The sequence below is a fragment of the Equus caballus genome, chromosome 13 (assembly GCF_041296265.1).
Source record: "Equus caballus isolate H_3958 breed thoroughbred chromosome 13, TB-T2T, whole genome shotgun sequence".
NCBI classification, from domain to species: Eukaryota; Metazoa; Chordata; class Mammalia; order Perissodactyla; family Equidae; genus Equus; species Equus caballus.
Genome location: NC_091696.1, coordinates 1,236,700 through 1,378,451, shown reverse-complemented (window position 1 = coordinate 1,378,451; position 141,752 = coordinate 1,236,700). Strand labels below are relative to the sequence as shown.

Genomic DNA, 141,752 nt, shown 5'->3' with positions numbered 1-141,752 from the left:
GAGATTTATGGCCTCTGCACGCAGCGATGGGAGGCTGTGCTTTCGAGCGCACAGAGAGCATTGTAAAATTGACCAAGTGTTTGCCACAAGTCACGTCTCCATGGACGGAAGAATTGGCAGCATGGAGAACATTCTCTGATCACAGCTCAAGAAGATTGGAAATCAATAACAATAGAGAAACCCTAAAACCTAAAAATCTTAGTCTGGAAATTTAAAAACATGCTTCTAGTTACTCATGGGTAAAAAGCTTCATAATGGAAATTACAAAATGCAATCATGAAAACACCAAAAAATTATAATGACCGTAATGCTATGTGGCACTTAGATAGTGATTTATAATCTTAAACGCATATGTGAGAAGCAAAGGAAAAACAAAAAATTAGTGAGTTAACCATCTAACTTAAAAACTTAGAAAAAGAACAACAAAATAAATCCAAACAGGGGAAAAACAATAAAGATAAAACCAGAAATTAATGAACCAACACATAAAGATACAAGGGGGAGAAATGAGGAAGAAAAAGTCGGTTTTGTGAAAAGACTGGGGTAGCTGACAAACCTCTAGCAAGACTGATCAATTTAAAAAAAGATGGAAAACACAAATTGAACGGCTAGGATTGAAATAGAGACGTTACCGCAGACGACAGTAGACATTCAAAAGTTAATGAGAATACTATGAACATCTTTTTGCCAATAAATTTGAAAGCGTAGACGAAATAGACAACTTTCCAGGAAAATACAAATCACCAAGACAGATTCAAAAGCTACGACCTGAATTGTGCTATAATAACCACAAAAAATCTAATCAGTATTTTGAAATTTTCCCGTAATGTAAAAAGCAGCCTCAGCCTCTCTCCTGGGCGAGTTCTGGCAAAGCTTTCAAGGTGCAGGTGTTTCCAATCTTTTTCTGAGTCTCCAGAAAAGAGGCCGGAAGCTAGTTCTACGATGATTAGCAAATCTTTGCCCAATTAGAGAAGGACGGTAAGAAAAAGGGAAATTCATGGGAACCTCTGACAAACACACATGCGAAATCCTAAGAGAAAAATTTTAGCAAAGCGTCTAGTAGCGTTAAAAAATATATACCACGTTATCCCCAAATTTGGTTTATCCTGGATTGAAAGGGCGCTTTAACATTAGAAGGTGTGTTTCTGTATTATGAACAAAGGAGAAGAACCTTTGGCCATCGCACAGGTGAAGGAAATGTGTTTAAAAGAAAAAGTAACATCCGTCCGTGATAAAAAGGCCTAGAAAAGGGAAACAGAAAATTTCCTCAACCCCAAACCTCGGCGACACCATACGGTGGCGAATCGTTGGAAACACACACAGGATTTCCCTGAAACTTGACAAACTGATTCTAGAATTTGTATGAAAGAGCAAAGGGGCAAGAATAGCCACAACAGTCTCGAAGAAGAATTGGGTGGGGTTCTTATGTCGTAGATCCCTAGTCAGTGCTGGGACGGAGTTGGGTGTCGTTCCAGATCCCGGGAACAGGATGGACAGTGAGCTGAGCAATGGACTCCTGCCCGTGTAGACCTGACACGTCCCGGAGGTCGTTCTAGGAATCTGCCGGGGAAATGGCCCGTTCAGTGAACAGTGCGCAGACAACTGGTTATCCCCGTGGGGTGGGGGCATCCTCACCTCGCACCGTAAACAGAAATCAAGGCGTGGAAAGCACAACTCCACGGACCCCAGAGACAGCACACGAAGAAGCGAATTCATATGTCCAACCTTCATGGCAGCGGGAACGCCTGCCGTCCAGCGACAAGAGGAGGTGCAGAGAGAGCTGGCACACGTGGGGAAGACATTTGCAACAACAGAACCAACGAGGCATTCGCATCCACGGTGAAGAATTTCTAAAACCCAGAAGAAACAAAAGGCAACCCAATGGAGAAGTGGGCCAAAGCTGTGAATAGGCTTCCAGAGAAAAGGAAACATGGCTGGCCAGGGATGCTCCGTTTCACCGGCCGTCAGGCCCTCCACAGGGGCTGTGCTGTACCCGCTAGATTGACACAAGTGACAGACCAACGCTACCCAGCGTTCCCGAGGCTGCGGGTCAGCAGAAGCTCGTGCCCTGACTGGAGCATAACTTGTCTGGCTGTTCCGAAAATTAACTTCAAATCCTCTAGCCACGTGGACGCCGTGACAGTCTTTGGCTGTTCCACCTTGAAAGGAACGGAAGGATAGAATTTCTCTGCGGAGAAACGGAAATTAGAAAAGAGAACCAAACAGAAACTTTATAATCAAAAAAATGCAGTATCTGAAATAAAAAATTCATGGGATGGGCTCGAGAACAGAGGGGGATGAAAGGGGAGGAGTCAGGACGCCGGAATGTGGATCATCAGAGACGGTCTACACAGAGGAACAGAGGGAATAAAAGATGGGGGAAAATGACAGTCTCACGAGCCCCCGGGCCGTGTCCGAAGGTCTGACGTCCCTGTGCTTCGAGTCCCAAAAGGAGGAGAGAAATTGGCGCATAAAATAATGTTTGAAGAAATCACGGCCCAAACTCCCCAAATTTGGTGAAAAACGTAAGCTGACCAAGCTTTGATCTATTCCCCCATCCTATACGAAAACCAAATCAAATGGATCATAGACCCAAATGTCAAACCTAAAAGCATAAAACTTTTAGGAGAAAACCAGAGAAAATCTTTGTGACCTCAGAATCAGGCAGAGTTCTTTGCTGTGGCAGGAAACCCACGATCCACACAGGAAAGTGTTGGTGAGTTGGACTAAATCAAAATTAAACACTTTTGCTCCATGAAAGAAACTGTTAAGAGAAGGGACCGATAACTCACAGATGGGAGAAAACATTTGCAAATCAACGAACCCAAGGTCCAGCAAGCCTGGGCTCCGAGGGGTGTTTTCCAGGAGCTGGAACCGTATCCTGATTTGGGGGGTGGCTCCACGACTCTCTGGGTTTGCCAGATTCTTAGAACCGTACGCCAGAAAAACGGGATTTCACTGTCTGTAAACTAAAACATCGATTTAAAAAAGAAAAAACGCGTTCGAAAATGCATCCTGTGCCTGCGTTTCAACAATAACCATTAGAATCGTCCATTTGAAATCATGACAGCTCGGAATTAGAAACGCGTAAGGTCTTGGGGAAAATGATACAACTTGAGAGGAAATATTCATGAGCGCGGCTTCTGTTGCTCTTGTTGGAATGAACAGAACGCCAACCCGAGGCAGTGAAAGCCAGAGCCGTCGAGCCGGCGGGCACACGCTAGCCCCAAGGGACCCAGGGCGCGTGGTTCTGCTGCCCTCGCCTCCGGGTGGCATCCCTGGCCGGCCGGCAGGAGGAGGTGGGCACCACGGCCCCGGGGTGGACAGACCCCGCTCTCCCGGGGCCTCAGGGAAGCCGGCTGGTCCTTCTGGGGACAGTGGCCCATCCGTGTGCCAATCACTGTGGCTGGAAGCCGTGGCCGCCAGGTGCAGCCGCGGGGCGGGGAAGGGGGCGGTGTGAGCCACAGGGCGTTTAAAATCGATAACCAAGCTGATTAAGGTCCATTTGGTTTTCTTATCACTGAGCAGCACCACTGACAAGGACTCGTCCCCAGAAGAAGTTTTCTCGCTGGTCTAAGTTCTAAGTAACTGCTGCCATCACTGCTGAATTTTAATTATGTGTGTGCGTGTGTGTGTGTGTGTTATGGGTTGAATTGTGTTCCCCCAAGAGATGCTGAAGTCCTGACTCCCAGGGCCTCTGAACGTGACCTGATTTAGAAATAGGGTCTTTGCAGACGTAACGAAGTTAAGGCAAGGTCCTTGGGGTGGGTCCCCAATCCAGGGTGACTGGTGTCCTTATGAGAGGGGGACATGTGGACACAGACCCGTTGGGGAAGGCAGTGGGAAGACGGAGGCAGAGAGCAATGGGGATGATGCATCCACAGGCCCACGAACGTGGAGGGTCCCCGGCCGATAACCAGCACCTGCGAGAGCCTGAGGAGAGGCCCCCTCAGTCCCGGGAGGACCCAGCCCCATCCACACCTCCTTCTTGACTTCTGCCTCCAGGACTGGGGGCCAGTAGATGTCTGTCGTCTAAGTCCCGTCGGGGGGTCCATTGTCACGGCGGCCCAGCAAACTCATACTGTCCGCCAGCTTCCGACGAGCACGCTTTCATTACTTGCGCTGTGATAAACGTCGTCTGCCACCTGAAGTCAATTCGGAGGACGAACTCCGGGCTACACCCTTGGAGCCCACACACCCCAGGGCGGCCGCACACCAGTGAGTTCATAAAGGTCTGCACAATCCGGGCTCGCACATCGTGCCTCCGCCTTGTGGTATTGGGGTCGCCAGGAGACTCACCGTAAGGGACGGTGGCCCCCCGTATGAATCTGCTTTGGCTGCTGTAACAAATATCCACAAACTTAGCGGCTCAAAATCGCACACAATTGGTACAGGTCGTGTCAGAAATCCAAACGGGGTCCCTCTGGGCTGGACTCCCAGAGCGTCACAGAGCGTGAATCGCGGCGCGCAGTATTTTGGTTTGGTAAGTGTGAATTTTATTTCTTAAGTGAAATATTTTACGGGATTTGACTAATTTTCGAAAATCGAAATGTATTCTTTAATTCTGATTTTTCGCTTTGAAATTGAGGACTGAGTCAAAAATAAAGGAGTTGCCCGAATTGTACCTTTCTTCAAGACATTTCGGTTTCATAGAAACCAATTATTATTTTTTTACAGGTATGATTCTATCTATGAAGTTCAACGCCCCCCTAGATTTCACAGCTGCCTTTCCTTTCTTGCCTTTTTTATTAGTCACTTCTTTTCAGGACTATAGAGGAGGCAGGTGATAGAAACGACCGTTTCGGGTGTCGTATATGCTGCGTGCACCCCTGCCAGGGGGATGGAATGTTCCAGCAGGCCCGGCCTCGGTCATGAGCCCCCTTGAAACACAAGGAGAGTTGCACACAGCAAGGTAACAGGAGACCAGAAGGCAAACGTCCCCTGTCCCCTTGTCACTCAGTTCAGCCTCAGAGAGCCCCGTCTGGTAACGATGCACGGGGTCTGCTCTGGGCCACTTGGTGGAGCCTCGAAGGATCAAGTCGCTCCCGGGCAGCTGTGATGCACGTCATCGCTGCTGAGGCCGTGCACCTGGCAGAGCCGCGAGCTGGGCCACGGGTCTTGACTTGACTTTGCTGTTCTCAGCGAGGAGGCCCGGCCGGCCGCGCGACGTTTAAGGTCAGCCCTTCGTAACAGCCCACTCCCAACTACCGCCCGGGCGTAGAAGGGAATCCAGGCTCCACCACTGAGGACGAGCTGTGTGATCTTGGGCAAGTTCCTAAACTTCTCTGTGCTTCCACTTCCCCATCTACGAAATGGGGATGATGATGGCGACTGCTGCCTTGAGAGCTAAATGCACTTGGTACCCGCCAGTCTGGGTGTCCCTGAGGTCAGCGCCAGGTCCTACCTGTTGTTAATGCTTTGACTACCACTCCTGTCTATCGCATAGGGTTGTGGGGACGGTTACATGAGTCGATCCTGTAACACTCAGGGAAGAGTGCCTGGTCCACAGAAAGGGAGCAGTAAGTGTCGGTTATTTCATCGTTGCGTTTCTCACCCCGGCCAGCCTCTCCCCAGACCCTACTCATCCTCACAGCTGGAAGCTGCAGAGAAAAGGAGACCCCTGCCCTCCCAGCATCCATGTAGCGACCCTCGTGGGGGGGACCAACGGACCTTGCTTGAGCTGTGGACCAATCGCTGTGGCCGCAGGATGGAGGTATTCGATGGGCTCTGATTAATTCCCATACCACCCGCCCCCGGCCACGGTGAGGACAGCACCACTGGGAATGTCTCTCTCCCAGGAAGGAGGGGTCCCTGAGCCGCAGGAGGGGGCCGGGGGAACAGTTGCTGATCTCTCCCACACAGAGAGACGACTTCTCCAGCAGGGCGTATAAAAAAAAGCCTTTGAATAAAAGGAGAGAGTTATGATGTCTCTGCGTCGGAAAACCTAATATTGTGAAGATGTAATTTTCCTCCGAGTTAGTCTATAAATTTAAAGGGTTTGCGCACAAAAGCCCAGCGTGACTTCTGGAATATGACATACTGATGCTAATGTTCCTCTGGGTCGAATGCGTGTGCGAGGACAGCCAAGAAAGATTTGAAAATGTAAAAGAATAATGGAAGGGGGCTTAGCCGACCAGATATGACAACGCATCGCTAGCTAAACTCACTAAACCAGCGGGAATCTGGAAGGGAGCAGACGGAGAGATCAAGGAGGGGGAACTCAGGATCCGGGAACGGACACGGGCGTGGGCGAGGGTTCGGTGCTACCCAGGCGCCGTTCAAGGCGATGGGTGCGTGATGGATGGGTCGATTACGGTGTTGAACATCTGCTCAACCATTTGGAAGGAATTTTCTAAAATCCACTCTTAATCTGCCAGGCCAAAATAAGTATTCAATATTTAAGATCAAAAGATATATTAAAAAGCAAAAGAAAACATAGTATTGTTTTATAAGGGTGCGGGCTCAGCACATTAGCAATAGAATCCTCCAGAATCGTGTAGCGGGTGCCCTTTGTGGCGGCTTCTTCCGTGTGACCTGGGGGTTACGAGGTTCATTCGTGTCGCTCTGGTACCACTGACCCGTTCCCTGTCATGGCTGAGCAGTATTCAGTTCACTGCAATTTCACAATTTGTCCCTCCATCTGCGGATGGATATTTGAGTCATTTCCACTTTGGGCTTATGCAAATCTTCTTGTAAAAATAATAGAATCTGTAGAGAAAAAAAAATTGGTATATTTTGCTGAACAAGCATTCAAAGCTTCTTTCAGTCGAAAATAAACATACACACGTGGTCACGTAAGTTGGAGCAGCTTTTTGATGGGTGGGGCAGTTGGCTGTGGGTGCCCTCCCATCCCCCGGGTTCCTTCGGCCTGCCCCGCTTGCTGCTCCTCAGCTGCACAGAAATGATGCTGACTCTCACACTGCGACCTTCCCAGAGGATGGCCCTCGGGCGGTTGGGGCTGCTGGAAGTTACACTCCCCACGTCCTGGGGCAGCTTGTGACCAATTCCTGACACATTCGGGGTTCAGACTCCCTTGTCACAAGGCAGGGCAGATCCCACAATACAACTCACGCTTCAGAGCCCCCAGGCGATCGGGTTGGGGCTGTGCTTCCATGAAACCACACTTTCCTTTAACTCCCTCCGCTCTGCTCCTCTCCTCCCGCCCTCAGCATCCTCCTGGGAGGGCCCCCTTCTTTACTGGCCAAGAGTTCCTGTTTTGGGCTCTGCTTCTGGAGACCCCAACTTAAAACACTGGAGACTAGAAGGGGCCCTGCAGACTCTAAGGATGGCGTGCTAAGGAGAGATGGCCCGCTGGGCCGACGACAGAGAGGCCCCCCTCCTGGGAGCAGGTGGAGTGTTGCTGGTCTCCAGAATCTTCCGAAGGGCAGCACCAACGCTTCCCTCTGCGGTGGAGGGGGTGGGATCTGGGGGAGAGGTGCCTGGCCTGGGCAGTGTCTTGGGGCTTTGAGAAGTACGGGGGACGGAGGGTCATAAGGGTTGGGGACAGAGGATGACAGACCAGAGGGCCAGTCGTGGTCAGGAGCGGGCAGTAGGACTTCTCTTTGCAGCCTTGCCCAGTCTCCTGTGCGGGAGTGAGAGCTCTGACACGAAGGAGTGAGACCCTGAGGCCTGAGCGTGGGCATCTGGGCAGATGGACTTGAGAACTTTCAACCGTCAGATTCCCTGGGACCCTCCGCGCCTACAGAAGTGACCCCTGCTTATCAGAGGATCACAGCGCCCTGCTTGAAGACCACACAGAAGTTCCAAATGAGGCATGTGCCTTGTGGGATGACGCGGTCCCCCCAGGTGTGCCCTGACCTCGCCTCCTGACCAGTAACCAGGGTCAAGTCGTGCCGTGGCCTCTCTAGGGAAATGCTGGGTCCACTGAGTAAGAGAGGGACCACAGGCTGAAGGACCCACAGGATCTGCCTGATACGTCCTTGCCGGATCTTGGAGAGTCTGCCTGGGAGAGGATCTCGGGGATGCCGGACTAAAGGGGAATGGGACATAAATCCATGTAAAGGAGGCAGTTTCAATATGGGGACACTCTCGTGTGTCACAGGATTCAATGCCCAGGCGAGGACGTCAAGGGCTGGCCTCACGAGCAGGGCATGGCTCTCGGAGGCTTAGAAAAACAAATGGTGCACTTAAGTAAATGCCAGAATTGATACGACAGAGCACGGGGAAGGGATTAAAAGTCTCCTAGAAGGGGACACACCAGCATGGATTTATTACATAAGACCTGGAAAGGCACCAGTTGGCCGTATTCCTTAGGAAACCTAGAGGATGCCCCATTGACGAAGGCCACAGGCATGTCCTGGAGTGGGGCCACCACCGTGGAGAAGCACAGGAGAGGCTGTCCTTTGCAGGCCAGGGCTTTTGGTAGGAGGTGACGTGATGGAAGCGGGCTCCATCAACTGGGCTCCACCAATTGGGCTCCATCAACTTGGCTCCATCAACTGGGCTCCACCAATTGGGCTCCATCAACTGGGCTCCATCAACTGGGCTCCATCAGCTGGGCTCCATCAACTGGGCTCCATCAGCTGGGCTCCATCAATTAGGCTCCATCAATTGGGCTCCATCAACTGGGCTCCATATCAATCAAGATGACAGATTCGGGAAGAGCAGTGGCCACGTGGCAGCGCTCAACCACCCGAGGCAAGTGGAGGTAATCGCTATAATGAGCAGCAGAGTCAGAATGGCAGGCAGGGAGCCTGGCCACAGGAATCCATGGCTGACGAAGCAGGCTGTTCCTACAGGCAAGAGAGGTGGGCCGCCACGTGTCTTGCTTCACGTAGATAATGGACATAGTTGGAGAATGGGTGAGCAGAAGGCTGGAGTCAGCTGTCCCGATGGAAGGGAAAGGTCCCTTGCCCAGATTCCTGACCTGGACCGTTCCCAGACCCGGAACCCATCAAATGTGAGACAGCAGGACCCCAGGAGACCAGAGCAAGCCGTGCAGCGCCATTTCCTCAGCCCTTCCCCAACGGTACCATTTACCCATGTAAGAGTCCACTGGGGGAATATACAGATCTTTTGAGAGCTGTTGGATGCAGAGTCCAAGCTGACCTCCACCCCCAATGAAGCCAGGGAGCCCATGGCCCCTGCTGGAGGAGGGGTAGATGGGGCCGACAGTAGGGTGGTCCCAGGCTGTGTTAGTTCCCTGGGGCCGCCATAACAGACACCCAGATTGGGTGACTTAGGCAACGAAAATGTGTTTCCTCCAAATCTGGATGCTGGAAGTCCAAGATCAAGGGGTCGGCAGGGCTGGTGTCTCCCGAGGCCTCTCTCCTGGGTGTGTAGACGGCCGTGTTCTCTCTGTGTCCTCACGTGGTTTTTCTGTGCGTGTCTGTGTCCTCCTCTTACAGGACACCAGCCCTATTGGATTAGGGTCCATGCTAGTGAGTTCATTTTACCTTAATTCCTTCTTTAAAGACCCCATCTCCAAACAGATTAGTGGTCACCAGGGGAGGAGGGGGTAGGACGAAGGAGAAAGGGGTAAAGGGGCACACATATGATGATGGATAGAAACTACACTGCCGGCGGTGAACACGATGCAGTCGATACAAAACTGAAATATAATCGTGTACACCTGAAATTTACACAGTGTTATAAGCCAACATGACATCAATAAAAATAGGCAAATCAATCCGCTCCAAAAAGTTAAAAAAAAAAATAGACCCTATTTCCAAATACAGTCACATGCCAAGGTCCTGGGGTCAGGACTGCAACATATGAATTTGGGGGTGGGGAGGGACGCAGTTCAGCCCATCACACTGGGCCAGGTTTGTCTCTCAATGGATCCAGTGGGTCGCCTCCAAGGTTTCTGGATAGCAATTGGAATCGATATACACAGCAGCTGGAGGAACACCCAGATGGGTTCCTTGACCTGTGGCATAAGTTATCAGAGGAAGAGAGGCCAGGTGGAAACTCCTGAAACTGGGTCCCTCAGGCAAGATGGAAAGTCGGAAAGGACGTCCCAGCTCAGGCTGGGATGGAAGAAATTCATGCCATCCCCCCAGACTTGAAGGACTTACTTCCCTAATCTAACCTCTGCAGAACCAGGCGGACTGTGGCAGGTGACAAGGGCCACCATAAACGAATCAAGCAGACACCAAGTTGCAGCTGCTCTGAGCTATCTGCTGTCTGCCCCAGAACAGAGGAGCACAGCCTCAGGGGCACGGAACGCAGCTCTTGGTTTGGTCAATACCTTCTTTTAAATGCCCCTCAGGAGGGCGCATCAGGAGCAGGTCACATCCATCTGGGATGAGGACAGCAGGCTTTCACGGGTCTTGCTCCCGGGCGGAGTTAAGACTTCTGTTCTCTCTGCCACAATATAGTTGGAACAGACTTGGATGACCTGGGCATTCCACAGAAATCACCTTGATGACATCACGTTAACTGGACCTGAGAAGCAAGAAGTAGCAATATTCTGAATGCCGTGGCGAAACGCGCATGTTCTGAAAGGTGGAGACGAGCGCCACAAAGATGCAGGGGGCTGCCACATGACCGTGAAGGTTTTAGAGGTCCAGTGGTCTGAGCGTGCCGGGACGTTCCCTCCACGATAAAGACAATTGATTGCATCTTGTACCTCCCACCGCGAAGAAAACAGCACGGGGCTTGGCCGGCTTCGTCGGCTGTAGACGCAGCGTGCTCTGTGTCTCGGGAACGCTGGTGGGACACAGCGATCAGTTGATTTGCAAGGCTGCCGGTTTTCAGTGGCGCTTGATGTGGGGGCTCCGAGAAAGCTCCAGGCTGCGATGAGAGAAGTCCCGTCACTTGGGCCGTGGGACCTGGCAGAAGCCCTGTGCTAAAGGCATCTGCGGTGGACGGACGTGATCCGGAGAACGTCAGCCAGCCCAGCCCCGCCTCAGAGCTGCAGCCAGAGCAGGATGGAGCGCCGGAGCAAGGGCACGCTGCGTGCAGCAGGGAACCACACCCAGATCCCAAGAAGCACCTCTGGGCGTGCCCCTTTGCCTGGTGGAGACGGGGCATCTAACCAGGGGACATCAAGGGATCATGCTCCCAAAACTTGCCTCCACCAGCCGGGAGAGGAGCCAGACACCAGATCACGCTGGCCCTTCAGCGGTCTGTCTAGGGTTGGGTTTGAGCAGGTCCACAGGGAAGAGGAAAGCTGCCCAGAAAGATGGCTCGGACCCCATGTCACAACTATGGTCATACTGACGCCTCTCCATCCATTATACTTATGGCTCACGGGAGGTCCTCAAAGACCAGCCAACGGGGACAGACGAAGCCTTGAGCTTGGTTCCTAGATGCATCAACACAGCTACATTTTTGTAAGCTGAATGCAAACCGCTGCACCAGAGCCCAGGTCGGAGCTGGCTGAGGGGCCGGCATGTGCGGAGGTCCTGCAGGGCCAGAGCACCGGGCAGTGCCCTTTGTCATCCTCTTTGCGTGCAGAGGAGGGACCTGAGTTAAGGACGTCTGTGGACTCCTGGGTGGTGGCACATGGCTCGGCTGGTTGTTTGGAGAGGTAGAAAGAACGAGAGTGGATCATGGGGGACAAGTAAGTCTGTGGCAGAGGCAGGAGGGACCTGTGGGGTGGGCACAGAGTGTGGGGCTCCGTGTCACCTGGTAACACCCACCACAGAGCAGCCCCTGCAGAGGAGGCCCAGCCAGGTAGAGAAGTCAGCCAGGAGGCGTCAGCCAGCCTCTCTCCTCAGCCAGTCCCGGGCTGGGACGATGGGCTCATCTTCAGAAGAATGGCGGTGGCAGGCTGGAGGCCACGCGTGAGCCCCATGCAAGGGCCTCCTTCTCCCCAGGACTCAGCCAGCGTCTGCCACTGCCAAATAGCCAGACCGCCGAGATGGGCCCAGCTCTTGAGGACACTGGCCAACCAGTGGAGGGCAAGCTGATCGCCTTGGACCCTTCCACCCTGGACCCATCCTGCTGGGATCGCTCCATATTCCAGATGTGGTTTTCCCTGTCTTCCAGCAGCAATTCAGCAGGTACCAAATCAGGGGCTCGTTGAGCGTCTGGTTGCCCTGACATGGGAGCTCACTTGACATCACTGCCGATGAAGGGATCTGCCTTATGGCAAAGGAGGTGTGCTGGTGAGCACGTGACCGCACTATCCACTCGTCCTACCACATATCGCACCATCCCCAAACTGCCAGCCCAAAGGAGTGGGGGAAAACCTTGCAGACACAGAGCTGAGCCGAGGGGCCCGGTTGGAGATGACGCCCTGTGAGGATGGGGAGGCCTCCTTCAGCGTGTGGTAGCTACCTTCACTCAGCAGCCATTCTACAGTGCTATTTTTCCACTACGTAGAGGACGCGTCTCAGAGAACCAAGGTGGCGCGAGGAGGAGAGGGCCGGCTCTCCATCACAGCTAGCGACCCACTGGGGGAGCGTTTGCTCCCACCCCCACCGCTTTCTGCTCTGTGCGTCCAGAGATCTGGTTCCAGAGGCAAAACGCTTCCACCGGGGGACACGACAAGAGTCCCACTAAACAATTCTATGGGCGCCGCATGCTCACTCCGGACTCCTTTCAGCAAGAAAGAAGCAGGCAAAGAAAGCAGTCACCACGCTGGCAAGAGGGGTGGACCGGATCGACAGGAGAAAGTCAGGCTGCTGCTCCGTAGCGGGGCAAGGAGGAGTATGCTTGACACTCAGGTCATCTCGGGGCATCTCTTTGTGCGGCCATGCGCAGTTTTAATGTGAATGAGAAAAGGAAGCAACACTGACCTGGTAAAATGTTGTAACCAGGGACTCAGGTCTCTCAGTGTGGAGGGTCTGGATCACCCATCAGGTAATTACAGCTGGATGAGCATCAGTGCGGGATGAGGCGGAGGGGAATCCAGGACAGGTGGTAGAGGAGGGAGATGATGAGTGTCAGTTATGGCCTTGGAACTCACTGCACGATGGGGACCGATGCTCACCCCAATCACCCTCCTCTCGTAAGTGTTCCCAGCGATCATGACCCACAGAAATCCAGGAGAAGCTGTGAGGGGCTGATCTGTATCCTTCGTTTTGCTCATGTGGTGCATCACATTGATTGATTTGTGGATGTTGAACCATCCTTGCATCTCTGGAATAAATCCCACTTGATCATGGCGTATGATCCTTTTAATGAATTGTTGAATTCAGTTTTGCTAATATTTTGTTGAGGATTTTTGCATTGATGTTTATTAGTGATATTGGCCTGTAATTTTCTTTTCTTGTGTTGTCCTCGTCTGGTTTTGGCGTCAGGGTAATGCTGGCTTTGTAGAATGAGTTTGGAAGTATTCCCTCTACTTCTATTTTTTTGGGAGAGTTTGAGAAAGGTTGGTATTAATTCTTCTTTAAATGTTTAGTAGAATTCACCGGTGAAGCTATCTTTTATTTGTTGGGAGATTTTGGATGATTAGTTCCATCTCCTTACTAGTAATTGGTCTATTCCGATTTTTCATTTCCCCATGATTCAGTCTTGGTAGGTTGTGTATTTCTAGGAACTTATCCGTTTCTTCTAGGTTGTCCAACTTGTTGGCGTATAATTGTTAATGGTGTTCTCTTATGATTCTTTGTGTTTCAGTGACATCAATTGTATGTCTCCTCTTTCACTTCTGATTTTATTTATTGGAGTCCTTTCTCTTTTTTTCTTGGTGGGTCTAGCTAAAGGTTTATCAATTTTGTTTACCTTTTCAAAAAAAATCAGCTCTTGGCTTCATTTATCTTTTTTCTTGTCCTTTTAGTATCTATTTCATTTATTTCCACTCTGAACTTTATTTCTTTTCTTCTACTGACTTTGAACTTCATTTAGTTTTCTGTGTCTAGTTCCCCGAGGTGTAAAGTTAGGTTGTTTACGTAAGATTTTTCTTGTTTCTTGACGTAGGCATTTATTGCTATGAACTTCCCTCTTAGAACTGCTTTTGCTGCATCCCGGAAGTGTTGGGATGTTTTACATCCATTTTCATTTATCTCAAGGTATTTTTTCATCTCTCTTTTGGTTTCTTCTTTGACCCATTGGTTGTTCAATAGCATGTTGTTTAATCTCCACATATTTGTGAATTTTCCAGTTTTATTCTTGTAACTGATTTCTGTTCTCATACCATTGTGATCAGAAAAGATGCTTGGTACGATTTCAGTCTGCTTACATTTATTAAGGCTTGTTTTGTGGTCTAACATACGATCTATCCTGGAAAATGTTCTATGTGTGCTTGAGAAAAATGTATTCCATTACTTTGGGATGCAATGTTCTGTGTATGTCTGCTAAGTCCATCTGGTCTGACGTGCCATTTATGGCCAGGATTTCCTTATTGATTTTCTGTCTGGATGATGTGTTCATTGACGAAAGTGGGGTATGGAAGTTCCCTTCTGTTATTGTATGGCTATCTATTTCTTCCCACAGGTCTGTTAATATTTGTTTTTCATATTTAGGTCCTCCTATTTTGGGTGCATGAATATTTACAAAATTATATCCTCCTGTTGGATTGACCCCTTTCTAATTATGTAATGACCTTCTTTGTCTTTTATTACAGCCTTTGTCTTAAAGTCTATTTTGTCTGATATAAGCATAGCTACCCCAGCTTTCCTTTGCTTTCCGTTTGCACAGAGTATCTTTTTCCTTCCCTTCTCTTTCAGCCTGTGTGTGTCCTTACATCTTAATTGAGTCTTTTGTAAGCAGCAAATAGATGGGTTCTGTTTTTGTTTTCTTTTTAATCCATTCAACCACACTTTGTCTTTCAATTGGAGAATTTAGTCCATTTGCATTTAAAGTAATTATTGACAGATTTTGTACTATTGCCATTTTGTTCATTGTTTTCTGGCTGTTTTGTAGTTCCTTTGTTCCTTTCTTCTTCCCCTGCTCTCTTTCTTTGTGATTTGATGATTTTCTGTAGTGATATGCTTAGATTCCTTTCTCTTTCTCTTTTGCATTATCTACTAGGTCTTTGCTTTGTGGCTACCACGAGGCTTACATTAAATATCTTGGAGTTATAACAGTCTAAGTTGATAACAACTTAAGTTTGAATGCGTTCTAAAGCTCTATATTTGACTCACCTCCCAGTCTTGTTTGTTTGTGTTTTTTTTGATGTCACAATTTACATCTTTTTATCTTGTGTATCTTTTAGCAAATTATTGTAGTTATAGTTATTTTCACTACATTTGTCTTTTAACCTTTGTACTGTCTTTAAGTGGCTACTCTCACTGCCTTCACAACATTAGATTTTCTGAATTTTGTTACATAGTTACCTTTACCACTGAAACTTATACTTTCCTATGTTTTCCTGTTACCAATTAGCGCCCTGTTGTTTCAGCTTAAAGAATTCCCTTTAGCATTTCTTATAAGGACCGTCTAATGGTGATAGACTCCTTTAGCTTTTGCTTATCTGTAAAACTATTTCTTCTTCAATTTTGAATGGCAAGTTTGCCAGGTACAGTATTCTTGGTTGGAAGTTTTTTCTTTCAGCACTTTGGACATATCCTGCCACTCCTTTCCGGCCTATAATGTTTCTGCTGAAAAATCTGATGTTAGTCTTATGGGATTCCCTTATAAGTTGTTTTTCTCTTGCTGCTTTTAAGATTCTCTCCTTGTCTTTAACTTTTGATGCTTCAATTATAACGTGTCTTGGTGTAGGTCTCTTTGCATTCATCTTATTTGGAACTCTGTAGGCTTCCTGGATCTGGATGTCTGTTTCCTTCCCCAGGTTAGGGAAGTTTTCAGCCATTATTTCTTCAAATAAGTTTTCTGCCCCTTTTTCTCTCTCTTCTCCTTCTGGGACCCTTAAAATGCAAATATTGTTTTGCTTGATATCCCATAAGTCCTTTAAGCTATCTTCACTCTTTTTTTATCCTTTATTCCTTTTCTACTCTGAGTCCCAGGGTCCTGTCTTCTATTTCAATGATCCTCTCATCTGCTTCATGTAGTCTGCTGTTGAACCCCTCTAGCATATTTTCCAGTTCAGTTATTAATTCAGCTGTGTCTTCTATTTGGTACTTTCTCATATTTTCCATCTCTTTGTTGACGTTCTCACTTTGTTCATCCATTCTTCTCCTGAGTTTTGGGAGCATCTTTAGGACCATTATTTTGAACTCTTTCTCAGGTAAAGCACTTATCTTTGTTTCATTAAACTCTTTTTCTGAGGTTTATCTTGTTCTTTCCTTTGGAATTTATTCCTCTAAGTTTCTTCATTTTCTTTGACTCTGTGTTGGTTTTGATACATTGGATGGAACAGCCTCTCTCCTGGTCTTGAAGGAGTGACCTTATGGAGGAGACACACCTTATCATTCAACTGTGCCCCACCTCTTGAAGCAATCTCCAAACGGAAAAAAAAAAAAATCCAAAAACTTCTGAAAACTAAACACAAAGAAAAAAATCTGGAAAACAGCTAGAGAGAAACGACAGATTACCTGCAGAGGAATGACACTGAATAACAGCTGACTTCTCATCTGAAACCATGGAGGCCAGAAGGTAGCATTTTTCAAATGCTGAAACAAAATAAGCGTCAACCCTGAATTCTACGTCCAGAAAAAAAAAAAAATCCTTCAGGAATTAAGAGGAAATAAAGACATTTTCAAATGAAGGAAAACTAAGACAATTTGTTGCCAGCTGACCTACCTTTAAACAATTGTTGAGGGAAGTTCTCTAAATAGAAATAGATCTATCACAGAATGAGTCTTGCAGTGTCAGGAAGGAAGAAAACCACAGAATGTGTAAAAATGGAGGTAAATATAATACTGACCTTCACCCCATGAGTTTTAAAAATTATATTTGATGGTTGATACAAAAATTATAACCATCATCTGATACAGCGCTCGATGTATGTGGAGGAAATAAGACAAGTATATTTTAAAAGAGGGAGGAAGATAAAAGACCTAAATGGAAGTAAGTTTTCTAGACTTCATTCAAAGTGATAAAATGTTGGTACCAGTGGATTATGATAAGCTACGTATGTATATTGTAACATCTAGAGTTAGCTATCACCAAAAAAAACTATATAGTGAGATATACTTGAAAACACTATAGATCTATAAAAACGGAACTATCAAAAATTTTCAAGTAACCCACAGAAAGGCAGGAAAGAGGAAACAGAGGAACTAGAAGCAGACAGAGCAAACAGAAGACAAAAAATAAAATGTCAGCCTTAAGCCTGAACACTAGTCAATAGTTGCTTTAAATGTAAATGGTCTAAATACATCAATTAAAAGACAGAGATTGCCAAAGTAGATTTTTAAAAAACCACGTTACCCAACTATATGCCGCCTACAGGAAACTCACTTCAAATACAACGATATAGATAGGTTGAAAGTAAAAGAATGTAGAAGATATACCATGAAACCATTAATTTTTAGAAGGCGGGCATGGATACATTAATACCAGATAATGTAAACTTCAGAGAAAAAGAAAATTATCAGGTACAAAAATAGACATTACTAAAAGTGAGTTGAGTAAGGTTGCAATCAACAAGATCAACCCACAAAAATCAATCACATTTCTATATACTAGCCACGAACCTGTGGCAACGGAAATTTCAAACACAGCACCATTTACAATTTCCAAAAAAAAAAAAAAGAATATTTAGGTATAAACCAGAAAATTATGCTAAGAATTTAAAAAACCTGATAAAAAAAATAAAGAATATTCAAATAATTGGAGAGATGCATCAAGTTCATGGATTAGAAGACCCAGCTATAAATCTTCTAAAAGAAAACATAGCAGAACGTCTTCAGGACCGAGGGCCAGGCAAAGAGTCCTTAAGTGTGATCCCAAAAGCACAACCTATATAAAAAATTAATAAACAAGACTTCAACAAGTCTTCAAACTTTTGCATTGTGAAAGACCCTGTTAAGAGGAGAAAAAGGGCAGCCACAGCCTGGGAGAAAATGTTTGCGAACCACATCTCCTGACAAAGACCTTGTGTCTGGAAAATGTAAAGAGATCTCAAAACTCAGCAGTTAAAAACACTCAGAAGACGGGTAAAAGATGAGGAAATATCTCATCAGAGAAGAGAGACTCATGGCAAATAAGCACCTGAAAAAATGCCCAACAGCATCAGACATTAAGGACATATAAATTAAAACCACAGGGAGATATCACAACCCCCCATTATAACGGCCACAACGACATACAGCAGAAACACCAAGCATTGGTGAGGGTGTGGAGAAATTCCATCTCGCGTCCACTGCCGGTGGGAGTGTAACAGGGTGCCCCCCGCTCTGGAAAACAGTAGAGCCGTTCCTTACGACCCTAACCACACGCTTACCACACAGCCCGGCAAGGGCGCTTCCAAGTGTTTCTCCCAGAGGAATGAAAACTTAAGCTCACACAAAACCCTGTACGTGCATTTTCACAGCACTGTTATTAGTTAAAAGCCCCAAACTGGAAATGACACAGATGTCCTTCGACAGGAGAACGGTCCGACAAACTCTGGTATATCATCCTTACACTGGAATACGACTCAGTGATAAGAAGGAAAAAGCTACTGATGCACAGGACGACTTGGATGGGTCTCAAGGGCCTTATGCTGAGTATTTAAAATCCAATATCAAAGGTGACACAGTGTCTGGTTCCATTCATGTAACGTTCTCAAAAATGACAGAGATGGATGGGACTGGCCCCGTGGCCGAGTGGTTGGGTTTGCGCACTCCGGCTGCAGGCAGCCCAGTGTTTCGTTGGTTTGACTCCTGGGCGCGGACATGGCACTGCTCATCAAACCACGCTGAGGCGGCGTCCCACATGCCACAGCTAGAAGGACCCACAACGAAGAATATACAACTATGTACCGGGGGGCTTTGGGGAGAAAAAGGAAAAAAATAAAATCTTTAAAAAAAAAATGACAGAGATGGAGGACAAGTTAATGGTGCTGGGGGCAGCGGTGGAGCTGGGGGTGGCGACTATAAAGGGGCACAAGGGACATCTTTGTGGATGGAGCAGTTCTGTATCTTGATTGTGGTGGTAGTTACACAGATCTATGTACAGAGGATAAGTGTGCAAAGACCTACACACACACACACACACACACACACAAGAGCGTGTGATAGCTGGTGAAAACTGAGCTCTGTAGTCTAGTTAATGTAAGTGTCACTAGATGATTACTTGGAAAGGACAAGACAACTAGCTGGTTTTGATTCCGTACTACAGGTGTGTAAGATGCTAATACTGAGGGAAGCTGGGTGACCCTGTACTATTTTTACAAATTCCTGTGATTCCATAATTATTTCAAATTTTTAAAAATTAAAAAAAAAATACCTCCCAGAAAGTAGAACCAAAAGGCAACACAGCAGAGTGAGAAAAGGTGCTGAGACGGTCAAGGTGACCGAAGGAGGCCTGGTCCCACCTGGACCCCGCACCTGCGCTAGCTCCCGCGTCCTGTCCTCGCTCCCACCGTTGGGGGAGGTACTGTCCATGGTTCTGGCCAAGGCCAGCCATCCCGTTAGGCAATGACTCCCATCTCTTCTTAGTCAAATGCGTTCCAGCGGGTTCTTTCTCTCTCTCTGTCCCACGCACCTTCAACAAGATCGTCCCTCCCAGATCCTACAGACACACTGTCCTGTCTCCCATCTGTGTGCACCGCACCCTACACCCCATCCAGGGACTAGAGGCTCAGAGCGAGATGGGCCGTGCACGCCTGGTGGGAGCGTGTGAATCCCCAGCCTGCCGCATTTGTAGAAAGAAAGGTCTGGAAGACAGACACCAGAATCTCAACCACGGCTATCTTGGTGATGAGACGGAGCGATTTCTATTTTCTTCTTTGTATCTAACTGTTTCCTAAAGTTTATGTAATAAAAAGATTACTTTTGAGATAGGAAAAAAATCAATACGAGTTATTATTCTATAAAATGCCAGCAGCGGTCCCCCACTGCCCACAGCCCTGTTCTAATTTCTTTACGCTTGGGAGGCAGGCCATCTGAGCCTGGCTCTCCTACCTCCCTGGTCCCCCAGCCCCCAGCCCCACCCCTGCCCCACTTCTGGCCTCCAGCTGCACCTACTTGCCCCTCTGGCTGGGGGTGGGGTGGGGTGGGTGCCTGAGTCCCTGCCCTTCTCTCCGAGTGGAACTCCCCTCTCTGCCCCCACATCTCTATCATGCCAACTCCTGTTGTCCTTCAAGGTCTTGAGCAATGGCCCCTGGAGAAGTCTCCCCACTCCACGAGGGAAGTGACGGCGTCCTCCTTCTGCTGCCCCAGCGCCTGGCCAGCGCACGTCGGACGGCCGGGTCAGCGGCTGCCCCTTCCAAACGGCCGCCACGCATCTCCCATTCACGCCGTGCCCCCGTCTTTGCCGCACCCTTCTCGCCCTGGCTCTCTCCATGGTCTCAAGTGTATGGACTTCATCCTGGGCTTCAGTTTTCTGGCCATTCAGTCAACGGGGAGCCCCACAGGGGAAGGGAGGGAGGAAGGGAGAATGGGGTGGGGTTGGCACACAACCCCTACTTCCTCCTTTGGGGTCCCCTCTGCCTGGTGGTCCACCACCGGAGGCCCTGGTGGGCCCTCTGCATGGTTCCCTCTCCCTCCAGCTTCTCCCCTCATCCAGCGGGCCGAGGACTGCTGCCAGCTTGGCGCTGCTATCCCCAAGGGTCCCCTCCACCCTCTCTCAGGAGAGGGTCCCTTTGCAGGCCACCGCCCTTGAATTATCCTAGTTTGGGTGTCACCTCTTTCCTGTTGGGACGGTGACTGATTCACTCTCAAGCGAGGGGGCCAGGTTTCGCTGGCGTGTCCAGCACGTCTGGTGCACAGCCGGTGCTCTGTAATCGCACGTGGAATGAAGGAATCCTCGAGAACATCCATCTTGGAGTTTCCGCCCTCTGTTCTCTGTGACCCGTGCCGCTGAGGGAGGGGGTCACCCACGGGCCTCAGGGGGCCCTAACTCCTCCCTCCCGTCTGTCACCGCGTGCCGCTGTGGACGGGGTCCCCCTCGCACCCCTGGACGTGAGCTCAGCCACGTGACTTGCTCTGGCCAACGGAACATTAGCAGGTGTGACGCGGCGGGGGGGGGGGGGGGGGCTTCCAGACCCCACATCTCACAGAACAACATGAGCTGCCCTCCGGAGCTGCCCCCCAACCCCGGGAAGCCAGGCCGATCCCAGCCGCAGGACTCGCCTCACCCTCCCAAATCTCCTCCACCCCGTGCTCTGAGCTCAGTTCCGAGCCCACAAGGACGCCGACCTCTCCCCACTTTGTAGCCTCCGCCCCTCCTTCCTCACCGTGGTTTCCTTGTATCCAGACCAAACAACACCTCTTCCAGGAGGACTTCCAGGCTCTTCCCAAGCAGGAGTTCCCATCCTCCCCCGGCCTCTTGTGACCCATCCTGAGCCGGGTCACCTCCGTCTGCAGCCAGTGCCCTGCTGGCTGGGAGCTCCTCCAGGATGGGGGTGGAATGCATCCCTCTCTGGGCTCCGACAGGGTTTGCACAGAGCCCTGCACACAGCATGTGCCTACTAAGCGTGTGCATCTTCCCTTGTGTGGGTCCACTCTTGTCAACTCCACGACGACTTCCTTCGAGCAAGGACACGGTGACATATGGGTCTGTGTCCCCAGGACTGGCTGGACACGGGGCAGCTGGAGCCGCCTGTGTCCGACCCTGGGCGGGCTGAGCTTCTGGAACGGGCATTCTCGCTGCTCAGGACCCATCCCCTCCCCCTCTTCTTGCCCCCCCCATCCCCAGACCCCTGCTTGGTGGCAGCTCTCGGTGGTGACATGTCCCTCATACACACCTGGCCCATCTGTCCTGTCATGCTGCCTCCCCAGGGCAGGCACCTCTATTCTGTGCCCGTCGTTCTCTGATTCCCTATAAATAGCCCATTTCATCTCCTCGGTGACAGCAAGCAGCAGGATGAGGAGGCCTGGCTTCACTTCCGTCCCACGGCCAGGACAGTCGCCACGTTACTGTGTGACCTTCGGCGAGGCAGGCCCCTCTCTGGGCCTCTTCCCACCAGCCCTGGGACCTGCCTCCTCTCCCTGCCCGCGCCCTCCTGGGGGTGTGGCCTCATCACCCTCAGCCCACTCACTTGTCAGGCTCCCCTGGGATGCTCCCTGGGGACCCCATGGCCGAGGGTGAGCTGGGGGAGCCCAGGTTTGTGGGGCCAAGCAGGGAGGGGCAGGGCACGTGGTATCCTTGGAAATGACCCACTTTGGAGGGGCTCAGTTGAGGGGGGCCCATGTGAGCCGAGTGGGGTCATGCAGCCCACGTGGAGCCTCACATGCGGGACCTTAATGGGGTCACCCGAGCACAGAAGCCAGGACTGTGTGGGCCAGCCTGGAGGATGGGCCCTGTCCACGGTGACAGGTGGCCACAGGGGCCAGGGAGTCGGAGGTGGGCCCTGTGGGGAGCCACTGGTTTCCACTCAGTCTCAGAAAGGAGCCCAAAGCAGGAAACTGCTACTGTGGAAAGGAGTGAGCGTCCTGTCAGTAGGGGCGTGCAAGCAGGGGCTGCTGATCTTAAGGGCTTCTCCCACCCCGAACATGCCACCCACGCCGCCCTCCCTCCTCTGCCCCCTGCTGAGTCAGGCTGGAGCCCCGAGTCCTTTTCTGGGGACCCACCACACCCTGAGGACCTGCTGCCACCCTCTGCTCCCTGCTCCAGCATCTCCCAGGGCTCCCATTGCCTCCGGGATCCAGTTCCAGCCCCCCACGCATGCCTCCCTGGGTCTTTATTGGAAATTGAGGCTGGGAATGGGTTTGCTCTGGATGGAAGGGGTGAGAGCAGGGGTCACGAGGCAGAGGGTCACTGCCACCAGGCAGGGAGCAGTGGCTGGAAGACTTGGCATCTGGCAGGGGGGCCCGTCAGTGGAAGGGAGGGGCCGGGGGGTCGCCCCTTCCCTGCAGGGTCCTGGCCTCCCCCTCTCCCCCAGAGAAGGCGGCTCTGCTGGACCCAGGGCTGGGGGTGGGCTCAGGGACCCCACTCTGCTGGCAGGTGGACGCGAGGGCTTGGCAATGGCCTCTCCCCCCTGAAAGCCTTGCTCTGGCTCCTGACGGGCAGGACAGCGGGAACCCATGGCTGAGGCAGCAAGCAGCACTGGGCTAGCCACGGAGAGGGACTTCCTGTGGGCTGGGTGTTGGGAGCTGGTCTTCTCTGGAGATTTTGAAGCACGTGGTGCTGTGCATCTGGGCACTCAGACCGCTCACTCTGACCTGGGGGCTACACCAAGTGGGCAGGGGAATGGGCCAGACGCCTGTGGAGGGGGGCCATGGGTCTGAGAGGCTGGCTCAGGGCTGCAGCGTCCCCAGTATCAGGGGCTCAGGGCACTTCCCCTGTAGGGGCGGCTCCAGCTTTGCAGGGGACACACGCTCCAACCTCTCACCCCTGCTGACACCCAGACCCACGCCCTCCACACTCACCCTCACCTCTGGCTGCCCACAGCCCACTCACACCCACTCAGCTTCCCGGCTCTGTGCACGAACACCTGTTCACACGCACAGTCAGATACACACAGCACAAAAACCACCTCCAGACACCTGGATCTTCTTGCACACCCACTCACGCCCAGGGCCCCGCACCCACCTCCCTCAGCTCCCTCCTCCCCCGTCCACACGTCCTCTCGTCCTCAAAGCCGCTGGACATTGTCCAACCCCGTGTCGGCTGCTTACTTCTCCCACCAGCTCTCACGTGTCCCCTCCCGTGGTCACTCAGGGTCACGCCCATCCTCCAGGAAGGAGAGCTCAGTGGTGCCCACCTGTAACCCCAGCCCCACCCCATGGCCCAAATCAATAAAACCACCGCAAAACCAGACATCAAGGGAACCCCAAATCTTTCCCTAAATCCCACAGCAAAAATCCAGGCCAAACAAGTATTTGGGCTTTTTCCTTTGCAGAAATTTTTTTTTTTAGTAGACATAGTCTTTTTTTTCTTCTTTCTCATTTTACAGCAAACATTGCAAATATAGAAATATTTTTCTGTACAATAGGACGATGACAGTGTACAGCGGGGACACGGCCGGAGCACGCAGGCCCAGCCCACGCCCCTCCCGGCCACCCCCGAGCCGTCCACGGCACAGCCCTCCCCCTCGAGTCCCGCGGGTCTCCAGGGTGTCCCTGAGGCCACCCGGCCGCCTGCATTCTCTCTGCCGTCTTTGGTGGCCTCCGGAGGTGGCAACGAAGCGACGGACAGGACAGAATCCACAGCAAACCACGGACAGAGGAGATGACCCGGGGAGCCAGGTGGTCACGCCGGCCACACGCCCCCCATGTCTGTTGTTATATCTTATTAAGAGAACTTGACTTTTATTATTTTTTTTTAAAAAAAGGAAGAAAAGAAAGAAAGAGAGAGGAAAAGAAAGAAGGCAGAGAAGAAAGACAATGAAAAAAAATTCCCATCCTCACCCCCATCCCTAAGACACAGTTTTCCGAAGTCCCTTGTGTGTGTGTGTGTGCGTGTGCATGTGTGTGTGCACAGTGTGTGCGCGCAGTGTGCGCGCAGACAGGCTGCTCACTCCGGGGGGCCCGGCTCGGCACAGGAGTGCGCACCCGGCCGCGGCTCCCTTCCGTGGGTACCCTGGGCCCCCCCCCCACCTTCTCCGCGGGGCCCAGCTTCAGCGGCTGCTGTCACGCGTGTGCACGCGTGTGTGTCGGGTTCGCGTGAGAGTCTCTGGGTTACAAATAGCTGCAATGAGTTTTGTGTCCTTTTTGGTCCAGTGGGCGTCACGAGTTGCGGGCGGGCGGGGGCGGAAGGGAGAGAGCGGGGCTCAGGACTTGTGCTGCGCAGACACGCCCTTCCAATAGTCCAGGATGTCGTGCAGGTCCTCATCCTTGGCAAACTGGACCTTCTTGCGCAGCGCGTGGCCGGCCGCCATGAACTCCGCGTCATCCTTGTGGCGTCGGCGGCTCAGTCTGAAGCGTTCCCAGATGCTCTGGGAGGCCCGGCAGGGGTATTCGGGGCTGGAGGAGTAGCTCAGATTGTGGTACTGTGGGGACAGCTGTGAGTAAGCCAGGTCGCGAGGCCGCGGCCGGGTCAGCGGCTCCAGGATGGACGGCTTGCGGCCGCCCAGGCTGTCGTGGGGCGGAGGCACGGGGGGCGCGGGCGGCTCGGCGGGGTGGGAGCCGGGGTACGAGTGCCGGTGCTCGCCGTACTGGCGGCCCTTCTCGGCCTCGGCCCGCAGCACGGCGGCCGCGGGCGTCACAGTGAGGATGGCGTCGGCCGCGGGTGAGCTCTTCTCGATGTACTTGGCCTCGGCGGCCGCGGCCTTGTGCACCCCAGCGGCCTCGGCACGGAAGGCGCGCGGGCTGCGCACAGAGCCGCCGGCCGGGGTGGTGGCGCGCGGGGGTCCGGGGGCCGCCTCCACGCTGTGGTGCCGCTGCAGGCCGTGGGCGAAGGTGTCCTTGTACACGGGCGACAAGAAGCCGTGCTTGCCGGCCAGCGGCTCGGACAGAAGCACCAGCTGTGGCTCGGCCGTGGACACGGCCCCGGACTTGCCACCCTGGAAGGAGGTGGACTCAGACTTGAGGGCATCGATGCAGTTGTTGATGATCTGGTTGACCTTGTCCACCTCCTTGGCGATGGTGGAGATCTCGGCCACCGAGCTCTGGCTGTCGGGGCCCGGCCGGCCCAGCTCGCAGTCCCGGTGTTCCGCGGGCTCCCCGGTGCGCACCTCCATGTAGTTGCCCTTGCTGGCCTTCGGGGTCTCGCTGCTCTCCACCAGCTTGTACTGTTCCACCTCGCTGGCGGCCGCCGGCAGGTATGGGATGCGGGTCACAGCCTCGGGGCCCAGCAGCGGGCCCTGGGACAGCGGGGCCAGGCCGGGCGCCTCCATCTCGGGCCCGTACTTGAGCTCGATGATGGTTTTCTTGAGGCTGCCGGCCGCGGCCGCCGAGGCCGCCTTCTTGTGCTTCTCTTCCTGGCGTCTCCGCTTACGCAGGCAGTAATAGACAGCGCCCAGCACCAGCACCATGCCGAAGAGGCAGCCCAGGATGGTCATGATGTAGTGGGTGGCCGTGGAGGGGCTGGGCACAGGGCCCGGCGGGCTGGGCGGCTTGGGCAGGCAGATGGTGAGGCAGGTGTGGTTATGGTGCAGCCCCGAGCTGGTGGAGACCACACAGTAGGTGTAGTTGGTGAGCGTGTAGAGGTTGGTCAGGCGGATCTCCTCCTGGGCCTTCGTGAGCCTGGACACCGTGGACGACCTGCTGTTGTTGAAATGCTCCAGCGTGTACATGCGGTTGAACGGGCTGGGCAGCTGGACCGTGATGGTGGCCGAGTTCTGCGTCAGCTGCTTGACCTTGATGAGCGGACGGGCCTCGGCCTGGGTGGCCAGCGTGGGCAGGGCCACCAGCGGCGTGGTGCCGTCGCCAGAGAAGCACTCGTCGTCGGCGCAGGGGGCCTCGCTGGGCTCGGGGGGCAGCGGCGGTGGCGGCGGCGAGCGGCCCGACGGCGAGCGGCCCGGCAGCGGGTGGGGCTCGGCCGCGTAGGAGCCGTCGGTGCACACGGACTGCAGCTTGCTGAGGATGCTGCGCTGGCCGTGGCGGCCCTGGCCCAGGAGGGAGTAGCCGGAGTAGAGGGGCGGCGACTCGCACTGCATTCGGTCGTAGGTCTGCGTGGCGTTGGTGAAGGCCGCCAGCCAGCGCAGGAAGCCCAGGAGCTCGCAGGAGCAGTAGAAGGGGTTGCTATAGAGCTCGCACACGGACAGCTTGGCCAGGCCGGCGAAAGTGGAGCTGTGCAGCCGCTGGATGCGGTTCATGGACAGGTCGATGTTGATGATGTTGGGGCACTCCCAGAAGGCGCTGGGCGTCACCACCTCGATGAGGTTGGCCTGCAGGTACAGGTACTCCAGCTTGCTCAGGCCGCGCAGCACGCCCTCCGTGAGGTTGCGCAGCCGGTTGTAGCCCAGCTGCAGGACCTGCAGGTTGAACTGGCCGGAGAAGGCGCCGTCCTCGATGTAACCGATCTCGTTCTTGGTGAGGTTGAGGTACGTGAGGTTGCCGAAACGGCTCAGCGACGCGTACTGCACGCTGCGGATGCGGTTCTCGTTCAGCCGCAGGTCCACAATGGTGTTGTTGATCTGTTGTGGGATGGCCTCGTACGGCGGCTGGTTCTGGCTGCAGATGGCCAGCCACACGAAACCCTTGTCGCCCTCAATCAGCCAGCAGTCGCCACGGGCCAGCCCGCCCGCGTGCAGCAGGGCGGCGGCCGCCACGCACACCCACAGCGCGCCCCACCGGCACCCGGCCATTGGGACCGCCCTCGCGGGAGACCCCGCTCAGCCTGCCCAGGGGTGGGGGTGGGGGGACTGGGTGGGGGGCCGGGCTGCAGCCTCCGAAGGGACAGAGGGGCGGGAGGGGAGGCTGCTTGCAGACTCAGGGGCGTCCTGTCCCAAACCGCATGGTCGCACGGCGCGAGTGCTGGGAGGGACGCGCCTCCCTCACTGCCCGCCGCCTCTCGTCGTCCGCCCGCGTCCTGCCATGGCCGTGACCTCCGTCCCCATCGGCCTGCGCGTCCGGACAGCTCCACCCTGCAGCTCCAGCTCAGCTGGTCCTGCTGTAAAACAAGAGAGGGGACAGCCGGTCAGGAGGCGCCTGGCGAGCCACAGGGCAAGCGGTCAAGTGTCCAAGCCACCTGGGAAAACAGAGGCGCATTTGAGGAGTCCCAGAACGATGCAGGACGACAGGAAATACTGACTGCCTACTCGCCGGGATCATGTTTGTGTGCTGAGGGTGGGAGGGAAGGGCGAGCCCTGGCTCCAGACTGCCTCAGTTTCCTCTTCTGCAAAGTGGAAATGACACCACCTGCTCAGCCACCTGGCGACGGCAGAGAATCGAGAGCATGTGTGCCTGGCCTGGCGCCGTCTCATCGGTGACCCCATTTGTCAGAGGAGGAAACTGAGGCCCAGAAACGAGACCTAAAGTTGCACGGCTGACGAGTGACGGGGCTGCTCTGGCTGGCCCTGGCCAGGGACGCTCATGTGACCAATGCTCTGCTTTGCTGCCTGAAGACTCAGGGGCGCCTCCTCCTCCCAGCAGAGTCCTGCCGGGCCCTCGCAGCCGCCTGCAGGGGGTGCTCTGAGCCCCCGGCTGAAGGGTCCTCCCCTGGCCAGCAGAGAATCTTCCGGAACTCCTGGGCTCGCCTCCAGCTCCTCTCAAGGGAGGCAGCGCCCAGGTACCTGGACAGCGAGGTTCTGGGCCTGAGCGCTCCTGCCCTGTGGCCCGGGAGCATCATGTTCCTCTGGTCCTCAGTTTACCCCATGAGCCAGCTGGACAGTCTCTGCGGCTTTCCACCCGGCTCAGGGCACCCGGGCCTGTCACCACCCGTCACTGGTGCATCCTGGAAGCAAGCCCAGAAGGCGAGAGCAGCTCTACCCAGAGTTTCCGGGCTCCCCGTGGCCTCAGGCTCAGACGAGGATCTTCTGCTCACACCTCCAACCACTCCAGGCCCCAGACGTGACGGGAGGGTCCCAGAGCATCTTGCTCTCTGCCCCTCCCCCTCGGTCCCCAGCAGACCCTGTGCTTCTCCTGGACAGGGCCCCCTTCTCCGTCTCTGTACCCCTGGTGCTGGCAAGGATGCCCAGGATGTGACTGTCGGACCACAGGCAGGGGGGTGGGGGGCACTCCAGGCAGGAGCCGGGTGCCTGTGGGGGACGTGGCTGGACGCCGTGCAGGGTTTCCGCTCCCCCTCGGACCCCCGCCCCCCTTCCCCCGACAGGAGGACCGCCAGCCGGCGGGACGCGCCCCTCGGCCCCTCGTATTTCTCCCGCAGGACAGACGAGCGGGCGTGCGTCTGCTCGTTAAGCCCTGGATTTACAGTGGCCTCTGTAACCGCTCGGTGGCCTGGCGGGCGGCCAGCGGAGTGTATTTCACCGATATTGACGTTTGCAACTAGTCTGCACCGAGGCGGTTAAATGAGGAGAAAAAACATAATCATGTGAAATAGGATGCTTTTCCCCCCTTTGGAAACTTCATAAAGAATAGTTTTGATCTGGCTCCTGCTTGAAAGAGAGGGGACAGATCAGATGGGGAAGGGGTCGGGGCTGGGGAGACAGCCTGGCAGGCCATGGCGGAGCCCACCCAGGGCTTGGCCCCAAGCTGCTGTGCGATACTGTGCAGAGCACCGGGCCTCTCTGGGCCCGATCAGAAACGGCTCTGGGGCAGGTGGGGTCTTCCTGAGCGTCCCTCCCCAAAGGAGGGAGCCTGCTAGGGAGAAACGGGGATCCTTGTGTGGTCTGGCTTGTGATATAAAGCTACAACGCCACGGGGAGCGTGTCCAGCGCATCTCTATTGCCACCAGCATCTCCACCACCTCACGGCACCTGCTTGCCTGCAGGGGCCTCCCTTCCTCCCTGCCCGCAGTGCACCTGCCCATCCGTCCAGATGTCCGGACGACCTGTGCCCATGTTGTGCTTTATGTCACCCGGGGCTCCTGAGAGGCCAAGAGCCCTCGGCTGGGCAGGCTGTGGGGGTGGCCCGGGAGCCCCCGTTCCCTGACGTGCCAGTGCATCCTAGACAGCGGGCGGGGTGAGGGTGGTGACCAGCCCGGGGCTGACGGAGTCTGGCTCCAGCCCCCGGACGGGGGTGTGCCGAGCAGCAGGCCCACTTGGCAGTGTGGCGCCTCAGCAGTGCTGATGGTAATCACCTTTAATCTCTTGCTCAAAATAACCCAAAGTCAAGTTAAGGAGGATTACAGGCCCTAAAGAGCCCTTATCACAGGCAGGCGCTGGCGGAGGAGGGACGGGCCCAGGGCCAGCCAGCCTCCCCCCGCCCCCTCCCAGGGCCCCTCGGCAGGACGGTGGTGGGCGGACCGGGGGCCCTGGAGGCTGGAGAGCCGCATGCACACTCGAGTGCTTGCACACCCGTGTGCTGGGCTCTGCGTCTGTGTGTACTCACGGGTCTGTGTGCCCAAGGGCATAGGCCAGGTTTGTAAGGGGTGAATACATTTCAGCACACGTTTATCAGGACCTGCACCAGCACCATCTGATGAGTGTGTGCGTCTGTGTGCGTGCGTGTGTGTGTGTGTGTGCGCGTGCATGGGCCTGCAGGTGAACGCAGCTCCATCTCAGCGTGCACGTCCCAGATCCAGCCAGGTCCCTGCCCCAGCCTCCTCCCCTCCCTGCCCTTTCTGCCACCACCACAGGCACCTCCCCACCCCCAACGTGACAGTCTAGGAATTTGTGCTTCTGACTTTGCACCTTGTGAGCGGCAAGTGGTTCCGGGGAGCAGTCTCACCCCCCCGTGTACCCCCACACTCTGGAGCCTCCTCTGTCACACGGGCTGAGGGGATGGGACATCCTCCCTACCCAGCCTGGCCTCAGGGGGAGGGATCAGCCAGGGGCGTGGGTGGGACCCTGGTGGCTGTCCCCCACACCAGAAAGAGTTGCCTCTGCCCCTCGTGTACCCCCCATGACCCCAGCCTTGCAGGGACCCCAGAGTTCTCATTCCACATCTCACTTTACAGAGGGGAAACTGAGGCCCAGAGAACAGAAGGCCTCATCCGAGGTCACACAGGGAGTTGTCAGCCCGTCCTCCTCCTGCCGGGGGTGGGGGCTGGGCGGCAGGTCCGGTGGAAGCGCCCCGTTCCTCCAGGCAGCCCCTCAGCACACGGGCTGAGCTCCCCAAGCCCCGCTCGGAGCCATCGCGTGCTCCCTCGGAGTTGATCCCCTGGTGGGGGACAGGATGCAGCCCCGTGGGTCTGGGAGCCCTGTGACGCCGGACGCAGGCAGGGCCCCTGGGAACAGCCGTCCAGTGAACTGGCCGAACCACCTCGAAAGGTTCTGCCAGATCACGCCCGCCCCCAGGACGGCCGTTTCTCCTGGGGGCCCGCGTATTTGCTCGCTCGCTCGCTCCACCACGGGCCCCCTCCATCCTCATTCCCCTGCAGACTCACACGCCTGTCCCTTGTGCGCGGTAAGTGGCTCTAAACTACCGTTCCCAGGATGCTCTCAGAGCGCGTGTGGGGCTGGCAGTGGGGCACAGACCAGCTGCCACACCCCAGACCCGGGTCCTGGCACCGGCGGAGGCTGCAGGGCCCTGGGGAGGCCCAGGGCTGTCCCCTCATCCTGCCTGCACCGGCCCCTGTGCTTCAGAGAGATGCAGAGGCCCTGGCCACCTCCAGCTGTACCACCTGTGTCCCCTTGGACCCCTCTGACGTCTCCTCCCGCACCTCCTGCTTCAGCAGCCCCAGCCTCACAACCCTGCACACGGCCCCCAGGGACTTTCTGTGATGGGCCAGGTCGTCTATACTTGCGCGGCCCCACAGGGCAGCCCGTGTGGCTGCTGAGCACCAGAGATGTGGCTGGTGGCTGTTGTACGGGGCAGCATAGTTCTAGAACCTTCCATAAAAAACAAATAACTTGAACTGAATACCTTCCAGCCACCGCCCCGTCTCCCTTCCCCTTCGTGGCAGATTTCTTTGCAAAGGTTGCCAGCAGTTTCCATCCCCACTGCCCCCACTTTATCTTCATTTCTCAGTCCCTCCGGTGCAGCGTCCATCCCCCACGCCCTCGGAGCCCTCAAGGTCACCGGTGACCTCTGTCTTGCCAGCTCCAAAGGGCATGCTTCTATTTTTATCTCTCCCGGCCTCTTGGCAGCATTTGGCCCACGTAGCTGGCCGCTCCTCTTTGAAGCACTTTCTGCTCCAGGTCTCCGAGCCGCCACGTTCGCCCGTCCCAGTCTCCTCCACTGGCCACTGTCCCCTCTTCTTTACCCTGACCTCTAACTGTCCCCGTGGCCAGGCTCCGTGCTCGGCCCTCGCCGCTTCTCCTCACCTTCCCCGGGGTGGTCTCACCCCTCCCGTGGCTTCAATGCTGTCCGCCCACGTCGGGCCCCCAGTCCATCTCGCCAACCTTGACGGACCCCCGGCACCCCAGGCTCACAGAGCCAGCGGCTTCCCCTCTCAAAGGCTGTGCCCCCCAAATGGAGCTCTTCTCCAAAAATCGACGTGTCATCCTCGACTCCTCTCTCTCCTCGGCCCCTGGAAGCCCAGTCCGGAAGCCATAGCATTGACTCCACCTCCAAATGTATCCGGGGTCCTCGCCTCCTGTCCCTCCTGCCATGGCCACCCTGGTCCAAGCCACTATCATCTCCTGCGGTGGCCCCACCTCCCACTCCACAGCCAGAGGGGCCTTGAAGCGCCATCGGGGGATCCTGCCACCTCGCCAAGAACTCTTGACGACATCCATCCTCCCACACAAAGGTCCACACCGCGTCCCAGTGCCGCGCACGTCGGGCCTCCCTGCCGGCTCTCGCTCCGTCTGCCCTCTCGCCGGATGCTCCCGGCTCCCCGCACGCACCACCTTCCTCCCCCCGCCCCAGGGACCGCTCTTCTCCTTCAAGTCTGAGAGCGGGCGGCTCCCCCACCGCCGTCCCTGGCTCAGAGTCCCACCACGCTGGGCCCCGGCTGGGACGCGTCAGCTCCCGTGTTCGCACCTGCAAAGTGGGAGGAAAAACGCCTCCTCCCCAAGGGCTGGCGGTTTCTCACAAACATTAGCTTCCTTTCCACGTTCTGTCAGGCCGGCGGGAGCTGCCACCACCCTCTGAGGGGACATGAAATGCCCACGTGGTGGCTGGCACCGCTCAGGTGGGGCACACCCGCCCGAGCCTTCTCGGGTCTGTAAATCCTAACACATCGACGGGGTTGCAAAGGGACATCTGTTCACATCCGTACTCTGTACAAACCCTGGGCGCCTCCTCACCCAGATGGACGGAGACCCGCCTGGTTGAGAAAAGGCACGCTGTCCAGGGCCTGCTGGATGCCAGGCTGGTTGGCACAGGCTGGTTGGCTGGTGAACAGCATCTCTGTTCACGCCCTCTCGTCGCTTCCTCATGACAGCCCCGAGGGGCATGTGACAACGACCCCACTTCCTAGCGGCAGAAACCAAGGCCCAGGGCACAGGCCGGCCTCATCACAGGGACACTGGTGGGAACCAGCTCTGTGGCCTCAGTTTCCTCGCCTTTAACATGGGGTCATTTCCCCACCAGGCCGGTTGGATTCGGGGCGTCACTGCTCAGCTCCCCTCTGCCCTCAGTCAGCAGGCCTGAGCTGTGGGGACAGCCCAAGGGGCCCCTCTGGCTGCAGCTGGGGGAGCCGAGGGCGTGCAGGGTGGACCGGAGCCCCCAGACCCGTGTGGGGCCCTAAGTGTTTGGGGTCTGTTTGCACACACCTGAGGCCAGCCTTTGTGTGTGCATATCGGTCCGTGTGTCTGTGCACACACCTGTCTATATGCTCACAGGCGTGCAAACGTGTATGCTTGTTCACCATGTCTGGTGCACACACGTATTTGCCCTGCACGTGTCCACATGTGAACACTCACGTGTGTTCATGTGGGTGCAACAGTGCCTTCGTGTCTGTGGGTCACTTCAGGGAGGCCACCCTGAGGCCACCGGGACCGGGCTGAGGGGCACGAGGAGAGATGGGAGGGGCCCGAGAAGGGGGGCTGTGTCCTGGCCACCACTTCTGTGACAGCATGACACGCCAGTCACTCTCAGAGCCATCCCGTCATGAGGCCTCACCACATTCCTGCAAGGGAAGAGGGACAAGGGACAGCCACACGCCCTCTGCAGTCCAGGGGAGAAGCCAGAGGCCCTGGGAGAAGGGACTTGCCAAGGACCCAAGTCCGGTCATACGGGACGAGCCCACCTGAGCCACTCGGCCGCTGACTCAACTGCCCCACACCCGGCGGTCACAGAGCTGCTGCCTGGGTGCCCGGGGAGGGCACATGGACACCCTGGCTGCCCTGTGGCATCGGGCCCCGTCCAAGCCTGCAGGGAGGGGTGGGTGCTCACTGGGCCTCCACGTGATGGGTCCTAGCAGATGAGCAGGAGTTTGTTAAGAAAGAAGAGGGGTAACGGGTGTCCCAGGCGGAGAGGGTGCGCGCAGAAGTGTGGAGGCAGGAAGCACGTGCGTTCAGAGGAGGGCCCGCTCCAGGGCGCGGGCGACATCCAGGAAGCAGGGTGCCGGGCAATGCGGTTGTGGGAGACGGAGGCCTGAGTGCTGGGGGAGGAGTCTGGACTTTGATCTGCCCATTTCCCTCCCCCGGCTCCCCAGCCCCGTGGGAGATCCTTGCCTCCCTCTTAACATCGGGGCATGGAGAGAACGGGCCACAGCGGGAGAGTGGGCGGGGCCGAGGGCTTCCCCAAGCCCCGCCTCCAGGCCTCAGTTTCCCCACCTGTAACATGAAAGAGTTGAGCCGGGTGCCTTGGGGGGAATCTTCTGATTCTGAGACGTCCGGAGCCTCGTGTCTCCCTGCCCCGAACCCGCCCCTGTGCCGTCTCCTGACCTCACACACACACACTTACATGCATGCACACACACACGTGTGCACACACACACACGCGTGCGCACACACACACGCACACTCCCCACCGCAGAGAGCACCTCTGTCGCCCAGGGACAATGGGGACGGCGTGCGTGGTGAGCCTGGGACGGGGTTCCTTCTGCCACGTCGACTCTGCAGCCTGTGTCGCCGCTAATGAAATCAAGAAATATGGTGGTTCCAGGCCTTTAAACTTCTTACGACCCGATTTGCATAGTCGCCGTCGCCCGTGCTGGGACGGGAGCGATCTGTCTAAACACACCGTTCCCTTCCCCACCGTGGAGCCCAGCCCGGAGGCGGGGGGCCGGGCCAGGGCGGGGCAAGGATCCTGCTGACGGTGCGGACTCTCGCCTCCAAGGGAAACTTGGGCTCGAGGCCAGGCGCACGGGGAGGCGGGCGGAGAGCCACAGATCGATAACTTTCTACCATCCCGATGTTGTGCCGGTAGATCATGTTTACTGCTAGCGTTTGCCTGCCTCCCTCTGCAGCCCGGCTCTGCCGCAGAGCCCGGGGGCCGCGGTGGGCGCCTCAGGGCGGCTGGACGTACGACTCGGACCAGCCAGGGCAGGTGTGGGGGCGGACTGCCCACCCGAAGGGGGCACGGGACCATCTCAGGGTTCAGATTCCTAGGCCAAGACGTGAATGTCAGCTCTGCCGTGCTCTGGCTGTGTGACCTTGGGCAAGTCACTTAACCTCTCTGAGCCTGTCTCCTCCTCCGTCAAATGGAGATCAGCGCACCCTCCCAAGGTTATAGTGTGGAAGACATGAGCAGACGATTTGAGGCCTCCAGCTCTGGAAACACTCATGTCCTTCTCCAGCCGCCCTGTGGCCTCAGTGATGGGGGAGTTCCAAGCAGTGCTGGTGAACCGAGCAGGCCAGCCGGATGCACCTTGCAGGTTTTACTTTGGTGAGCTGCCACCCTGGTGCCCACCTAGAGCCTGCCCTCCCCCTCCCGCTTCCTCCCCGTTTACCCAAGGAGGCTGGCGGCTCCTGGCAGGCGGTCCAGCAGTGCTGACTCAGCAGGGCAGGATCCTCAGGACTTGGCCTCCTCCGAGCCTCGGGGGCCTCCCCCTGCCCATCCAGAGTCTGCCACAAGCAGGAAGTGTGCAAACAGAGGTTGTGACCTCTTATCTCCTCCAGGACCCCGCATGTATCGAGCGCCTGCTGTATCCCGAGCCCCTTCTCCAATGTCCAGGGAGGCAGGTGTCAGGGTCCACCTAATTACGTGCAGGCGGAAACAGAGGCTCCAAAGTGAGAGGGTTTTGCAGAGCCAGAAAGTCAAGATTTTCCCAGAGAGAGGTCAGTGGCGCACGGCATCAGCGTCCACCGTGCGGATGGAGTTAAAAATGCAGACTCCGGTCCCACCCCCGAGTTTCCAGAGGGGCCCCTGGAGCTGGAGCTGGAGCCAAGGGGAGCCCAGGGCTGTGCGTGGCGCAGGGTCCTGGCCCCGGAGGAGGCGGGCTGCACTGCCTGGTCCCACAGACGCGGCAAGAAGGGCCCCGGGCAGGGCGGGGGGGTGGAGGCCTGCCTCCTGGGACGACGCCGGGCTCGCTCCACCCCTCCTCCCTCCAGGCCCGCAGCTCCAGGCTGCTCCGGAGTTAATTAGGGACCCAAACATTTAAAGGTCTGCTATGCTTCCACTGGGCATCCTTTTAAATTAAAAAACATGATGGATGGCATCGTTGGAGGGAGAAATCATTTTGCAATGGTTTCTTGTTCCTGCGCTGGCGGGCGTGGGGGTGGTACGGGTGGCCGGCTGCCTCCGGGCATGAGGGAGGAAGGGTGACCCTCTCCAGGAACACCGGTCCACCCCCTGACGTCGGGAAGCATGTCGCTGACGCCAGGCAAGGGTCTAGGTGTCCAAAGGATGCCTGGCACCGTTCCCCATCACAGCCTCGTAATCCTGGCAGCCGGGAAGTTCTATCTTTAGTCTGACCCGAATCTCTCCGGTTGTTTTGAGGGATGGCCGGTTGGAGACCGAAGGTAGAGATTTGCTGGCTCTGCTCTTCCTGTACAACCCTGACCTCCGGGAGCCCCGAACCCTGGAAGCCCTTTCTGCTCACCCCGCATGGAGCCTGGGGATTCCGTCTGCGTCGTAAGCTCTGCTCCCAGCCCCGTGGGAAGACAGGACCTCGTCCCAGGACGTCGGACAGGCCCTTCGGGGACACCAAGGCGCAGCTCCCTCTCCGTACTCCACCACCCCCGGAGCCGCTCATGCAGACACGGTGACCAGTGACCGTGGCCAACGCCGCCCACCCGGTCAGGCCTTTGCGCGCAGGCCCCGCCTCGCATCACCGTCACCGCGATGGCTCAGGCAGAGTGGGCTCCCCGGCCGCCATTAATTGTACTAAAGATTTGGGGCACGGTTTTCGAGCGGAGGTTATAAATTAGCAATTAGCCCTCAAATGTTCAATTAATAAGGGAAATGAAACACCAAGCAAAGTCCAGTCTGAAAAGCATCAGCGATGCCAGTGGGCCGGGAGGCAGGCAGGACACGTCCGCCACACCCGGCTCACCGGGCTCGGGTTGGGCCGCAGTGGCCATCACGCCGGGTCGGGGGGACCGGTCCCGCTCTGGTGAGGGGCGGGGCACAGAGACACCGTAGAGAACAGCCCAGAACGGTCCCCTCACAACTGGGGTGTTTCCATGTCGGAAACAGGGCTCTCTCTCTCCTCGTGTCACCGGAGAGTTGTGTCCACACCGGGGGGATTCTGACAAAGCTCTGCCTCGTGATTATCTTCCGACCCCTCGGGTTCTCTCGTGCAGCTTCAGGAGCTCGGAGCCATCCTGAGACCCAACGCCCACCTCCCTCCGCCAGCGTCTCTACGGTGTGACCGTCCGCCTGGAAAGTATTTCACGGGTGTACAGAAGGATCGAAATTGATTTTCACCCCCAAAATGGGCGACAAATGGTCCTGACACCATGTATTGAATAATCTATTCCTTCCAGCTGATTTGCGACTCTCCCCCGACCCCGGCTGGAGTGTGCTTTCCACAGGGCACAGCTGGTCAAGCCTGTCCCCCCCCCTCTCCCTACAACCCCGCATGGCTCCCCAGGGCCCTCGAGAGAGTCCAGCCAGGCCTGGGTGACAGTCCCTGCCCGCCCGGCCCTCGCCATCCCTCACCTTGCCCTCTAAGGGGGTGATCAGCCTGCATCTCCAGCGTTTTCTCTAAGATGCTGTTTCCTCCACCTGGAACCCTAACCCCCACCCCCACCCCACCACTTTATAGAGTTCTTCACGATGATCCTAAATTTTTCTTGTAAATTTATTCCCAGGAATCCCACGGGGTTCTCGTCGTTGCCATGGTGAGAGGGGACTGCGTATTTCCAATGAACGAATTGTTGCTGGTACAGATGAAAATTATTGATTTGTCCTGAGAATGTTTGTTTTCTATCCGGCCCACGACCTTCCCTGAGTTCTCAGATCAAATTAATTTTTCACTTGGCTCTCCCGGGTCTCTAAGGCCTCAAATCACATTGTCTGCAAATAATTACAGTTCTTTCCTGTAGACATCCCACTTAATTCTGTTTCATGTCTTATTGCGATGTCCAGGATTCCTAGACAACGATAAAGGGGCACTGTTGGGTTTTTTAATAAAAGGTTTTGAATCAGAATCGTTAAAAATTTATTTTAGAATGATCCTGGCTGTTGAACTGAGACACGAATTCTTAACTGTCATAAAAAAAGAAAAGTATCTTTCTAGTCCTATTTTTAGCAGTTACTCTAAAATCAGAAGCCGGCATTGGCTTTATCACACGCCTGTCATCATTGATTAACACGGCATTAGACATTATATTAACAGATTTCTCTGATATTAAACCATCTTTGAATTCTTTGGATAAATCCTACATAATTGTGGCAGATTATCTCTCTAATATTCTGTGGAATTGGATCTGCTTGTGTCTTACTGAGGATTTTCGATCCAGTATTCCCGGGCGAGATGTGCGGGGTTGAGTTTCTGGCACCATCTTTGCAGCCTGGGGTCTGGGGCCGTCCTCACTGCCACCTGGGGTGACTTCCTCCAGACGGTGGCTCCCAGCTCAGGGGGAGAAAGCCCTTGATGGAGCCTCCTGGCTTACGAGCTCGGGGCCGCTCCACAGCGGACATGCCCCGGACAGCCGTGCGGGCCAACACCGGGAGCCACTTTGTAAAGCGAACAGGCGTTTTACGAAGTGAAAGGTCACCCCGGATCCGTCTTCTGTGTGTTCCAGATTTTCATGACTCGGGGCCCGCTCGAGGTCGGGTGAACCACAGAGAAACTTCGGTGGGAAAGCTTACGACGACTGGATAAACATCTTATTTGGGGAATTCCGCGTTGGCCTCCGGGACGGAGGGCCATTCCGCAACGGGGCAATGTGGGATGGGCTTTTATGGCCCGGGCCGGGTGGGGCTGCCCGGGGCCTCGGAGGAGACCCCGCTCCCTCCAATGAGGCCAGGACTCACCACCCTCCCAGGGCCTTCTGATTACATTGCGGGTGGTCCACGTGTGGACAGACGGACGTCACATCAGGCATTGGGGGACACAGAGAAACAAAACGAGAAAAGGCACAGACATTCTCCAAATATCCTTCTAACCGAGGAGAAAAGCCTAACTCACCCAGGAAGCAAGGAGATCAAGGCAGCGGCTTGTCCAGCCAGTGGTGTTCCCGAAAGACAGCTGCAACTTCACCCTTGGGGGCTCGTCTGCACCGGGACTTGACCGCCCCTCCCCGGGCAGGAGGCTGCGTCCGCCTGGTCACGGCACTCGCCAGCCTGGCAGTTCCACCGCCTGCCTCTCGGGAGCAGCCCCAGGTGAGGAAAGCGACTTCGCTGACACGGCTGCTGGAGAAGCTCGAGGCTCCATCCGGAAGGAGCGCCGGGCGTGGGAGAGACGGAGCCACGTGGAGTGATCGGAAGCGCCCGCTGAGCCCCCCCGGACGCCTGCTGTGGAGACGTTAGGAGCAAACTACCAGCGGCTTCCAGCCCCAGAGGTTTGGGGCGGCTGTTACGCAGCTGCGTGTAACCAACAGGATGCAGAGCATCAAATAGGGCGAGACGGGGGAGCCCGACTCCTGGCCCCACGATCCGTGATGGCTGCCGGCAAGGCGGCTGGGGGCTCAGAAGAGGGGTGTCTGTGCTTTGGGGCTCCGGGAAGGCCGGCCAGCACCAGCGTCACAGGGCGGCGGAGAGCTGGCGGTGAACGCGTGGGACTCCAGGCCCCACTGCTCGCCAGGCGGCACCGCTGTGCAGCTCTCTTAACCTCTCTGAGACTCGGTTCACTCTGACACACGGGGCCGTCGATACGCGCCCCCAGGGCCGGCATGAGAGTGAAACCCACGGTGTCTGTGAACACGCGGGGCCAGCAGGTCCCAGGGGAGCACGCGCCCTCTCCGCCCAGCGGAGGGGGGCTCGGTGGGCGACCGTGAACCCTCGATCTCGGCTTCCCAAGCCCGCCACTCATTCAGTTGCTCTCAGTCCGAGTTTCCCTCTTCTGAGAAGCAGGAAGGGTCATCCCGCCCAGGCCCAGCGCGGGGCTGCGTGAGAAGACGCAGGTGGCGTGTCGCCCAGCACGCGTGCTCAACACGGCTGTGGGGTTCTGGCTGTTGCAAGGATTTGGGGGGAGGATTCGAGCAAAGTCCAGGAGGTGCGACCAGGCCTGGGGGAGCCCGAGAGTTGGGGGGTGTCTTTCCTGGGGGGACGTGAGCTGGACCCAGACCGAGAAGGGCCCGAGTTCCCCGCCCCGCCCAAAGCTGCCCCTCTGCTCACCCCGGCAGCTGTGTAAATTCTCCTGGTCTCTGAGTCTATAAAAAATCAATCTAATAACTCAGCAAACATTAATTACAGCTCAAAGACCAAGAACAGGATTGATCTGCAAGAGGCTGCCGTCCTGCTCGTCACCGAGACGCTCTGGGAGGGGGCTCGGGCGGTGGCCAGGGGGGCAGAGGCCACGGAGACTACCAGAGGTGGGGGGCCATGCTCGGTGCCCCAAGGGGACCTGTCTCCCCGACAAGGCACTGGGAGGGGTCTGGGTCTGGGTCTGGCCCGCTAAGGGGCGTGCTTTCCCCCGATGGTGAGGGGTGGCGAGGACTCAGCCCAGAGCCTGGGCTCTCGGCCCCTCTCATCTCCCTCCGCTGCAAACACGGGGGAGAGAAGGCCCGACCACGGGGTGGAGAATAAAGACTAGTGGACGCGGCCGGAGCCTCCGGGCAGACGCAATCGGGGAAGGGACCGGACTCAGGGAGCTGAATGAGGACACGAACGGAAGCCCCCATCAGGGGCTGGCAGCCAGCCTGGGGCAGCCCAAGACGGGCCCCATAAAGCCCCTTGGCCACTGCTGGGGGTCCCAAGGCTGTTAGCTCCCCTTCCGGCCCCTCTCACGGAGAAGAGCAGAGGGAGGATTCAGCCCCAGTTACTTGGCCCTTGGAAAGTCTGCGCCTAAGGAGATACCCCCACCAGAATAAAAGTCCCTGTCTCCAATTCCAGTACCTCAGGGAGGAAGACCAAGTCTGCGTGCTTCGGCCACTCAGCTGATGGGAAGGCCCTGGCTGGCAGCCCCAGGGACGCACACCCTCCATCGCAGCCCTGAAACCTGGGGCCCCAACCCTCTTCCCACAGCCATTCATCCATCCGTACTCTCTCTCATTCATTTGCTCACTTGGTATTCAATGAGTGTCTACCTTCTGGGGCGAGGACAAGGTCGCCGTCCCCAGGGGTCACAGAGCCTCCAAAGGGAACGTCAACTATGGGATCACACAGCCCTAACCCGACCTTGGACTTCAATTCTGTCATTTGCTGCTGTGTGCCCTGGGGCAAGCGGCTCACCCACTCTGAGTTTTTAATCTCCTCGTCTGTAAAACGACCCCAGGAGGACTAAGTAAAACGACGCATGGAAAGAAGTGACTCAGTTCCCGGGTGAACAAACGTGTGTCACCCGCAGAGGAACAGGAGATGTGTTGTCAGAATACGCAGAATGGATCCCATGGACCAGAGGGCTCTCCCCCTGAGGAGGGGGCATCCAAGGACCCCAGGGCCCATCGCTGCTCACAGGTGTGGCCGGCTCATGCCCCACCTGAGCCTGCCACAGGCCTGCCCCCTTCGTGGTGTGGGACACTCTGTCCCCCTCGATGTCACCCCCATCCACCCCCGGACGGCATTCAGGTGCAGAGGAGGGGGTGCTGGGGGCCCTCCCGGGGCTGCAGGATTCCCTTGGCTGCTGGGGCCCCCTCTGCAGCAGCCCCTGCCCCCATCCCTGAGATTGGGGTGCCAGAGACCGCTGTGCGGGGCCCGGCTTGCGAGGGGGCCTGGAGCCGCGCTGGCTGTGCCAGAGCCCCACGCGGTGCACGCGCCGCTGCTATAAACGGGGCTGCTCCTGCCGGCTTCCAGGGGTCTAGGGGGGAAGCGACACGGGCAGGGGCTGGGCGCCCGAGAACCCTGGTGCCCCCGGAGCCCCACCCCAGGGCCGCAGGCTGGACAACATCCCGGGGTCAGGGGTCGGGGGGTGTCACAGGGCTGGGACCCGCTGGGGGGAAGCGCGTGTGTGACTGGGTGTATATGACTATGACCCTGACCCCTCAGCCACGGGTCCGCTGCCTGCCCCTCCGCAGCCGGTACGGCGGGACACGCACACGTGCACATGCGTCGCACACACGCGTGTCTAATTATCGCCTCACCGCGGGCCGGCATGCGACAGCCGGCGCGGCTGGAGGACATTCAATTTGGGTGTAAGTGACAACGCTGGAAGTCACCCAACTGGGGTGCGAGGACGCACGCTCTTTGAAGACTGCCTCTCGTCGCCGCCCCGGTAAGCGGCGCAGGGAGGGGCCTCGTGCTGTGGCTCGCACCAGCGCCCCCACGCCGCCGCCGCCCACCGGCTCCCGGGTCTGTCCGTCTGTCTGTCTGTCCGTCTGCTGTCCGAGACGGCACCCGGCTCAGCTCGCCGGCTGCGCCTACTGCACGCAGGGGGAGCTGCTCCCCTCCTGGCTCCCGTCCCCTGTCTTCAGGGCCGGGGGACCCCAGGCCGGCTGTGGGGTCACCAGCCTGTTCCCCGGGTTCATTCTCGCCCTCGACGCAGTGCCCGGCCCCTCTGCTGCCGGCCGGGTGTTGGGGTGACAGGGGCACCTGCCCCCTACTCCCCAGTCCTGGAGGGCTCCTGGAGGAGGGCCTGGCTCGTGGGGACGGAGCCTCCAGCAGAGGCCGGGGCAGCTGTCACTCATGTGCAAGACGGGGCAGCACCGGGCAGGAGAGTGATGGCGGGTGGGGAAGGAGACAGAGCACATTGCTCAAAGGGCCAGGGGCACCCATGTGGGGCCTGGGGGGTCTGTGGGCTCCGTCCACACTCGGTTCTCAGTGTGAGCAGCAGCTTGGACAAACTCTGAGAGCCTGCAGGAAGGGGACTGACGCCAGACGTCAGGGCCAGGATCCAACCATTCCCTCCAGCCAGAATAATGGGTCACAGCCGCTCAATGAATTAGAATAAAAACCACACCAGGAAGGGGTCAGCGGGGAAGTGCGGCTCCACGTCACCCAAAGGGAAAAGAAACAGGCAAGAGCAGGTTCAAGAGGTAAATGTGGCACTTGAGAAGGCAGCTTAGGCTGACTTAACAGAGATATATCAGGTAGAATAGAGGAGGTGATCTGGCTCTGTCCAGCATGGTTCAGCTCACGTCCAGACGGTTTGGTTCCGACCTCAAGGGAGATAAAAAAGGTCACACTCATATAGCACCTACTATGTGCCAGACACTCTCCTAAGAGCTTTATATCTATTAACGTATCATATACTTACACCAATCCTGTGAAGTCAGAGCTATTATTACTCATTTTACAGAAAAGGCACAGAGATGTTCATCAAGTTGCCTGAGTTCCCACACCAACTTAGCGGTGAGGCAGGATTCAAACCCAGGCATGGTGGTCCCAGAGCCCCGCGGGCAAAACCACATGTCATGTGGCCAACGGGTGGACGTGGGCACGTTCGAAGGTGAGGAGTGGCCCCGATGGAGAGCGGACACCAAGCCAGTTTGTCTGAGGACAGGCAAGAGGAGACGGGAGTGCCTGGCTGAGGGAAGCGGCCTCGGGTACACTGGCGCCTGCGGAGCGGGTGCACGGCGGGCGGGGGGTCGGGCCCAGGGCTGGACACTGCGTGTGACCCCTTTCATCCTCCTGGGGGGTTCTCAGAGCCCCCTGACGAGACTGTAAACAGACAGCCCTGCTGGAAAACAACATCACGTAACAGTCAAGATACACGCAGCCCGTGAGCCCAAATTCCAGGGCCGGGTGTGTCCCCAGAGGGGCCGCGACAGCCGTCCCAGGACGGGCGTGACCGGACCCGAGCCGTCCACCGAGAGGATGGATGAAAGCATCGTGGGGTGGGCGGGGGGCGGTGTGGAGCACTATACAGCAGAGAAAAAGAGTGAGCCTCCAGCCACGCGCTGGACACGACGCCACTCACAAAGGCGCCACCGAGACGACAGCGCCGGCCGCCCAGAGGGACCCGCCGTATCCACGCGGATCTACAGCTTGAAAACACGCTCGGCAGCGTATCGCCCGGGGTCCGTACAAAGAGAGTGAAAATCATCATCATAAAATGCAGCCAACGGCTGACCCAGGAGGGAGGGGGCGCGAGGGGAGGCGGCCCTGGCGGCCGACGGCGGCGACGGCTGCGCCCCCGTGTGACGTGTTTCGCGGGAGGTGCATGAGGATCAGTTTTAAGCCGGAGTGGAGAGCATTCAGGTATTCATGACATTATTCCTCATCCCTTCGGCTGTATTAAATATTTCATAATTAGTGAAATATTTATTAGAGATTTCTTAAACCTCGGAGACGTCCTAAATATTTCATAATAAGTTTTAAGACGTTTTCGAAAGGCATGGGCTGCCGTGTTAAGACTGAGCTCCCCGTCGCCGGAGGTGTGCAAGGAGAGGCAGGACGTCCGACAGGGCACCCACCGGAGGAGGCAGAGCAAGGCTGTGGTTCCTAAACCGGGAAAAGGCTCAGAATAACTCCTGAGCTTTTAAAAAACACAGACACCCGCCCCCCCCCCCCCCCACCAGGAGCCAATTCTAGTCCTGACTGAAGAGCCGAGGGGAGGGCCCGGGCGCCGGGCGTGTTTAAAGTGCCCGCTCCCCTCGCCACCGGAGCGCCCTTGCACCCTGAGCGGCCCCAGCCAGACCCGGCTCCCACCGGGCACCCAGGGGTCACGTGACGGGTTGAACCTGGTGGGCTCCGCGGGTCTGCAAATCGTCCCCGAGAGAGGCTGGACCCTCACGTCACACACAGGCCGACGACTCTGACGCTCCAGCCTCTCTCTATCCGGTCAACAGCCAGTTTCAAAGCACCTACTATGTGCCCGGCACCACGCTGGGGTGAGGCAGGGACAAGCAGGGGTGACCAGCCCGTAGGTTCCTGTGGCATCAGCGTGGCTGAGGAATCACAAGAGGACCTCTCAACTTTGGCCTCTGCTCTCCAAGGGCTTGCTCTCCTGGGCCCAGAGAGGGAAAGTAATTTTCCCCAGGTCACACAGCAAGTTCTCCTGAACTCTCTCCAGCCCCGCGGAGCTGAGAAAACTAGTTGTAACAACGCAGAGAACGGTTGCAAAATGCTCAATTCTACAAGTGCCAACATGCATTTATTTAAACACTATTAACCGCGCAGCAAGGCAGCCAAGTAGATGATCATAGGGTGGGTCTCATGGACGGGGAAACTGAGGCACCGTGCAAGCAGGGAGCACGTCGGTGAGGGCTTGGCTGGGCCTTGGCCCCAGGGAAGCATGACTGTGGGGCCGCCCTCGGGACCACCTGAGCGGACATGGAGGGGTTGCGACTCGATAATAACGAAATCACGTCCTACGCTATATGATAAAAGTAATAATAGCAGATTCCATGGTGGGGAGACAAGGACAAAGACGGGAGTGAGGCCCAGGCAGGAGGGCATCCAGCCCCAGGACGGGGAGCTGGTCTCCCCGGCCACATTCCCACCACCCAAGGCCGGGGCAGAGGGCCACCTGGTCTGCCACCCACCCCACCGGGCAGGGAAGGCGGCTTCCCGTCCCCTCGAGCCACAAACCCGAGCACGTGGTCCCCGGGACGCGGCCTCAGGTGCTCTCACTGTGCCCGGCGGGGGCGCTCAGCTGGCTGGGGTACGGGCGGGCTGCCCCCTTCCGGAGCAGGCACGGGCCGGGGGACCCGAGGTGAGCTGGACCGCCTCTGGGGAAGCCGGTGGCCCAGGTTGGAGACTTTGCCCCCCGCCCCGGCCGGGGGCGGGGGTCCCAACTTCCTCGTCCCAACAGAGGTGAGGGGAGCCGGCCCTGCTCCGTGCCGGGTGGGCCTGGGTGCAAGGACGCGGGGACAGCTCCAGGCAGCCCGGGGCTCACGAGGGACATTGTGCCGGATCCTGTCAGTGGGGCTGCCCAAGGGGCCCAGGGCGGGTGGCGTGGGGCGGCCGGGGGCAACGGGCAAGGGGGCAGGAGCCGCCTGCCTCCCCAGGGGTCTGCTCCCTGCCTGGTCACGTGCTTGTCACCCCAACACTAGAGACCCCTGAGTCCCCCAGGCCCTGTCGCGTCTTTGGGTTTTAAGAAGACCCCGCACGCAGATCTGCCACTCGCTCTGGGAAGGGCGACTTCCTCACGCACTCGGGGTCCGTAGCCGGGGACTCGGGAGTCTAGTCTGAATATCCCCAGAGAGGTCCCATTTCTGCAGAGACTAAAACAGAGAGAGAACTCAAGGCGGCCGGCGAGACGAGGGGAGAGAGAGCGGGACGGGGTGTCGGGGGGACCGAGGCAGCCAGGAGAGCGGCCTGGAGACTGCGCGGGGGTGGAAGGAGCGGGAGCGGCAGACCTGCTGGGTCTGAGCGCTGGTCTTACCCGGGGGCCCTGCTGAGGCCGTCCATGGGATCTCATCTTGAGGGCACTGGGGAGCCACTGAAGGTTCAGCAGAGAGGGTGGGATCCCCCTGGCTGTTGATGGAGAATGGACTGTTGTGGGACAACAGCAGGGCAGCCGCTGAGGGAGAGGACGGTGCTCTGGACCAGACGGTGGAGAGCAAGGCAAGGGGAAGGTGTGGGCGGAGCGGACCACACCCGACGGAAACGCGCCCGAATGTGCACGGAGCGCCTGGAACGGTCACAGCGGCACAACCCGTAACAGCCCCAAACCGGACATCACCCCAACGCCCACCAACAAGACAGCACGACAGAATTCTGCACCACGGCGGCCAGGATGAGCAAACCTAAGGACGGACGACGTGGACGAACGTCACGCACACAGTGCCGAGCGAGCCATTTACACGATGTCCCAAAAGGACACAACAGTGTGGTCGGAAGCCTGGGGGCGGCTCCCCTGGGGGCAGCGGCTGGAAGGGGAGACGTGAGGAGGTCCCTCCGGGGGCGGGTGACGCTGTTTCTTGATCTGGGCGCTGGGGACACGGGTGTGAGCAAAGACACTTGATGGTACGTGTGTCTTATGCTGTCTGTGTGTCACAATCCGATAAAAGATTCAAAAGAGGGGCCGGCCCGGTGGTGCAGCGGTTAAGTGCACACACTCCACTTTGGCGGCCCGGGGTTCGCAGGTTCGGATCCCGGGTGTGGACATGGCACCGCTCACCAAGCCATGCTGTGGTAGGTGTCCCACATATAAAGTAGAGGAAGATGGGTACGGATGTGAGCTCAGGGCCAGTCTTCCTCAGCAAAAAGAGGAGGATTGGTGGCAGATGTTAGCTCAGGGCTAATCTTCCTCAAGGAAAAAAAAAAAAGATTCGAAAGAAAGAGAGAAAGAAGGTACCCGGGAGGTCAGATCAACGCGACATGGTGCTTTATCGGATGACACGGAGAGAAAGGAGGGAGCGTTGATGGAGCCACCGGTGGGCTGGTTCCAGACAGCAGAGACGCAGGCCTGGAGAACACGGGGCGGGGACGTGACGAGTCAGCGCAGTCGGAGCCACGCTAGTTTGGCAGACACGGGGACACGCCAACCCCCGACTGCGGGGACATCCCGCCCTCAGCGCACTGAGACCCAGGCCGGGAGGGGCTGCGATTCTCAGGAAGCAAAATGAGGGCACGGCCGAGACCCCGCTGTCACGGGGCAGCTGTGCCCTTAACTCTGATGAGGTCTGGACCCTCGGCGTCCCCAACCCGGAGGCGGACAGGACGACCTCCAGGTCATCCAGGTGACGACCGCACACCCTGGCGGCCCCATGTTTGGGGTGACAATTAACACCACCTCCTCTGACCCTCCACGTGAGCTGGTGGGACACAGCCTGGCACAGTCGCCCTCTCTCCGGGGGACCCCATAAAGACTACCATTCCCAGACTCTTTTTGCAGCAAGGCATGGCCTACGACCACGCTCTAGCCGATGGGATGTGAGCCGAGCGGAAGTGCCCCACTGCTGAATCGCTCCCTCCAGAGAAATGGGCAGGCGTGTTTCTTGCCAGGTTGGGATGCAGATGTGCTGGCGGGAGCTGGAGCAGCCACTTTGGTCCCAGACACAGAAGCCACGGGTGATGGTGACAGAGCTGCCCTAACCACCCCAGGGCCACCGACTCCTGGGCTGTTTTGCGAACAGGAAATAAGCTTCTATCTTCTTTAAATTACCATATTTTTGGAGGACTGTGTTTCAACAGCTTGCCATAACCAATACGGATGAGGGACTTCCCACCCCTACATGACTAGGGAGGGAGCTCAGCAAGATCTGGAGATGCTCCAGGGGACGGGGAGTGGAGGAGAGGCGGGAATGCCCCCCATCACCAGCAGGCTGGTCCCTGCCATGCCCATCTTACCCCTTTCCACCCTCCCACCAGGGCCCCAGCCCCAGCTGCTCCCTATGCTGTGCGCACGCCGTGTGCTGTGGAGACGCCACTGCTCCTGCCATTTCTCACTTGACATGTCCTCCTCTTTGCCCCTCCAAGCCCTGCCCACCCTGCCCTCTGGGAAGCCCCCTCTGGCCTGTCTGCTCCCCCTCTCATGCACTCACAGTGCCCCCCTGGGAGGCTCGGGGCCCACGTGAGCCATATTCCCAGCCAGGCTGGGCTCCAGTGGTGGAGACAGCTCCCTTGTGTTCCCCTCTGCTGGGAGCACACAGTAGGACTGCAGCTGTGCTCAGAGACAGAGTGCCCCGCCCTGCCCCACCCTGCCCCACCCCGCATCTCCTGGGGAGTCCCCGAGTGTCAGCCGGCGAGCCTGCGTGTGTGCACAGGGCACTTCAGGGCCAGGCTGGGGACGTGCGCATGTCCAGGGCCAGGGCCGGCCCGGCAGCCCAGGCGGCTCCCAGGACCCTCGACCTCTAGGCAGCGAGCGCGAGGCTGCGAGACCGGACTCCGGGCGAGCAGCTCAACCTCCCTGCTCCTCCACGTCCTGGGGGCAGGCGTGCGGTCACTCAGGGTCACCGCATTGGGCGGCTCAGGCCCGGAAAGGCCTGCGCACAGTGGGTGCTCTGTCAAAGCATGCTGCCTCCTCCTGCCCACCCTGGCAGAGGTCTCCGGGGGGCTCCGGCCACGTCCCTCCGCATCAAATCATCACCAAGAAAACAGCGGCTCTGTCTGCAGGGCTCCCTTGTGGCTCCCGCCCCCTCCTGCCCTCGCTGCCCGGGCCCCCGTCCACGTCCACCGGCCCCGGCCCAGGCCCCGCTGCCCCGCACGCCCCCCCCCCCCCCGACCCACGTCACCTGCTGGATTCACGGTCACCGGGTGGGGCTGGGGAGCGAGGCTGCAGCCTTGGCCATGAGTCAGTGGGGCTGAGCGTGCAGGGGGGAGAGGTGGGCAGGGCAACACCACGCACGGGGCCCCGAGGGGCCGTGTGGACACGTACGCACAGAGCTGCTAATGCAGGACGTGGACAGCCACGAAGCAGGAGCTGGGAGAGGGCAGGGAGGAGGGGAGAAGGCACGGGGCGGGGTGAGTACCCTCTCGATCCCTCTCATTCATTTAATCAAAGACCCCACAAGCAGCTGCCGTCACCCCCATCGTACGAAGGACACAGAGAGGTTAAGTGACGTCCCCCTGACTGCACAGCTGGTCAGCGACAGAACCATATGTAAACATGGGGCCTGTAGTGGGCCCCCTGCCCTGGTGCTAAGGCGGGGGTCAGAGGCCAGGGGTCAGAGGCAGGGAGAAAATCTATGAGGGGAGGAGGCGAGAAGGAGCGTAGGCTGAAAGGTAAAGCTGGTGGCAGGGGCGGGCGCAGTGGGGCAGGAGGCTGGACCCAGGAGCCCCGGCCTGAGGGAAGAGAGGTCCCCAGGGCCTGCCCAGCCGGAGAGGGGACAGACGTGGAGGGACCCCAAGACCCTGCTCCTCCTCCCACTGAGTCCTGGCCCACGGGACGCACGGCCCACAAGGAAATGAAAAGACAGATGAAGATTCAGGAGCAGGACCGTGGCCCCGGCAGCCTGGCCCGCCCACCGGCTGGAGGGACAGAGAAGCCCAGGATGGGCTGTGGGGGACGCCAAAGGGGGAGGACGGGGCCCCGGGGCCCCAGGGTGGTGGGGGAAGCAGGGGCTGCCCCCCATCCAGGCACCCGGAGGTGGGCAGCTCCATACAGGCTGACCGGGTACTTGAGCCTGGACACACCGAGGGGCACGAGGGCAGCCTGGATCTACGGGGAGCGAGACAGGGGCCACCCTTGAGCCAGCCACTGTGGACAGCAGGAGCCAGGTGTGGGGTGGAGGGGGCAGGGGGGAGGACCCAGGCTAAGGGAAGGAGGCCCCTGGGGACCCCCTGGGATCAGGCCGTGACTCATCTCACAAAAACCAGCACGTGACCTCATGACCACCATGAGGGCGGGGTTCTACTGGGTGGAAATTAGTAAACAGGTGACAAAGAAATAAACTACTTAGTAAGAACCAATCACGAGGCAGGCATGGACCACAGTGGGCATGAGAACAGGCTCAGGAGCTCACTGTCATCTTCCTGACAACAAGGAACAGACTTAAGCTCCTTTCCCTTCCACCCCTCGCTTTACCTTCCTGAGATGCAGGGACAATGGCTGGAGGTGCAGCAGCCATCTTGAGGCCGTGAGGACAAATGCTAAGAATAGTACGGGAGGAAGGTAACGGAATCTGAATCGCTGACAACCTCCCTGGACTGTGCACCACCCCCACGGCCCCTGTCTTTACAAGGGAAAAATGAATCCCCAAGTGAGCCGTGAATTCAACCACATCACGGTCAGGTTTCTGTCTTACGCAGCCAGATTGAATCCCTAACTGATGCAGCATAAAATAATGCTGAATAATTTTATTAGAAAGTTACTCTCAATTTAATTCATTTCAGTGCTCCTGATTACATCAAAAAGAAAGTCTCTGATGGGGGCCGGGAGGTCTTGAACCCCTCAGTACACTCGCTGTTCTCCTTTTTAATCAAGCGATAGCAGGCCTGGGCTCCGAGGCTCCCTTGGGCTACAGCGTCCAACTAGAATTTAATAACGTTGTTTTGTTTCCACCGAATTTATTTTTATGATTATGAGTTCTATTTATGGCAAAGGAGGCTTGTTTTCCATTTGTAGCGGTGCTATAAAACTTCCCTTTTAAATAAATGTATTTAAGTCTTTTTTTTTTTTAAGTAAATTTACTTAGAGAAAAACAGTAAAAACAGGCAGAGAAATGTGGGGGCACGTGGGCGGCTACTGCCCAGCCCGCTCTTCTGGGGCTCGGGCCGGCCTGCCCCCGGGCATGAGAAGGGAGGCCGGTGGCGGTGAAGGCCGGCTCTCCCATGCACACCGGGGGCTGCGTCTCCATCCTTGTTGGGCCTGGGGCAGGGGGTGGGCGAGCGGCTGGACCCCTGGCGCCCGAAATCTCCGGAAAGTGAAGCCTCAGACTCGTGGGCTGGCAATCAGGCGGTGAGCGGTGCGCAGGAGTTTGAAGCCGTCCCGGTAAACAGGCCCACTAACTCAAAGTCGCGGTGCCTTCGCGCCCACCCGCCTGTGTGAGGCCGACTTCAAACGCAGGGGCTCCAGGAGCTGCCGTGACCTTTTGCTAATTAGCCCGGGCTGTTTGCTCGGCAGCTCCAGCTCCAGCCGCGGCCGCCTGTCACCATCCGGCAGATAAATAACCCAGCTCTCTGGGGCAAGTCACGGGGACCTCTGCTGGGGAAAGCACAACCCTGACTTCTCTGAGAAGGAAACTGAGGCGTGGGGAGGGCAGGGGTCTTACAGAGGGGCCCGGGCACTAGTTCCACCCACTCCCGGACCCCCCTCCCGCCAACAGGCCTCCCACGGCGCCCACAGCCCCGGGCTGGCCTCTGTGGCTCTGTCCACAGTGCTGAACCCACGCCAGCCTGGGGTTGGGCCGTGTCCAGCAGGTCACCTGAGGTCATCGGAACGCACAGAAGGCTCCTTCGGGACACTGAGTCATTGCCTCCGTAAAGGCAACTTCCAGGCACAAGGCCTCAGGACCCGGAAACGGAGGAGTCGGGGGGGGGGGGGGGGGGGGAGGCAGGAACAGAATTGGGAAATTCGACTCGCTGAATGACGAGACGTTCTATCCAGAAGGGACCTTGGAAACCAGACGCCCAACCCCCAGCTTCCTGAAGAAGACCCAGTGAGACGCACGCGCTGCTCCGCCAGGCCCCGCAGGAGCCACGGGCCATCTGTTTTGCCACCTGCCTTCGAAGGTGGGCCGGGCTGGGAAACATCCCATCCATTCATTCAACAAACGTTCATTCAGTGTCTGCCACCTGCCAGGCTCAGGAGGCTGACGGAGCGGAACACGTGGCCGGGGTGAGTGAGACAGAAGACGGAGATGTCCCGGCCTCGTGAGGGCTGGGGGGCCGAGGGGGGTCCCGCCAGGCTGCGGCCACCCCGGACCAACTCAGGGGAGCGGGAGGCTGATATGGGCTGGGAAGGAAGAAAAGACATGACGTTTATCCAACGTGATGTACCAGTCACTGCCAGGCACCTGCTTCACGCTTAGGAGGGGGTGACACCCACCAGGGCTTCTTGAGCGCCTGCTGTATGCCAGGCAATTCACACATCCCACTGAATGCTCACCTATGGGAGAGGCTCTGATGTCCATTTTACAGAAAAAAAAAAAACAGGGAGGTCAGGTGGTAAATGCCCTACCCGGCGCTCTACACCCAAAATTCAGCAGAGTGGGGTCTGTCCCCCTCTGCTCAGGGGATATCCATTGAGAAAGTCCTCGGGGGCACCCTCATGTTTCAGACAGGGAAACTGAGGCCCAGAGAGGGCCAGGTGCTGGTCATTGTCATGGGGAATTCCCCCAGATGTCCTTGATGATGGGCGCTGAAGGGAGGGGGGCCGTGGCACAGAAGCAACAATGCGTCCTCACACCCTCCGTCTTTCTGGACTCGGAGCCCCTCGAGGGACGGGGTCTCTGGCACCACCGCACCCAGGATCTGGCAAAAGGCAGGCACTCGGTGGACGTCTGACGGACAAGTCAGGGAGCAGTGACCAGGCGGCTTACCCGCCCCATGACCTGGTGCCTGCTCAGCTCTCCGACCCACCTCCCAGCCCGCGCCCCGCCCCCCGGACTCTGGGGGAGCCCTCTGACCACCTCCAAAGGGCGTGCCTCTGGGGCTTCCAGAAAGATCTCTGTTCCCCCACCACCACCCAGTGATGGAGGAGAGAGCCTTTTCCCAAACGCTTCCCTCTCACAGCCTGTTAGAACCGGCAGCATTACCACGCTCCCTGTACACGAACTCAGTCTACACAGCCCTTCAACGCCTGAACACAGCCGCTCAGCAACCCCCTGTGCAAACCGAGGCCCAGAATCCAGACTCTTCCATGGACCCCGCCACTTACACTGGCACCTCCTGACGGTCAAGGGAGATGTTACAACCCCGCTCTACCCCACGAGGAGACTCCCGGGGAACAGCGCCCCGTTCCAGCCACGTGCAAAACCGGCCGGGTCGGAGTCCCAGAACCGCGTGACGTGCCTACAGCCTGGAGAAATCCGGGCCACAGCGGACAAAAGAGGGCATATCCACGATTTCCGGAAGGGCTAACAGAAAAGAGCGTGTCCAGCTACCTCCCAGCTGGAGGCGGAACCCGCAGCAGCAGGGTCACCGGGACGTGTGGCGTGCCATCGGGATGGCAGCCTCAGTCAGTTCGGGACTGTGGATAACTCTCTCCCTATAAGAACCTGTTTTTCGAATAGACCACGTGAGTCAATATTAACATATGTCAGGCTGCACATATGGTGGTTTTACACTCAAACACATGGTATTGTGTCTATTCCCGTAAACGGGTGGAAGACGAGATCTCTTTTAACCCACGAGGCCACCGTGACTCAGCAGGGAGGATGCTGGGCCGGCCCTGAGCCCCCAACGCCACAAGCTCCTCCTGTCACATCCCGAGGCGGCCCCTTCGTCCTCTGCCCGTTCTGTCCATCACAAGGACGGCACCCCTGCAGGAGTCGACCCCCAGGGGACAGCTGTGTCTGCAGTGTAGCCGGATATGACCCCGTCTCCTTTGAATCCTGTCCCGTGACCCCAGCAGACCTGTCTCGCAGGTGGGTGTGAACTGGTCCTGCCCCCCCCCCCAACTTCTGAGAGAATCCAACAAGCAAGCACATCCCCTACCTTTGGGTCAGGGCCCCCCGGCGACCTGACGCGGCTGAGAGGGACAGGCTGGTGGGTCCCTCCCCGCGGGAGTCACGGACATCTTCTCCTCATCGCAGGACACAGAGGAAGAGCATGGGTCCAGATGGAGCGCAGGACAAATGGTCACCAGGGCAGCTCCCCCTGCGTGGAGACAGAGACGGGAGGAGGTGAGGAAGGGCGGGGCTGTGCAGCCTGCCGCCATCTCAGCTTCCGGAAGATTCCATCGGCCCAAGCCACGGGGATCCGGGTGCTGCGTGCACCGAGCGCGTGAAGGCTGGACCCCCGTATACAAACGGAGAGGCCGGGATGGCCGACACAAGGAGGCACAGGCAGGGAAAGGAGCTGACGCACAGGGAAGATATTACAGAGCTGCTGAGGCCAGACGGGCCGGGCCTGGGGTCCCTGCGGCTCCACTCTGCAGGGGCCCGGGGGGTTCTGGGACCAGCACGTGCACCCAAGGCCCAGTGCATCCATATCCCCTCTGACTCCCTTGACCTCAGTGATGGAGGCAAGCAACTGAGGCAGGCCGGCTAAGCAAAGACTCCCTCCCAGACCGGCCCTCTCCCTATGGCCCCCTCCTCCTCCATCTCAGGGGCACCTCTGCGAGGGGGCAGGGGCCGCTGCATTCCGCACCAGGCCGGCCAACCACTCAGGAGGGAACCAAGTCAGGACACAGAAGCCCGAGGCCCGGGCCGAGGTTGCTACAAGGAGCGTATGACTCAGCAAGTCAGTTTACAACCCCGCGTCTCCTGACCTCCCGCAAGGTTGGGCCGTTCATTCACTCCTTCGTCACGGCATCCAGCCCGACACACAGAGCGTCATGTGTGAGCTGTGGACTCTCCCCCTCAACTCTCCGTTCGGTTGGGCCCTGTTTCGCAGACAGGGAAACTGAGGCTGAGACGGGGAGAGTCCTCCTTCCGGGAACACACAGCCGAGAGGCAGTATGGAGGCAGGTCTGGACAAAGCCCGGAGCTACGATGCCACGGCGCTCTGCATTCGAGGCTGAAGGCACGGGTTCCACCAACTCCACGGTGGCGGCATCAGGTGGGGGCCGGGGGGCCCCAGATAGGCGGCATCTTCGGGACAAAGGGGATTCTGGGAGCAAGGCTGGTGGTGATAGAGGGGCAATGGGGGATTCTGCTGCACCCTGAGCCCCTGGAGGCTGGGCAGCGACCCTCAGGGGAGGGGGTCCCCCAGCTCTCGTCACCCACCCCCCCCCCCCCCCCCCCCCCCCCCCCCCCCCCCGGGGCTCTGGGCCGGGAGAGGGAATTGAAAGGCGAGAAGGAAGCTGTCGTGCGAGGAAGTGCGTGCGTGCGCACACAGACGAGAGCGCGGCACGGAATTACCTAAAATTGCTGGTTAGAAGCGGATGTAAATAACCAAAAAATATGTGGGGAAGTGGGGGGAGGGCTCGTCAATTAGAGTTAATTACTCAACAGCTAATTGGAATAATAATGGTGGCATTTGAATATGCTAATAAGGCCAAACCTGCCTTGGAAAAGGTAATTGGAAGAAAAAGAGAGAGAATGTGGGCACCCAGAAGCTCCCCAAGCCCGGCCCTGGAGGAGGCTGCCAGGTCAGGCCGCAGCCCAGGGACCAGGACGGGACACCCCTTCCCACCTCCAGGCCCTGGTAGGTCTGGCCGCCAATGCCCACTCTCCTCCCTGGGGCCTGGAGACCTGACAACCCAGCACGGGCTCCCCAGCTGCCCGGCTCCCAGCTCTCCAAGGACAGACGCCTCGCCCAGCCAAGCCCCAGAGGAGCAGGAATGCATACTTATTGAGCGCCCACTGTAGACCCAGAGGAGAAGCAGGAATGCGTGCTTATTGAGCGCCCACTGTGTGCCCAGAGGACAAGCAGGAATGTGTGCTTATTGAGTGCCCACTGTATGCCCAGAGGACAAGCAGGAATGTGTGCTTATTGAGCGCCCACTGTATGCCCAGAGGACAATCAGGAATGCGTGCTTCTTGAGCACCCACTGTATACCCAGCCCCGCTTTGCAAAGAATCCCCATTGCAGATGAGGTGAGAGAGCTCGGGAGCCGTGAGGCATGCCTGCAGTGCGGCCAGCAGTGGGCAGGGCCAGGGCACGGCTTTCTAGCTCCTCTCAGACTTCCTAGCAAAGCTGTCCAAAGGCAGCATCGCAAGCCCCATGCCACCACGCGTGTGAGCAGAAGCCAGGCCACTCCCGGGGGCTCTGCGTCCCTCCCTGTGTGCAGGTGGGTTCTGTGCTCCCACACCTGTGTGCCGGGCGCCTGCCCGAGCTTTTCACTCTCCATGAGCATCACTTCAGGCCACATGTGAGTGCACACATGTGGACACAGGCACATGCATGCACCTGTGCACACTTACACATGAGCACAGCCACACGCACACACACTCACCATCCTCCACACTCAGACACACCCAGGCACAGGCATCCCGCACGCCTGCTCAGGCCTGACCCAAGCCTTACCCAGACCCCGGTGTTCTGGCCTGCAAACACCAGTGAGCACATGGCCCCTGAGGGGTGACCACAAAGGGGGCTGCCAGGCCCGTGTGTAGACTGGGGCCCATTCGGACCCTCCTGCCTTGAGATGACACCTTTTCAGTCCCCAGGCAGCCCAGCCTGGAGCAGCACTCAAGTGCGCCCCTGGTGTGGCCACCAGCTCCCGCCACCTGCACGGCCTGGGGAGGCCTCCTTCCAGGACTCAAGGTGATCACACGGCCTTAGGACGGCACCTGCATCGTTACTGGGCATCCACAGGTCTGAGCTGCCACGTGGATGACGGATTCACGGGTCTGTGGTGGGCGGGGCTCCGGCAAAGCTGGTGATCTGAACAAGGCCCGGCGTGGGGGCTGTACGGTGCCTGCGGATTTGCAGAGGTTCAGCCAGAGCAGCTTGAGGTGGGACTGGCAGGAGCCGGCGGGAGAGGAGGCAGCCGTCCTGCTCTGCCCTCGGAGCGGGGGGGCGGGGAGGTCCAGGTAGGAACTGGCAGTCGGGCAACACGTTCACTGGTGTGACCTCGACCGGCCGTGGAATGCCGTGCCTCAGTTTCCCCTCTGTAGAATGGGGAGGATGGTGACCACCATTCACTGGATCACAGCCCAGGCTCGTCTGAACCCACAGGCTGGGAGCCCCAAAAGCCTCAGAGACGCCCCCATGGGCTGGCGGGCTCAAAGGTGAGGGCCCAGGGTGGAAAAATGCACACACGCAGCTGGTCTGTGATGTTTGGGGGTGCACCGGGGCCCCCAAAGGCCATCCAGCGACTCTTAACTCCCCATTTCACAGATGGAAACACACCTGTGCGGGAATTCTGCAGGTGGAAACTGAGGCCCAAGCCCATCCCTGAACTGTCACGGGGCCAGAGAGCGCTGGGGCCTCGGACACACCACAGCAGCAGAGGCTGGTGGATCCCACTACACAGATGGGTAAACCGAGGCTCCAGGAGGATGAGTAACTGGTCCAGATCACACAGCAGGGGCCGGGGGCGGGGGGGACGTGAGGCCTCCTTTCTGAGGCGCATGGCATGCACAATCGGGCCCCCCGCCCCACCCACAGAGGAGGCAGCAGGTTTTGGGGGAGGCGGGAGGGGTGCCCGGGAATGACGGGAACGACAGGGACGACTCCTCGGCTGTGGGGACAACTCCTCGACTGGCAGCCGGTGGGCAGAGAAAGTGCCCAAACTTGACATCTGCATTTCAAACACTTATATCAGCAAAACAAATCACAGTAATTATACCATTTGCATATTTTGTGCAATGATTGTTCCACGAGGCGGGAGGAGGGAGCGGCTCCTGCTGATGCCAGCAGCCCGGCCTCCCACAGCTGCGCCGCCCGCCCGCTGGTGTGGGGGCCCCTGAGTCTCCCTCCCACCCCTAACCGAGCCCAGGGGCCAAGGGGGACCCCCAGGAGCTGGAAGACTCATGCCTTCTGTCTGGGCGACCTGTCTTACTACCTGGCCCTGGCCTTGCCTGTAAGGAGCCAGGCCCCCCATCTGTGAAGTGGGGGCACTGCTGGCCACCCTGAGGCTCTGCAGGTGTGCCCCCCCCAAAGACCTGCCAACCTCATGCTGGGCTCCTTCACATGGCTCCTTCCACCACTCTGAGGTCTTTCTGTTCCTCCAACACATCCCTCCCCGCCCCTGCATGTGGCGACCCCAGGACCTTTGTACCCACTGGTGTGCCCTGCCCAGAAAGCATCCTCCCAGATCTACCCACAGGGGGCACCTCTCATCATTCCCGGCCCAGCGCCAACATCACCTCCCAACCACCCTGATAGGACAAGCAGGGCTGCCCTCTCTGGGGCCAAGGGGCACAGCCTACTGCCTGGCACACAGTAGGCCCTCAGCAATCAGGATGCTCCGACTCAAGTCCCCTGCATTCCTGCCAGCAGCATTTGTCAGGCACCGACTGGGGGCTGGGGGACAGGTGCCAGGTCCTTGCACTGACCCCAAGGAGGTGGCATAATGGGCGGGGGTATCCTCCGACTCAGAGGAGAATCACGGGGCAAGGGGGATGGGACTGGCCCAAAGGGGCTGCCGAGCTGACCTGCCTCAGACCCAGGTCACACTCAGGATCCCAAGCCGACCCCCTCCCCAGGTGCTCCCGGGGGTGGGGCCTCCCTGGGGCATCCTGGAGGCCGGGGTGCCCCACGTGCGGTTCTGAGCTCACTTCTGCCCCTGGGCGACCTCAGGCAGGCCCCCATCCCGCTGCACCCCCTCCTTCTCTTCTGCATCTGCTCCAGTCGGGCCTCCTCGCCCACGGGGGGTCAGGCACAGTGTGGCGGGTCCCACACTCGTCCTGGGCCTGGGTGACCCACGTGAGTGTGCGCTGACCCACGAGGAGGGGGCCGGATGGGCTCCTGCTGCCTCGGTGGTCCCCGTGCCCCCTCCTCCCGCAGGAGGCCTGGCTCTGCTCGGGTCCCATGGCTCCTGTGTCTGTCTCCACACAGCGGATGCCGGGGTGAGCAGGGACGGGGGGCTGCTGGCAGCGTCTCAGGGACCAATGTGGCAAAGCCCAGGAAGCCGGCCCCCCCACAGGCCTGCAGGTGGCCGAGGGACAGGTGAGGAGGACACGGGTGGGAGGGGCCTGGTCTGCAGGGTGAGGTCGCGACACGGCGGGCGCAGGAGCGCTGAAACCCGGCAGTGACTCGGCACACAGCTCTGCCCGTGGGATGCGTGCAGTCTGCGCACATGCGTGTGCCTGTGTGTGTGTGTGTTGGGTCCACGGTCTCTGCGTGTTCGTGCTGAGCGTGTGTTTGAGTGTTCCTGAGCCCTGAGCCTGTGTGCGCATCACCGTACGCGGTGGGTCCAGTCGTGTCTGTGTCTGTGTGTGTGTGTCTGTCTGTGAGACGTGCATGTGGCTCTCTGTGTGTGTACGACCGAGCGTGTAAGGAGGGGCGTGTGCACACGTGTGTGTGTACTGCAGAGTTCTCCAGGCCATGGCCGGTCCTCCCGTCTGGGTCAGAAAGCAAGAGGCTCTGCGTGCCCATCCCCTACAGCTCGGGGAGGGGAGCAAGGAGCGGAAGGGGCGTGCCCCCCACCCCTATCACCCCCATCAGAGCTGGGAGAGGGAGGGGTCCCACACGCCATCCCACTGCTCTCCCTTCCCCACCCCCGTCCCCATCACAGCAGGGCCAGGGCCCACCAGCGACCATATAGGAGCCCTCCCCGCAGAGGGACCCCCGTCTCCTGAGCAATGGGCCTAACAGCAAAAACCACAACCATGTGGCGCCCGCCGTAGGACCCTCCAAACACCATACGATCTGCCCCACAGCCCCACGGGCTGGGAACTGCGGCACCATCGTCCCCAGTTTCCAGATGGAGACACCGAGGCTTGAGAAGGGACGCCCGTTTGCCCCAGGTCACACAGACGCCCGGGATTCGCGCGGGTCTGCCTGAGCCCCTGCCCTTTGCAGGACGTGCGCCCCAACGCACGCGCTCCCAGGGGCAGCGCCTCCCAGGACAGGCGCCGTGAGGGGACTGCATCCGAAACACATTAAGAGCCTCACCCGAGATCACCCAGGATACGGCTGGGCCGAGCGAACGGCTCTCTGCTTTTGACTTAAAATCAGGCAGAGGCAGCGAACAGGACGGTCCCGATGGCAATCGCGGCTCTCCCCTCGCGGCGCTGGCTGCACACAGCGCCACCTCCCCCTCCTTTTAATCTCTGCCCACCCGGCCCAGACGTGGGCAACCGGAGCCGGGAGCGTCGCGAGTGCAAATGAGGCCCCGTCCCCTGGTAAACCGAGCACCTCGCTTCACCCCCCACAGCTCCACCAATTCCAGATGGAGTAAACAGTTAAATATGAAATATTAAGCCATAAAAAAAAAAAAGCGAGATGAAAACAGAATTCAATACTGAGCGGTCCTCAAGAGGGAGACTGGCTTTCCGAGCTCTGAAGGAACAGGATGAATTGTAAAAGAAGAGAGAGGCGGATTTGACCACATAAAAATAAGGAGAGGGACATAAAAATAACAAAAATTAAAAGATATGCCACAGACAGAGAAAAATATCTGTGGCAAGTGTGACAGAGAAATGATAATTCTCTTCGTTATGTAAAGAATTCATTCAAATCGATCAGGGAAACACCAGCAATGTATAAACAAGTGGGCAAAGCAACAGACTCAGGAGAAAATACACGTGGTTAACAAATATGTGGGACAATGTTCAACCTCCTGCAGAATCAGGGAAATGCAAATTAAAAAAAAAAAATACAGCGAGACACCATTTAGGCTCATGAAATAAACAAGGACCTAAAAACAACCAGCACCACCAGAAATCCCCTAAAGATGATACCCAGTGCTGGTGAGGTTATGGCGAAATTGGCACAAAGCTTTTAGAAAGTCCTTTGGCAACACAGATCCAAAGCTCTTAAGATGTGCACAGCTCAGAGCAGACAACACGCTTAACGGTGCAACGAAGACATTTCCTTTGAGATGAAGAACAGCCCAAGGATGCTGCCGCCACCACTTCTGTTTGACACAGCACTCGTGGCCTCAGCCATTGCAATAACGCAAGAAAAAGAAATTAAAATTAAAGAAAAGCAAGAAACAAAACTCCAGTTATTCGCAGGTGTCCTAATGACGTACGTTAAAAAAAAAAAAAAAAAAAAATCCCAAAGAATGTATACAGACAGCAATGGATAAGAGAGCTCAGGCCGAGTGCTGGAGATAAAGTCCACAGACAGATGTGGACTGGATTTCTGACCACCTGCAATCAGCAGATACGGAACATTTATTAAAAAGTCAACACTGCCTATAGATTTGATGCCATCGCCCTCAAAATCCCAGGTTTTTTTTTCTTTTCATGGAACCTGACAAGCTGATTCTAAAATTTATATGGAAGAGCAAAGGGCCGAAAATGGCCCTAATAAGAAGAGGGGCCAGCCCTGTGGCCTAGTGGTTAAGTTTGGCACACTCCAGGGTGTGGACCTATGCCATTCATCGGCGGCCACGCTGTGGCAGTGACCCACACACAAAATAGAGGAATGTTGGCACAGATGTTAGCTCAGGGCAAATCTTCCTCGGGGGAAAAAAAAAGAACAAGAAGAAGTTGTGGGGCCGGCCTGGAGGCATAGCGGTTAAGTTCATGCACTCTGCTTGGCAGCCCAGGGTTCACCAGTTCAGATTCCAGGTGCGGACATGGCACTGCTCATCAAGCCATGCTGTGGCAGGCGTCCCACATAAAATAGAGGAAGATGGGCACGGACGTTAGCTCAGGGCCAATCTTCCTTAGCAAAAAAGAGGAGGATTGGTGACAGATGTTAGCTCAGGGCTAATCTTCCTCAAAAAAAAAAAATATATACATATATATATAGTAATTTAAAAAATACACTAAAAAAATAATAAAAACACAAGGCACAAATGTTAGAAGAGAGTCATCTGCTCTCCATGCTGAGGGAACGCCATCTCACTATGAACAACTCCTACAAATTAATGAGGAAACTACAGACGCATGGTCATAAAACGGGGAGAATCTTGAAAAGGCAGCTCACAAATGAGGACGTCCAGATGGCCAAAAAAAAACCCCAAACCATCCCAGACGCTCCACTTCATCAGTCACGGAGACAGAAAAGCTTCGGCAGTCCCCCTCCCGGGCGTCAACCTCCGACTCTCAGAAGAGATGCGAGAAGGCTGATCGTGGCCCCAGTCTGGATACGACCCCGATCCAGCCTCTGAATGGAATACTCTACAGCAATGAAAATGAACTAGGACCACCACCCACGACGGACGGCTAAATCCCCCCAAATAATGTTGACCCAAAGAATGAGGGCAGAAAAGGTTATGTGTGCAACGAATATATTTACGTAAAGTTCAAAAACAGGCCAACGCAGAACATATGGTTTGGGGATGCTGGTTGCTGCGTCCAGGAAGGACAAGCGAGGGCTATGATCAGGCAGGAGCATGTGGGAGTGCTCCCGGGGGCCAGGGACGTTCCGTGTCTTAACCTTGATCGCAGTGACACAGACGTCCACACTACGTTGCTTCTTCCCATTGTCCGTATGTTTTTTCGCACTCTTCTCTACATACGGGACACTACACCTCACGATTTTTAAAAATCACAGGAATGTGGGAAGAAAGCCCGTGCCCTTGAGCCAAGCATCTTCCTCCTAAGAACCTGTCATAAGGAAATAATCCCAAAGAGAGAAAAAAAAATGTATGGCCCAGGATTTCAATCACCATTTAATACAGAAGAGAAAAAAAATTGGACAACATTCATGTTGAATAAAAAGAGAACGACTAAATCAATGACGGCACCCCCTTACTGAATATTGCACCCTTTTTTTGTTTTTTTTTGGTGAGGAAGATTGGCCCTGAGCTAATATCCATTGCCAATCTTCCTCTTTTTGCTTGAGGAAGAGTGGCCCTGAGCTAACATCTGTGCAAATCTTCCTCTATTTTATGTGGGATGCCACCACAGCATGGCTTGACAAACAGTATATATCGGTCTGTGCCCGGGATCTGAACTTGCGAACCCCAGGCTGCTGAAGCGGAGGCCATGAACTTAACCATTACACCACCAGACCAGACTGACCCCTGCGCCACATCATTTTCATAATGCTGATGAATATTTTATAACTTGGAAATTACTTAAGATGAGTGAATGATCAGACCCAACAAGTCCATTCCCAGATGGACAGAGATACAAACATACATGCACAAAACACATGTTCAAGGATGTTCTTAGAAACACTCTTCAGAGAAGCCCAAACTGGAAACAACTTGAATGTCCATCAGTGGGAGAAGGGACCATAGACTGGGGGAATACTATACAGCACTGAAGATGGAGGGACCATCCCATCCAACAACAAAGCCCAGGGTCTCTCCCATGTGAGACATCCAGCAAAAGCAGCAGGACACAAAGAGCACGTAAGGTGTGATTCCGGCCACACAATGTACACGCACAGACAGACGGAAGTCTGCTTCTGGAAGCCAAGACCGTGTTACCCTGGGGGGGACCACGACCCAGGAAGGCCAGGAGAAGTCTTCGGGGGCCGGTTCATTCCGTCTCCTGACTTGGCGGCTGATTAAACCTCATGAAAAATCCCCTGAGTGGTAACTTGGGAGCTGGGAACTTTTCTGCACGTGAGTCACGTTTCCATTTTTGGGTTTTTTTGAGGGTGATTGATAATAACTCTATAACAAAATCTCAAAAGAAGACCAGACCGAAGGAAATTCTCTAAGGTGCTGACATGCTCATCCTCGGACGGGGGAACCATATAGATTACTTCTCCACCTTCCAACACTTTCCTGATTTTGTCTAGCGAAGAAATAAAATATGTATATAGCTTTGGAAATTAAAAAAGAAATAGTATGCTAGTACATATATTTAAATGCTAGGCCAAAAAAAAAGTGCTTGTGCTAATTAATTAGCGTTTTTTGACCCAGGCCGGCCCGGTGCCCTCGGTGTTGTGGGAGAACCCCCAGCTGATGCCAGCAGAGGCTGGGACCCCTCACCCCACCTTCTCCGGCTGCGGCCCGGTCATCCGTCACCGACAGGAAGCTGACGTGCTAATTTGCTGAGCAAAGTCAGCGAGGGCTCGGAGGGCGCCGGGAAGCGAGCCGCCCGCAGCCAGCAGGAAAATACTCCGAAGCCCTGACGAGCTGTACGTAAGAGCCGTAAATTTGATAAGTGCTTATTAGAAATATGAAAATGAGGCTTGACATTCGCTTGTTTGCCTGAAATGAAAGTTGAGGTTCCCTCTGACTCTATCTGGCTAAAAATTCGGTGAGAAGCTCCACGATATAAACAAAGGCAGCTAGCCCGATGCAAAATATCCAGAAAAACCAGTAACAGTTGTACCGGGCACCCTGGAAAAGACTGGTCACAAACAGCACGGAAAGCCAGCCGTGTCCCCCGCACCCTCCTGCCGTCGCCCAGCGACTCTTGTCTCTCCCTCAAGGCGCTCCAGGCCAGCTCTTGCAGAAGCCTGGACCGCGGACCCCGTCCAGCCAGCCTGGGCACCTGTCTCCTCTCTTCCCCACGCACAAGCTGAGCGCTGCTTTAGGGCTGATGAAGATGATGACGGTGACAGCCATGGGTGTTCACGGAACGCTGACCACGTTCCAGGCCTTATGTCCCACCTCTCTTCACCCCAACCCCGAGGGGTGGAGCCTGGTCTTGGACCCATTCTACAGGTGGGGAAACTGAGGCACAGAGAGTGACCCGCCACGATCCAGTTAGCACCCTGCTCAGCGGGCTGCCTCCCCCAGGGTCCCTGGCACCTGGTGCGGGAGGCCCACACGTCCCTCTTGGCGTCCCCATGTTTCCAGCCTGGGAAACGTCTGTTCTGGCAAATTTGCTGAATGGTGACAAGTGCCTTACCGTGTTCCGAGCAGGGAACGCTGATAAAAGAGAGGAAAAAAAAAAGACACGTTGCCAGGAGGATGGGGCTGAGCGGGAGGTGAAGACGTCGACAAGGGCCTGAAATCGTAGAGGAAACACTGCAGATCTGGCAGCAACGGCTTCGCACAAACGTGCCACTACCCCCCTCCCACTGAGAACCCTTTTGACAGATGAGGAAACAGCCTCAGAGGCCCCAAGGCCGGCGGGAGGGCGGCTGCCACAGGAACCCAGACCCCAAAAGCTCACCACCCCCAGGTGGCCCCCCAGGTGCTCAGTTCCATCTTGCAGAGGCTCAGAGAGGCCAGGAATTGGTCTCCTTCCTGCAAACGCCCCCCCCCCCCAAAAGCCAGACGCCCCACGGATGAGGAGGACGGGGCAAGGAGGCAGCCGTCCTAGGACTGTCCTGCCGGAGCCGAGCTGAGGTCTCAGACTCGCCTGTGTCCCCAGGTGGAAACGTGGGCAAGAGACCCTCCATTGCCCACCCCGGAGCCTGACTCAGCATCTCTCCGGCCCAGGGGCTGCGGGCTCCTCTCGGCCGTGCCCCAGGGCGAACGCCATCCTGTCCGCTCGCCCTCACTTGCAGCAAATTCTCCAACACCGCCTCTCAGGGCGTCCCCACTCCACCAGGAAGCCCAGATCAGAGAGGGCAATGACTTCTTCGAGGTCTCAAAGCGAGTGGCAGGGGACTAGGCCTTGGACCACAGATGGTCTGGAGGAGTCAGCTCAATGCCACCTCCTCTGAGAAGCCACCCCAGCCTGCCCCACCTAAGGAACCGTCCCGTGGCTGCCAGCGGATGACCCCGGGCCATTTCTGCAGAGCCCTGTCACTCGCATTTTCCCCCCTTCTTTGCCTGTTCTTGTCACCCCCACTGACTGTCAACTCATTACCGGCAGGAACCACATCTGTCTCCTTCGCTGGTGGGCCCCGGCGTCTACACCAGCACAGGGCTTAGCACACAGTTGGTGTCTAATAAATGCACGCTTCACGTGGGCACGAACTTTGTCTTGCAGCCCCAGGGCCTGGCACAGGGTAGACTCAACAAGATTTGCAGAGTGACTGTTTGTGAACGAATGAATGGGAATCAGCTGAGCCAAAAGCAGCCAGGTTTTAAGAGGTGGGGGGCCCCAGGCGGGGGGGCTGCATCCATTCCTCCGCCTTGGGGCGGGATTTGGGACAGGCCTGTGTCGGTGGGCTTGGTCCTGCCTCCCACTTTAGCGCCTGACCCAAGGGTGCAGCTGAAGGGGAGAAGATGGGGGTTGGCATTGGGAGGGGGCTGGGGCGTCCTTGTCACCCTGGACCAGGGCCCCCGGGCTGGTTCTCGGGCAGAGAGGGAGCAAAGGTTCTCAGCAACGAGTCGGCAGGAACAGAATCGTCACAGCCCTGGCCCGGACGGGGGGACGGGGGGTCCAAAGTCACGAGGCCAACCCCTCCTGGCACATGGAGAGCACGTTTGGGGCTTTGCCGGCCTTGACAGCAGCGTGAATCTGTAACGTCCCGTGACGAGAAGCCAACAGCGAGGGGTCCCGACTCCCCCACGTGGAGCTGGAAGGCTGCCTCTGTCCTCATCGGGCAGGAGGCCCCAGCCCCTGGCGGTCACGCCGTGGACAGCAGCCCGCCCCCGGTTTGCAGGGGGCCCGGGTCAGGTGACAAGAGTCTCTCTGAGTCCCCACCTTCATCTGACAGAGAGGGTTTGCCTTTTCCTGGAATGAGCCTTAGGTTAGTTCCAAACAGACCCAGACACCCAGGGGCAGGTTCCGGTGCCCCAGCACCGCAGGGCCAGCCGCTAGGGTGGTCTCGGAGGACCCAGACGGGCCCTGGGCGAGGTGTGTGGCCAGTGGCTCTCAAAGCCAGTCTCAGTTTGGCAAAGAACAGTTGAGCCGGCCAGGCACGGTGACCGTGACATCTCAGCGTCCCAGCCTCGTGTCTCATGTTCTTCCTGCAAAAGGTTTCTGCACCTGGGCAGGTGGGTGTCCGGGTGCCAGGGGCCCACCTCCTCGAGGAGGCGGCTTCCTGTCTCAGGGCAGCCAGAGAACACTGAGGACCCATTTGCAGGGTGGCAGCTCATGCCTGTGGGTGACTGAGAGGCAGGAATCCCCTCCTCGGGCTCACCCGCCCCTCCCTCCATCCTCCCAGGCCCGGTGACGTCAGCACGGTTGCCATGGGAACCCTGCCAGCTGAGCCGATGACTTCACGGGGGCACTGGATGGGGAGGGTCGGGGCTGGGCCTGCCTGGTCTTGCAGCAAAGGTCTTGAGGAATCAGCCAAATGGCAAAGGAGGCAGGGAAGCCACTCGGCAGAGCGGCAGAACCGGGGCTTAGGGCCAGGGCAGTCCGAGGCTGGGAGCTGGAGAGGGGTGTGGGCCAAGCCCACTTCTCCTAGATGGAGGTCTGCCTGGGTTGGCCAGGGGGTTGGGGGGAGGCCCGTGGCTGATGCCACCTCGAGGCTCAGTTTCCCTCTCCAGAAACTGGGATCGATCGAGACCACCATCGGAGGGCTTGGCTGCACCTGTCGCCTCTGGTCGCCGTTCAGTTGTAAATGGAGGGCGCACGGTCAGGCCCTCATAGCCAGATGGGAACGTCCAGAACGCTTCCAGCTAATCCTGCTCGCGGGGGGCTGGCAGCATTTGCCGGGGAGAAGGAAGAACTTCTACACCCCCCTGGAGCTTCTGCCCAGGGGCCCTGATTGGCCTGGCCGGCTCAGCGAGCCCGTCACGGGGGCCCCACCCGTCAGCACCGATTCGGGTCTCCCAGACACCTGCTCTGCGCCTGGGGTTGCCATGGGGATGAGCCGGGGGGCGAGTGTGGGCACACCTGTGTGTCTGTGTTCACAGGGGCCGTGGACACCGCTGAGGAACCCACACAAGGCTGTGCACACAGACAGGTCTGCAGGCGTGTACAGCGTCCATATCCACATGTGTGCACGCGTGCACATGCAGCTACTGACCCACACACAGCTCTGTGCCCTCACGTGGGAAGGGGGCCCCACACACCAGTGCACATCCACCCCGGGGGTCACGTGTGGCTCAGCCAGGCCTCTCTTGGGCCGTGACCACTGTCCCCTCCGGTGCATGTCGGGCGGAAGCCAACGGCTCCTTTCTCTCTCTCCTTTAATCCCACGATGCTGAGAGGGAGGAATTCAGGAAGGTTCCCAGTTTCCAACGAAAGAACGAGGTAACTCACCAAGGTCACCGAGCCCTCGGAAAGTTCCGGAGCTGGTGAGGGTTGATGGGGGGGGTCCCCAGGAGGGCCCCAAGAATGCAGAAAACTTCCCGGCCGGGCCCAGCCTCCTCCTCCCCCCTCCCCCCGGCCAGAGGCAGCTGCAGCCCAGACGGGCAGGTCGGCGGCCCCGTGCGCTTCCTGTTTATGACTCTGCGTCTAACACACACACACCGACAAGCAGGGCTGCTAATGGAATGCAATTTTCCACGTTACAGCATCATGGCAGCGGCTGCCTCTGCCGATTAGCTGCGACTCTCCTTGGCTGCCTCCTTCCCCAGCTCCGCTCAGACCCACCCCCCACCGGCTCCCCCGACCTTAGCTCCCAGCCTCACTCTCTGACCTCCCCACCCAGCTGGGGAGAGAGAAACACCGGTGGACACGAGGCCAGAGGGAGGGGGCCTCAGCCTGGGTCAACACAGCAGCCTGGCCTGTCCCTGTAGCCACTAGCGGGGCCACTGGGGTCCTCCATTGCCCAGCCTTGGCCGGGCAGGCTGGACAGAGCTGCCTGGACCCCCGTGACCGGCCCTGGGGGTCAGGGTGTGGCTGAAGCACAGGGTGAGGGCTGCCAGCAGCCCCTTGCCTCACCCCATGAGAAAGGCTCCTTCAGGGCCCCTCGCCGCTCCCCCACCTTGTGGGCAGCTTATAAGCAGCTTCCACTCCCATTCTGTCTTCCACCGGGCACACAAGTCACAGTGCAGGTGGAGAAACTGAGGCCCAGAGTCGGAAGTGGCTTGTCCAAGGTCACAGAGCCAGAAAATGGCAGACGCCAGGAGGCTCTGACCTGGGATGGGGGTGCTGCACACAATGGGGGACCACAGGAGTCCCCGGTGCCAGCGCCACGCCTGCCAGCCATCCTGGCCATCCCGGGTGCTGTGGGCACCCAGGCCAGCCCAGCCCGGGGCCGGCAGTGCTGGGCTGGGCAGGCAGACAGCGCTGGTCGGGAAGGCAGAATTGGCCTTTAAATACTTCAGCGATTTCATGCCGAGCCGGCTCCCTCTTCCCGGGCGCCCGAGGCGCCGGGCCGCGCCGCTGAGGCCTAATGAGCTGTGAAGGTCCATTTTTCAAAGTTAAACATTTCCCGGGCTCCCTGGCCCAGCCTTTCGACGCAGCCTGGTGACATCTCGGGGGTGGGTCCATGACAGCCACTCCCGGACGCGTCGTCCACACAGATTTCCACCCTCAGCTCTCACGGGCCCGCCAGAGGCCAACGGAAAACCCACCCCAGCGGCCAACCCACGGGCACAGGGCCGGGTGGACAGTGGGGCAGGCCTGGGGAGCTGGGAACCCCAGCCCAATGCAGACTTCAGTTGTATCGATCCTAACCTCCTGCTCTCCTTACAGACGAGAAACTGAGGCGGGGTGCGAGTCTCTTGATGGCAGGGACCACAGGGTCTCATCCAACCTGGTTCCCTCGGGGTCTTGCACAGGGCCAGGCACACAGCAGGTGCTCAGGAAACATCTGCTGCTGAGAGTAACTCACCCAAGGCTGCCGAGAAGTTAGCGGCAGCCATGGATGGAGACCCCTGACCCCTAACCCCTGACTCCTGGATCCACTGCATTGGCCTGAGAGGGCTCGAACGGCCCTCCTGTCTGCCAGGACTACTAATGGCTTTCATGGGAGGTGACCTGACCCCTGGTTTAGACTTTGCCTCTCTGGGGTGATGTGTGGAAGGAAGCCTGAATTTGCACTCGGGCAGAGCTGGGTTCAAGCCTCAGTTCTGCCACAGCCTGGCTCTGTGAGCTTGGGCAAGCCACTTCTCTATGCCCCAAGTGTCTCCATCTGCCATTTGGTGACATTAGTCTCTTGAGGCGGGGCCTTCTACACTGCCATTTCTTCTAAGCCACTGTCCACACTGACATTGTCTTTTTCTAGTCTCTGTAGGTATATCCATCATCCATTCATCCATCATCCAATCTATCATCATTCATTCGCCCATCTTTCAGCCATCTGTTTATCTATTCAGCCATCCATCCACCCATCCATTCATTCATCATCCATCCATTTTATCCATCCATCCATCAGCCATCATCAACCATTCACCCATCATCTAATCTATCATCATTCATTCATCTATCTTTCAGCCATCCATTTATCTATTCATCCACCCATCCATACATCCGTTTTATCCACCCATCCATTCATTCATTCATCATCCATCCATTTTATCCATCCATCAGCATCCATCCACCTATCCATCCATCCATCCTCCATCCATCTTATCCATTCATTCATTCATCGTCCACCCATTTTATCCATCCATCCATCCATCCATCCATCCATCTGCTCATCAACCTTCCATTTTATCCACCGCCTCACCCATCTACTTGTCTATTTATTTATGAAGAATATATCAAACAAGCCATGTACCAGTCTTGGACCAGGGCTAGAGGCCAGGTCCCCAAATCCTGACCCAGTGCCCTTTTCAGGATGCCAAGTACTCACATAGCTCAGGAAGTACCCATTCTGTCACTGGCATTGGCTCAGATCCCTGCCTGCTTGGGGAAGAGCTCCTATCCGCCACGCTAGGTCTTCGGGAGACAACCAAAAGCTATGGGACCAGAGAAGCGCCCCCCTCCACCATGGACTCTGCCTCAGGACTATGAGAGCCCTGTCAAGAACCTCACACCCTCCACCTGTAACAGGCACATGACTGCAGCGGCTTCAAGCTGGGCCACACCAGGGAAACTGGCTGGCTCAGATGACTGCAAATGGACAATGCGGCTGGGGGATTCGACAAAATAATTCAAAATAAAGGTACAAGACACGTTTTAGCCTTGCCAATAATTCCATAGCTTCTCAAGGGTCTGTGCTGCACCAGCTTCCGGCCATCACTGGAGGTGGGGCTAACCTTGCCCAGCTGAGCCCTCTGCAGGTCCCAGGGCAACAGGGTCAACCTGTAATGCCAAAATTATACCAAAGACCCAGAAATATGGGTGGCACCTTAGCAAACCCATGGCTGGGAATCCATGTTCTTCCTCACTCGTCCATCTGTACTCACAGCCCCCGGACACATTACATGACTGGAATCATGACTAAGGTCCCACAGAGCCCTCAAATTATACTTACACACTCACACATGCAAGCACACACATGTATGCGTGTGCATACCCACATGCATACACACTATATACAGCGTGCCATGTAGAGAAGCTGGGTTAAAAAATAAGGTTACCAATCAGTTAAAAACAACAATGGACTATTGATAAACAGAACTTGGATGAATCTCCAGGGAATTTTGCTGAGTGAAAACAAACCCAGACCCAAAAAGTTACATAATGGATGGTTCCACTTATCCAGCATACATGAAAAGACAAGATTACAGAAATGGAGAACAGATTAGTGGTTACCATGGGGAGAGACGGCATCGGGGGAAGGGAGCTGAGTGTGGCTATAAAAAGGCAACAGAGGGGTCTTCATGTTAACGGAAATGTTCTGCATCTGGTCTGTCAGTATCCTAGTTGTCATACTATACTACAGTTTTGCAAGATGGTGCCACTAGGGGGATGTCAATAAAGGGTACATAGATCGTCTGAATTATTTCTCACAACTGCATTGACTCTGCAATAATCTCAAAATAAAAAACAACTTAAAATTAATTAAATCATGTCATTAAAAATGGATGACATTTTTAATAAAAAGCGTACGATCGACTGGATTAATATATACGGGAAGAACTGAAACTTGATCCCCACCTCACACCATAGATTAAAAATTAATTCCTGGTGGACCAAAACTCTAAACGTCAAACGTAAAACCATAAAGCTTCCAGAACATGACATGGAAGAGCATCTTCAAGAACTTAAGATGAGGGGCTGGCCTGGTGGCGCAGCGGTTAAGTTCACACGTTCTGCTTCTCGGCGGCCCAGGGTTCGCTGGTTCAGATCCCAGGTGCAGACATGGCACCACTTGGCAAGCCATACTGTGGTAGGTGTCCCACGTATAAAGTAGAGGAAGATGGGCATGGATGTTCGCTCAGGGCCAGTCTTCCTCAGCAAAAAAAAAAAAAAAAAAAAGAGGAGGATTGGTAGTAGTTAGCTCAGGGCTAATCTTCCTCAAAAAAAAAAAAAGGAATGGAAGAGTTTATAGATACATAAAGAATTCCTAAAAATGTATAAATTAAAAGCAGATATCTCAATAGAAAAATGGGTAAAAGTTTTCACCAGACACTTCACAAAAGAGATTCCCCAAACAGCCAATAAACTTATGAAAAGGTGCTCACCAGTGGGGCTCAAGTTCAAAGGACTGACTGCATTAAGCGTTGGCAAGGAGTTGAAACAACCAGAGCTGAATTGGTACTGACAGGTGGGGCACGCTCACGGGAGTGTAAATCGGCACCACACTTCGGAAAACTCGCAATATCTACAACCGAGCATAAGCACGACCTGCAACCCCAGTGCTAGGGACCCATACAACAGAAAAGAATGCACATGTCCAGCGAAGGCAGCACAAGAATGCTCAGGGCAGCGCTGTCCGTAACCGCGGAAGCCTGGAGACCATCGACACGTCCATCCATAAATAGGATACTGCGTAACATTTTGCGTAACATTTTCCATAAACAAACTACATCGGCAACACCAGCACTGGGGCATCTCACATATATTGTGTCAAGCAAAGGAAGTGACCTCAGATCACACGTTGTGTGATTCCATTCATATAAAGCATAAAAACAGGAGAAACTAACCCGTGGGGTTAAAAATCAGCAGATGTTTCCCTCTGGGGAGCAAAGAGGGACAGCGACCAGGAGGGGACCTGAGCGCCTTCTGAGAGGCAGTCAATGTCTTATTTCCTGACCTAGAGGGTTCTTAGATAAATTTCCCTGTGTGATAACACATGGAGCTGCATACGCTACGTTTTCAAAAGTTGTGTTTTTTAGAAGCTAATACCACAGGGGTGGGAATTCTGGCACAGCATAGTAAGAAGGTCATCAAATTCTCTCTCTAGAATATCTATAAAGCTAGTCAAAACTATTTTTAAAAATAACCATTGGGCATTCTAGAATTTATTCATGGCATTTATTCATGAAAAACTACTGAACTTTGAACAAGATAGGGAAAATCTACGGTGTTTTTACCTGGAACTATTCCCATCTCCCCACTCTCAGCTCAGTTGGCGCATCAGACGAACAGGACAGCACAGGGCAGGCCGTGAGAACGAAAACCTTCACCGCCAGAGGCTGATTTGATTTAGAGCAGAAGGCACAAAACTCACGCTCAGCAGCAGTGATGTCAGGAACAAGGAGCCATCTCAGTGGCAAGTGAATGGGGAAAGGCAGCAATTCTAACAGGCTGAGATTGTGATCCTGGCTGGGGCAGCAACAGACCAGTGGACGAGCCAGAAACTTGACAGAGAGAGACATGAAATGTGACAGTCACAGCAGTGCCCCGATAAGCTCTCCCCATACACCCAGCTGATGATGGACAGCATGCACGCACAGGGCTGAGCAGAGAGGACCCAAGAAATTCACACATCCCTGGGCTACTGAGAACCCGCAGACACATACAGAGGAAACACAAGAGGGTCCGGCAGAAAGTAAAAGCCTGGGCACATTTGCAAACTGTCTAATCTTCGAATGTGCTCCTAAACCCACACACGGATCCATGAGCAGAGAGTAGAAGCCTGACCGGCTGGAGATGTTTGCACACAACCTCTGACCCACTGTTAACTGACCACTAAGCTAAGGAGACACAGAGATAATCCTTAGGGAGCCAGAATTTAAAATAAAAGCAGGGATTTTTTTTTTAAATGGGGGAGGGGACAAAGCAGAGACATCAATGGTCACACATCAGGGGGAAATGGATTTAAAAGGCTAGGCAAGTTACTCAATAAACAACCCAAAAGACAGCAAGAATAACAACTCTCAGAGGGAAAAAATCAGAATCCAGAGCAGCTACAACATATTATCTAAAGTACCCATTTTCAATACAAAATCACAAGACATACAAAGAAATAGGAAAGGGTTACTCAGAACAGAAAGCAGTTGATAAAAACTGTCACTGAACATCACCAGATGTTGCACCCGGCGGACAAAGACTTCAAAGCAGCGATCACAAATGTTAAAAAAAAAAAAAAAAGACTATCACGCTTCAAGAATTATAAGAAAGTGTGATGACAGTGACTCAGAAACAGAGAACCTCGATAAAGAGAGAAATTATTTTAGAAGATGGAAATTTTGGAATTCAAAAGTATGATCCGCGAAAAATTCACAAGAGGGGCTCAACGGTAGAACTGAGACGGCAGAAGAAAGAACTCATGAACCTGAAGATAGACCAAAATAAATTATCCAATCTAAAGAACAGAGGGAAAAAAACAGATGAGAATAACGAACCAAGTCTCAGACATCTGTGAGGCAACATCAAGGGCACCAACATATAATGTGATGGAGGTCCCAGGAGAAGAGGGAGAGAGAAAAAGGCGGGAAAAAATATTTGAAGAAATAATAGTGGAAAACTTTTCAATTTGATGAAAAACATTAATCTAACAGATGCAAGATCAACAAACCCAAGTAGGATAAGAACAAAAAAGTCCAGACCTAGACACATCATAGTTAAACTGTTAACTAGTTAACTATCCAGCTAAACTCTTGAAACAAAGAGAAAACAGCAAGAGAAGAGAGTCATCACGTGCAGAATAAAGACAACATGACCAGTGGCTGATTTCTCATCAGAGACTACAGAGGTGAGAAGATAGCGAACAGCATATTCAAGGTGCTGAAGGAAGAAATGTCAACCAAGAATTCCACATCCCAGAAAGCCATCCTTCAAAAATGAAGGCAGTCCCCAACAAAGACTGAAAGAATCTGGGGCTAGCAGACAAGAAACACTAAAGGAAGTCCTTGAGGCTAAAAGGAAATCACGTGTGATGGTAAGTCAAACCCAGCGAAAGAATGAACACCACCAGGAATGGTAAATGTGTGGACGGATATAAGAGACTTTATACAGGTATTTTCTCTTTCCTTTCCTTAGTTTCTTTTGAAAATGTAAGATTACATAAAGCAATAATTATAACACCATATTGTTGGATTTTTAGCATTACTGATGTAATATATACGACAATAATAGCAAGAAGGAGAGAAAAGAAAATGGGACTATACTGGAGTAAAGTTTCCATATTTTACCATAATTAAGTTACTATTAATTTGAAATCATTTGTAATGAGTTAAGATGCATATCTGAATCCACCACTAACAAAACAACTCAAAGAAATACAGTTTAAAAAATTAATAGAGTGATTAAAATGGGACATTAATAGTATTTATCTGACAGCAAAGGAGAAACAGAGGGGGAAAAAAGATGAGACACGCAGAAAACAACTCAGACAATGGCAACCATATCAAATAAAAAATTACATTAAATGTGAATGGACTACACAGCTCAATCAAAAGGCAGAGATTGTCAGACTGGGTTATAAGAACAAGATCTGAACACGTATTGTCTAAAAACGGTCCACTTCAAGGTCAAATGTACCACCAGGCTGAAAGTAAAAGGATGGGAAAATACACATGCAAACAGCAACCACAGAAAGAGCTGGAGCGGGTAAGTTAACATCAGACAAAACAGACTTTAAAGAATTTCCCAGAGGCAAAGGACATTTCATAATGATAAGCAAATCAATGCCTCCAGAAGATGTGACAATTATAAATGAATGAGCCCATAATAACAGAGCCGCAAAACACATTAAGCAACAACTAATAGAACGGAAAGGAGAAATGGACAGCTCAACGATAATAGAAATATCAGTACTCCACTCTCAATAACTGAGAGAACAGCTAGACAAGAAATTAGCAGAGACACAGAGGACTCGAGCGACACTTTCGCCAACTTGACCCGGCATTTACAGAACATTCCACCCAGCAGAATACACATTCTTGCAAACGCACGTGGCACATTCTCCAGGACAGACGTACGCTAGGCTGCAAGACAAATCTCAGTAAATTTAAAATAAATGAATCACGGAAAGTGTATCTCCAACTGCAAGGGAAATATGTTAGAAATCAACAAAAGAAACAAATCTGGAGAAATCCCCAAATATCTGGAAAGTAAACAACAGAGTTTTCAACAACCCAGGAGTCAAAGAAATTACAAAGGAACGTAGAAAATGTCTTTAATTAAATGAAAATAAAAACAGAACATACCAAAATTTATGAAATGTCGTTAAAGCAGGGCTTGCATTGAAATTTATGGCTTTTGATCCTCACTGGAAAAGGAAAAAAATCTCAAAAACCCAAGTTCCCACCTTAAGAAACTAGGAAAAAAAGAGGACACTAAACCCAAAGCAAGCAGAATAAAGGGAAAAGAACAGATCAGGTAGGGAGGGAAAAGAAAAAAAAACAGAGAAAAGCAACAAAACCAAAATCCGGCTATTTGAAAAGATCAACAAAACTGACAAACTTTTAGCTAGCTTGACCAAGAAAAGAAAGAGAGAAAACTCAAATTACCAATATCAGTTATTAAAGAAGAAACGTGACTACCAATGCCACAGAAATTAAAGGGAGTTAGGGAAATATTTATGACCAACTTTATGCCAACAAATTAGACAATTTAGATGAAGTGGACAAATTTCTAGAAACACACAAGTTACCAAAAGTGATTCAAGAAGAAACAGAAAATCTGAATAGACCTATAACCCTTTTTTTAGCTGAATGATTAATTTAAAACATTCTCCCAAAGAAAAGCCCAGGCTCAGATGGTTTCAGTGGTAAATTCTGTCAAATATTTCAAGAAATAATATTGAACCTTGACAAGCTCTTTCAGAAAAAAAGAGGAGAAAAACTTCCCACTTGTTCTATCAGACCAGCATTCTCCCTGATACCAAAACCCGAAGAAGACACCATAAGAAAATAACAGACCAATACACCTCATGAACATAGGTGTAAAAATCCTTCACAAAATATTAGCAAACCAAATCCAGCCACATATAAAAAGGATTACACAGGTGGAACTTATCTCAGGAATGCAAGGCTAGGTTAGCATCTGAAAATAACTAAAGTTTGCTACCATATGAATAGATAAAAGGACAAAAGCCACACGGTCGTCTCAATAAATGTGGAAAAAGCATTTAACCAAATCCAACACCTCTTCATGATAAAAATGCCCAACAAACCAGGAACACAAGAGAACCGACAGAGACCACGTATGAAAACCACAGCTAACATCACACCTAACGTGAAAGACTGAACGTGTTTCCTGTAAGACCAGGAACAAAGCACCTCTCCCACTCAGCATCATTCTGGAGGTGCTGTAGTCTGTGTGACAAGGCAAGAAAAAGAAATAAAAAGCATCCAGTCTGAAAAGGAAGACGTAAAACTCTCCTATTTGCAGATGGCATGACCCTGTTGGTAGAAAACCCTAAGGAGTCCATGAAAGTCTACTGGAAAGCTAGCTAAAAATTAAATTTAGCCAGATCGAAGGACGAAAGATCAATATGCAAAGCTCCATTTTACTCCTATGTGCTAGCCAAAAACAACCTGAAAACGAAACTATGAAAACAATTCCATTCACGACAGCATCACAAAATACTTAGGAATAAATGTAACAAAAGAAATCCCATTAGCAACACTTGCACACTGAAAACGACCGAAAATTGCTAAGAGGAAAAGAAAGATGAAAATTCACGGAGAGACATTCCATGTTCATGGATTGGAAGATTTAATGTTCCCAAACTGATGTATAAATTAAACACAAGCCCACCAAAATCCCAGTGGGCATTTTTTTTAAAAAAAAGAAATTGACAAGCTGATGCTAAAATTTACATGGAAACACAGAGGTCTCAGAATAGCCAAAGCATTTCAAGAAGAAAAACAAATGTGGAGGCACTTACGTCACCTGCTTTCAAAACTTATCACAAAGCCAGAGTAATGGAGACTGTGTGGTACTGGCATAAGAACGGACACACACATTAGTGCAAGAGAACTGAGAGCCCAGAAATAAACTCTTATGTTTATGGGCCCAAGAAAACAACGCAGAAAAGAGAGTCTTTTCAAAAAATGGTGCTGGAGCAAATCGATATCATTATAATAAAAAATGAACTCAGACCCTTACACGTCGTACACAAACATCAACTTAAAATGCACAATAGGCCCAAATGCAAGAGCCAAAACTATCCACCTTCTAGAAGAAAACACAGAGGAAAATCTCTGTGACTTTGGATCAGGCAAAGAATTCTTAAACACCCAAAACACAACCCATAAAAGAAGAAAATGGATAAACTCAACTTCATGATAAATAAAAACTTTTGTGCTCTAAAAGACACAGTTAGGAAATGAAAGATGAGCTATAGACGGGGATAAGATCTTTGCAAATCACATTTCTGACAAAGGACTTATGCCCAGAATGTAGAAAGAACTCTCGCAATAATTTGGAATCATTTTGAAACTCAAAATAAGACAAACTCATTAAAATGGGCAAAAGATTTGAATAGACGTGTTTATCAAAGAAGAAATATGAATGTCTGATGAATACACGAAGAAGTGTTCGACTTCACTGGTTATTAGGAAAGTGCAAATTAAAACCACAGCGAGAAACCGCTGCACGCCCACTTCACTGTCTACAGTAAAAAGAGGCCAACATTACCAAGTGTTGCCAGATTGTGGAGGAACTGGAGCCCACATGGGTCGCTGGTGGGGATGCAAAATGGCACAGCCTCTTCAGAAAACTGTCTGGCAGTTTGTTAAAAATTTAAACATTGACTCACGATACAACCCAGCAATTCCACTCCACGGCCTCTAGCGAAGAGACCCGAAAACACACGTCCACACACGGATTTCCACTGCATCGCAGCAATATTCATAATAGCCCCAAACTGGAAACCACCCAAATGCCCATAATTGGCATATGGATAAACAAAATTTGGTGGAGCGAAAATGGAGTACTATACAGCGATAAAAATAGGCAAGGAGTGACCTACACCATAAGATGAATCAACTTTCAAAACACTGTGCCAAGTGAAAGAAGCCAGACACAAAAGACCCCATATTGTGTGATCCCGTTGACATGAAATGTCCAGAAAAAGGTGACTACAGAGATCAGCGCCGGGAGTGAGGTGGGACTGACTGCCGATGGGCGTGAGGTTCGGGAACCTTCTGGAGCGACGGGAATGTTCTAAAAACCAGCTGGTGGCCCTTCTAAAAAGTTCTAAAAATTGTTCTAAAAACGGCTGTGAAACTCTGTAAATGTACGAAAAGCAGTGAACGGCATTCACAATGGGTGTGCAAATGTGCAACGTGTACACACACTTACGACATCGTGGTAAGTAAATTAGACCTCCATGAAGCTGTTAACAAAGAAAGGACAGGCGTGCCAGCGCATTCCGCACACGCTCCCGCCCCCGCCCCGGGGGTCTGCACCTGACGCTGCCCCACGGACGGCCCGAGTCTCGTTCCACCGGCCACAGCTGCCTTCAGGATCGCCCACCAGCCCCCAGGCCATCAGCCTCTCTGCTATCCTGTCACGCCCAGGATTTCACTCAAAAACAGGAGGACCCCCTGCTATGCCTTTGGGGTACCTTCCTCCCAGAACCTAACTGCACAGCTGGCTCACTCCTTGGCAACGCCGGGGGCCGCCTTGCCCACGCACGATGAGCAGAAGCGAAGCCACAGACCTGGGGGAGGTGCCCTGCTGGCGTCCCTGGCCTGTCTTCACCTGCGGCAAACCGGCCGGATCACGACCAGTGGGCCGCAGGTCCCGTACCTGGACGCAGGGACAGGGTCAGATGCGAGGATGCTAGAGGGAGGACAGAGCGGTCTCCGGGACAGCCTGCGGACCGGGTCCCAGGGGTAACAGCGCCCCCCCGACCCTTGTGCACCCGGCCTTGGCTCCCCCAGGGTCCAGGGCAAACAGAAGCCCCTCCCATCCCCAGCGGTCCACGCGGGAACCTGTCAGTCACACAGCATCACAGGGGTCCTCAGTGTCCCAACCTGTAAAATGGGCAGCATGACCCAGCCTGCTTTAGCCACTGGACACGTCTGGTGCAGCCTGGACCCCACAAGCCCTCCCCTGGGGGCAGGCCCTGGTTCCTCGGTAGTCCCAGTCGAGGGACCAGAGCTGGCTCCAGGCTGTGGATAGCTGGTTCCTCATTTCCCCTCCCCCACCGAGGTTCCTGCTCCCATCATCTGTAAGATGCGCAGGGGGCTGCCAGGGGTGGGGCGCCCGAGGGGGTGTCGGAGACAGGCAACTCGGGGCAATGGCACTCGGGAGCCAGCTCCTCATCTGTGAAATGGGTACACGGCCCTTCCTCCCGGCTGTATGAGGCCCACATGGTGGGGCCTGAGACGGAGGACGCAGGACAGGGCAGTGTGGGCCATCCAAGCCCAAGTGGGTGCAAGGTCGTATGGTTTCAGGAGTCCTCCCGAGATGAAGGTCGTGGCAGGCGGGCTGGCGAGGAGCCCAGGGTCCCGCTGGCAGAGGGGCTGTGCTCCAGGAGGCCGGGGCCGCCTTCCCACACGAGACGAGGAAGCCAGAGAGCTGGGGCTGAGTGCCCAGGGGTCAGAGCCCTGTGCCTCCAGGCCTCAGTTTCCCCTTTTGGAAGGAGGATGCTGGAGCAGCCGGAAAGCTCTGATTTTGAAGCCCGGCCCAGTCTCCTCTTCTCTACAAGTACGACGTCTCCGTCTCCCGTCCCCAGGAAACGGGCATTTTCTCCCTGAATTTAGAATTCCCGGACATTTTTCCCCAGGAGAAAGGTGAGAGATGGAAGAGATTCTGGCCTGAAAGGACCTAAATTTGGATGCCACCACGTCCGGGCTGTGCGACTCTGGGGAGAGGCCAGAGTCACCGAGGAGCCGGGCCCCCCCACAGTCCGCCACCTTCTGCAAAGGGCAACACCAGAGGACGCCTGGGGCCCCTCAGTGGGACACTCGGCCCTCATGATGTGGCCCCTGACTTCTGGCTCCAGTCTCCGCCAGGGCAGCAGCAGCTCCAACATCCAGACTCATGGCTCCCTCCACGGACCGTGTGCCCCTTCCACGCAGCCAGGCCCTCTGCCTGCACACCTTGCACCTGTCCACCCGAGAGACCCTGCACGGCCAGGACAGGGAGTAGAACCCACCCCATCCTCCTCCCCACAGTCAGCTGCCCCTCCCCTCCGCTTTCCCACGCTCCCCAAGGAGCCCACGGGGCCCAGCGTGACCCTTGGCCCCAAACTGTGCAGCGCCTGGCCGACAAAAGGGAACCCACGATGGAGCAAGGCCCCCACCGCAGCTGGAAGGGAGACTGAGGTGGGGCTCTGGGGGGAGGGGTGTGTCCCCCCAACACACATGGCCCCCTGGAGCCCTCCTTTCAACCCCACCAGAAGGAAACAGCCTCACGGCTGCCATGTGTGTCAGTGCACACAGGGACACACCCGGACACGACCGTCTGCTGGAGCCCTTGTGCGGATTGCTACTGAGGGGATGTGTCAGAACACAGGTACCGTGTTCAGCTACACACGTGTGCATGCCAGACCACACCGTCACGGACGAGGGCACACACTGACAAAAACACGCCAGGGCACGGGCTGACGTGTGGAGACGCACTGCGGGGATGTGTGACCTTAGAGTGGCTGCACACACCTGTGCCCAGGCGAATGCCAGTCGGCACGTCTAAACACGCACCCTAATGGTCAGAGTGTGCAGCACGCGTGCACATGCGTGACGTGTGCTGTGTGTGCATGTCAGAGGTCTCGTGTGCATCCCGGAGTGGGGCTGTCTGCACAAGCCCTTGTGGTCATACACGCTTGTGTGGGCACTTGTGCCCGTCAGAGTGAGGGTGTGACAGCCACACGTCTTGGCGTTTCGTATGCAGCTGCCCCAGGCGGGACGTCCTGCTTCAGCCCCCGACTCGGGTGGACAAGGCCGGGCGGCAGCAGTGGATTTCTGACGAGCTGTTTTTCTAAAAAGCCGTCTCCGCGCCTCACATCCTTCAGATCCAGTGTGCTCTCGCTCTGGGGACACCATAATGAGGAAACCAAAACAAGCCCGGATGTCTGTCAGACGGAAAACATCCCCGAGGCCCGAGTCTCGGCCCGGCCCTGGCCTCTCTCCCCGCACCCCCGCCCTCCTGCCCCGGACACGGGAGCTGGCCAGCTCCAGACCCGTGGGCAGGGGCAGCCCAAGGGGCGGGGGGCCCCAGGCCACCAGGAGCCCCCCGGGAGCTCTCTGTGCCCCCTTCGTTTTAGCACCTCAGCCACTCTACCGAATTTGCAAAAAACAGCAGACAAATTCGTTTTGCAGAATCTAAACCCTCAGACCGAGGAATCTGAGGCCGGAACACACCTTCGCTGGACATTGAAACTCGGGGGACCTACCGCCTGCTCTGGGGTCTGAGCAGGAGGAAGGGGGCAGAGGCCCTAGGAGGGCGAGCACGTGCACACACGTGTGAACACAGGCACACACACACACGTGCACACACAGTGCACACTCCTACACACACAATCACCTGCAAACTAAGATGAGACAAGTGCAAAAGGAAGCGCCCATGCCGGCTGTCTGAGGATGCCGCCCCGAGCCCCACTTCCCCCCTCAGGGTTCCTGCCCGGTCAACCCCGTGGTTTCATGCCCACCTTTTTGGGAGGCAGTCTCCTCTCCCCCAGAACGACATGCCTGAAACGCTACTGAACGTCAGAGAGAAGCAGGATTTGCTGTAACCACCTCACTCTCTACAGGATCCCATCCCTCATCTCATACGGGATTTAAGTGGGAAAGTGGATTCTGCCTTACGGAACGTCCTTCTCTACAGGAACTCAGCTCCGATCTTTTAAGCCACGTCAGACCAGACATCGCACGCACTGTCTCTCCAAACCAGCGTCGCCGGCTCTGGGCACGCTGCGTCCGTCTCTCCCGGGCATCATTAGAGACTCCTCACTGAGTGTCACTCCCACTTGCACCCCTAAGAATCCTTGCCTCTCCTCCAGCCAGAGAGGCTTTGTAAACGCATAAGCCAGCCTCATCCCTTAGCTGCTCAAACTCCCAAAAAGCTTCCCAAGACAAAGAGAACGAGATCCAACTCTTCCCCAGAACTGGGCACTGCGACCTCTCCCACCGACCTCCTGCCCCTGGGGGTCAGCCACATGGGCCTTGCCCCTCCTCCAAGATGCCAAGCTTGTGGCTACCTCAGGGCCTTTGCACTTGCTGTTCCTCTCCCCCCAGCACCCTCTTTTTCTGTCTCTTAACACAGCAGGGTGCAGAGGAACACGAAGTCCAAGCCTGTGCCACCTGAGAAAGCTGAGGCTTCTGGGCTGAGTGATGCCCCCATGGGACAAAGCCAAAAGACCCTTACGTGGGCAAGGTGGAGGCCCTGGTGCAGACAAGGAAGCACATCCCAAGGTCCTGGGCCCCTCGGCTTCCAGGGCGGCTGTGGAGGCTGGGGCGGTGGAGAGGCCTCAGGGAGGAGCAGAGTCGGGTGCCAATGCTGTAGGCACGTCCAGGGCGCTGGTGGCCCGATGTCACCCCAGCCACTCCTCTGGGCTCTGCCTGCCAGCACAGGAGCGCTTCCTCACTGTGCGCTCTGCACAGCCCTCTCCCCACAGCGCCCACTGCGTGCGCGAAGGGTCCGCAGAGCCCCCTCGCCAGACACGGTCGTCGTCCCCGCCGTGGGGCGGCACGCGGCTGCCTGTGTGCGCGTGTCTGTGTTTATCAAACTAAAGGGAGCTAATGACTAAGAGATGCCGGAGTTTGATCCTGCTGAAAATAAAACCGGGATCTGTCGGTAAACACGAGGGAGCCTCGGGCTGTCAGTCATCTCCCAGGGCTCCCACCCCGCGGGAGGCGGGACTCGGCAGGACCCCATCGCTTCCCAAGGTGGGGGCCACGAGGCCAGGCTCCTTGCACACTGCATGCCCGGGGGACGGACGCCCGGCCTTCATGCCAGCCACGTCTCCAGTGCTGGTGGCGGCTCTGAACCCGCCCGGCTTCGTAATGCTTCTTACCCATCGGTCCCTTACAGAAGTAGCCGTCAGAGGGGCAGACAGCACAGACATGCGCTTGGGGGCGTCCAAAGTGGGTCTGGAGGGGGCAGGCTGGGAGGGTGGTCCTCAGAGCCCAGGCCAGCCCACCGTGCACCCCCTCGCCTCCAGGCTGGAGACCTGTGGCAAGGCCTCCATGGCCCCATCTGTAAGGCATGGGGGGTCCTGAAAAGCCCCCCTGCTCTCTCCATGGTGGGGAGGGAGGTGTGGTGCAGGGGACGGAGCGTGGGAGCAGGGCTGAGCCTGGATGCTCCTGCCAGCTCTGACGCTGGCTTGCTGCCACCGTCCTATGGGGCCCTGAGTCTCCCCACCTGCTAAACGCACGGATTGAATCTGTGACTCTATCAAGGACAACGGAACCCGTAGGGATAGCCGGGAGGGGAGCTGGGCTGCTGGACGCTCCCCCAGGCTGTGCCCCCCACCCCACCCCCATCCTCACCCCTTCCCACAGATGCCCAGAGTGTGGTCTCTCCCTCCACTCCAGTCTTGCTTTGGGGGATGCTGAGCCCCATAGCTGCCGGAGTCCATCCGGGGAGTCAGCTGAGGGAGGCGCCTCGAACAGAAACCGCAGGCCACTAGGCGGGGTCCACGCCCAGCCCACCCCAGCTGCCTCTCAGGGCCCCTCTCCCCAGCCCTGCTCAATGCTCCCCAAAAGGTCCCGCACTACTGCTCTCGCTGATCCCAGCCTGGATGCCTGCCCCGTTCTCCAGGGTCATTCAAATGTGGCCCACCCTTGAAGGGCCAGCCAGACCCCTCCTCTGGGAGCCCCCACGCTTGGAGCAGAGCAGCCCCCAAGGAGGAACTTGGGGACAGTTCACAGGGGAGGGAACCCTGAGGGCAGGGAGAGACTGGCCATAAACCCTGAGCAATTAAGGCTCATTGTCAAGGCAGGAAGGGAGGCGTCCCCAGTGGGTGTCTCCCACGGGGCAGAGCCCCAGCAGTACTGGCTGGATGGGCAGTGGGGGGTGTCCCCGCCCTTGAGAGGCCCGGGTACAGGCGTGGCCCAGTGCTCAGATGCTGGGCCAGCCTCCAGTACTCAGTTCCCCCACTGCTCCTCCTCATCCCGGGGGGGCCCGGAGCAGGGAGCCAAGGGGGCAGCCTGTCCTTGCCTCTCCTAAGAAGGCCCTCAGGCCCTCCTGGGCACCCGCAGCCCTCAGCCTCTGTTCTCCCTTCGTCTCCAAGCCCAAGGCCAGCCTGGTCCTGGCTCCCAGGAGGATTCCAACTGAGGCTCCATGACTCTCTAGTCGTGTGACCTTGGGCGATGCTGGACCCTTCTGGAAGAGGAGGCCGATGGGCTGACCTCCCCTGGAAAGGACCATGCATACATATTTGTGTGTTCCTGTTTGCCGTCTGTCTCCCCACCCCGCACACAAGCTCCACCCATGCCAGGGCCTCGTGACGGTCTTGTCCCCAGGCTCCAGGCAGAGTTTGGAGCCCTCGGTAAGTCTAATGAATAAACCTGCAGGAATTCTTCAAGCTCGAATGGCCAGGAGTCTCTGTTCCTGTTCCCAGGTGGCCGCTCGGTCCCAGGGTGGTCTCTCCAGCCCCTCCAGTCCCCAGGAGAGTTTGGCAAAGCCACGTCTCAGCTGACTACACTCGGGCAGGGCGGGTGGAAGGTGACGGACAGGCAGGCCCAGAGAGAGGAGGTGAGTGCCCACGGCTGCCACCCCACTTCCTGCTCCCCTCCAGGGCTGCTGGCCAGCACAGGGGGCACAGGAAGTGGGGGTCCCCAGAAGCCGAGGCTGTGCCTGTCCTGCTCACGTGACCAGACACAAACCAGCACAGCAGGGGCACAGGGCCCCTTCCACCCACTTCTCTGCCTCCCTCACTGTGCAACCTGGGACCATACACTGCCCCACTCTGGACCTCAGCCTCCCTATCTGCACAGTGGGCGCTGGCATGGATCATACCACAGTCCCTTCCACGTCAGGGCTCCCCTCCCCTGCGTGGGCTCCACCATCAGCCACCCCAACAGAGACCCAGTCGAGGCCAGTGGACACCCGAGCTTCTGCTGGAAGAAATGGGAATCCATGACAGGAGACCAAACGGCAAGGACCACGTGAGGGGCATGGGGGTGCTGGAGAGATGACAAATGTATCCAGTGTCCGCGGGAACACAGCACCTGCTCCAGGTTCACGCCCGGAAATTTACGGCCCGTCTCCCAGCCCTGGAGATCTATCTGCCGCCTGTCATTCACTGGCAGTTTCCATCCTGCACCTTCCCTCCAGATGTATTTCACGCCACCCACCCGGGCTCCGACAGGGTCTGCCTGTTTGTTTCCTGCAGAGATAGATGAACACCCAAGTCCACACACCTCTGCTCATAAATTTCTCCCGCTGCCACAGCATCCTCAGAAACAGGGTCCTCTGCTAATGGGAACTGGGCCCCTAAGTGGGTAGGGACTGCTGTGGGGGGTAGGGGGGCTCTGACCCAGGGGATTGGAGGAGGGGGGTTTCCTGAGTGTTTAGAAAACCCCATTCAAATTTAGAGCTGGTGCATGTGTGCTTGTGTGCATGTGTGTGTGTGTTAGAGACACACACAGATGGAGAACTCCAGCAGACGCTCCCATTTCACTCCATCATTCAAGTCACTGTCATAATTTTGGCCCCACTAATTTTTCTCTCTTGGAATAGGTGACGCTGACAAGGAGACACTTCGGGTCGGAAGATTCCCAAATCCCAGGGTCCAAAAGAGAGGCCGCGGGGGTCCATGCTCCGGCCTGAGGCTCTCCTGGGGACCCCGGCCACTTGTTTCCTTAGGGGGGTGGGGACAGAGGTGGGGGACAGCAGCCTCTCCCCAGCCCAGGTGTGGGGCTCCCAGTTCCAAAGGCAATTGAAAGAACTGCTGAGCTCTCCAGAGCCTTCATGGGGGGCGATGGGGAGGGGACGTTGTTCTTCCTCCCTTCCTGTGGCCCCAGGTGCAGATGCCTACCACGTCACCTCCCCCCCCCGCACCCCCCCCCCCAGATTTCCAGGCATCACGATAGGGTGCTGGCTTTTCTCAGAGGCAGGACCTGCTGCTCTGGGGCCTGCTGTATCATCCTGAAGGCCACACAGGCTGCAGACCTGCTGCCACGGCCAGGGGGCTGCTCAGCAGCCTGAGGGAGAGGGGCCAGCTGCTGGGGGTAGGGTGCAGCTCCCATCTCTCTGACCCAGGGACCTGGGGGTCTTCTGTCCACCAGGGGCTGTTCAGCCCTCCCTCGCCACGTGAGCAGGAAAAGGAGGGACCCAAGTGATGGGCTCCTGGCCGGCTCCGACCCCGTAAATCCAGAGTGAAGGGGGGCATCACCCTCTGATACCCTGGCCACCTGAGGTTTGTCCCTCTCTCGCCAGGTGTGTCTCCTTTTCTGACGCAATGGGAGGCAAACCTGGGACGGGGTTTGTGCCTGTGTCCCCCCACTGCCTGTTCAATTAAAAGGCGAAAGCTGCAAGGACCCAGGGCAGAGGAGGCCAGGGGGCCGGCAAGGTGGGAAGAGGAGAGTATGTGCAGCTTTGAAGCACCACGAGCCCATCTGCTCATCTCCTCTCGGCACCGGGCAGAGGCTGGGGCCTCTCTGGAAACCCCCTGGGAGAGACAGGGTGGGGAGGATCTCCCTTCATACCTCCCCTCCCTCAGCACCCCTTGAAAGCTCCTGTCACTGAGGCTCCTAGGGTCTCAGATCGTGGGGTGCTTTCTGCACAGCCCCCAGACCAACACAGCCGGGAGAGGCAAACACAGCTGCACCCAAGCAAGGGCTCCACGATGCACCTGCCGGAGATAAGACACTCACACCTGAGCCTCTGCTGCGAGGTGCAAGCCTGGCGGGTCCCCCGAGCCTGGGGAGAGGCCTCCAGGGGCCCTGCCGACCCTGAGTGTCACTGCCCCGTCCCTTCCAGGAAATACACGTTATCATTATACCCCCACTTTACAGATGTGGAAAGTGAGGCTCAGAGAGGTTACCTGCCCCAAGGTCACACCGCTGATGCCTGGAAGAGTCTGATTTCGATGCCAGAGGCTGTCGCTCTGTGTTGGAGGAGAAAACGCCTGCAGGGGGCCCCCACCCAGACCAGCCAGCGAGTGACCTGCGGATTTTAAAGGATGGAAGGGGGACCCCTGCCTTAGAGGCAAGGTGGGACAAGGAGCACCTCCCCCCCAACCACCCCCCCCCCAAAGAGATGACGATGAGAACGGGTCCAGGGTGGGGGGAGGGGTGGAGAACATCCACCAAGTTCACAGCAAACCCCACGCCAGCGGTTTGGCTCCCTGGCCGTGACCGCGGAATGCGGCCCCTCCCCCGAGTGTGGCTGGACCGAGCAGGGAGGCGCGCAGCGTCGGGAGGATGGGCAGATAAGGCAGGGGCGGTGATGCCGGGCACGGATGGGGTCAGGGACCAGGGCCGAGGCTTCCAGAAGGGCAGGGGCCGCAGAGGGTCGCCCGCAGGGAGCAGCTGCTCTGGGCTGGGTGCGGGGTGCGTAGGGAGGCGTGCGGACGGCGAAGGGGGCCGACGAGGGGAGACAGGTGCTGGGGAAGGGGTGGGTCCCAGCGAAGGAGCGGCTGTGCGAGGTGCAGCAGCGACCCGGGGGCGGCAGCGGGACCCCGACCGGGCCCCCGGCTCTGCCGGGCTGAGCCAGGCGCCCGCTCCGCCGTCGCCAAGTTCCTGCAACTTTGCCCGCTGCGCTCGGAGGGCGCGCCGGGCCCGGGGCGCACCAGGGGCCGGGGGCGCACAGCGAGCGGGCGCGGGGCGCGAGGTGCGGGGTCCGGCCGCGCCGCCCGAGAGTGGCCCGAGTCCCGCGCCCCTTGCCTCGGCCCCTCCGGCCGCGCTCGGACTCGGGCTCCGCGGGCGCCGCGCTTACCTTTCCGGGGCTGCGCCCGCCGCCGCCGCCGCCGCCGTCCTCCCGGCTCTAACTTCGCTCCGGGGATTGAAATTCCGCCCCAGCTTCGCCCATCGATCCGCGCGCCGCCCCGCCCCTCGCCTCGCGGGCAGGGGGGCCCTTGCGCGCGCGCCCCCCCCTCCCCCGCTCGCTCCCTCCCACCCCGTCTTCCTCCCCGCCCGGGTCCGGCGCCGAGTCCTCGCCTTGCCTGTTCCCCCCTCCCTCCCTCCCTCCCGAACCCCCTCCGCTCGCCCGGCCTCCGCGCCGCCTCGCTCCTTCCCTCCGCGGCCGCCGAGCGCAGGGGGAGGGGCGGGGAGGGGGAGGTACTCGAAAGCGCAGGAGGGTTTCCTCGCGGCCCCTCCCCTGCCCTGCCCTGCCGCCCACATCCAAGCGGGGGCGGGGGAGCGCGCGGATGCCGTCGCCCGGATGAGCCACCGCGACCCCCAGCACATTAGGCAGCGCCCGGGGCTGGCGTTCTCAGGACGCGGGTCGGCCGTCGGTCCCGCCCACAAGGGAGAAGACAGGGACCTAGGGACGGAGAACGTGTGGGGGCGGGGGGAAGGGAGCAGGTAGGGTAGGCCCCCCCACTACGCAGCCCCGGCCCCCCTTCCTTCCCTCACTCACCCCAACCTCTGAGAGGACCCCGGGGGGCTCTCGCGCACTCTTTCTGCTTACTTTGACCCTCACCACCTGCGTGTGCGGAAGCCCCCTTTCCGCAGGTTACAGGAGAGGAAACTGAGTCAAGAGAGGCCCAGAGGCTTGCTCCACGCCTGTCCGAAGCAGACCCCGAAGGGCAGCCTTCACCCCCAGGACGGATGCTCCTAACCCCTCCGGTCTCCCCGCTCCGGCCGGGCAGGCCCCCCCGCAGTGCCCTCAGCCCACCCAGTGGGCGGCCCGGCCGGCGCCTCAGGGCCCGCTCGTGTCCCTGCGCAGCCCGGCCGTCCCCGCCGGCGCCCGGGCCCCCTCCCCGCTTCCTGTCCCCCTCCCGCCTACGATTCCCGGCCTCAGTACCCCCGGCACGCTCTCCGCTCCCCGCCAGCAGCTGGGCAATTCACCGAGCATACAAAAGAGTTGACTCAATTCAAAGGCAGCAAATCAAGATAAATCCTATAGTGTGTGGGGACCGGGGAGGGAGTGGGAATGAACGCCCACAGCACAAGCGAGTCCTAGAGGGACGGCAAGCCCCCACCCTGCCCCCCAGCACCACCTGGGCAGGGAGGTTGGCCAGGAAGGGGGGAGTGGGCTGGGAGCTACCCTACCCCTGCCAGCCAGGATTTAGGAATTTCGGGCTTCCTCATGGTTCCCTCTTGCCTGCCAGTGGGGCTCCTTTGAGAGTGGGTGCCGAGCCTTAAAGGGGTGCCAGGACAAAAGCCAGTGTGTCTCCATGGTAACACACAAGTACTGGGGGGCAGTGTGTCCTGGAAACACTTCACAGGGTCAAGGGTGAGGCACAGCGAGGACGGCACTGGGGCATTTGAGCTGTAGCCACTCTCTCTGAGCCTCCCCTCACGGACCCCCGTCCCAGCAGGCCACAGGCCAAGGGCAGGCCCTTGTTCATCAGCAGATGGACACTGCGGCTTCAGCTGTGCCTGGCCTGGGCACGCCGACAGAGCAGGGCATGAGCGGGCCCCCCTCTCCTCTCTGCTGTCCAAGAGGCCTCTCCGGATGGTTCGGACTGGGGAGAGACTGGTCCTCCCCTAGGGCCCACCCTGGTCACTCTTGGAAGGTCCGAGAAGGGAGAAGCAACCTTCCAGCTCTGGCCTCACCAGCCCTGTGCGGGAAATGCACAGGAGGGAAGGGAGTCGAGGCCCGGAGCAGCCTTCCCCAGGCAAACCCCTGACTTCCCTTTAGGGCTGGTTCCCCAGGCGCTTGATGGCCCAGCAGCTCCCTGCTCTGGAAGGATCCGCGTGGCATTTATATGGGCGTCTCCGGGGTGCCAGGACGGTGCTAGGTGCCTAGCTAGAGATGCATCACGACCTCCTCGCTGCCCCCTTGGTGCAAAGGCTATGAGCCCATTTCTGCAGCATGCAAGCCGAGGCCAGAGGCACTGCCCGACCGCCCTCCCACCAGGCAAGTATGTGGCCCCCCAGAGTCAGTGCTCCAGGAGCTCAGAGGTCAACTGGAGGAGCGGGTTAGAGGTCCCTGCGGGAGGGTCCCCACAACCGGAGAGGATCCCTGAGCGGGCGGCAGAGAGCGAAGCGCACAGCTGGGGGCGCAGAGAATTGGAGGCGGGGCCAGCCATTGGGGTCCTCGCCTCTGCGCCCCCTACCCCGAGCCCAGGCTGCGCCGTCAGGCTGCGACCTCGTCCCCTGAGTCTCCGCTGGGTCGCCCCTCCCCCGTGGCCGCGCCGGTTGGCGGCCTGCGTGGAAGTCATTAATTCTGTTACAGAGACGCCGGCGCCACCGCCGCGAGGACATCTGTCAGGGACCCGATACTGCGCACCACGCCCCCTACCCCACCCCCAGACCCAGAGCTGGGTGAAAAGATGCGACCGCTCACTTATCAAGGCTCTGAGACCGCCGGAGCGCGGCACGCAGCGCTGGAGGGCGCTGGGGTCCCGGAGTTAACGGAGGGGGCGGGGCCGACGGCCAGCTCTGGGGGACAAAGACCCCCCCCCAAGCTGTTTGGGGGCTGGGCTCTGCAGACTGGAAGACGGGAAGAAGCAGCCCCTATTCCCCCGTTCCCGAAATCCTCAAATCCACTCAAGCCTGGGGTGGGGTGGGGGAGCAAATAGAATCCTAGGCATTCGGGGTGCGTGGAGGCGACGCTGGAAGGGGGGCCATCAGGACATTGCCCCCTCCCTTCACATGCAGCTGTAGCTACACCCTAAAACCCTCTCAGAAGCTTCGCAGGTCCCCTCTTCTCTCTAAAGCCCCCTAGGCTGTCTGTTGCGACCACCCCACTCCCCACGGCCCCTCAGATGGGGTGGCGACCGGCCCCCAGGGACGGGCGAATGGGAGCGCATCGGTGTGTCGGTTCAGAGGAAGCGACGCTGATGGGACGAAATTCCTGCTTATCCCTGGCAGTCTGGCCCCAGGGACCCCACACCCATCCAGCGGAGGAGGACTTGGTTGGGGACTGTGCTCAAATCGCGCCAGTCTGGCCGGGGCAGCTGACTGACGGGGCGGCCACAGGCCACACCGTGCAGTTTGGGAAGAGAAAAAGTTGGGGGGGGCGACACCCAGAGACCAGAGAGGAAAGAGTGGGAGCACAGCAGGGGGGTGTGGAGGGAAAAGCGACAGGATGGGGACCACGAGAACTGGGGAGGGGGCTGAGTCTGGGCCCGGGGTCGCCCCAGCCTGCAGCCAAGCCTGGCTTCCCGGCTTCCCGGGCCGGGAGAGATCGGGTCACAAGCGTCTATTAATAGCCGCGAGCCGGGTCCTTCCCGGGAGCTCAGCAGCGGCGGGCAGAGCCAGGCGACCGAACTGGAGGAATGGGGGGTCCTGGAACACCTCCTCCAAAGGCTCGGGCTGCGCGGGGCGGAGTGCTGCTCCCCAACGCCGGCTGGGCGAAGGCGAGGCACCCAGAGTCCACTCCTTGTCCGCCCTCCACTACAGGATGGGGTTCCAGCTTGAGGGGGGCAGTCTCCGGGCCAACTTGGGGCGCCGCGGCTCCCACCGCGCACTCGCAGGCAAGACCACCCCCTCGCTCCCTGCCCAGCCCGCCCTTCGCTCTCACAGCGCTCAGCAAAGTTTCGGGGTCCCCGCGGCGCCTCCTAGCCCGAGGGGTCCGGAGTCCTGGCCCATCGGGCCGCGGCGTCGGAGAGGGAAGTTTGTCCGGCCGGGGCTCGGCGACCGCTAACTTCGGGTGCGCCCGCCTCGGAACCCGGGTGAGCCGGGGGGACGCCCAGGAACCGCGGACCCAACGCGCCGCAACCAAAGCTCCACCGGCGGGGGAACTCGGCCCCGGCGCGGACGCTCCGGGCAGGACGCAGGGGTTGGGGCGGCCGGGGCTCAGGGAACCGCTGGGGACCCCGCGCCCGCCCCCACTGCCTCCGGGGAGAGCATCTTCCCCGCCTCCCCCAGGGGCGGGCCCCGCTGGCCCCGCAGCTGCCGCAGAGGAGACCCCCGCCCCCGCAGCCCCCGCGCAGCCCCCTCTCCCACAAGCCCCTTCCTACCTGGGCCGGGTGCGGGCCCGGGGCTGGAGGCACGGTCTCGGGCGAGCGGAGCGCGCGCGCCCAGGTCCCCGGAGCGCGGCGGCGGCGGCGGCGGCTTCCCCTCCTTCCTCCTCCTCTTCCTCCTCCGGCTCGCTGGCTCCAGACAGATCTCCTCCCCCTCGCGCCCTGCCCGCCCCTCCCGGAGCCCGCCGGGCTGGGCTCGGCCTGCGACGGGGAGCGGAGCGGAGCCGGCGGGAGCCGGGCTGCGGCGCTCACTGCGTCAAGCACGGGGCGAGCGCGGGGCGGCGGCGGGGACCGCGCGCTCCGAGCCCGGGGCCAGCCGGGCAGGCGGGGAAGCGGCGGCGGCGCCGGCGACGCCGAGGGGCCGGGCGGCTCGGGCTCCGGCTCGGGCGCGGGCGCGGTGGTGGCGGCCGTGGAAGCGCCGAGGTTGTAGCACATTCTTTCTGAGCGTGATCGAAGGCTTCATGCAGGAGCCGGAGCGGGGAGGGCAGGAGGAGGGGCGGGGGACGCGGGCGGGGGCGGCCGGAGGGGCGGGCGGGCGGCGGGGTCGCTCCCGCAAGTCGGTGGACTGGGGGTGTCCGGAGGGCGACGCGGGAGGGGAAGTTGGAGCGTGCGTGGGGGCGGCGTGGGGAGCCCAGAGGCCGCCTCGCCCCCTCCTCCGGCCCGCCCCGCGCGCCCCTGCCCCCGCCGAGGCCACTATGTGGAGCAGCAGCCCCCAAAGGTCTAGGAGCTGGCCCACTTGGTGGCGATGGGGGTGGGCCCCCGGGCCGGGGAGGTGCACACACCCCCGGGAACCCCGTGAAAGTTGACCCGAAGTCAGACCTCGCGTGGGCGCGCGTCCGCCGGTGCAAACGCACCGCTGGCAGGGGCGCGCGTTCCGGGGGCTGCGGAGGGCCTGGCATGTGCGGAGGTGGGGGTGAGAGGGTGGTCGGGCCCTCAGGGACTTGCCCCGCCCCCACATCGCTGACTCCCCACTGCCCTCTCATTGCTCTCCCCTTTCCCCGAGGGGAGGGGACGTGGGATCAGCCGGGCCCCTTCCGATTCCGGGAAGGTTTGGTTTATCCGATTTCCCTCCCGCCGATCCTCCTCCCCCTCTCTCGCCTCCCGAACCCCCGGGGGTCCGAAATCGCTCGGTCCGGCTCTAAACTGGGTTCTAAACCCGCAGCCCCCTTGTCGCCCCGAACCGGCGCCCAGCGGCCACGCGGCCTCCCGGGGCGGCGCCCACCGCCCGCCGCCCCTGCCGGCCTGCGGCTGAGCGGAGGGTGAAAATCCCAAACCAGGCTCAAGAGCGCCCCCACCGGGCACGGCCTGCGCGCCGCTTCCGAGCCGCGGGGTCGAGGCTGCGGGGCGGGGACCCGGCGGACGCCGGGCGCGACCCTCCAGACACCGCCCCCGCCCCGCGGTCCTGCCCCGCCCGCCAAGGGAGGCGGAGGCGGCGGGGCCGGTGTGCGCGCCCTGGAGCGCGCGCGGCAAAGGGGTGGGGGCTCCTGGGGGGTGAGGGGGGTGCCTTGGGGGAGCCCCTCCGGGAGGAGGCCCCGGAACAGGCGTGGAGAGGCGCGTGAGGCCACGAGCAGCGGAGCCAAAGGCTGTCCCGATCGCTGGTGGGCGCGGGGCCTGGGGTCGGGGTCGGGTCCAGCGGCCTCTCCGCAACCCATAAACTCCACCCAGCCTGCGGCCTCGGCCGCCTGCCCTCCGCGCGCTTCCCACCCTGCCCTGTGCCTCCACCAGACTCAAGGTCTCTGCAGGAGAGCGGGGAGCCGAGACCCCAAAGGGGGGCCAGTGGCGGGGAGGAGAGGTCACCACCTTTCCCCTGGACTCCTGGACCTGGAGGATGACGGATGATGGTCAAGGGCTGTCCGTGGGCTGTCCGGTTCTTGACTTGGGGAGCAGGGGCGCTCAGACCTCCTGGGAAGGCGGGGGGCAGAGGCTGGGCTTGGGGTCTCTGTTGCCCAGGGCCTTCGTGGGGTTGCACAGCCTTCTGTAGCCCAGGCGAGGCTGCAGCCCCCTTTCCCGCTTCCTCTCTCCTTGAAAGTCCGTGACCCGGTTCCCGGGAGGGCCACTCCTGAGGGAGGGGGCTCTCCTGCCCCACAGCCCGGCCTTTCCTGCCTTTCACACCCTAATTCTCTCGCCAGCTCCTGGAGACGTTGAAATACAGCCTTGTTTTCTCCCAGAGGGCAGAGCCGGGCTGTTGCCCCCCCAAAAGGTGGGGCATGGGAGACCCCAGGGCAGATCTGAGGGGGGAGGTCAATGGAGGGGCATCTTCCTCTGGGTTGAATAAAGCCACAGCCGCCGCCCCCCCCTCCCCCCACCTTCTCTCTCTGACAGACACTCATATGGTCCTGAAACCCCCACGCAGCCTCTGGTGTAGACACACACATGACACCCACACATTGCAGGTCTACACACGGGGCCCTCATCTCACCCCACATCCCATTCCCCCACGTGGTGGTGTCTGTACAGAGAAGACAGGACCACCCCAATCTTCCCCCCACCCGCACGGAAGCCCAGTTTAAGTGGGAGCTGGTGTAGCCAGGCATCATGCCTCCTGCTCCACACACCCCGAGTTCACACCTAACCCTCATGAACACACACGTGCACACCCGTGTGGAATTACAAAACGCACCTCCGGCTGTCAAGCATGTGCGTGCTGCTTGCATCGATTGGCTTAGTCCTCACGGCCACCCTAGCCGAGAGTACTATTAACACCTGCCAGTTCACAGGGACACCAGGACTCCAACTGCGCAGAAACTGGGGCAGCAAGATTCTTGTTTTTATTCAAACCAACCAACCACCACGTCAGGACCCATCCCAGCGCTCTTTGGGGAGAGGCAAGCTGGGCCCTGAGGGTCCTTGAGGCCTGGGGCTATGGGGCTGCCACCTTCCCAAGATGTTAGGGGCCCCCCTCTGTGGCTGTGCCCCCGGACACCCTGGCATTCTTTGGCCAAGAACTTGCCACGTCCCATCTTCCGCCAGACGGTGAGCTCAGGGGAGCAGGGCAGCCTGACTCACCCTTGAGTCCTAGTGCCGCACTCCGGAGCAGCACAGAGGAGGGACATGTCTCTGCACCACTGAGGTTGGCTCCTCTCTCCTCTAAGGATGGCCTGGTTGGGAGTAACTGACCCAGGAAGGTCAGTCACCTGAGGCTGTGCCTGGAAGGAGTGAGGGACACAGTGGCTGGGATTAAGGTGGAGGAGAAGAACCCTCCCCTCACCCATCCTGAGGAATGGTACCCAGAGAAAAATAGTAGCTGTGCCCAGAACTTCACAGCAACAGCAAAAAATCACCCATAAACTCCAAAAGCCGTAACAGAAAAGAATCAGTAAAAGAAACAATATGTCCAACTTACATCCCACACAAAGAGCCAATGTCCTCATATGTAAAGAGCACTTACAAATCAATAAGAAAAATACCAAGGAAGGGGGGAAAATGGGCAGAGGGTTATGAACAGAAAAAGAAATTAAAAAGAACACTTAAACATACAAAAAGTGCCTGGTCTCACACTTAATAACAGAAATGCAAATCAAAACTACTCTGAGAGATGATTTTTCATCCATCAGGTGGGCAAAGAGTGAAAAGTTTAATGACGCACCCTGTTGCAATAGTGTCGGGGCGCAGACACTCTTGGAACCTCTGCAACAATGTCAAAATTCCCAATCCACATACCCTCTGGCCCAGCACTTCCTTCCAGGAATCCGTCCTCCAGACACTGCTCGCAAATGTGAAAAATGATGTATTACTGTGTACAAGGTTATTCTCCGAAGCACTGTTTGTAACAGCAGCACATTGGAACCGTCCGGAGTGTCCGTGGATGATGGAGCACTTAGATGCATCCTGGCTCATCCACACAGATCGCGTGCAGCCGGGCAAGCACGGGCTGATTTAGCGCATCTCTGAGGTATGGTCTATAGGGGAAAAAACAACGGGCAGAACGGGGTTGGTTTGTTTTTTTACATTTGTGTGCAAAAAGGTAAAACAAAATCACATATTATTTGCTTGTACGGGCACAGGCGGAACTGTGGGAGAAGACCCAGGACTCGAAGCAGCGGTGCCTGCCGTAGGAAATGGATGGCTGGGAGGCAAGGAGAGAGGGCATCGAAGAGGTCTACGTAAAAATGACTTTAGAGGCCGGCCCGGTGGCGCAGCGGTTAAGTTTGCATGATCCGCTTTGGTGGCCCGGGGTTCACCAGTTCAGATCCTGGGTGCGGACATGGCACCGCTTGGCAAGCCATGCTGTGGTAGGCATCCCATGTATACAGTAGAGGAAGATGGGCACGGATGTTAGCTCAGGGCCAGTCTTCCTCAGCAAAAAGGAGGAGGATTGGCAGCAGATGTTAGCTCAGGGCTAATCTTCCTCAAAAAAAAAAAAAAATGTGTCTAATGCTTTATTTATTGACAGATAGTGAAATTCACCATTCTCAAGGGTACAGTTCTATGAGTTAGCAAAGGTATCCATCCGTGTCATCACCACCCCAATCCAGAGAGTGACATTTCCATCACCCCAGAAAATGAGACTTGCTTGTTACTGTGTCCCCATGTCTCCCATTTGAATTGCGTACAGTGTACATGTTTCCTTTTGTAATAAATTTAAATACGAAAGTTAAAATGAAAGATTGTTTCGTATCTGTCATCTCACCTGGTCCCCCGAGAACCCAGGAGGCCAATCTCTCCAGCACATTTTAAGGGTGATGAGTGATGAGACTGAACCAAATGGGGTGACAGAGACCTGACTAATGAGACCCCAGAGGGGCAGAGCAGGATTGGAAGCCAAGGCTATCTTTTTTTTTTTAAAAAAAAAAAAGCACTTTATTGAGGTATAATTGGTATAATTTACATACCATACAATTCACCCTTTTAAAGTGTACAATTCAGTGGCTCTTAGTATCTTCGCAGAGCTGTGCAACCTCCACCACAGTCTAATTTTAGAACCTTTGTTCACCCCAAAAGGAAACCCGGGTGCCCATTCACAGTCACTCCCGTTCCCTGCCCCCACCCCCAGCTCTACGCCACCACCAACCTGCCTTCCGTCTCTATGGATTTGACTGTTCCAGATATTTCTATCAATGGTGGCCTTTGGTGACTGGCTTATTCTACTCAGCATGTCTTTTTGAGATGCATCTACATTGTAGCGTGGGTCACTATTTCATTCCTTTTAATTGCCTAATACTATTCCATCGTATGGACGTACCGCATGTTATCCTCCATGCCTCAGATGCTGGCCACTTGCAGTGTTTCCACTTTGGGTATTAGAAATAGCGCTGCCGTGCACATTCCCGGACAGGTTTTTGTGTGAATGCATGTTTTCCTTTCTCTCTGGCGGATACGGAGGAACGGAATGGTTGCATCATATGGTAACTCTGTCTAACATTTTGAAGAACTCGCAAAGTGTTTGCCGAAGTGGCTGCAACATTTTACCTTCCCACCAGTAGCGTCTGAGTTTCAATATCTTCGCATCCTCGGGCTCGCACGTTTTTGTTATTCCTTGCCTTTTCCATTATAGCCATCCTGGGGGGTGGGAAGTGGGATCTCACTGCAGCTTTGGTTGGTGTTTCCCGGGTGGCTAATGACGCTGAGCGTTTTTTTCACACGCGTCTTGGCTGTTTGTATGACTTCTTAGGAGAAACGTCTATTCAGATTCTTTGCCCGTTTTTAAATCCGGTTATTTATCTTTTTATTTTTGAGTTGTAAGAGTTCTTTACATAGTCTAGACACGAGTCCCTAATTAGATATGTAATTTGCAAATATTTTCTCCCTTTCTCGGGATTGTTTTTGCTCTTTCTTGTTGGAAGTGTCGGCAGCACAGAAGTTTTTAATTGTGACGAAGTCCAATTTTTTCTTTTGTTGCTCGTGCTTTTGGTGCCATATCGAAGGAGACTTTGCCTGAGGTGAGGATTGACTCCTGTGTTTTCTTTTAAGACTTTTATAGTTTGAGCTCTTATAATTAGGTCTTTGAGCCCTCGAGTAAATTTTGTGTCTGGTGTGAGGTAGGGGTCCAATTTCATTTTGCATGTGGATGTCCAGTTGTCTCAGCGTCATTTGCCGAAAACACTGTTCTTTCTGCATTGAATATCTTGAAACCCTGGTTGAAAATAAAGCAACCGTAAATACAGGGTTCGCTTCTGCACCCTCGGTTCCACCCCACTGATGTATGGTCTATCCTTCTCCCAGACGCCCTGTCTTGATTACTACAGGAAGTTTTGACAGCAGGATGTATGAGTCCTCTGACTTTGTTCTTTTTCAAGATCGTTTTGGCTCCTGAGGGTCCTTGCTGTTGGACCCAAGGCAAACCCCAGCCTGTCCCTCCGCTCCCCGAGTGGCTGCCGCGCACGCGGCAGCCCAGAGAACTCGCAGGTGGAGGCGTGCTGCCAACAAAGGGCTCTCTTTTCAAGCACCTACTGTGTGCCAGTGCCTGAGGTGCCTTCCTTCTCTCATGTCACCATCCTCCCTTTACAATGGGGACACTGAGGCACCAGGACGCTGAGAAACCAGCCCAAGGTCACACAGCCGGAGAACTGCTGCCACCGTCCAGCAGTCTGTCTACAGAGCCCGGACTCTTTGCTTTTCGCATTTAATTTTGAAATTTTTCAGACATACAGAAAAGTTGAAATAATTTAATTAAAAAAACCCCAAATACCCACCTGGACTCCGCAGTTGACGTTTGGGGACGCTCGCTCCACCCCGTCTCCCTGCAGCCCTCTCTCTCTTTACATCGCTTCCCGAGTGAGTTGCAGACACTGCCCTTCCCCCCAAACAGGCAGCGTTCACAGCATGAACCAGAGTTCGACATTGTTATGGAGTTTTAAATTCTTTTGAGTAAATTTTATGCACAATGAAATGAGATACATCTTGGGGGCGTCCACCTCTCTGCTCCCAAACCCTATCGAGATACAGAACAGCCGCCCCGAGATGTTCCCACACACCCTGCTCCCAGAGGACCCCCTGGTTCCCACTTTTTCCGCCATAGGCAGGTTCGGTCTGTTCTAGAATTTGTGAACGCGGGATCGTCGAGTGTGCCCTCTCCACATCTGCTTCCTTCCACACAGCACGGTGTTTCTGAGCTTCCTGCACATTGCTGCGTGTGTCCACTTGTCACTCTGTCTTTCTGAGGGTCCTCCGTTGTATGGGGCATCTGCTCAGGCCCCTCACCTACAGGATGAGGACAGCCTGCTCCCGTCCTCCTGGGCGTGGGCACGTGGGGCCCCTGCTCTGCACCGCCCACCATATCCTTTCTCCGCCTGGGGAAGGCAGAGATCTGTTCAGCCTGTGGACACCCACATCACTCCCCCAAGTGGCCTCAGCGCTGGCCTCTGCACCTGCTCCACAGGTGACCCCACAAACGTGGCTTTACCTCTGTTCGCACCCACCTCCCCACCTGCCCCCAGGGCTGTCTTTTCAGCTGCATGATGATGGGAGGAAACTGGGGCGATGCTGCCTCTTGGAAGCCGGAGGTTGCAGAAATGCCACCTTGTTGGCCTCTTGTGTCTGAGATGAGCCACGTGATGCAATGTTAGGTGGAGAAAGCAACAGATTATAATTCGCATAGCAAGTGTAATCCCAGTTTTGTAAAGAAAAACGGATATGTGCGTAGAAGAAAGAACTGGCAGAATGAAGGCTGCTTTTCGTTCTCTCTCTGTCTTATTTTTCTGAATTGTCCACACTTTCTATTCGGTATGTGGATGACCACGGGCGGGCATGTCATGGCACATCGAGGCCCCCAGGAGAGAACGGCTGAGCGCTGGGGGTCTTCCATGGGCACCCTGCCCCCAAGACCCCCAGCCGTCAGGTCTGTGTCCCTGACAGACCCCTGGGGCCCTGCACAGGGCCATCATCAATGACCAAGCAGCGTTTGCAGACTGGATGAAGGCAGGAGGGACAGACGGCCAGCCAGACAGGGCCTCACACCTGTGTTGGGCCCAGGGTGTCTCCATGTTCCGGAGCCGAGGGGCCTCCTTTCCCGGGGCTGCAGAGGTGGGGTGGGCCGGGTGGGGCTGGGAAAGCCGCCCCCTCACTGTCCCAAAGGGGCTCGTCCCCTCGGGTTTTGAAGGCTGGGTTGCTGGCCTGCGTGTTAAAGGCCAGGGACCCAGAGCCCCAGGCACCCTTCACATGGGCACCTGTGTTCATCCTACTAAATGGATGGGACTAAAACCAGTCTTAATCAGGAAACAACAAAAATGACATTTTGCAAGCTTTTAAGTGGACCAGGAAGTATTTTATTTCTTGAAAATAATTTCAACCACCAGGATTTCCTCCTTGGAGGGAAAGATCAAGGATGTCGGGGGTGGTGAGCGAATGGTAGAGGGCTTTCTGTCTTGTGGCCCTGTGGGGGTCCCCTGGTCCTTCCAGAGTCTCGGAGATGGGGGCAGCTATCAGAGGCCACAGGCAGATGTGGCCTGGAACTCGTGCACACCCCTCCTGCCGTCACGGTGAAAGAGGCCACAGCATGTCCTTTCTCTGACTTCTCACGTGAGCCCCTCGGGGTCTGGACTGGTCTGATCATTGTTGTCACCTTTGCGCATAGTGGGTGCTCACAGGAGGCGTGTGCTACCCGTGGGTGTGAGCGCCCCTGTCCGCGTGCACCTGATTTCACCCCGCCGTCATCGTTAGCGCCCACACGCAGAGCCTGGGCCGAGGGATGAAGGAAGTGCCACCCTTCTCTGCGCTCCAGGCGCACGGGCCCCACGGAGCGGCAGACAGGCCGGGGATGCTGGCATGACCTCGCCAGGAGCTCATGGCCCTCAGAGTGTGTCCCCAACAAACCCACATCTGTCCCTGTAGCAGTGTCCCCGGGCTGCCGAGACAAAGTGCCACAAACAGGGGGCTCAAAGCAACAGAAACTTGCATCTCCCAGCTCTGGATGTTGGAAGTCTGAAATCCAGGGGCAGCGGGCTCCAGGGGAGGACCCTTCCCGCCTCTTCCAGCTCCTGGGGTGCACCATCTGTCCTTGGTGTCCCCGGCTTGTGGATGCATCACTCCCATCACATGGCCACCTTGTCCCTGTGCGTCTTTCTGTCATCTTCCCTCCGTGCATGTCTGTCTCTGTGTCCAACTTTCCCCTCTTTATAAGGGCACTATGGGATTGGGGCCCACCCTACCGACCTCCTCTTAACTCGGTGATCTGCAAAGACCCTATTTGCAAATAAGGTCCTATTCTGAGATACTGGTTGTTAGCACTCCAGTGCATCTTTTTGGGGACACAATTCAACCATAAATGTGTACCTGCGCTCCCTTCCAGGCCTTTCTCTTGCTGGGGCCTCTGCCTGGTGGTCCCTCCCACACCCTGGCTGGCTTGTCCTACCCTTCGTCCTTCAGGCCCAGCTTAGGTGTCCCAGGCGCCCCCATCACCTGGGATGCAGTGCTGGGTTCCTTGTCAGGCAGTGCCTTGCAGGGGGCGCTTTTGGGTCCCACTCTGGAGCCCCAGTGCCTGGCAGAGGACTTTGAACTTACCTGGCTGGGAGGGGGCAGGGAGCCCAGGGTGGGGTGGGCAGGCAGGTCCAGGGGGAAAGGAGCTTTTGAAGAGATGGGGCCAACCTGCCCCCCCACCACCACCCTTGCGGCATCCATGCGACCGGATAGTCCCACCTCTTGCCTCCGCGTCACCCGCTCTTTCCCAGACTGCCCCTCCCTGGCCCCATGAGAAGCGGCTGACTCGAGCCTGGGCCGGATGGAAACCGGACAGAAGGAGGAAGTCAAGGCAGGGCAGCACTCTGCTGCAGGGACCGACTGCTAGGGTTCCTCTGGGGAGGAGGCCAGCGCCTCCCTCCTCCCCGGCTGAGCTCCCTCCGTCTGGCCTGATCCTGTGGGTCAGAGGCTGTGAACACGAATCCAGGCCACAGCCTCGCTCCGCGCCACCTGCTCCACCCTGGCACAGGACGCGTGGCCCTGAGAGCGGCCTCTGGGTTGGCATTCAGTGCCTCTGTGGGTAGGGCTCTGGCTCTGGGGCTGGAATTCACAGCTGTGAGCCTCAGACCCCACCAGGAGCCCGTTCAGGAGCAATCACTTCTGGCAGGGCTGCTCGTGGACCCAAACCCACAGCCAGGCATGCGGTGCTGCCCAGCCCCTGGGCCTCCATTAAAGCACCAATTAGTGTGGGAGGTGGGACTGTTACTGGGAGGGGTCAATCTGGGACCCCAAAGATCATCCCCTCCTGCTTCCTTCCAGGACATTGTACACCCCCAATTACTTTTGGTGAAAATAACCCCCCTGCAATGCTGGCCTGTCTGCTTCTCCTGCTCAAACCTCCTGGCTCAGCAGCGCATCAGGGTATGCTTGATTTCCTCCAAAGTCTGGGAGCTCACTACTGCTAAACCCTGGTGGCTACTGGCTTTATGCACCCCACCATGTGCCACAAGGCTGTCTTGTGAAGGGCTGAGCACTCGCTCCAGCCCCAGACAGGGTGGCCCCTCCGGCCAGCCCCTCCTTGTCCATGACCTGTCTCAGGGCAGCCTGTGGTGGGCCCACCTCCATGTCCCTGCCCTCCCCCTCCCACATGGCCTCCGCCCCCGACCTCATCGCCTCCCCTGGGTCTCTGCAAAGGTCCCCCCCACCGACTCTCCCTGTCACTTGGCCGCCAGCCCCGCTCCTGGAGCTGATCTCGCAGTGTCTCGGCTCCCAGGGCTCCTCAGGCAGCAGCCTGGGATGGGCTGCGATGGCCGCCAGCAAGGCAGGGACTCAGCTTTACGACAGACTGTCAAGTGGGCAGCAGATAAAACACCTACCGATGTGCCAGAGCGAGATATAAAAAGCCTCCAAGGCACCTTTTTATTGACTAGAAATCTTGAGCCTCATGTCCCATTATCTCCCGGGCTAACGGGCAGCACGCCGGAGCCGGAGGGAACCGTGTCCTGGCCGCGCGGACACGCAGGCCCAGCCTGGGGGCTCCCCCAGCATCCGTGTACCCCCAAGACCTGTAAGTCCCTGTTCCCACAATGCACTTTCTATTCCCTTCCGGCTGGGGGTCCAGCAGGACAGAGGCCGCAGGCAGTGAGGGCCCTACAGGCCGTGAGGGCCTTGCCAAGAGCGGAACTAGGAGCATTAGCGTCAGTCGATGTTCTGGGACTGGCGGGTCCTGGGTGTGGCTCATGGGAGCCACAGGGGCGCTCAGGGAGGGGGTGCTGCTGTACCCCCATTCTGCAAATGGGGATGTGAAGCCCAGGGACGGGAAGAGACTTACCCAGCATCATGCAAGTCGGAGGCAGGGCTGGGCTTGGGAGCCAGGTCTATGGGGCCCCAGAGCCTCAGGGAGGCCCCAGGCTGGATGAGGCTGGGTTCCTGAGCATCCTCACATGTGAGAAGGCTGTGGACCTCAACCCAGACAAACCCCGGGGACACAGCTGGCCGCAGCCTCATGGGGTCTGTGGGCTTCCGAGGCCAAGGGCCCGAGGTGGGGGATAGAGACGGAGGGCACACTCATTACCAGAGGCCGGTTATGCCCAGCAGACTTGAGGCCCCCAGAAAGAGGCCATCAGGAGGGGCTTCCAGGCCCTCGAGCTGGGTCCTCGGTCTTGCTGCCCGCCCACGCCCGGGGCTGGGGTACCGAGGGGCCCCTGTGCCTGTTCCTGCACCAGCCCCTCTCCCAGTCTCCTCAGGCAGGTGGCAGCTGCACGCTCGCGTCTCCTCGCCTGGCCCGGTCCCCCGGGGACCGCACGGAGCCAGAAACGTCTGTGGCCTCAAAGGCAGCCGGGAGAAAATGCACGTTGAGCTGAATGAAGGGCTGTTCCTTCCTTCCAGAAGAGCTGGGGCCGCGGCGCGTCCCACAAGCCTGGGGCTCGGGAGCCAATGGCGGCACGCGGAGCCAGTAATTAATAAAAATGGGTGATGATAGACCATCTGTCCCAGTGTGCGCTCCGCGGTGAGGCCACGCCGAGCCTTCATTAGGCATTCCTCTGCCGTGTCCCCACAGATGTTGGCGGTGGCCGCGTGGGTCCCTGGGGAAGACGGGGTTGAACAAATTTAGGCAAACGGCACGGAGCCGGCTGGGTCTCAGCGACTGAGCTCACGCAGGGTCAGCCTGAGCGAGACCCACAGGCAAGGGACGTCCGTCTGTCCTCCACCAGGGAAGGTGGCACGGAGAGCAGACTGCAGGTGAGGCGGGCCTGTCCCCACTTGCCCCCTGTGCGACCTTGGGCGAGTACAGAGCAGCTCTGGGCCTCCGCTTGCATGCTGCGGGGGGTCAGGCAGAGCCCCCAGGGCGTGGTCAGAGGGCGTGTTCGGAGGTGCAGAGACGAGGGACCAGGACCCCCAGCCTTCCATGGGCTCCCGTGCAAGGACTCGGGCAGCTCACAGCGGCCGCTGTCAGGACCCACTGGAGTCAGAGGATCAGGCGAGGCTCCCGGCTCACGGTCGGTGTGCAGCTGGACAGCAGAGATGTGGGGGCACATGCCAGGGGGCCCTAGAGTGTTAGAACTCTCCGGAAGGTACTGGGCAGGGCTAATTCTCCTTGACAATTCCAGCCAACTCATCTGCTCCTACTGGAGCCCCCTAGACAAGGCCTGCAGGCTGATGGCTACCTCGTGCCCTGGAGGAGGGTCCGTGGGTGGGAAACATGGCTGGTCACCCACAAAGGGGTGGGGACCCCAAATGCCCAAGGCTTGCAGCCCTGTGAGAGTCAGAAAAGCCGAGAGGAGCGGGGTGTCAAGGGTCAGCATGGGTGGAGGTGGACCCCGCAGGAGCGTGGAGCCAGCAGACGCTGGCTCCAGAGCAGTGTGGACATGGCAAGGGACTGGGGACAAGCAGTAATGGGCTCTGGCCTCCTGGAATCTCGAAGGTTGGGCTCTGCGGTTGTGTCACGACTCCTCAAGCTGCGTCCCCTCTGGACAAAGGGCCAAATGCCTTCACAGTGTTGCTCTCAGCCTTGAATGCAGCCAGGGGAAGGCGCGCACAGAGAGGGACAGGGAGGCACAGAGCTGAGGGACCTGCCCGAGGTCACGCAGTGTGAGCAGTGGGACCTGATTCCCTCGGGGCAGTCCCACCCTGGACAGCGAAGGTCTCGGCTCACCCTGACCCTGGAGGAGAAGATCTTCCTGCCTGTTCCCCTGCCCCACCCCTAGCTTCCCAGCTCAGCACCCTCCTTCCACTGTGCTGGCAGCACCTGCACCCATCCCGGCAAATGCCCTCAGCCCACCTGTCTCGCCTGTCCCAGGAGACCGCCAGCTGAGCCTTTCCTGGCCGCGGGCCCGGAGGGCAGCAGTGACACCTGACCCCGGGCCTCTCTGGTTACCAGGCCTGGGTAACCCAAGTCTGGCCTGGCACACCCTCAGGAAACCAGAGCCCCCAGCTTTGTCCCGGCACAATGGAGCACTCGGAAAGTGCAATCAGAGCAGACGTGTTTGTTCCTGCGCGGTCAGCCATGCCGAACCCTCTCAGGGCCAGAAGGGCCCACGAAGGTCAGAAGGGAAACTGAGGCCCAGGGACAGGCTAGCCCTTACACAGGGAATGGGGTCAGAGCCGAGATGGGAACCTGGCTGTCCTGAGCACCAGACTGAGGGTCGTTCCAACCCCAGGGCTCTCCCTGGACCAGGGGCTCCCGCAGGGCCGCAGGGTGATGGCTGTGCACCCCGACGCAGGCAGGAGTCACGGGAGAGAAGAGGTCATGGGAGTCTGGAAAGCTCTGGAGGTGTGTCATTATCACCGTGAATATTCATGAAAGGATATGAATATTCATAGCAATCTCTCCCACTTCTGATAAGGGAGAAGCTGGGCTGCCAGGGAGAACCCATCACTCGCTCTTCGGCCAATCTCAGGCTGGAACCCGGGACAGTGGCCCTGGGCCTTGTCCTGTCCACCAGCAGACCCACAGAGTCCCCTCTCCAAAGATCCCCAAGGGGCAGGGGCCAGCACGGGCCAGGCTACGGGTGGCAGGGTGGGAGCTGGTCACGGACGCCTGGGCATTGCAGGGTGGGGAGGAGCAGTCTGGAGCTGGATGCCTCAAGATGGGTCTGGCTTCTCCGGGAAATTGGCAAGCAGCCATGAAGGAGCTGGGGAGAGGCTGCAGTTGCTTGCACAGGATGCCTGGGGGCTGATGGGGAAGGGATAATGTCTAGCCAAGGGCGGAGGGAGCCCAGAGAAGGAAAGCAAGGAAGACTCAGAGAGGGTCAGTAACTTGCCTAAGATCACACAGCAAAATCATCGGCAGCGGGGGTCTCCGTTCTCTGTGTGTGTGAGTGTGGGTGGGGGCTCTTGTATGCAGGAAGGAGACATCTGAGCTGATTCCTACACTGGGACAGATGTGTAGCTCTTACCTGCATGAAGGCCCTCAGTTAGTGTTTGTTGAATGAATGAATGATTCACAACCCTAAGTTTGTCTCTGTTTAAAGATGGGGAAACCGAGTCTCAGAAGTGGAGGGCCCGCCCCCAGTCTTGCTGGCAGGGTGTGCTGGGTCAGCTTCCGTGTTGTTGAGTGATGTCTGCAGGTCAGACAGGATCTTTGTGGGTTTGGAAAACCACCACCCGGGTGATCTTGAGGGCCCCTCGGGAGCCCGGCAGACTCTGCAGGGCAGTCCTGTCCCTCTGTGACCTCAGGCCCTTCAAGGACACAGAGCTGAGGAAGGTGTGCAGGTAGCCCTCACCTGGAGGAGATAACGGAGAGCTCAGGAGATGGGGGTGCGGTAAGGAGAGGGGGTGGGGCCTCGCTGAGACAGGGCCTGGGCGCAGGCAAGAGGGTCCCAGGGCAGGAGGGAGCAAACCCACGAGCCCCCATCCATGTGGGGGACAAAGCGGGCAGGGAACGGCGTTGATAAGAAATCAAACAGAAGGCTGACAGTTGGTGGGGAAGAAAAATAATCGTAAGTGATGGTTTTTATTAAAAAATATCACTGGCAAAATGTATGCTCATTCCAGAAGCCCAAAAAAGAGCCCAAAATGTAATAAGGGGAAGAGAAGAGATGGGGAAGGGAAAATTAAAATCGTGAAAGTAGCCCAAGAAAATCTCCTAATGTCTGCTGGGAGCCTGCAGCCAGGGAGGAAGGAAAGAACAGGGGAGGAGGAGGAGGGGGAGGAGGAGGGGGGGAGGAGGAGGGGAGGAGGAGGAGGGGGAGGAGGAGGGGGAGGAGGAGGGGGAGGAGGAGGAGGAGGGGGAGTAGGGGGAGGGGAAGGGGAAGAGGGAGGGGGAGGAGGGGAGGAGGGGGAGGGGAAGGGGAGGAGGGGAGGAGGGGGAGGGGAAGGGGAGGAGGGGGAGGGGAAGGGGAGAAGGGAGGGGGGAGGAGTAAGAGGATGGGGAGGAGGGGAAGGAGGAGGGGGAGGAGGGGGAGGAGGAGGGGGAGGAGGAGGGGGAGGGGAGGACGAGGAGGGGAGGAGGAGGGGGAGGAGGGGGAGGAGGAGGGGGAGGGGAGGAGGAGGATGGGAGGAGGATGGGGAGGAGGGGGAGGAGGGGGAGGAGGAGGGGGAGGGGAGGAGGATGGGGAGGAGGGGGAGGAGGAGGGGAGGGGAGGAGGAGGAGGGGAGGAGGATGGGGAGGAGGGGGAGGAGGAGGGGGAGGGGAGGACGAGGAGGGGGAGGGGAGGACGAGGAGGGGAGGAGGATGGGGAGGAGGGGGAGGAGGAGGGGGAGGGGAGGACGAGGAGGGGAGGAGGATGGGAGGAGGATGGGGAGGAGGGGGAGGAGGAGGAGGGGGGAGGAGGATGGGGAGGAGGGGGAGGAGGAGGAGGAGGGGAGGACGAGGAGGGGAGGAGGATGGGGAGGAGGAGGGGAGGAGGATGGGGAGGAGGGGGAGGAGAGGACGAGGAGGGGAGGAGGATGAGGAGGAGGGGGAGGAGGAGGAGGATGGGGAGGAGGGGGAGGAGGAGGATGGGGAGGAGGGGGAGGAGAGGACGAGGAGGGGAGGAGGATGGGGAGGAGGAGGGGGAGGGGAGGACGAGGAGGGGAGGACGAGGAGGGGAGGAGGATGGGGAGGAGGGGGAGGAGGAGGGGGAGGGGGTGCCCCTGTTGTGTGAAGCGATAAACATTATTCTGCCACCGAAATAGCAAGAGCGGAGGCAGGAGAGGGACAGATAATCTATCAGGAGCCGTGATGGATGCTCCTGCTGCGGGCAAGGAGGCCAGGCGCCCGCAGGCCGGGGCCTGGGTCCCCGTGGGGGAGTGGGCCGCCTCTGGTGGCCCTGACGGGAGGCGGCTGCCCAGGTGAATTTATACAGTGTCTGTGCCAGCAGGACCCTCGAGACACGTGGAATCCAATCGGGATGCGAGAAGGGAAACTGAGGCCCAGAAAAGGGAAGGCCCAGGCCCAAAGTCACACAGCTGGCAGGGTCGGCATGAGGAAGGAACACAGGGGTCCCTGAGGCTGCGGTGGTGGTGAAGGAGCAGCGCCCGGACCCCCGGATGCAGCCTCCCTGGGAGAGAAGGAGGGCAGCCTACTGTCACCCGTTTCCTCCTTGCGTGCCTGTGGGGAGCAGCACCCCCCATTCCTCCGGGGCAGGGGCTGGGGACCCCGTCTGGGTTTGGATCCCAAGTCTGCCACCCACCGGCTGCGTGAGCCCAGGGAGGTGCCCTCCCCTCACAGCTCCTGCCTGGAATTGGAAGGGGCGACCTGCGGGGAGTGCCGGGCACGGAGCGGGGCCCGGGGACGATGGAGCTTCAGCACCCCGTCACCAGGGGACACTATCTGGGGTACCCTCCTGCGTCACACAGAGTGCTGACCCCTGACCACGTAAGAGAGAAGAGAAGAGCTGAGGCCCTTGCGGTCCCTTCCAGCCCTCAGATCAGTGATGGCCGGCCCCGTCTTTGGCCGGGAAATAAGGGATTTCCAAGCTCTGGCTGAGGTTGCAGGAAGGAGCGAGGTGGCCAGGCCTCAGGGGCATCCGGGCCTAGCCACACCCTCTCTGGACCTTGGGAGGTGCGAGGCCGTGGCTGGAACATCACCTCCCTCCCTATGGTGGACTGCGGGGGGCAACCAGCCAGCCAGCACCCGGAGGGGCAGGCAGCTGGGGCAACGCAGCCAGACTGGCCCGGCCCGGCCACCGAAGCCCCAGCCAGCTCTCTGAAGCCCCCTCTGTGCCCACAGGGGCCCTGGGCCACCCTGCTCCGCAGCACCCCTGAGACCCCATGGGAAACAGATGGCAAGAGACAGGAAGACAGGAAGCGGGGACAGCTGGAGAGATGGAGAAGCAGGGAGAGAGAGACCGAAAGACGAGCGAGAGGCAGAGACGGAGGACAGACGGAGATCGGAGAGAAACCCCCAGCATCTCTGCTCCCCCAGGCCCCTCTGTCTGCTCTACAAAAGGGGCCTGGGGTCCCGGTGCTGGCCGCCGTGGAGCCTAGGGTGCGGGGGACCTGGCTCAAGGCTTCGCTAGCACGCCAGTCTCAGGCTCCCCCCGGGAAATGGGGGGAAGAACCAGCCTCTCAGGGGGTTGTGGGGACAGGACGGTACTGCCGGCCGATGGCGGCCGGGACCTGCCTGCTGGGGGCAGTCCTGACCATCTGGGGCACCCGGAGAGATGCGTCCGAGACACCTGCTCCAGTCATCCTGGGTGTATGTGGACCCCGGATAGGGAGGTGCAGGGCAGCACCCCAACTCCCCCAGCCAGGTCGTGGGACCCCAGATCCAGGCTCCTCAGGGAGCTTGGGGTTTCGTGAGGCCTGGCATCTCCTTCGACCCCCTGAGGCTGTTCCCATCCATGGCTCTGTGGGGTCTGCAGGCTGCTGGCTGCAAAGAACCCAGGAGGGCCCATTCGCCCTGAACTGTCCTGACCTGAGGCTGCAACGTGGGCCTCGAGGGGAGTCGGGACCGGGACCCCGACCAGCCGTATCTCTCAGGAGCTTTGCAAGGAAGAGGGCAGGAGAAGGGGTGCGTGTGCGGCTGGGGGGCTCAGAGAGGGGTTTTGGTTTCTTGAACAGAGGATGTCGAGGTGAACTTCCATGGGGTTTTTCCTCTGAGTTTGGTCAAAGGCCTCCCTGGGCTGGGAAAGCAGAGGGAAGGACGGAGGGGATCAGAGCCAGCCCCAGGGGACACGGACCAACCAGCGAGATAGAGGCCAAGGGGGCAGACACCCAGCTCAGAGGAGCTGAAAGCCCGCACTGGCCTGGCTGTCACAGCCCCAGAGAGTCCCCTGAATTCAGGACGCCGGGAGAAAAGTGTGATCCGGCCATCATCAGCTCCAAGGCCGGGCCTCTCCGCTCAGGCGCCGGAGCTGTGCTCTCCGTAGAGGAATTTTTCATCAGATGCAAATAATTTCCTTCAGGAAGGCGAGCAAAGCTTCCATCTACCTGGAGACGCCAAGAATCCCAGGCCCAGAATCCCGAACAGCCCCCCAGGCCCAGCCACGGCCCCCCGCCTGCCTCGGGGGAGTCAGCTCCCATCCTGGGCCCCATCCATCTAACCGGATAAACTCCAGCCGAGGCGATGATGAGGACGGAGCAGAGGGAGGTTGGCCTGCGGTCCTGGAAGGGCTTCATTCATCTTGATCAGAGGCGGCGAGCCGGCTCCCCGAGCCCTCCCTAGCGCTGGCCCCCACCCCAGAGCAGGGCGGCTCTGGACCCAGCACCCCCGGCTCCCCTCAGCTCCCGTGCCCCCTTCGGTATGACACCAGAGCCCTCCCCGTCCCTCGCATGTCCCGAGGGTCGATTAAGATGTCTGGAGTTGATTAGACTCTGACACTGATGAAACCCAGAGGTAATTAGCGAAAGAAAAAAAAAAGTTCTGATTAGGCCTTAGCATAATTCTCTCCAATTATTCAAAGTTCATGCCTGCAGGGGGTGGAAAATCTCCAGGAATATTTATTTATATCTCGATTTTTTTTCATCAACTTTGTGAATCTAATTAATCATCAGCCCCGAACTTGTTAACTTGGAGGCATGTGGGGGGCGGGGGGCCGAGCGGATCTGAGGCTGGGGGTTCAGCCCAGGCACACGGGGACCCCCTTTTACCCCCATGAAAAAAAGCCGAGCTCTCCTCCATTGTCTGCTTCTTAGGGCTCACCTGGCAGCTTGTGGGGTTTGCTATCATCTTCTTTCCCCCACCGGGGGCAGGGCCGGTGACATGCCCTTGCTGGAGGTAAGGAAGGAGGAAGGAGTTAGCCCTGTGGTGCCTGTGGTCACACAGGAGGTGGTTCCCCAGCAGGGCTCCCAGCCTGCGGCTGACCCTCTGAGTGGAGGCTGAGGTGGGCTCTGGGCCGTCACCTCCACCAGGCCCTCCCCGGCCCCTCCCTGCTCTACCCAGAGGCCCAGGACCGAGAGCCACTCCTGTCCCCTCCACAGCCCACAGGAACATGCAGGCCCACCACCGGGCCTTTGCACAGGCTGTGCATCCCCCAGACGGTCAAGCAGACCCCTCCTTAGGGCTTAAAGCCCAGGTCAGGACCTGCTCCTTCGGAGGGCCTTGTGATGACAGGGAAAACTGTGCTGGACAGCGGACGAAAAGCGATGTGCGCACAGCTGGCAGCTGCACGCCGTAGGCAAGCCCATTTCCCACTCTGGGCCTCCTCGCAGTGCCACAGGTGTGGCAGGACCCCGGTAGACCCTGACGTTTGAAAAAGCCCCTGGGCGATACGGGGACGCCCTGGGAACTCCAGCTCACGGTCATCTGCCCCACGTTACTCCATTTCCCACCACGTAGCAGGGCCTCGCGATGCTCTGTGTCTTCTGAGGCTAGAGAGATGCGATTGCCACCTGGCTCTCGATTCTGTTCTAGCCCCTATTGTTGCTGAGCCTCTGGGAGGCCACTCCCCTGGCCCAGGGATGCACACCAGCTGGCTCTTTCGTGGGCACCCCTCCCTGGGAACCCAGACACCCTATTCTGAGGAAGCCCAGGCCAGAGGAGAGGCCCACCGCCAGCCCCAGCTTAATTCACCATCTCGAGTCAGATCCCTTGAGCCCCTGGTCAAGCCGCCCCGTGCAGGGCCTGGTGGAGCAGAGACAGCCTCCAGGCTCTCACCCGGCCTGGCCCCAGTCGCAGATTTGTGAGCAGAACGAGGGAGTGCTGCTTTGAGGTGCTGAGTCCAGAGTGCTTTGCTACGTAGCAATAGACGGTCGGGATCGTCGAAAAAACGGGAGCAGGGTAGGGCTCGGCTCCCAGCTCTGCCTGCCCCCTGCCCCGGGCCCGAGCGGCTTTGGGCTGAGAGAGGACCAGGACGCCTCTGCCGCCTCCATCACAGCTGGAGGGAGTTCCTGTCCTCAGCCGGGAACTCAGGGTTCCAGTGTTCCAAGCGGGCTCTCCTCCCTCCCTCCTCTCTGCCTCTGTCAAGATGCCCAGAAGAGCCGGCCTCAGCCTCAGATGACTCTTTTCGGATTCGTTTCGCCCACACCAGCCAGGGCTCTGGGGCGGTGACTCCCCGTCGTTGTTTCAACGGCGAGCTTATTAGCTGGGCGCCCGGGGAGGGCTGTCTGCTCCCGGGCTGTCCGGTTAATGCTGCCCTACTCGGCCCCGGGGGGCGCTCGGAGGCACCCCCCGCTCCCCGCAGATGGAAGTTCAGGAGCCGGGTGTTGGAGGGAGCAAAGGGAACTTGGCGTCCACAAGCCAGGCCGGGGTGGGGCGGTGAGAGGCCTGCGGCTGGGTCCAGCTGATCCCCATTGACACCCTGCCCTTCTCTCGGCCTCAGTTTCCCCATGTGCGCACTGAAGCAGTTGGGTGAGGTGAGGGCAACACAGTGAGACATAATTATATGGCCGGGTCATTGCCCCCACCCCCCGGACAAAATTAATCCTCCCAGAGATCCAGACAGGGGTCCTCGTGTGCTGCCCGTGTGCAGAGCTGCTGTAAGCATCCGTGCACAAGTCCGCGTGTGGAGGGGGCGGCCATCTCTCTTGGGTGAGTACCTCAGAGTGGAGAGCCCGGTCTCATGGCAGGTTGTAGCTTTAACCCTTTCAGAAACTGCCCAACTGCCCCGAAGCAGAAGCAGCTGGGCTACTTTACATGGCTCCATCGGCCGACAGCATAGGGGGCTTCCGGTGGCTCCACCTCCTCACCAACACTTGCTGTGGTCGGTCTTTTTCATTTCAGCTGTCCTGACAGGTGTGGGGTGGTATCTCATGTGGGTTTTTTTTTTTTCTTTTTTGGGGAAGATTAGCCCTGAGCTAACATCTGCTGCCAATCCTCCTCTTTTTCGCTGAGGAAGACTGGCCCTGAGCTAACATCTGTGCCCATCTTCCTCTACCTTATATGTGGGACGCCTGCCACAGCGTGGTGTGCCAAGTGGTGCCATGTCTGCACCTGGGATCTGAACCAGCGAACCCTGGGCCGCCAAAGCGGAACGTGGTTTTAATTTGCATTTTCCTAATGATTAATGATGTTGAGCATCTTTTCCTGAGTTTATTGGCTGCATCTTCTTTAGCGCAATGTCTGTTTAAATACTTGGCCTGTTTTTAAAACTGGGCTGTTCGTCTTCTTATCACTGAGGTATAAAAGGTGTTTATATAGTCTGAATACAAGCCCTTTGTCAAATATGTTTGCAAATATTTTTCTCCTAGCCTGTGGCTCGCCTTTTCATAGGAGAAACTCTTTGCGACCTTAGGTTTGGCAAAGATTTCTTGAGTGGGATACAAAAAGCACAGATTGTAAAAGAAAATTCAATCACGTGGATTTTAGCAAAATTTAAAATGCTTCCCTTCAAAGGGAGACTCTGAGAGCTGGAGCATCCTGCCCTGGCTGCGTGAGTCTTGTGGGGGGATCGCCTTTATCCAGGTGACCCGGGCTCGCTGCTCGGCTCTGCACCCGGCCGTGTCCTATTCATGTAATTTTTCCAACCCCTATGGTTGCTGAGCCCCTGGGAGGCCACACTGCTGGCTCGGGGACACACACCGGCTGCGGAGGGATGGAGCCAGTCTTGCAGCTCGGGGTCAGGCCCCTGGGAGGCTCTGAGGCTCGGGGAGCGAGCGAGCCCATGGCTGCACAGCTGGCTGTGGGAGGCGTCTCAGAGGGCAGTGTCTACACAGGAGGAACACGGTGTGCATCTTAGACCCCACGCTGCCACCACGTCCCTCGTAGAACCTCAAAAGGCCCCCACCTCAGCCCCAAGGTCAGGCCAGGGCCCGCACGGGTCCTCCAGGCTGGTCAGACCCTCTGGCTTATGGATGGCCCCAGAGGGCAAGGCCCCCTCTCCCAATCTCACAGGGGGCCGTGACGGAGCTAGGCCCCACACCAGCATCACCTCCCCGCCGGGGGCCTCCCAGGCCTCACCCAGGCTTGGCCTTCAGGGTCTCGGCCTCCCTGGGTCCAGGCCTGGCCCAGAGGAGCTGACCACACGGCAGCACGAGAGGGCAGTGGACACAGCACGACTGCCCTCCGCTCCCTCACCTGGGATGGCCCCCCAATTGCACAGACAGATCCCTGGGCTGGGTGCTGGGGACCCAGAGGAGGGGACACATGGAGACGCCATCTCTGCTGATGCGCGTCTCAGCTGGGTGTCCCGGGCCCTTCACAGCAGACTCTCTCTGCCTTTTCAGGTCCTCCTCCTGCTGTGCTCCTCATGGGCCCACAATGGACCATGTCATCCTTGGTTCTGGCCTTACGCTTAGGGCTGGGGTCAGACCTACCGCCCCTCCCACAGGATGCCTTCCTGGGCACCCCAAACGCTGGAGGCCCAGCTCAGGGCGTGACAATGGCCACAGGGATTCACAAAGCCCCCACCTCAGCCCCTTCACAGGTGAAATGGCAATAGCTCAGGGTCAGTGAGCTCATGAGTGCGAAAATCTGGAGATGTCCTTTAAAAACTCCAAATTCTTTGAAATCTAGAAAGCATTTCACTAAGGGTGCAGCCAGCCTCCAAGAGCGCCTCCGGTGACCCCCCGCCCAGCCCCAGTGTGTACCCCCTGTGTAGTCTCGTCCCACGGGGCCGGGGCGCACCCGTGCGACAGTGGGGTAATGTGGAAAAGGCAGAGTGTAGCTTCCGAGGCTCGGCCACGGGAACGTGGCGCTCCCACCTTGCTGTCATGGGTCACTTGCTCTGGGGGAGCAGCTGCCATGTCGTGAGGACACTCAAGCAGCCGGTGGAGGCCCACGTGGGAGGAACTGAGGGGGGACTGACGCACAAGCCACCCTGGAAGGGACCCTCCCGCCCCAGCCGAGCCGCCAGATAATGCAAAATTTAAAATGCAATTTTAATGCATTTGCATTAAATAATGCAACCCCGGCCGACTCCTGAGCACAGCATGTGAGAGACGCTGAGCCCGAACCACCAGCCAGGCCACCCCTGAATTACCCGCCCAGGAAATTACATGAGATAACACGTGTAACTTCACTAAAGTTTGGGGCGACATATTATGCAGCAGTAGGCAATTAATACACAAACCATTTGTTTTGTGAACCAAAAAAAAAATAGTAATAACAATAAAATATCTTTGCAGAAGCCGTGGTTGGGGACTCCTCACCTGGGGGCCACCATGATGTTGAAGCCCCTCTCTGCCTCCCCCTGGTCCAATTATTGCCCCTTTTCAGCCAGGAAAATGGCCCTCACACGGTTTCTCCCACTCTCTGGCTTACCCCGAAAAAGTCTATGTTCTGCCTCAAAACCCTCTCTCTTTCTCAGAAAGCCCTGCTCTTGCAGAAGAAATCCTCTTCGCTTTCAGAATATTGCCTCCGCTGCGAGTTTTTAAAAAATTCATCCGGAAAGTCAATTGATTTCTTTGTTCTTAGCTGTGTCTGCCTCCCCCCCTGAGGCCGCCGGGGCCCCAATTCAATGAGCAGAGGCCACAGAGCAACAAGAGAACTGTGGAAAAGAGAAAAACCTCCGTTATTAACTCCACACTGTGCGGTGTCGCCACTGGACCCAGGCTGCTCCGGAGGTCAGGGCAAGCCCCAGGGATCCCAATGATGGTGGAGCCAGGGCATCTGGGAAGGGGCTCAGCTGCTTCCATCTCCGCCCCGCACCTTTCCTCCACCTTGAAGGCCACCCCCTGGGATGTTAGCCCCGCCCGTCTGGCACACTGTGTGCACAGCATGGCCGGGAGCACAGGTGTCAACTGCACGCAGCCGTTGGCGTGCACAGACGAGGCGGCTAGCTACAGAGGATGGCAGTGGCAGCAGCCAGTGTAGAACACCACGTCCAAGCTGATGTCAGGGGCCTGGGTGCCACCTTGGGGTAAAATAAACCTGAGTCTTCCTGAGACCCCAGCCCTGCCCGTGGGGCCTGAGTGGTGCCCACCAGTGGTCTCTCAGTCCTGTGTGCTCAGCCGCTGCTTCCTTAGGGTGCTGTGGCTACAGAGGTCAGCATGAGGCTCCCAGTGGACATGGACAGTGAGGGACTCCCTTTAGGTGCCCAGTTAATGCTGCCTGTAGCCAACACGGGCCATCTCTGGGATGTCCACTGCGCTTGCCCTGTGATGGGGACCTCAGTTCCTGGGATCTTGGCTCAAATAGGGGCAGGTGGTAATCTGTGTCTGTCCCAGAGTCAGTGGGCATGAGACCCTCTCTATGACTTGGCCCAGCTCCTCGTCCTTCCCGTGTCAGCCTCAGGTTTCAGTTGTCCTTACACAGAAGTCAAAGAAAACCAGAGTGTGACAGGCCCTAGGAAATCGGTCCATTCAGATCTCTCATTTAAAGACAGGGACACTTAGGTCCTGGAAGGCATTTCTGTACCTCAGTGTCCAGCATGGTTGGTGGCCAGGAAGGGATGGTGAGTGGATGGGAAGACGGGTAGAAATTGGAGGATGTGAGTGAAGGATGAGTGGATGGGTGGATGGATAGATGTGCAGATGGATGGATGGATGAGTGGGAACTCCCAGCATTAGACATCCCCACCAGCATCTTGATTTTAGTCCATAATATAAAGGACTTGGGCCAGCCCAGCGGTGTAGTGGTTAAGTTTGTGTGCTCCACTTTGGCAGCCCGGGGTTTGCAGGTTTGGATCCCTGGTGCAGACCTACGTACCGCTCATCAAGCCACGCTGTGGCAGCATCCCACATACAAAATGTAGGAAGATTGGCACAGATGGTAGCTCAGGGAAAGTCTTCCTCAAGCAAAAAGTGGAAGGTTGGCGACAGATGTTAAGTTAGGTCCAATCTTCCTCACCAAAAATAAACAAATAGAAAAATAAATAAATAAATAAATAAAAATAAATAAATAAATAAATGACTTGTCTGGAAATATGATCAGAGCCTTAGGAAAAGCTCTTCCATGTATCTCCAACCCTGCTGGGCTCTTTGTGGACTGCAGAGAAAATTGATGATCCCCAGTCCCAAGACATTCAGTGGGTGTTGCAAGGGGCCCCGTGTCTCTGCATGGGGGAAGGTAAATGTGAGTGAGTAGGTTCAGAGAGTGGACATGGTGGCAGAGGGACCATATCAGGGAAAAGCAGGGGAAGCTCCTGGAAAGGTCAGCGTGCAGCAGAGAAAAAGAATATAAACCACAACAACTGCCAACTGTCATAGATCAGGGCCGGCCGTGCCAGGTTTTTTTTTATTTTGTTTTTAGAAGTTGACAAGCCATTTGTAAAATTCGTATGGCATGCAAAGGACCCGGAAGAGCCCAGCATGATTGGAAAGAACAAACTTAACACACTGACATGCTTGGATTTCAAGACAGATTATAAAACTGCCGTACAAGAGAGGGTGGTATTCGTATAAATATAGACAAATAGATCAATGGGGCAGAAGAGAGAGCCCAGAAATAGAGCCACATATATACAGACAACTGATTGTCGACAAAGATGAAAAGGCGATTTAATGGAGAAAAGATAGTCTTTTCATCAAATTGTGCTGGAACGTTTGGACGTCCGTACGTAAAAAGAGTGAGCTTTGATCCATGCCTCACACTATATACAAAATTTTATTCAAAATAGATCATAGACCTGAGTGTAAAACTTAGAATTAGAAAACTTCTAGCAGAAAACATAGGAGAGAATTTTTGTGACCCTCGCCTAGATAAAGATTGTTTAGTTTTGGTATCAAAAGTACAATCAATAAAATAAAAATTAAATAAATGGACATGATCAAAATTTAAAAACGTCCTGCTCTTTAAAAAGTCACTGTAAAGGGAATGAAAGGACAACTCACAGACTGGGAAAAAGTACTTGCAAACCATATATCTGATAAAGGATATCTATACAGAATATACTAGAAATTCTCAAAATTCAACAATAAGAAAACAGCTCAATTAAAAAATGGGCAAAAGATATGAAGAGATACTTGACCAAAGAAGATGTACAAATGGCAAATAAGCCCCTGAAAAGGTGCTCAGGGTCCACAGTCATCAGAGAAACACAACGACAACCACGATGAGCCACGTCGACGCCCGTGATAGCACGGCTAAAATTTAAAAGACTGACTGTATCAAGTGTTGGGGACGATTTGGAGGAACTGGAACTCTCCTACACGGCTGACGGGAATACAAAATTGTACAACCACTTTGGAAAATAATTTGGCAGTTTCTTAAAAGTTGGAAGTTAAATATATACATGCCCCTGGACCAGGCATTCCACTCCCAGGATCTTACCCAAGAGAAATAAAAGCAGATGTCCATGCAAAGACTTGTATGATAACCTTCATGGCAGCTTCATTCGCAGCAGCTTAAAGTGGAGACAACCCAGTGACCATTGTCAAGTGGATGGATAAACAAATTGTGACACGCCCATTCAATGGAATACTATGCAGCAATAAAAAGGCATAAACTATCAATACACACAACATCACGGATGAATCTCAAAAAGAATAATAAGTGATCTCTATGCACAGAGGATGTGATCTTATACATAGAAAATCCTATAGAATTCATACTCACAAAAAAAGCTGTTGGGGCTAATAAACAAATTCGGCAAAGTTGTAGGACACAAGATCAACACACAAAAATCAGTTGTCTTTCTGCACATCAACAACGAACAATCTGAAAAGGAGATGAAGAAAACGATTCCTCTTACAGCAGCATCAAAAAGAATAAAATACTTAAGAATAGATTTAACCAAGGTGGTACAAGGTAACCGAGGTGAAATCTATAAAACGTTACTGAAAGAAATGAAAGAAAACCTAAATAAATGGAAATACATCCCATGTGAACAGATTGGCAGACTGAACAATGAGTCGTAAGATGACAATGACAACATTCCCCAAATGGATATACAGATTCAAAAACATAGAGGCAAATCTTTATGACCTTGGATTCAGTGATAGTTTCTTAAATATGACAAGAAAACACAAGCAGCAGAAGAAATATAGATAGGTTGGACTTCATCAAAATTTAAAACTTTCGTGCATCCAAGGACTCCACCAAGAAAATGAAAAGACAACCCATAGAGTGGGAGAAAATATTTGCCAAACGTGAATCTGGTGAGAGTCTAGTGTCGATAATATATAAAGAACTCTTACAACTCAACGACAAAAAGACCAATGACCCAAGTTTTCAAATGAGCGAAGGATCTGAGAAGACGTCCATCGCTCCAAAGAAGATACGCCAATGGCCAATGAGAAACGGAAAGATGCTCCACGTTGTTAGTCATCAGGGAAACGCAAATCAAAACCACAGCGAGACGCTGCTTCACACCCACCATTTGGCCACAAGAAAAGAAAAGGAAAGAGCACGTGTTGTTAAGGATGCAGAGAATTGGAACCCTCAGACTATCAGGTGGGGTGTAATGGTGCAGCCACACTAGAAAACAGTTTGTCGGTCCCTAAATGTTCAACACAGAATCACTGTACGACCGAGCAAATGCATTCCTTGGTACAGACCCAAAAGAATTGAACGTAGTTGTTCAAACAAAAACTTGCACACAAGTGTTCAAAGCAGCGCTATTCACACTAGTCCAAAGGTGGAAATAACCCAAATGTCCGTTGGCTGATGAAAAGATACACAAAATGTGGTCCGTTCATACAAAGGGATACCATTCACCCGTATAAAGGAATGTGACACTGACACGTACGACAACGCGAATGAACCTTGGAAACGTTATGCTGTGTAAGAGAAGGCCAGCGTGAAAGGCCATGTGGGGTAGGACCCCGTTTATATGAAATATCCAGAATGGGCAAATCCTGTTCTGGATTTGCCTAAAATCCTAAAAAGGCTCAGAAGGCTACATGCTATGGGATGCCATTTATGTGACATTCTAGAAAAGGCAAAACTATTCGTACAAAAAACAGACCTGAGATTGCAGGTGATCTGCTGAATTCACAGGTGAGAAGGGTGAACTCTACAGTCTGCAAATTATATCTTTAAAAAAGCCTCTTGAGGTCAAGGTCAAGGTCATGGTCAAGGTCAGGCCTGTGTCCCAGGACCTGGCATACAGAGAGCCCGTGAGAAGTGGGAAAGGGATGCAGATTCTCTAAAGGCGGGCACCACAGCTCAGACACCCGGAGGTCAGGCGGGCTCCTGTCCCCTGGGGCCCCAGTAGGTGCCCGCCATCCACGTGCCATGGACTCTGAGCATCACGGATGCTAACAGAGACCGTACTTTCTAAAAATGGCCCCGGCAGTATCTCTGGTCCCACATGGTCTCCAGGACTCTGCTCCTCCCTCTGAGAAGTGCGTCGTGCTCCCTTGTCTTGAATCTGGGTGGGGACTTGTGTCTCCTCTGGCCAGCAGCGTGTGGGGAAGCGGTCCCCCATACTTTCTGTGCCAGGGGCCATCTCTGAATGCTCACCCGACCCCTACACCTCGAGGAAGCCCGGACCACAGAGAAGACGACAGCCAGAGGTTCAGCCGGCGCCAGCCTCACGGCCCCCCGCCCTGTATTCTGTATACACACGATAGAGTCACTTATGGCGATCGGTGGCGGGAAGGAAGACAGGGGAGGGAGCAGGGAGATGGAAAGTGAGGGGCTGCAGTTTCAAACAGGGTGTTCAGGGACGGCGTCACAGCCACGGTGGCATGAAAGTAAAGACCTGAATGAGGCAGGGTGTGGGAAAGTGAGGGGAGTAGAAGCAGGGAGGTGCAAAGGCCCTGGGGCAGCAGCAGGCCTGGAAGTTGGAGGAAGCGAGGGGGTCCGTGTGGCTGCAGCCCAGTGAACAAGGGGGAGAGAGGCAGGAGGAGGGGGTCAGGGGCTGGAGAGGGTGGGGTGGGGACAGGGGTGGACGGGGGGCTTTGAAGGGTTTTCCTCTGAGTGAGCTGGGACCTGGAGGGTCTCAGCAGACCCTGAATTGGAACCCAGTGTCCCCTGGCCTTCTGTTTCCTAAAAAAAAAGCTAGAAATAAGATTTTATTGTAAAATCTCTCCATTTTAAATCTCGGCTGCTGATTCTTATTTTTAAAAAATATTGCGCTTTGCAAACAAAGACCACGTCTGGGCCACCGTTTGGGGCCCATGGTGAAAGAGCGTGTGAGTCAGCGACCTTGCGGCCGGCTCCCTGCCACGCTCGGCCCTCCAGGGCCCCCCCTTCCCCAGGGCTAAGCGGCCCCTTCCTCCACCTCCTCAACGCCCCCCCCACCCCCCACCCTCGCCGAGACGCTGCATAAATCCCCCTCAAGGTCAGAAGGAGCCGGCTAACACCCAGGGGCTCAGCGGCCTTGGAGGGCAGCCTGTCTGGCCCCGGCGCCTAATCTCTGCTGACCACAGGGAAAGGGGGGGTGCGGGGGGCAGGGGAGAGGCCGCCGGGCCCGCCGGGAGCTGGAGGCTGGAGGAGGCCGAGAGCCCAGCCGGGAGCTGGAGGCTGGAGGAGGCCGAGAGCCCAGAGCGGGGCCTGAGGACCGAGGTGAGGCCACACGGGGCCTTCTGCGCTCTGTGCCCTCCTGGCCTCCGGGAGGGGCTGCCGTCCCCCTCTCCCGCCAGAGGCTTAACCCAGAGGCCTGAGGCCCGGGATCCCTTTATCCCCCCCCCACCCCCCCAGGCCAAAGCTCTCGGGCTGCAGCTCCAGTGACAGGCCCAAGAGAGGGCAGGCGGGAGCCGGCCGCCAGGGACCCCTCCCTTCCTGGGCACCACACACTGGACCCCAGCTCTGCCGCCCGCCCGCCGGGGGTCCCTTCCCGAGGGGACTCCGACCCACTGTGATTTCAGGCTTTTCTTTTCCTGGCTCGGTGGGGACCGATCTTTTTGGTGACCTAACCCCAGCTCTGGGGGAAACGCTCGGCCCCCAGGAGAAGCGGTAAGACACAGCCGCCCATGCAGGGCCGCCTTTGGCCCCCTGAGATTGCAAGCAAAGGACAATTTACCACTCCCTGCGACTCCGCTGGCCTTGAGGCACCCTTGCGGGCGGTGGGGACAGTCCGCCTGGGCTCCGTGTCCACCCCCACATGGGTGGGTCTGAGTTCTTCAACGTGTGCACTTGGGGGGGGCTGGTTCCAGGCCACCTGCCACCGGGGCATTGCACCCACGGCCCTTGGGTGTGGTCCCTAGGCTTCAAAGGCCCCCGAGGCAGCCTCATCTCTGAGGTCACCTGCCCCCCAGGGCTCTCGCTGCTCCTTCTGCTCTGTTTTGCAACCTGAGGACAATGTGGAGCCTCCCACTCTGCTGCCAGGAGGGACCCCCAGGTACCGTCAAGGCCCCAGAGGATGGGACCTACCCACAACGAACACCCCCATCCCCCACACAGCACATCCCATGTTCTGAGCGTCACACCTTGCACACACCCCACATCCCAGAGCCCCCCGCAAGTCTCAGTGCAGGTGACGCGGGCCAGGTCCCCTCCGCGCCTGAACCCCCCGACCCCCCACACTCCAATGCCCCTCACATTGCTCCTCCCTGCCCCCCAATATGAGCGGAACTGTGTCCCCTGCAATTCACACGTCACAGTTCTGACCCCCCAGAGCCTCAGCACGTGACTGTATTTGGAGATGGGGCCTTTATAGAGGGGATTAAGTCAAATGAGGTCACAAGGGAGGCCCTGCTCCATCAGGACTGAAGAGGAGAGGAGACCCCAACACACAGAGGGGAGACAGGCCAGGACACGGGGAGGAGACAGCGTCTACACGCCACGGAGAGAGCCCTCCGGAGACGCCAGCCCTGCCTGCACCTGGATCTCGGACTCCAGCCTTTAGCAAGAAGAGAACCAACCCCCGTGTTTGAAGCCGCCCGTCCATGGGGCGTTGTTACGGTGGCCCCAGGAAGCCGACAGCCCCTCCAAGGGCCGGGACTCGCGACCTCGTAGCCTGCTGCAGCAAACCCCGACTTCTCCGTCTGAGCCGGGCCAGCAGCCCCGTGCCCCTCAGTGTGAGGACCCGGAGCCGGTGACCGAGTGAGGAGCGGGGACTCCAGGGGATGGGAGACAGCGCTGCCAGGCAGGTTGGGGTGGCTGTCCCACAGGGGATGCAGGGGCGGCCCTGGGAGCCCGGAGTCCTGGGTCTGGTCTTCGTTCTTCTAACTCACCATGTGGCCTCCAACAAGCCCAGCCCCTCGGTGGGCCTGGGCCCTGGGACTGGGTGGCCCTTGCCAGCAGGTGGACGGCGAGGTGGGGGCCGACACAGAGAGCACCGAGCCTGCCACCACCGCCCCACTTCACAGGCAGGGAGCCTGCCATCGGAGGGTCGGGGCAACCAACTGAGTAGACAGAAATCACCCATGAGGTGGGACCTCAGACCGTTACAAATTCGTCCCGGAGGGTTTACAGAGCTGCACGGGCAGAGCCGATCTCTTTTACCGTCTCTGGGCAGGGAACGATTCCTTCAACAAACATTAAAAGCACAAATCACGGAGAAAAAGATGGATAAATCCAACCACAGCAAAATGAGAAAAGTCTGTATGACAAAGCACGGCATAAACACGGCGGTAAGACGGCCACAGACACCGCGAAGATATTTGCAACACACATAACCAACCCAGGATTAATATCCAGGATATATGGAGGACTCCTCCGAATCAATAAAAAATGATGAACAGTGCCTCGGATGGAACAGAACGTTCCAGAAGAGAGTGCCTGGTGGCAGGCTCCGCTGTGGTCACGATCGGGGAAACCAACTGAAAACCTCCATGAGATGCCACTCCAGGACCACCAGGTGGTCAAGACGGAGCAGAGTGTTGGGGAGGGTCTGGAGCCCCAGGAACTCTCCCACCGGCCGGGGCACAAATCGGCGTGATCGTCCAGGAAACCATTGGGCAGCTTCTTCTACCATTGCACCCACCTCCTCCAGGACCCAGATTCCACTCCTGGCCGTGTACCTAAAGAAAACCCCGCACACGTGTCTTGGAACAAGAGCGTGACCAGCGCCCCACAGCATCGTCTGGGAGAGTGAACTGGGAAGAGCATCCACGTGCTTTTCAGGGGACACAAAGGACTGACTGTGTGCATGCCCGGGAACCCTGGACTGCGTCACCGTGACAGACGATCGGTGAACCACACCTGCGTCTACCAGCACGGACAAATCTTGGAAGGTTGATACTGAGCCAAAAAGCAAGTTGCTGAATGTCAGGGCCAGCAAGGTACTGTCCATAGAAAGTTCAAGAATTATTTCCGTGGGTGGTTTGGCTGTGAGCACGTGTTGTCAGTATATGAAAACGTGGTGGGGCTGATTCATGTGGAAAAGAGATTGGACGGGAATACAGCCTTGGTCCGCTGGGTGCTGGGAGCACAGGTTTTTATTGGGGCGTCGTGGTCTGGACTGCTCAGCCTGCTGGAGAATGTTCCTAGCTGTTCCAGGAGCCGTTTGGTCGTCCGCTCCCCGGTCAGCCCCAGGCCCACCTCTGCTCCGAAGGCCTTGAGTGTCTCTGCCCGGAGCAGGGCCTCCTCCCCTTCCTCCTGCCCCCCACCCCCACAGTGCTGAAGCCCCTCAGCCCTGCACGAGCAAGGCCAAGTGTGGGGGCTCTCTCACTCGACGAGCCATGCCCCCCTCCACCTCGGCAGGACACACGCATCTCCGTCAGACCTTGTTTTAAATCCCACTTGGTTTCTGTCCTCTTCGCTTGCCCGTGGAGACCCCTGCGGGGTGGGAACAGCATCCTGCTTTATCGAGACCCTCCAGACCCATGGAGGCTGTGGGGGGCAGTGGCAACCCCAAGCCCCCGCACCGAGTCTGGGAGAGAAGTCCCAGGTCACGGGCCGTGAGGGATGGATGCTCAAGGTGAGACCTGTCACTCAAGGCAAGCCGAAGGAGAGGGGTGGGCGCAGGAGCGTGGGCCGGGGAGGCTGGATGCGAGCGCAGACCCTTGGGCCACAGCCCACCCTGGGCTTCTCTGAGCAGAGCAGGAGCGAGCAGCAGGCAGTGGGCCGGCGGAGAGAGAGGGAGGCAGTGGGGCTCCCACACGCCCAGCATTTTGGGCATTGGAGTTTGCAACGGGGAGGGGTCTCTGGTTCCCACCCCGCAGAAGCCACCCACCGGGGGTGGAGCTAGCCAGCGAAGATGGGGACCACGCCGGAGGCTGGGGGGGTCTGGACGTGGTTGTTCGCCACCACCCTGCAGAGTAGACGTGTCCCCATTCCACAGAGGAGAGACACAGGGCTCACGTGAGGCCAACTCAGCTGACGAGGAACCGAGCTCGGGTTCAAGCTGGGCTCTCTGTTCTCTCCACCACCGGCCCTGCCTCCTACGCTCGAATCCGCCAGCTCCGCGGCCAGGGGAACGCCCCCGCTCGCTCCTCGAGTCCAGCCCCAACCTCGCCCCAGAGCTTCAGCTTCCACAGCCCCTTCCTTAGGTCTGCTCAGGCCGAGCGTGTCCCCAACAGAAGTCGATGTCCTACCCATCTCGGCCAGGACACCACCTCTCCCAGCGGCTCAGACCCAAACCCTTGATTGCTCCTCTTCCTAACCTCCCCCAATCCAGGAGCAAGTCCGAAGGCTCCACGTCCAAAACAGCCACCGGCCCCACCACTCTCCAGCTAGTGGCCGCCACCCCGGGTCTCTCTGCGTCACTAGGGCAGCCTCTTGCTGATCGCCCTCCTGCACTCTTTTTCCCACCTTCCACTCTCCAGCGAGAAGTCGCTCATCTTTTATGACAGATCATGTCACTCCCCAGCCTAAACCTTCAGTGGCCTCTCTGTCAGTCTCTACCATGGCCTACAAGACATCCGCTGCCTTCCTTTTGCTACCTCCCTGCCCTCAGTTCGTCATGCTCCGGTGGCCATACGGGCCATGTTTCTGACCCACACCAAATCTGCTTCTACCCCAGGGCCTTTGCACTTGCTGCTGCTTCTGCCTGGAAGGCACTTCCTCCAGATCTTCGCGTGGCCTTCAAGAAGACTGCCGGGGCCGTCCCAGCTAAAGTCACCTCCTCTCATGACACGGTGTTGGATCATCTTCAGAGCACCCGACACTGTGGAACTGGCTTCGTTCTTGGTTTCCTTGTCTCTCTCAGCTGGGTACACGACAATGCCTGGCACGTAGCACGGACTTAGTGAACATTAGATAAATAAACGGACAATGGATAAACCCCAATTGTGCAGTTTTAATGGAAGCCCAGACCCTTCAGGAACAAAGGTTTGGGTACCCCACTCGGCATATTAAGGCCCACCCTACCAGCCTCATTTTAACTTAATCACCTCTTTAAGGCCCTGTCTCCAAATACTGTCACATCCTGACGTATAGGCGTTGTGGTTTTGACATATGAGAGTGGGGGACACAATTCAGCCCATAACAACAGGCCACCGTCGCGTAGCTCAGGGTGAGCACCCGGCCAATCATAGGATTTTTTCCTATGGGATTTTTCCCACGAGAGCTGGAGGAAGCCGAGCGGACCCCGTCCAGGGGCAGACAGTGTGGAATGTAAGACCCTAGGGTTCTCTGGGGCCGTGCCCCCAATTGCCCACCCGCTCCTGAGCGGAAGAGGCTGCCCTGGAGGAGACGGATGGGCCGAGGGCAGCAGGGACGAGAGGTGGAGAGCAGTCGTGGTGGCGTCCGAGCCTTCCTTTTCTGCGCAAGACCCCGGAACCCTGCCTTCCAGTAAGTTCCTTTCTTGCCTCGGCAAATTCGAGCCAGGCCTCTGTTACTTGCAAATGACGAACCCTGATGGACACAGAGCCCGGATCCACACAAGTTCCAGTGGGAGGAGCAGTGCCCACTTTGTCATGAAAGAGGCCCAAGTTAAAAGGCCGCTTGGCCGCGACGACATCGAGGGGGCTCCAGTCTGCCGCAGGGTTTGGGTCACGTCCACCTCTCTGGGCTCTTCCTGCCCCGAGGGACCTCCACTTCTCCCACTGTAAAATTGGGGGGTGGACCAGGTGGCCCCTCAGGGCCGGTCTGATGCAGCTGCGACATTTGGAATTGTCTCCCATCGGCCTCGGTCAGTCTGGCCCCTCGTCCCCCAGGAGAAAGGACCCTCAAGCCGGGATCCACACCAGTCAGGACCCCCGAGGCCTCGGCGTGGCTGGCTCTGCCACCAATCCTCGCTCGCCGTGCCCATTTAACCCAGCGCCTGCCTGGCAAAGCCCCGGCCCGGCTTGTCATGGTGCAGCACCCGCCCCCACGCTCGGCCGGACATCTCCAGCGTGGACAATTGGCAGAACTGCTTGAGTGGATCTAAGACGCCCCTAATTGGATTCCTGACGATTGGGAAACTAACGAGATGCTCCACTCAGCTCTAATTGGCATGGTGTCGCCGGAGACGAGAGCCACGGGGCCAGCCCTGACGCGGAGCCGTCATTAACGCCCCACAGGTGACAGTCTGCCATGGGGACTGCTCCTCCACGCACCCCCCCCTCTCGGAGCCGTCACCCCAGCACGCCCACCTCACCTCCCCAGGTTTCTTTCTGACAGCTGGGCCCATGGCTGCTCCTCCCGCCTGGCTCGTGGCAGTCCCAGGCCTGTCCCCGTGTAGATCCCCCATCCTGGGAGCCTAGTCAAATTCTGGGGTGCTGAGGGGCCTCCCCTCCCTCATTACCATCATTTGATTTGCTGGGTCAGCCTCAGCTGCTCTGTGGGGGTCTCCTCAAGTGCGTAGGGAAACGCCAACCAGAGCATCGGACCCCGCTTTCCCCCGAGGCACGGCGGCTCCCTGTCTGAGTTCTCAGCGCCCTGCTCCTGCCCCCTCTCTGAGTCTCACTTTCCTCGTATGTAAAATGGGGATAAGATTGCTGGTTCAGCCTTTTCCCCAGGGACTCATTCACTGTGCCCATGGTAAGACGAAGGCGTTTGTGCGGGTCTGGGCCCTGCCCCCCACCCTCTTTGGGGTGTCCAGGCTGGCCAGGCAGGCACCACCAGCTCAGCGACAGCCCAGCACGAGGGGTCCGTGAGCTGGTGTGAAGCCCAGGACCACGTGTGTGCTGGGACCAGGCCTTCCAGAAAAGAGCTGCAGGGCATGCTGGGAGCCCACGGGAGGCAGCCAGCATCCGCCGGACTCCAGCCTGGGGTCCACCAGAGCCTGCTGGACACCTTGCTGTGACCCTAATTGGTTTTGCTGGACCAGAAGCCCACCTCACTCCAGACCTCTCTCTTCTCCCAGGGGCCCCTCATCTTCTGCTTCCACCACCGGCCCCTCCAATGATGTCCTGAGACGGGGGCGTGAGTGGGCACGGGGTCCCCAGCCTGGGCACGGACGCTGCTCTGGCACCTGAGAAAACTGCTTGACCAGCTTCTCCACCTGGAAATGCTCTCTTCTTTTGGCTCTGCAACTTCAGCACCGCATCCCAGGGCACCCCACTTCTGTCCCTTTCCTCCCCTCTCTCCACCCCTATGGACCCAGCCGGCAGACGCTGGACCCCTCAGGACCAGGTCCTGGGCCCTCTCATGCTCTCACTCGCCCCCTCCCACCAGAAGCCCACAGCCTCAGCTCTGGCAGCCTCCCCCCATTGATGATCCCCAAAGGGCTCTCCGCCCTGGGCCTCTCTGTGGATACCAGCCGCCCCAGATGTCCTGCAGGCACCTCAGACTCAACGCGCCCGAAATGGAACTCGCCAACTTCTCTCCTTTTGCTTGATTTCCCCACTTTGGTGAATGATGCTGCCGTCTAATTGCGTGATCAAACCAGAACTCTAGAAACCATTTCTGGATCCCGTCCTCCTCCTACATCCGCCAGCCCTCCCAAATCCCAGCCAGCTGACCATCTGAATGTCCCTGGAAGCCGCTCGCTGCGCTCTCTGCCCACCACCCATGCTGGCCCAGCTCCCACCCGCTCCCTTGACCACGGTGGGCTGGGCACCCGTGGGTCCGTGGGGCTCGGCTGGGGCTGGCAGTTCATGGTGCTCAGCGCGTCCCGAGCAAGTGACAAGCTGGGCAATTGAAGAGCCTCTGCTCCCGGCTGTAGCCACCGGATCAGGGATAACACACGACTCGAGCTTTTCCAAGATAATGATTGCTCTTCCCTCTCCAACGTGATGCTGGGAGGATGTGAGGTGGGAACCACTGAGGGCCATCGTCTGCAGCTACATGGAGGAAACATCCTCGGGAAGCCGGGGGCTCAGAGAGGGGGAGAATGACCTTAGTTGTGCCCTTGAGCCAGCCACGCCTGAAGCCCAGCATCTGCCAGGTAGGCGACAAGCCCTAGATACCCTTTCTCACTTCCTCTTGCCGGCCCTCCTCACTTCTCCAACAGCCTCCCGCTCACCTCCATCCGGTCCCTGAACCGTGTGGTCCCTGCCACCCTCTAGAGCGTGGATCTGATCTCCTGCCCCGGCGAGGTTCCCAGCATCCATGAGACACCGTCCAACCTGCCTGGCAGGGTTTCCAGGCCGTAGTGGTCCTCACTTCTCCAGCCGCATTTGTCCCCACCACCCCTTTCATGGCTCAGAGGCTCAGCTGGGAAGGAGTGACTTGCAGGTCTCCGAGGCCGCCTGGCGTTTGAACTTGCCGTTTCATCGGCTTGGAACATTTCCGCCGTGTCTCACGTCCGTGGCTTGGCTGACTCCTGGCCGTTCTTGACTACCTGGGACAAGGTGGGATAAGGACCTGCCGTGCGGCCCTGTGGCCCCTGCGTTTGCCCCATCAGAAGAGTCACCACACTGCCATCACCACCTGTCGATGGATCCTTCTCTCCCGTTCGGCTGTGCCACCCGGCACCGGGAGCCGTGCTCACCTCTGTGCCCTCCCTCAAGGTGCCGTGCGGGCGCTCATGCACTTGTGGAACAGTCGGAAGAATTACTGGCTCCAGAATTCAGCAGCTCTGGGCCCAAGCCCTGGTTCTGGCCCTTCCAGGCTGTGTGACTGTGAGCAAGTTGCTGACCTTCTCTGAGCCTGGCTACTCATCCATAACTGATGAGTGAACGTGACTGCCCGTTGGCAGCAGGCCGCGAGTGGTCCACAGTGCATTGCGGGGTGTGGCAGCCCTGTGCCCACCATGTCGTTGGTACTCCATACACGCAAAGATGCTGCTGGTGTGCCCGCTGTGGGTGCCTACTCCCTGGCTGGGTCTCTCGTCTCTCTTGGAACCTGGAGCCCAGTGACCAGACCCCTGTCCAGCCCCCGGCCAATGGCTAAAGGAGGCCATAGACCCCATCCCGTTGCCCCCAGAGCCGGGCGGGATGACTCAGCTGAACCCTGCGTGGCGCTCGGGGCTCCCGGTGGAGCTGGGGGCTCCTTCCGACGATTAGAACGCGATTTCTCATCAGACTCCGCCCCCCCGTCCGCCCCTGTGTTGCCATGTTCCAAATTTCTGCCTTTCCTGTTTTTTTCTCTTTTGTTGGATTGGTCTGGCTTTGCCCTTCATAAATCTCATTTTATTCTTCCAATTTACTCAGACAAAGCTGGGTAGTTTTAATATCATCTAAATTATTAACCATTCTGTCAGTTTAACGGCATCTGCAAATGTTCTCCCGTGGATTTGCCAGCCTGTCCCCGGGGTCACCAATCCGCGTGCTTCACGGAGGCAGCCCCCGGCCCAGGGCCCCGGGAGCCGGACCGCCCCCAGGGTGCCTCCAGCCAAGTGACCTCTCACAGGAAAGGGTGGGGGAGTGACCGTGCATGTGTGCGTGCCTGAGTGTGTATGTGTGTGCATGCCTGAGTGTGTATGCATGTGCGTGCCTGAGTGTGTGTGCCCCTGAGTGTGTGTGTGCTCGTGCCTGGGTGTGGGTGTGTGTGTGCACACATGTGCCTGGGTGTCTGTGTGTGTACGTCCATGGATGTGTGTGTGCATGCATGGGGGTGTGTGTGTGCATGCCTGAGTGTGTGTGTGTGCATGCCTGGGTGTGGGTGTGTGTACGTGCACATGTGCCTGGGTGTCTGTGTGTGTACGTCCCTGGGTGTGTATGTGTGTGCCTGTGTGTGTGTGTGTTTGTGCGTGCCTGGGTATGTGTGCGTGCACATGCCTCGGGGTGTGTGTGTGCACGGACGCGTGCCTGGGTGTGGGGGTGTGTGTGCACACATGTGCCTGGGTGTCTGGGTGTGTATGTCCCTGGGTGTGTCTGTGTGCGCATCCCTGGGTGGGTGTGTGTGCCTGAGTGTGTGTATGTGTGTGCCTGTGTGTGTGTGTTCGTGCATGCCTGGGTGTGTGTGTGCACGTGCATGCCTGAGTGTGTGTGTGTGCACATGCCTGAGTGTGTGTGTGTGTGTCCATGCCTGGGTGTGTGTGTGTGCCTGAGTATGTATGTGTGTGCCTGCCTAGGTGTGTGTGTGTGCCCATGCCTGTGTATGTGTGTGCGCGCGCGCGTGCCTCGGTGTGTGTGTGCACGGACGCATGCCTGGGGGTGTGTGTCTGTGTGCCTGAGTGTGTGTGCACATGTAACCGGCTGCTGGCCTCACTCGCATTAGAAGGGCAGGGGCAGCAGGAGCGCTGGGGTTCTGAGATAAGGGAGGGGCAGGGGGACAAGAAGGGGCACCCCCCCCACAGAGACCGTGCACCCAGACAGGGCTGGGCCCCATGCGGCAGGGGGCGGGGGTGTGGTAGGAGTGGAGGGGAGAGGTGCCTGAGCCTGAAACCCGGGTGTTAACGGGAAGGAAAGGGCTGGGCGGCCGTGGCTGGGGCAAGGCCAGGAGCTGGTGGTGGTCCCGGGAGGCCCCGCCTGTCCAGGCTCCCCAGGCGTCCCCCAGGGGAGGCAGGGCTCACGAGCTTCAAAGGAATCCATTCGTTTTTAACAGCGAACATTAATTCGGCATTCAGCATGTGCCAGGCGCTATTTTAAATATTTTACAGGAAATAACGAATACCCTTCACAGCCCCGAAAAGGCAGGCACCAGTGCTCCTTAACAGTTGTTGAGATGGAACTCACACCGTCCACGTCCCCCGCTCAGAGAGCACAGGCCACTGGCTTTGAGTCGATTCACGGAGTCGTGCCTCCGCCACCCAGCATCCATTTTAGAACATTTTCTTCACCCCCAAAGGAAGCCTGAGCTCCTTGGCGGTCACCACCCCCCCTCCTTCCAGGCCTGATGACCACCGGTCTGCTCTCTGTCGCTGTGGATCTGCCCATTCTGGACACTTCGTATAAATGGCATCCTCCAACATGCAGTCTTTCCTCACAGCTTCCTCCACTGAGCATCGTCTTTTCTAGGGTTCATCTATGCTGAAGCACAGATCAAAACCTCATTCCTTTTTCTTTGCTGAACAATATTCCATTGTATGAGTGGACCACGTGTCATCACCCCGTCGTCCGCAGACCGACACTTGGGTTGCTTCCACCTTTGGGCTCTAGGGAATACGCTCCTGTGAACGTCCGTGAACAGATTTTGTGTGAACACAGGTTTCCAGTTCTCCTGGGTGCCTAGCGAGGAGCGGAATTGCTGGGGTCTTATGGCAGTTCCGTGCTTAGCCATTTGAACTGCCAGACTGTTTTGAAAGGAATCTATTTTGAAGATAAATGAAAAGAAACAAAGAGCGGTTCTTCAGGGTACCAGCCAGTCTGTCCGTCCCAGGAGACCAGGATTGAATGAATGAATGAGCGAGCAAACGAATGAACCAGTGAGTGAGTGAATGAATCCGGAGGCCGCCATCAGGCTGGAGCCTGGAGGGGCTTCATGGGGGGGTGGGTCAGAGTGCCGGGCGGGAGACGGCAGAGCCTGGAGAGCCGGTGGCCCAGGCGTCCTCGGTCCGGCTATCTGGGGGGCTCCAAGGAGGGGCCGGGCCCCGCGGGGCTGTCTGCCATCTCCGGGAGGGCGAGACGCTCCCTTCGGCCCCTGGGCTGCCCTGGCTGCATTTGGAGGCCTCGGGATTGTGATCCGCCCTCGGGCATTGCAGACCACCGGCCCCATCAGCCTTGGGGATGATGCGCACAGTAGGCCGCGCTGCAGACCCAGGGCCGGGCCAGCTCCCCATCCGCTCGGGCCTCACGGCTCCCTCTTCCCTGTATCGGACACACTGGTCTTCTCACAGCCCACACGCCCTGTGCCCACTCCTTCTGTGCCACCTGCCTGAATCCCACTCTTTCAGAACCTTCCCCATCAAGAGGTGGAGTCTCTGACTCCCCTCCTCCAACCTGGACAGGCCTCTGTGGTGGCCCCGATGGACAGAGTGTGGCCGGAGAGATGCCACATCGGTCTGCTGGGGCCACCGTACCAAATACCCCAGATGGGCAGCTTAAACCACAGACATTTGTCGTCTCAGAGTCCTGCAGGCGGGAAGATGAAGGCGCGGGCAGGGCTGGCTCCTCTGAGGCCTCTCCCCTTGGCTTGAGGACAGCTGCCTTCTCGGCGCATACTCACGTGGCCTTCCCTCTGTGTCCTAATCGCCTGTCCTTATAAGAACACCATCCTGTTCTTGTATCCACCTGTCCTGTTCTTCGGATCCACCCCAATGACCTCGTTTTTACCTTAATCACCTCTTTAAAGACCCTGACAATACAGTCACATCTGGGGTACCAGGGGTGAGAGCATCAACTTAAGAATTTGGAAGGGAGACCGTTCAGCTGATGACACACACTGTCTGACTTCCAAGGCTAGGGTCACAAAGGGTGAGACACGTGCCCTTGGAGCCCAGGGGCCATGGAGAGGCCCATGTGGAGAGGAACCGAGGCCTCGGGTTCAGCTGAGCTCCCAGCCACAGCCGGCACCACTTGCCAGCCACATGAGTGTGCCATCTTGAAAGTCACACTCACATGGCGGCACGTGCCTTCTATGGGACCGGTTCTGCGCCAGGCGCTTGACCTACACTGGCTCCTGGAACAGTCACAGCAGGCCTGTGAAGCTGGGGACATCATCGTCCCCATCCTGCGGAGGAGAGAACGGAGGTTCAGAGAGGGCAGGCCACTTGCTCATGCTGGTGAAGGACACAGGCAGGATGGAACCCACCTGTCTTAACCACTCTTGGCCATGCGCTTAATCACACTGCTTCAGCCCCGGCCGTCACCCCCTGATTCAAGGCCTCACCTGGCCCCACCTGGCTGACCCCACACCTGGCAGGTACAGATACAAGGCCAGTAGCCAATAAACGTCGCCAAGGAGTAGCCGGAAACAGATTATAAAAGGCAGAGAAGGATACAGGCAGGAGGAGTCCCAGGTAACAGGCCGTCACCACTCATTGGCCGCTGACCTGCCTCGCCCTGGGCAGCGAGGAGGGCGGACCCTGGGAGGCTGGGGCCTTCGGGTTGGCTTGCATCTGCCCACAAGGTGGAAGTGGGTCCCAGGGACGTTGGAGAACCTGGTACTAGACAGGCTGAGGTTGGAACTGGAGCCGGGTCTCATGGTCAGACCCCCAGGCCCCCTCCCACCACCCTGGGACCTTCTGGGTCTAGCGGCCAGGAGGGCAGGTGACGCAGGTGGGCTCTGGGTGGGCACCCACCCCTGCTTCTCTCTGCGTTTGCTTCCCAGTTTACTCTTCTCTCCCCGTAGCCTCCCCCTGTGCATCTCTCTCCTGTCTCTGCCAACGGGCTTCCGATTCCCCAGTCCCAGGGGGCTTAAAGCTGCCCCACAGCCACCTACAGGGACTGGCCCGCTCTCCCCAGCTCCTGATCTGACTGGTCTAGGTTGAGGCAGATGACAGCCCCGGCCCCATCACCAGGGCCCCGGTGGGCATGGGGTGGGGCCCCAGCGAACGTGTGACAACTGGGCCACCACAGGCTGGCAGACTCATCCTAAAACCAACAGCCCCCATAGTGTCAACTCCATTCCTGAAGTCAATTCACCCTCCCTCAGGCTGCCTCTCCCGCCCTGAGCCCCCGGCAGTGATCAACGCAAGACCCGGCACGTGGGGGCTGCTCCAAGATACCGACCCCGTGGGCCCGCAGTACACCTCGGGGGCTCGCCGTGAATGCGGTCTTGGGCTGTCTTGCTAGAGGTGTGGTGTCCGGAAGATAGAAAGTGATAGGATTCTTGGCCGGTCAGTTGGAAAAGGCAACGTTGTGTTCGATGCCAAGTGCCTCCCTGTAGGGACATTGGCAGACCAGGAGATCTCCAGGGACGGGATGGCGGGACCTGGACATCATAGCTAAGGAATGGGAGGTGGTCAGAAGGAGAGGAAGATGAGCTGGCCACCTTCAATCCTTGGGAGGGCTGGCATGAGGAGGAGGAAAGGGGACGACTTTGCAAACACAATCAACACAGGTAGATTTTACCCAACACTGGAGAGACCCTCTCACAGCCAAACCTGACCAGCATCAGATTTGGCTGCTCCCGAGGTAGTGAGCTCTCCATCATTGGTGGTATTCAAACAGAACCAGGACAGCTACAGGTCAGGGACGTGGTACAAGGTGAGCAGTTGGCCCTCACGCTCCCTCGGGCTCTTGCCTTCTGATTGCTACCGTCCTGGGCAGGCTGGAGAGAGAGAGAGAGAGCGTGCAGCTCTTTCTGTCTAAAAATGAATCCCTGCTTCTCATCATTTCTGTCATGTTGAGTCCTACAGTAACAGCTGTTAAGAAATCACATTTGTACCTTCTCAGGAGCTCTCTTGAACTTGGAGTGCAAATTAACTTCATGTGATCTGAAATATAAAAGGTCGCTTCTCCCGCAAATTAAAAGCTGGAGACACTCGCCAAGCTCATGAGCATATCGAGTTCCGCTGGGGACGTCAGCGGGGAGGGCCGGCCGTCCACCCTGCTGCCACACGCACGAGGACGGCTCCGCATCGTCCTCTCTCAAGGCTGTTTGCCCCGGTCACAGCGTCCTCCCAGGCTGTGGCCTTTCCATCTCTGGGAGCCGTTTCTGCTGATCCACCAGCCTCTCGGGGAACTTCTGTCTTCTCTGGAGGGACTTGTGAATGCACTGAGCACCCACACGGTCCACGCAGAGCCGGGACCCTCTGGCCCACCTTCCTAGGTTCTTCCCACAGGCCCTTCACCCCGTGTCGTGTTGGAAGGGGGGCCTCAGTCTCCCCATGCCCCACCAGGGAGAGGCCCCCGCTCTTCCCATCTTCTCACTGGGCTCCACACCCAAACGGATGCTCCCAAAGCCCCCTGGATCCCAGCCTTGAAAGGGGGAGGGGTCTGGGCTCCTCCCCTCGCCCCCAACTCCCTGCCTCGCCCTCACCACCAGCACAGAACCCCTCTTTGCTGCACCCCATTTAGAGTTCTCTCGGTCCCACACATTCAACACGACTCTGGGGCATCCCTGGCTGGGCCTGACCCCAAAACGCTGAACGGGAGCTACAGGAATTGAGAAAATCTTTTTTTCACTCGCAGCCCCCCGGCATCCCATCTTTTCTCCTTGCTATGAGCTGGCTCTGTGGCCCCCTGCACAGACCACACCCTCTCTGGTCTGGATGATAGCCTTCCTCCTTCCCACCCCGGGGACTCGAGGCTCCCAGCTCAGCCCCGGAGATGGGAGATGTCGAGGGAGCATGAAATACGATTGATCCTGGTCAAGGAACATGAAAATAGGATTGTTTCGATAGCGCCATCACACGTGAGCGGGAATGAGCTGATGCTCGGTGGGGCTGGAGCACCAGTGGCGCTGTGGTTAAGCAACTAGGGTCGGAGGTTTCTGAGGTCTGCCTCTCTGGGCCTCAGTTTTCTCATCTGTAAAGAGGTGATCACATGGGCCCAACCTCAGCAGTTCTTGTAAATGAGATGCTGTGTCCAGAGGGTATCTCCACGCCTGGTACCTGCTGAGTGCCCCCTGCAGGATGTGAGGGGGGCGGGCCCAGGCGGGGCATACGCAGCCTTTAGAGGGTCCAGAGCTGGCTAGGTAGGGTGCAGGGAATGACCAGGTGCACCTTCTGGGCGGCGGCCTATGTTCTGCATACTCAGCCAGCTCCATGTCACAGTTGGAGGCAGAGCGTGGCCTCCCCAGCCAGTGCCCGTGTGGCCTAGGGGGCCAGTCAGAGGCAGAGGCTCAAAGATCAGTTCATTTCCAATAGAAACCATGCCGTGGCCACGTGGGGTACCTCCAGGATTTCTCGCGCTTCCAAGTCGATCTCAATTTCAAATCCCACTTACCTGCCTTAAGGGAGAAGTTAGGGAGGCGTAGCCAGGTCCAAGAAGACGGGTTTGAGGGACCGTCGGTGGGGTCAGCTCTGCCTGATCAGGCCCCTTGTTGCAGTCAGCCTTGGAGACAGTAGTCCAACAGCTGCCAGCTGTCACCTCATTGCAGGGGCTGCGCCGGGGAGGGGACCCGGGAGAGGTGGCCAACCCCTCCAAAACAGAGACTCACCTCCCTCAGCTGACCAGACTGGGAGTGGCCCTCAGCGGAGGAACCCATCAGAATCGGGATACAGCCAAGGAGCGCTGAAGCCTGGATGGTCCTTGTTCCTGAGATGCGATGCAGCACAGACCAAAGACCCGTTGAGGACCGACGGGAGTAACTCAAGGATGTAGTCTGGTGGGACTAGAGGAAAGGCAGAGGGACCCAGAGAGCAAAGCTCAGGTCCAGGAAAAGTCACTCCAGTCCCTGACTAGTCAGCACTCTTGTTCTAGTCCCCTCAGCTGACCTGGACCAGGGCGGAGGAGCTGCTGTTACCATATCACCATCATCACCACCACACTCACTGTCAGCAGCAGCAGCTTCTTCACCATCATCACTGCCACCAACATTGCCATCATCATCATCACCATCACTGTCATCATCACCATCACCGTCATCATCATCACTGCCACCAACATTGTCATCATCATCACCATCACTGTCATCAACATCACCATCACCGTCATCATCATCACTGCCACCAACATTGTCATCATCATCATCACCATCACTGTCATCATCACCATCATCATCATCATCATCACTGCCACCAACATTGCCATCATCATCATCACCATCACTGTCATCAACATCACCATCACCGTCATCATCATCATCACCATCATCATCATCACCACCATCACCATCACCATCATCATCACCACCACATTATCATTATCATCTCCACCAACATCAATATCACTATCACCATCATCATCACCAACATTGTCCCCGTCACCATCATCATCCTCACCATCACCATAAGCATTATCACCGCCATCATCATTATCACCATCACCATCAATATCCATGTCAACATCATCATCATCACACCATCAACATCATCATCTCCATCACTATCATCTGTATCACCATCGTCATTGTCACTATTACCATCACCATCATCATCACCATCATTATCCCCATCACCGTCGTCATGATCCTCACCATCAGCACCATCGTCATCATCAACATCGCTGTCAATATCCCCATGACCATCAACACCACCATCACCATTGCCATCATTATCACCATCATCACCATCATTGTCATCATCATAATCAGCTTGTGGTCCAAGCATACTCTGTCTCCCACCTCTAGGCATACACGTATGCTGTCTCCTCCTTCCAGAACTCTCTGCACACCTTCACCTGGAGAAGATCTACTCGATCATTAGGTCTGAGCTGGGAGAACTCTCCGTGGAACTCAACCCCAAGAACCTCCACCCCTGCTCCGGGCACCCCAGCCCCTCTTTCTCCATCACAGCACCGAGTACACTCGATTGGAGCCGCTTGTCAGAGTGTCTGTCCCTCCAACCAGGTGACAAGCTCCTTGAGGACAGCCTCACCCACCCTCGTGTTCCCGAGCCCGTGGTCCACGTGCAAATAAACACACATCGGTGATCAGATGCTGGCTTCCCCAACGGGCTGTGCGCCCGTACGGGCCAGGCAGGCCCTGGGCTGGTGTTTCACACACACAACTCCTAACTCTTGGAGCGCCCTCAGAGGAGGCCGCTTGCCAACAAGGAAGTAGCGCTTGCTGTTCAGAGACAGTGAATGACTTGCCCAGGGTTGCACAGCTCCTTAGAGGCCATGCCAGGATTGAAGGCCAGGCCTCCCTCACCCCAGACTCAGCCCTGGGGCACATCACCACGGCTCTGATTCCTGAGTCCCCAAACAGCCTCTTCACTGGGTCTGGTTTTCCAAGACCTTTCCAGCATCACCCCAGAGCCTCGCTCCCTGATTGATGCTCCCCAGAAGCCCCCTACACACGCCCACCAACCTGCAAGCAAGCAGCTGCTGGTCACTGCCAGTGCCCCTCTCTGGAGCCCCACCCTAGTCTCCCTTGGGAGGCCCTCAGCCTTGGGCGTCTGCTCACCAGAAGCCCTCTCCGGTCTTGCTGCCAAAGCAGATGTTGGACCAAGCTGCAGCCTGGGGGAGCGTTTCCTGAGACCACCCAGCACCCCCACACCTGCTGTGGTGCGCACAGAAGAGTGCTTCGTATGTGTTCTTCCCATCGCCCCGCGTACCGGGCACCACCGCCTCTCCTCGCAGGTGAATGAGGAGTCCTGTTGCATGGACCCCTGTGTTCTGGGTGTGCGGTCAGTGGATGCCTGTCCCTGAGCACCCACCGGGCCCTGGAAGCCCAGATAACACTGGCTTTCTGAATCTCGGGTTGTGGAGGCCACACACACCCGTGGACACACACGTCCGCACACTATGCGTGTGGCCCCAGCCAGGAGGCCCCGGCTCCCCCCAGCGCACCTTCTCTTTGCGTCTGATGCCCCCTTGAGCCCTCCCTGGCCAGCCCCAAGGAAGGCCTATGGCCTGGCCGCCCTGCTTTCATCAGTAAGACGGGGAGAGGCCCTGGCCCCCCACAGTCCCCGGGAAGCCTTGAGAACAAACACAAGCTTCTGTCTCCTGGGCCCCGTCCGATCCTTCGGCAGATCCTTCTGGCTCTATCTCCAACTGGAGGCCAGCATCCAGCCTCTGTTCCCCGGTCTGAGCTGCCGTGACTGCTGCCCCAGATCCCCAGCCCGCTCCCCGTCACGCTGCTTCTCCTGCCCCTACAGTCTGCTCCGCACACTGCTGCCGGCTTGGTTTCTCTGAAGAGATCTAGTGGGGTCCCCTTGCAAAGCCCTGCGGCGGCTGCCAGATGCACATGGAGCAAAGGGACCCCTTCCCTGGGCCCACGGCCTTACGTCATCCGGCCCCTGCCCCGTCCTCTTTCATTGTGACCACGCACCTCCTCGCTCACAACACGCCGACCACACGCTGGCTGTAGGGTGCCCATTGGTGGTCCCCAAAAGAAAGCTCCAAGCCTAACCCCCAGCACCTGCGAAGGGGAGCTGATCTGGAAAAGGGGTCTTTGCAGATGTAAGAATGTGAAGGCCATGGAGATGAGATGCTCCTGGATTTAGGGGGCCCTAAAGCAAACGACAGGTGTCTTTAGAGGAAGAGAGGACACACAGACGGACAGAGAGGGGACGGCCAGGTGAAGATGGAGGCAGAGATGGGAGTGACGCAGCCACAAGCCCGGGAACGCCCAGGATTGTCGGCAGCCACCAGGAGCTGGGAGAAGGGCCTGGGACAGACTGTCCCTCTCAGCCTCCAGAGGGGACCAACGCTGCCAACACTTCGATCCTGGACGTCTGGCCTCCAGAACTGAGAGATAATAACTTTCTGTTGTTTTAAGGCCCTTGGTTTGTCCCCAGACCACCCCCACCACCATCGCCTGCCTCCGTGTTGGCCCCTTCCTGGCGTCGATCCCCATCTGAAATGGGCTTACTTAGCGATCGGCGTCCCCCGTCCGTCTGCCCCCTTAGAAGACAAACCCTGCGAAGGCAGGCGCCTCGTCTCGCTTGTCCCCAGAGGTAACCCAGGAGCCCACACGGAGCCCCGCAGAGTACGCGCTCAGTAAACAAGCGTGGATAAATGGACTAAGCAGAAGGCCGTTGGGGAAGATCATCGGTGGGTCTTGCGGGAAAGAGCAGCGTCCACGTCTGGGGCCACGCGTCCTGCCGGCGTGCAGCCCTGCCTTTCTCAGCGGCCCCTCTCCGATGGCAGAATAGAGAGACTATTGGGTTTTACCAGGAAGCTGATAAATGCATTTGGCTCCCGGCTCCTCGTGAGCTCAGGGGACAGAGCAGCGAGCCTGGAACACACTGGACCCCGCTCAGCCCGGGCCAAGGCTCCTGCCCCGCAAATATCTGACTTCTGCCACGCTACCTTGCGAACGGTCCCCGTGAGCAAAGCACAAGTATGCGGTCTGAGGCCGGGAGGACCCCACGACTCCGGGAGCGTCCAACACGCACGGTTGTTTTCCTCTCAGCCCACACGGGGAGGGAAGATGGCAGCCTAGAGGCCTTTAGAGATTAAAGTGCTTAATTAACTTTTAGCGATCAGTGTTTGCAAGGCCCTTTACAGATGAAAGTCCCACGGTCCCCACTGGGTAAC

General features: G+C 57.3%; 1 protein-coding gene and 1 long non-coding RNA gene across 3 annotated transcripts; one reads left to right on the top strand and one right to left on the bottom strand.

Moving 5' to 3' along the window:
• Positions 1-23,725: 23,725 nt before the first annotated feature.
• On the bottom strand, positions 23,726-92,822 carry ELFN1 (extracellular leucine rich repeat and fibronectin type III domain containing 1). 2 transcript variants are annotated; one of them, XM_023655115.2, is made up of 3 exons: positions 92,622-92,822; positions 53,655-53,816; positions 23,726-27,399 (listed from the first exon to the last, which is right to left on the bottom strand). In XM_023655115.2, exon 3 carries the CDS (start codon positions 27,092-27,094, stop codon positions 24,617-24,619), a length of 2,478 nt encoding a protein of 825 aa, XP_023510883.2. In that variant the 5' UTR covers positions 27,095-27,399; positions 53,655-53,816; positions 92,622-92,822; the 3' UTR covers positions 23,726-24,616. The 2 variants fall into 2 exon arrangements, with proteins under 2 accessions (XP_023510883.2, XP_023510885.2); XM_023655117.2 differs by lacking the exon at positions 92,622-92,822 and adding an exon at positions 88,487-88,603.
• A 1,931-nt stretch (positions 92,823-94,753) lies between these two features.
• On the top strand, positions 94,754-97,220 carry LOC138916964 (uncharacterized). Its single transcript, XR_011424234.1, has 3 exons — positions 94,754-94,824; positions 96,369-96,516; positions 96,629-97,220. It is a non-coding gene; the product is annotated as an uncharacterized lncRNA (long non-coding RNA).
• The last annotated feature ends 44,532 nt before the right edge of the window (positions 97,221-141,752 follow it).

Coding starts and splice junctions, on each gene's coding strand:
- ELFN1 (XM_023655115.2), bottom strand. CDS start 27,094: ATGGCCGGGTGCCGGTGGGGCGCGCTGTGGGTGTGCGTGGCGGCCGCC.